We start from the raw sequence: 137,500 nt of genomic DNA, 5'->3' as shown, positions 1-137,500 counted from the left end.
GAACAATGCCAATTTAAGAGTTAAGGTTTATCATCTTTAAGCTTTGAAGTGCTCATATTATGCTTTTTGGCTTTTTCCCTTTCTTTTATTGTGTTATATATCTTTTTAATGCATGTTCCAGAGAAAACACTGTTCACAAACTGCTCCAAACAGCTCTATTGTAGTCCAGCCTTTACTTCCGTGCCGAACGTGCATCACTTTGTAACACACGTTATAATGCTCGCCTAGCTGCTAGCGTGGCACGCCCTCATACTCTGCAACTGACAAGCTAGTAGTCCTTACCTAGGTACTGCGCATGTGTGACTCCCAACAAAGATTACTCTGTAGCTAAAACAGAGAGCTCAACACATACCAGTATCGGTATCGGCTCCAATACTGCCTAAAACGCTGGTATCGGTATCGGGAAGTACTGGAGTTTATGCACTGATCCGATACCATGTAATAAAGCCCGAAAAAAAATCTACGTTAAAGTAGTTTATTTATGTTCTTTTTCCGTTATAACTGACTGTCAAACTGGATAATAAAAGAAAGTTCTGTGGCGTTCATTGTTCATGTTTCACAAAGAGTTTAACCTGAGCCAGACCGACAACAAAGATAGAAATCATATCACATCCATACAGGGATAGTAGTATACAGTTGTTAAAACATAATAAAATATATGACACACTGGTATCGGATCAGTACTCGGTATCGGCCGATACGCAAGTTCAGGTATCAGAATCGGTATCGGGAAGCAAAAAATGGTATCGGGCCATCTCTAAATCAGAGGTGGGAAATTGGGGCTAGATCTTGCTAACAGAGTTTCCCAGTTGGTGACACGTTGTTGACAACTGACGTACAGAAACATGGCCGACGATCGTTGAAGGGTGAGAAACTTTTCCTAAATATAGAAAATTCACGCATGCATGTAATATATTTTGCCAACAACCACAATCTGCTATCGATTTAGGTTGTAGTTGTCCATTGGTTTTAACAGAGTAACCACTGCAAGATAGTGGTGCAGTCCAGGGCTGATTGAGAGCCCTATAAAGGCAGTGGCAGTTTGCTGCTTATGGACGGGAAGCCGTTCTGATACAAACACATGTGTAGGAAAGATTTGAGTGTTATTGTTGTACAAAGAGGAGGTAAGATCAGTGCTGATATAAGCGCGTGCTTTATCGACTTTTTGGGGCAGACTATTGGAGAAGCCTTGCTGCTCAAACGCATGCTTTGTCTCATTTTGTCCACGTAGATTTTTGTTCTTTTGGCTCCAATTTTCTTTTGATAGTTTCAGGTTTTGTATTTTTTTTTGTGTAATTTTTCTGATTTATACATATGGCACCCTGCAAATAAATCTACACTGTTTGGAATTCAAGAAGTTTGCCTGCCTATCTTTGATGCTCTGGCTACACTACACCACAGTATCCCTATTCCTGATCCTATACCTGCAGTACAAAGCTGTAATTGGCCTGGCTGTTATTCCAACTGGGGAAACAAGTGCGCTCCATTACTTGACCAGTGCCAATTTGGACCACATGGAAATTTCAGTGCAGCACACAAACCTCTATATGCTTGTGTCAACTTCAATCGACAGCTTGTGGTGACTGTAACTTAACTGTAAAGAATAATCAACCAATACATCAACCAATGTGTCCCTGAGCAAGACACTTAACCCCTAGTTGCTCCTGAGGCGTGTGACCTCTGACATATATAGCAATTGTAAGTTGCTTTGGATAAAAGCGTCAGCTAAATGACATGTAATGTAATATAATGTAATGTACAGTACTGTCTGTGCCACCTCTTAAAAGCTGTGAAAAGAGGAAATTAAAGTTTACAACAAAATCTCCATACCTGCTGTTGTTCGATTATCAGCTGACAGAGATTCAGCATCCTACCTGCTGCCTCATATGCCGGCTACACCCCCTTTAAATGGGTTTCCTCTCCCTTGCCGATACGTTACAAGCAGCACATTGACACGAATCAAATCAAAAGAATTAGGGATGCACCGGATTCGGCTTCGGATTCGGCCGAAATATTGGGCTTTTTGATGGGGTTCAGTTTCTGCCGAACCTTAGAATTTTTTTTCTACCGAACCGAACCCTACGCTTGCACTACGCGCGCTACGCTGGTCGATGTAATGACACCGCCGTTGAATACGGGAAGGTGTTTATGTAGGTGGACCATTCAATACACTAGGCTGTGAGAAAGTGAAAATGGAACTCGTGAGCAGAAAACGTGTTGTTTGGCAGTACTTTCAGTCAAAAGAAGGCCATTCAAGTCCAGCTGCATGTTCAAAGCAATACAATGTTGCAATGCCGATTTGTCTCGTGGTGGCGAGGACCCCAAACAATACACAACATCGCCACTGTTAAAACATTTGCGTATGAAACATCCGAAAGAATACGGGCTGAGCATGAAGCAATCTACAGACAGCAGCCAAAATGCAGCAACTTCAGGTACAGCAAAGGAAGGACAGTCACAGCTTAAAACTTGTGTTAACCAGAAGACGACGATTAATGTGTTTACTGTGTTAATGGACTGAGGATGAGAGTAGGATTCGGTATTCGGTTTCGGATTCGGCAGAATCTTAACCAGTGGATTCGGTAAACCCCAAAAATCTCGATTCGGTGCATCCCTAAAAAGAATCAAAGATATGGACAGCGATTCAGACGTCTGGAACCAGGGTGAACATTTTGATTTTGATTGATGTATAGTAGTAGATAGTATAGTTTCTTACACAAAGCATTAGAGAAACATTGAAAGTGACTATTTATGTTGAGGTTCAAAGTTCAGAAGTTGAGAAAGCAACGTCACCACAGGTTCCATTTCGCAGCGGCTCTGGAGCTTTCATCAGCAGATGGAGTTTTATGATGTTTTCATGTAGATGTTCAAATATCAATTTTTTTTCCTGGGCCTTTTAAGGAATCATCAATGTTGATTCCAGATAATACCATATGTTCGAAGGCCCAGAATGGACCTTGTAGTGAGATTGTTTTCCAAACAACTCTTACGTTATTACCTCATTCATTAATGTTCACATCGTTTCCAGTTATCTGCCAATACACCATCGCCCTCCACTCCTCCCTGGGTGACTGTGTGTGCAGTTCAATCCAATCTTTATTGCCCCATGAGATGAATATGGATTGCAGATGGTGTGAAATAATGAAATCGAAATACACAATAAAAAGGCGTAGTAGGAATGCAATAAAGTAAAGGAACACAAGTAAAACCACAACAAAACAACCAACAGTTTTATGCTAAAAAGGAAACCCTGCAGGGAGTCAATAGCTGAAAATAAAAAAAGTCAGTTATCAGTGCTGCCGGTATAGCCACCAAATGATTTGGTGATGTTTGACTGACAGTAATAAGGTTGACAAACAACTCTATTCAGTTCTGAGAAGGAGTCTAGACATTTCTTTCTGCAGCTAGTTAAATGATTTCTTTTCTGAAAACAGTTTAACACACATAGTTTCAAAATAGCAACTGGAAAACATCTTGTCTTGTTATTTGGTGCTCTGTTTTTGTGGATCACTGTGGATATCATGAGCAAAGCAGCTACAAAGGTATGAAAAAAAAAAGCAATAGACTGCAATTCTGTCAGTTACATATCAACAGTAGGCTAAACATCCCGTTTTGGTGTCAGTCCCTCAGGACAATTGAGCATAGCGCTCCTTTCTAAACTCTCCATTTTGCACCGACTTTCAATCGTCACACAGGGAAAAAGAAATCCACCAAGAGAGGAGGAATACACAGCAATCTCTCCACCGACCGTAGCCTCGAGGGACCAGAGAACAATGCATCCAGCAGACAAGTTCTCAGTAAAAGGATATGATTTCTCGGATGAAAAAAAAAAACGTGCTCTCTTGCTGTCAGTACCACTTCTTCTCCTGCTATCGCTCATTACCTGAACGTAAAACACAAATCTAAATACACCAAGTTCACACTTGTTCTCTCGGGGGTGGAAAAGTCATTGTTGGAAGTGTAGGAAACCATCTAAAGTAAATGTAGTTGAGGGATGTTCAAGGGGAAAGTGGGAGTCACAGAAAAAGAGGAAATTACCACAACTTTAGCATAAAATAACTTCTGTATAGCGAGGAGCATCACAGACTGATGGGATCTCAGCGGTGTGCAGGGGAAAAGACAATGAGGTGATGATGGGAGGTCTGGGTCTTCATGCAGCAGCACTCTTTTTCCATTCACAGTGAAGTTTTCTTTTGGTGCAGGTTGCCTGGGTGGGCCTGGTCGGAGCCAATCTTCCCTGCCCTTTTCTTTGCCCCCGGTGTCGTGCAGCTTCGTAACAGGGAGCAACTGACAGCCAATGACCCACTCAGCAGTCAGCAGGGCAGACAAGGTGCTGCAGTTTGTCCTTGGAAGCAAGGGGAGGCCGAGCCCGACTGAATACCAGGACGCTTTCGATTATTGCCTCAGAAAAATTGGACTGGGTGGGTTGTGTGGTGTCACATTTTCTCAGATGCCGCGGGAAGATCAACTGCTGTGTTTTCCTAATTAGGCAGGAGATGTTTTCTTTTCATCTGCAGTGGATTCAAGTGCAGTCATGTGCGTGCTTGTGTTTGTGTGTGTACATGACATGCATATCCTCTGCAGAAAAGATCGATGTTTGTATGAATATGAAGAAGGCGTTTATAGGGGAAAATGGTCTTGTAGCAGATATAGTGATTTATGAGACTGCTCTTACACACACACACACACACACACACACACACACACACACACACACACACACACACAAATATCCTCAAAGAAAAGAGAGGAGTGGGAGTGAGGAAAAGAAAGTTTGCTTGAGGCAATATCACCTCTGTTGTCTTAAAATGTAGCCTTCAGTTATGCAGTCAGGAGTTGTGTCAATATAGGTTATTATATACCAACACATTCCTTCGCCAGCTAAATGAGCTGCAAGGCGGAAGGGCGCCATGCATGACAAACAGTTCATAAATAAATATCTCCACATCCGATGAAATGAAATAAAGTCGCATCAGAGCACGTGAGCAGGCTCACAGACAGCAGAGAAGATGCTGACTTGGTGACGCGTTTGCAGCCAAGGATGCTGTTACTAGAGTAAATTCATTGTCTCACTCTGGGACTCGTTAAAGCACACTACTAGTAGCCCACTGTCATCATGTGGGCGCCAAAACTGAGTAAATGTCCTTTATACCCTCGAAAAACCAAGGCTCATTAAAAACCACGAGAGCAAATGAGAGCCCAAAAGGAGCAGGCGTGTGTGACCTATTTTGGCTCGTGACTGCGCCTTAGTTTGCTGTACAACACACGCACGCACACACACACACACACACACACACACACACACAGACACACACATTCTCTGAACAGTGAACTGAGACAGGATGTGGATGAAGGCCACACGTGTCAAATATGCCAAATGAAATCACGTTAGTAACGTAACTGAAATCTAATTAAATCAAGTTGAATCAGCAGCTGAAGTGGTGAAATCCCTGCTGGTTGGCTCTCCGCCCTGCAGCCATGATGCGATCTCACGCTTCTGGTTACGAAAGGAGTTTTCTTCTTAGCGGGAGTTCAGACACAACAGACTGCTGCAGCCCTGGTGTTGCAAAGGTTGTGGCTCTTCTTCTTTTTTTCTGCCTTCCCCTTAATTCCCCCCCCCCCCACTTAGAGCTCAGAGACCATACGACCTGCACAGCCACGGTTTCCAGATAGGCCTCAAATTTCACCCAGGCAGTAAAGGTCATACCAAGGGTGTCCTAATTGACCAGTGGTCTAGACAATCAAACTATTAAATAGAAGCAAAATGCTAATAAAACAGTCTTATGCCCTCTGGCCAGATGGTGGCTCAGTAACAACCGTTTTTATGCTTATAGGACAATTATTTGTTAACCGCCATATCGTAGAAACACAATTCTTTATTGCTCATGAATAGACTACACACCGAAGCATCAGTTTCTTCCACATGTGATTCTTGAACATATTTAAATGTTCTTAATGGTATATGTGTGTAAACTCCTCCTGAATAATGAATCCAATCATCTCCAACTTTGGCATTCTCTGGACTCAAGCCACACTTTTTGACTCGCTTGTCTTGATAATTTTGGTTTGTACGAGTCAATCAGTTCTGTGGCATGCAGTCCATTCAGAGTGCTTGAAGTCAGCCAGCTGCTTCTAAAGACCACATTTATTCTTCTTGTTCTCCTCCTGATATCAATGATATGCTCTCATATGTTGGAATTTTGGGTTGTACTTGATCACTAAACTAGTCAGTGCCTCTCTCATCTGTTACTTCTCACCTGAACTGGCACATACTGCAATACTGACACCTGGTGGTTCAACACTAACACTGCAATGCAATTATAGACCCAGTTGATAAAAGATATTTTGAATAAAAAATACATAGACATATATTATCATATTGTGGAACGTTTTATGGTACATCAGTCGTTATCTTCTACAAATAAATATTATACATTTAGTAGGCCTACATTTGGTTAATGTTTTTAGATGATCTTTTTTGCTCTGTGTGACAGTATTGGCTGGTCTGTCTAGAATTAGGGATTTCAACCTACATTACAGATGTACCTGGTTAAAGGTTAAAAAGGTAACAAAATGCTATGAAAGAAAATGCTGTAAAATCAAACAAAAGCTCAGTAAATAGCAATGCTGGGTTATATCAGGGGGGATAGAAAATTCCATATAGAGTCCAATCAAAATATAAATGTAGGCCTGTACACTTTTTAAATGTTATTATTAAGAAGAAGAAGAAAAAGACATACTTTAAATTACATTTTTTTACTCTTTTGTTAGTTTTTACACACATTACACACAGGCTTTATTGCGAATATTAATTATTATTACAAAAAAATTTGCCATCGATGGAAAGTAACTCAAATATGAGTATATTTTTGAGGTAGGCCTATTTGTAGACTGTATATATCAGAATCAGAATCAGCTTTATTTGCCATGCCAGGTATGAGGACACATACGAGGAATTTTGCTTTGGATTATACGTTGCTCACAGTGTGCTTACTCATACAAAACAAACAGCAACAACAAACAATATATACACACTATAAACAGAAACAATATAGACAGGTTGAGGCATTAGTGCAATGAAGAGTGCAAAGTGTGCAGGAGTAAAACAATTTGGATACATTATTATTATTTTAATTATGGAGCATAGAGCAAAGGATGCTGGAATAAATAAGTATTATGTTTTTATATAAGTATTATATTACAATATGAACAGTATGAACAGCTCTGAAATAGAGAATGATGAATAAATAATAAGTGGAACCAGTAAACAGGTGCTGATTAGAGACAGTGTTGCTGGGTTATTGCACAGGAATTGAACCTGACACTGTGAGTCAGAAGTCAGCTGTTCATCAGACTGATGGCTTGTGGAAAGAAACTGTTCCTGAGTCTGTTGGTTTTGGCGTACAGTGCTCTGTAGCGCCTACATATATAGTAAAAAGAAAGAAGAAGGAAAAGCCCTATACTTGTAAAATTAATTCCTCAATGAATTATTTCTACTTTTAGTTAAGTAAAAGTTCTGAGTAATTATTCCACCCCTGGTTATTGCAAGTTTTAGTTAGCTGGATAAAGTCGTTTTTCCTGTAGACTACAGTACCCATCATGCCTCTAGTGATGCGTGATGACGCCACAGAACATCAACAATTCACATGTGGCCTAGAAACGGCGTTGCTGTGCCTGTGCTAGCACCAACTGGGTAATGTGGAGCTGACTTCCCAATCGAAACACCTCATTTAAAATAAATATTATACGGCTATTCGCGTTTTGTACACAACTATACCTGAGCCAACATGCCTCCGAAGAAACCCGCTCAGCCCGCGGGGAATAAAAAAACCCAAGAGAAGAAAAAGGAGAAGATAATTGAGGTAAAATAAAAAATAACACGAGTTAGCATGTCAGTGTTAAACGTTAGCTGAAAATGCTAACCGAAGCTAACACAAGTAGCTAGCTGACAAGTGAACGCCAAAGCTACACCGGCCTTTTGGCCGTTGTCAGCGTTACATAATCGTTCAGTAGTTGTTGCGATTAATTTAGCTGCTTTAGTCACTATAATTCAATCTTAAGCGAGTTAGTCAGCTGTCACGAGGCTAACTTTGTTAAATTTGAGTAGTTCATGAAACGTTATGTTAACGAGGTAGTCAAGCAGCTAGCAGGGCCGTGCCGTGCCGCCGCTGTACGTGTTCACACTTGTCCGAGAAAGGTTGGTTCATGTCCCAAATGTCAGCGGCTTAAATTGGTAAACTTTACATAACGCCTTTATCGTGTATTGTGTGATTATCTTGGTTGTTTCTATATGAATGGGTATCAAATGGCGGTGCGATGGGCCTGCTTGTGGTCGGCCTCACAGGACAGATGAGGGACCAGATTTGAGTAAAAACTGGTGAAAAGTTTGACATTTTAAAACTTTAATGTGTGTTGACTGATGTGAGAGTACTGTTAATGCCGATGTCTCTCTAAAAGCAGCTATAAACATAAAACATTGTCAAATCTCAGGTTTTGTTAATCTATCTTTCTGTCAATGTGTCCATACCGGCTTGTCAGTTAGCCGCCTTTTACTGTTGTAGCATTCACAGGCACCGATTGTACTGCAACGTGTTAATGCACCAGATGGGTTATTGCACTGCTGATCTTTGTAAAAACAAAAGTTGAATTGTAGGTGATTTCATGTATAAAGCGTCATGTTTTATCTGTCTTTATTGTCATGAGTCGGAAAGTATCACACAACAGGTACTTTGTATAAGCACTTTGTATGTTATCTATGGTCACAAGATAGTTGGTTGCCTACAAATCCCATGAAAAATAAACAAGCCTGATAGTTTATTTTTCTGTGCTATAGACCTCCATTGTTGTCCAGAAACTATTGAAAACGTATGTGAGACATGTTAATCTGTGGCTGAATATAGTATCCCTAAAACACACTAGTTAAGATGTTTGATTCATGTTAAAAACTACGGTGCCCACCTTTTTAGGGTAATGGCTGGGCCTTTTTTAGCTTTAACAAGAAACTATATATTTACGTATTCAGTGTAGACCATTGTGGGACGGACTAACATTGTTACATAATGACAGCCATATCTTAAGTTTTCAGAGAAAGACAGCTGTTTAAATTTAAGTAATCAAATCTTATTACATCGTACACACATTTGGATGAGTCAATATTGTTGCTGAATTAGAAATAGGGCTGGGCGATAGGGAGAAAATCAGATATCACGATATTCTTGACCAAATAGCTCGATATCGATATTGCGGCGATATTCTAGGGTTGGCAATTGGTGCTTTAACAAAATATCTTCACACTTAGATTTTAGATAAATAATCATCAGTAATGTGGACATGATGTCTAAGTGGGGAAAAGGCAAATAATAGAACAGTCTGGTAAGTTCAGGAAAGTACATCACTTTACTGTAATGCAGCCTTTAAAACCAGGAAAAGACAAGACTTATGTCATATCACGATATCCAAAATCTAAGACGATATCTAGTCTCATATCACAATATTGATATAATATCGATATATTGCCCAGCCCTAATTAGAAATTTAGAAACAATGAATATGTATTGATGAAAAAGAGTTTGTTTAGTCATCAGCACATTGATTCCAACAGGAAACTGTCACATCTGATTTATTTACAGCTCTTGTCTACTGTTACAGATTTGTTTATTTGCTGAGATAGGAAAAGAAGTGCAGGAAATCGTTCTTGTTAAGTTGGAACTGCTTGCTCTGGGGATGATTTTTGAGGTTATGCGATTGATTAATGTATTTTATTTTTTTCTACTAGGACAAGACATTTGGCTTGAAGAACAAGAAAGGGGCCAAGCAGCAGAAGTTTATCAAGAACGTTACTCAGCAAGTCAAAAGTGGAACTGCGAAACCGGTCAGGAGAACATTTTTGTTGTTGTTTATATCTCTGACTGTCTCTTGTTTGAACTGTGAACAGATCAAACATTATTGTTTCTCCTTCTACCATATTATTTTAAATAACAGCTCTGAAGCTGTCACATTTGTAAGAGACAGATGAACAAGAAAAATGCATGATTGTTGACCAGATTTCACCCCCTGTCTATGTGCTCAGCTAATTTAATTGTTTAATTCATCTTTAAATATATCTACCTTCTCTGTGTGTATGTTTATGTATCGGCTGCCCAGGCTGACGGAAATAAGAAGGTTGATAAGAAGAAGGAGTTGGACGAACTCAACGAGCTGTTTAAACCTGTAGTCGCTGCTCAGAAAGTCGCAAAAGGTAACCAAACTGAAAGTGTTAGTAAGCATTTAAAGTTAAAAAAAGAGATTCCACATGTTGAAATGGACAAAATAAGGCTGACGTGTGGCGACGGGCACTCACTGTCAGCCCAACTTGGGCTGACGCTCGCCGATCTCCTTGGTGTTAGGGCCTTTAGACGCAGAGGGGCTTGACAAAGTGGGGGTATTGGAAAACCTGGGATGAGTTATTGGTTGGATGTTACACACCAACGTAGGGGTGGGGGGAAAAATTAAAATCTTATGTATGGTGAATTTGTTTTCTTGACGATTTTTAAAATTGATTCTTTTCTATATATATATATATATATATATATGTGTGTGTGTATATTAGGGCTGTCAAAATAAAATTGTACACCGTTTAGCGTCAGCTGTCAGCATTGTAACCGTGTTTAATCCAGCTACTAGCTAGCGGTAGGCTAACGTTAGCTGCTGTCGAGTATAGTGTTAACTAGCGTCATGTGCAGCAATGTTTCTGTTTCCTGTAACGTCTGTTTCAGAGCATCGGAGAGAAGTGCAGACATATCAGTGGCACCAGAATGAGGCACCGAAATCCGCGTTACTATTCCTGCAGCAGCAGGATGTGTTACGAGGAATTACGGCAAAATAGTAGCCTGTTAGGCACGACGCAAAGCCGAGTGAAGTGAAAATAAATTAATAAATGGCGGCATACGATTAAAAAAAATAAACGCATTATGCTCTGCCTTTAATCACATCGCGATTAACGAGTTAATGCTGACAGCCCTAATTGTTTTCTAGGAAAATCTTGCGTATTGTACTCTGCTCTGTCTTTCATTTGAGTTGTTCATTATGTAAAAATGTCAAACATTTGCTGGTTGTTCTTGTGTCTGTTGTCTGTAAATGTAGAGAAAATATAATAAATCATCTCATCTCTTTTTTTTCTGCAGGCGTTGACCCAAAGTCAGTGCTGTGTGCATTTTTTAAGCAGGGCCAGTGTACCAAAGGTGACAAGTGCAAGTTCAGCCATGATTTGTCAATGGAGAGGAAATGTGAGAAAAGAAGCCTCTACGTGGATGAAAGAGATGATGACCTGGAGAAAGGTTAGTGTACAGTGAGACCAGTATGTATTGTAAGTAGGGTTGGGTATCGTTTGGATTTTTACGATTCCGATGCCGAACCGGTACTTTTAAAACGATTCTGATTCCTAAACCGATTCTTGAAAAATGACATGAAAGAAAGGCCCTTTTATAGATGTGGTAGCCGTAATATGCTTTTACGTCTGTTTTGGTGAGCACAGAGGGAAAATATGGCATTTTAAAAGTAGCCTACATTTACGGTAGCTAGCTAACGGTAGACTACAGAGAAAGTGTGATATTTTTATGTCCGTTTCGGAGCGACGGAGGGAAAATATTTCAGTCGACACATTAAGTGGAACCGAAATGACGAACCGAAATTAGCATTCTAATCCGGTCCGATTCCTACCAGTTGCGTAGGAACCGTTTCCATAGTGGAACCGGGTTTTGATACCCAACCCTAATTGTAAAACTGTGTAGTCTTGAGCAGTGGCCTCATTTACACATCGTACTTTATACAAATTGTAATGTTATAGACCCTTTGCAAACACGTCACACGACCACATGACGGCGCCATGATGGACGGCGGAAGCACAGGCTAAACTGTAGTTTCATAGATTTAATCAGTTTGAAATACATAACACTAAATAAACTGTATTTATGGCTTTATATGGCTTCTTCTATTGAACAAGTTGTTGTGCCGTTATTGGTCGAGGGCATCTGGTAGGTGCTCACAAAGAGCAGTATTTGGAGAAGTTGGAGATAGCAGGATTGGATACCGACCCTTAATTCGTTCTCCCTCCGTTTTCACGGACCTCATTAAATCACTGACTCGGCCCGACTTCAGTCCACACGATCTGTACCACTATGTGGTAAACGGGGTATCCCCATATACTGGTGCTGATCTCAAAGCTTTTAAAAGTCTGGATGCTTACCAGTTCTTTCTAGCTGGCTGGGTTACAGGTACGCGATGCTACGCTAACAGCGGGGGGAGGTACCTCATAATGGCAAAGATAAGACATCAATCTAGGGTTTATTTTGTATTAACATCTATTCTTTACTTAAGTAAAGATTTATATAACACGTAACCCATGTTTTTAGAGGACATGGTCGGTCGTGGCTACCCACATACCTTGTTCACTGGGTGTGCCAATGCAACTTCCTAGCTAATGGATGCCTGAATGCATCCCAGCTCTGGGAAGTGCAGTCATTAATTATCTATCACACGTTAATCCATGCAGTGTCTATGATCAGTAGTAACCACACATAATTGTAACATCTAGCCATCTATCTTCTTATCTGTGATTATATTCGCTGTGTAGCCTATGTTAAGATTTGACCGGTGGATATTACGACGCGATGGGCAGCAGCTAGCGAGCAGTCCAAAGCTAGCTGCAGCTAGCTCGTCAGCTAGCCGGGGTAGGAGCTCCGCAGACCAGCATTTAACTCGTTTTTTTAAGCTAGTTTTCGTGCCATGTCATCTTTAATTTAACCAATATTTTTTGTATGCGTGTTAAGTTAAATGATCAAGGGAACGGCTTTCATTTTTGCATATGTAGCTAGGTCAGTGAATAACCGATGTTAGCTAGTTATGTGGGTCATCATCGGGTTGGACCTGTTAGCAGGACAGCTGGTTAGCACGGCAGCTAGCTGGTTGAGGATAATTTTATTTATCACTCATTTAAAACAGGAAGGCAATACATACACATGCTTGTGTTGGTGAGGATTACTCTGCAGATTGTGTTGGTGAAGATTACTCTGCAGAATGTGAGAACACAAACGAAAACGTATGTGTTTAGCTTGCCGTCCATCTACAGCATAGCTCTTCCGCCGTCCATCATGGCGTTCATAATTCGCGCAAGTGGAGCGTGACGTCACGTGCAAAGGGTCTATAGATAGATAATTATATAGATATAATTCTCCATAAATGCCTAAAATAAAGTAATAAAATGGCCTGGTCTGATACCAACTTTTGACAGTTTGGGGAATTGCTTGGCATAAAATATTACAATTACATGAATCATAAGCATACACTCTGGTGGCTCTTTCTTCTTTTTGTTTAAAGTGAAAACAAGTTTGTCATTTGATGTGATTTGTCGAGCATTAGTTATTCTAAATCTCAGAACCACTGACCCTCCCTCCACCCCCCATTTTTATTAGTTTCTATTATTTGTAAAGTACTTCATTGTTGAATTAATTTTGTTGTGTTTAGACACTATGGACAACTGGGATGAGAAGAAACTGGAAGAGGTCGTCAACAAAAAACACGGCGAGGCAGAGAAGAAGAAAGCCAAAACACAAATTGTAAGTCTGCTCTGATGATGACGAATGAACAGCGATATAAAGACAGAGACAGATGACAAGGTTGATGCACGGAGGGAAATCTGCATTTAATTGATAATATGACCGGTTGCATGAAAGCCCAAATGGAGCCCAAATTGATGAGCAGTTTTTCAGTCTTGACTGATGATCGAAAAAGAACAAAAATTAAGTTATGTAACGGAGAGAAATGTGGAGTTCAGGAAGTATGGATGATGATGAAACGGATATAGGAGAGACAGAGGAAGAGAACCAAACCCAAGGGGGGGAAGAAAATCTCCAAGGGTTTCCATTGACTAGGTTTGATCAATAGTGGATGTATTTGATTAAATCAATCATCATATAAGTCTTTGGTCCCTGATTTATTCTTCTTATCAATGTGGGCATTCGCAATTGGCTGAGGTTGGCCATGAATCAAAGCTAAACTGATTGTCCTTTGGGTATTGGCTAAGCCTCTTTTTTGATTCAGAAAAAAACACAAACGATTTTCTGTTGTTGATGGATTCAGTTAATCTGATCTCATGACGGTTTGTCCCCAAACAGTCGCTCAAACTTAAACTACATTCAGCTAAATACAGTAATAGTACAAGATGCTGTCTGTTTACCCTGTCCCCTCTTTGTACCATTATCTACTCCTCTGTGTTGTCTGCAGGTGTGTAAGCACTTCCTTGAGGCCATAGAGAATAATAAGTACGGCTGGTTCTGGTCATGTCCGTCAGGGGGTGATGTCTGCATGTACCGGCACGCTCTGCCACCTGGCTTTGTACTGAAAAAAGACAAGAAGAAGGAGGAGAATAAGGAGGACGAAATTTCGCTGGAGGAACTGATAGAAAACGAGGTAAGTCTATACTTTTGTGATTTGCGGTTCATGGATTCAGGGAAATAACTACAATCCAACTCTGAGGTTAATGGAGGGTTGGGCATGGGGCTGGGCAATATATCGATATTATATCGATATCGTCTTAGATTTTGGATATCGTAATATGACATAAGTCTTGTCTTTTCCTGGTTTTAAAGGCTGGATTACAGTAAAGTGATGTACTTTTCTGAACTTACCAGACGGTTGTAACTGTTCTATTGTTTGCCTTTACCCACTTAGTCATTATATCCACATTGCTGATGATTATTTATCAAAAATCTCATTGTGAAAGCACCAATAGTCGGTATCGATATTGAGGTATTTGATAATAAATATCGTGATATTTGATTTTCTCCATATCGCCCAGCCCTACTTGGGCATAATAAGTGTGCATACAAATGAAACGAGTGCAGTGCCCGTTCAAACACACCTGTTTAGAACGGGCCATTTGCTGTTAGCAGCTTTCCCGAGGGCTGCTCATCCAAACAACTTCACACTCGACACTGCGCTTTACTTTGGACCTGAGCAATACACCGGCCATGACTTAGCTGCAGTAATGTGGATATAATGACTAAGTGGGTAAAGGCAAATAATAAAACCGTTACAACAGTCTGGTTCAGTTCAGAAAATGACATCACTTTACTGTAATGCAGCCTTTAAAACCAGGAAAAGACAAACGCTTATGCCATATTATGATATCCAAAATCTAAGACGATATCTAGTCTCATATCACGATATCAATATATTGCCCAACTCTAATGTCCATTAATCTCAAGAGCTCGCACTCGACACTGCACTTCCTTGGGTTCCTCAGCCATACACTCGCCAAGTGTGAAGTCGATCGGATGAACGGTTGTGGAGAAAATTGAAGGACGGACACACAGACAGAAACTCTTTCTACTTTAGTTAGATATATTTACCAAAATAGATTGGACATTAGAACTGATTGATGTGGGTGCAGAATAACTCAATGTAAGTACCATTTAATCAAGCCTCCACTCCAAAGCATTGTAGGTCAAAAGTGAGCTCAGTTAGTGTGAACAAAATTGTGCAATTTGTCAGCCAGCTCAGCAGGGAGTACAAATGTAAGAAAGGTTCACCATAAATACACAACTACTAACCACAGCTAGCTTCTGGTGGAAATATTAGTGTTTAAATCAAATGTGTTAACAAGACCGCGGCGGTTTGCTTACCAATCTGACACTAGCTGTACTACTATTCCTACTAGTAATTATTGAGTATATAAACTTTTTATTTCTATCGCCCCTTAAAAAACTGTTACAAAAAGCTTCACTCACACACATTAAAGTATGGTACAATCAAAAAAAGTCAAACTATTTGAAGATGTGCTTAATAAGTTGTAAGATGCCTGTCTATGCAGATAGGCTGGGAACACAAGAACAAACATTGGTCAGTCAAAAACAACTCAGGAATAAATCAAGTCTTAGACAGCCAAATTGGATGTTCAGATATTGACGCACAAAAGGTGAGGCCGTAGCGCACCACACAGGGTCTGATGTCTCCAAATACTCTGACTGATGTTACCATGGAAGCTCTCTTTAGTTTGGTTTTCTGTCCCCCTGCAGCGTGCGGCTCTGGGTGTCAATGTGACTCGGATCACCCTGGAGACTTTCCTGGCTTGGAAGAAGAGGAAAAGGCAGGAGAAGGTGGGAACGCGTTTTAATCATTTTATTAACATCAGTTTGTCTGGGAAGCACCAGAAAATGTTTGAAATGTTTCAAGTCCCTTACCTTTCCCTGTGTGTGCTGTTGATTAACAGATTGACAAAGCGAGGGATGAGATGGAGAAGAAGAAGGCTGACTTTAAGGCTGGAAAATCGCTAGTGGTAAGTGTGTGTGTGGGGGGGTCATTAGGTTTTCTGGATAATGTTTGTTTCTGTGGTCACTTTATATGTGTATATTTTGTCTACGATGCCAACGTTTCCACAGTATTACAGGATTTAATCAAATCGCGTGTGTCTGTAGGTGAGCGGGCGCGAAGTGTTCGAGTTCCATCCGGAGTTGGTGGATGATGACGATGCTGAAGCCGACGACACTAAATATGCCAGCGAAGAAGAAGATGATGATGACGACGACGAACAGGTAATGTATCGCGACACACAGTCACAGAATTTAATGGAGAAAGTTTGGAGAGCAGATGATACCTCCTACAGTCAATAGTTCTTTAGTTTGGCGTTGTATGACTTCATATGGAGAAGTGAGATGTCCCAGCACAATAACTGCACTCAACATTGTTTGGTGTCTCATATAGTTTGCATTGTTGGTACAAAATATCTGCAGGATAACAGTGTTTTGCAAGTTATTTTGGTTATGCTGTGAGGTCAGTGTTGTCAGGCAGTTTGAGATATTCAGAAAAGATTTTAAATACTTAAATATAGGGCCATTAAGTATTTAAACATGTTTAACACGGTGAACAGAAGCAACTCGTGTCTTCCTGTTGTAGTGCTGAAACTGTAGAATTTATATAAACCTCTAAACAAAATGTTCCATTTAGAGAAATATCCACATCCTCGAGCTCATGGCTGCAGCTTTAACATTGAAGAAGAGGGGTAGACCATAAAAACGCTATCCTTTTGTTAATTGTGATGAAAGTATAAGTGACGTTAAGCTGACAAACTGCTAGAACAGATACTGTATCTCTTACTGCATTAATGTTCAGTTTAAGTGTTCGAAATGTCATCACAAATAGAGCCCAAATTTCTGGGTTCAGCCCATGAATTGAAAAGTTAACAGCAGCAAAAGCCGGCTGCACAAAGTGAAGTCAAACAAACAGAGTCCAAGGCTCTCGGCGGCGTGGACCGTATGTCATCTCTACAGTTTCCACAGCTCAGAGATGATCACACTTTTTTTTGCCTCATCCATGAGCAATTATAATTCAGCTTTCGTACAGGTGATGCAAAGTGGTTTGATGCAGCCCCCAGACTTAAGAGCGCGCTTGTCTGCATTTATTATGGTTTAATTCCTTTTGAATTGCAGCCGCCTGCCTTTTCACTGCAAATGATTTGCCCGTTAATAGTCTGCACCTGTTGTACACTTGTGTGCTGCTTTGTAGATTCAGGCTGTAAATTAATAATTAAGTTTAATGCAACAAGAAAACATTTTTCATTCATTCCTTTAAATCAGTCTTTACTTAATGAAACTTAATAACACGACTAAAAATGTTGTCCGTTAATTCGTTTTGTTGATTTTTTTTCCTCTCTGGTACTACAATGTGCATTTTGTTCTGTGAAAATCTGCCATCTTTCTTCATAAGTTTTCAATTTGACTCTGAAAAGTGCAGATGTTCTGATGCAGCTAAGTACACATTACTAATATAATTACTAATGATATTGATTTTAAGTATTCACTAAAAAAAAAAAAGTACTCAAATTAGCTGCATTTAGGGCAAAATGACTCCACACTTCCCTCAACGGAATACTTTCCCTGCTTCTCTACATTAGTTTACCTGCTGTCTTGTCACACTCCTGTCTAAACCTAATTTACAATTTTATTTTAGACTGATTCTACAGATGTCCAGGACATAGACCTATCCCGTTTTGTTCCACAAGAGGTCGACAACACAGGCATTACCGTAGCATCCACGGACCGTTTCACCTCGAGGAATAAGACTCAGCCGACGAAAACAGACAATGGTAAGAAAAGCCGGCCAGTCCATTTTGTGGGAATGAGAAACAAATAGGCCCAGTACGAGTACTTTTGATACACAAGTAACAACCAAAACATCATTTAAAAACAAATCTTTTTCTGCCCCTCTACAGAGGAGCAGCTGAACGGGGCTTGCGGTGGCGCCGAATCCAACGGGCTTTCGGGAGCAGAGGGAGGCGGGGAGGACGGAGGCGGGGAGGAGGAGGAGGAAGAAGAAGAGGAGGAAGAAGAGGTACCGGTGGATGAGAACCTGTTCACAGGAGAAGATCTGGAGGAGCTCGACGAGGAACTCAACACACTGGCGCTGGAAGACTGAGAGGGAGCGTGTGGGGGGGGGGAAGCGTGAGGTGGAAGTTAGGATGGACTAAGTGACAAAGGGATCGACTGATGGATACATGGAGCTAAACAACAAAGAGACCAGATGTTTGAATGATTTTAACTTTCAGAGACTCCAGTAATAAAGCCTGATTATTTCATGACATCACTGCCCGTCTCTGCCGCCCTCTGTTTTCTGTATTGCCCCTCTCACATCTTTTTGTCCATTCGGTCTCCAAATTTCCACAGCAGGGCCAACTCCACATGGTTGTTGCTTGTCAGAATTTCCATTTAAAATAGAATTTGGCTGTTGTGCACTTTGTTGCTCAACGAACTTGCCGTCTTTCATTGAAACTGAAATTACTTTTGAAATAAATTGGGCTTCCTAATCAGTTGACTATGGAATATAGCTATTCAGAGTGAGAGACATTGTAAGAGCTTAAAAATGAAAGCTCTATACTTGTGAGATTGTACTGTGGGACAAGACTTCAATAAATCAAGTAACATCGACGGATGTTTGAAAGCGTACTGAAGTTACAATACAATGTAGGAAATGAACAGGAGTGATTCTGTTGTAAGAAACTTGATCTGTTCAGAGTTTCAGCTGCTCTCATACCAAAATAAACGCTCGAGTTTGAGGTTGCAATTTCATCATTCTAGTGAAGTTTTTCCTCAACAAATACATTTAATTTAGCTAAGCTTACGTTGAAAAAATTGTTAGGGAAGTTTATGTAACATTTTGAAGGAAAAACCCAGACCACGCTTCTAAAATGTCAGCGCTATTTCTGTGACCAGACTGATAAAGCCCCAGCAGGGAAACCAAATTGTCCCATCGCCAGCCCAGAAATGTAAATAATGTTCTCATGAGTTGCCTCCTGAAGAAATAAAAGATTACTGTACACCCAGTGTGTGTCTCTTCTTAGATGATGCCAAGTCCCACATTATGACTTAGAAATATAGCATTTTTTATTTATTCATTTTATTAAAAGGTGCAGTAGGTAAGACTTATAAAACTACCTTTTTGTCATATTTGCTGAAACTGACCCTATGTTCCAGTAGAACTACATGAAGCAGGTCATTTAAAAAAAGATCCAGCTCCTCTGGCTCCACCTACAGCCTGTAGTGGGATTTGCAAAAATCCACAGCTCCCTGTTCAGATGCACCAATCAGGGCCCAGATGTCTAACTGCGTGTCAATCACTGCTCATGGGGAGGGGCTTAGGAGACAGTTTGGGCTTTAGCAGAAAGGGGGGAGGACTGAGAAGTTGTTGATGTTCAAATTCTTTGGCAAAGTCCTGGATCTTCCCAATCCTACCTACAGCACCTTTAAAGATATAGCTCCCCCCCCCACCCCCAAGTCAGGGTGCACAGCACACTATAGATAGCAGCTCCTAATTAATGAATTGAAACATATACTAGACTACTGCCTGGCCCCAGGTTATCTGAATACCAGTTGGTTTGTGGTACTTAGATGTAACAACATTTTTTTAAGGTTGTGCACCATGTAAGCAAAATATAACCTAAAAATTAAGATTTTAGGACCTGGTTGACTGACAGTCAAGCTAATGCTTCTGGGGTCCCTGAAGGTCTGCGGTGTAGAGGCAGTTGCCCACTTGGTAATCCAGTTTTATTGCCGGTGATGTTGATATTCAGAGAATTAATTTAAACACACTTTAATTCTAAAAATCAAAATGCTTTTAGGGATGTTAATTGTGACGTTCCTCTTCACAAAATGATTTCATGTCTGCTGCATCATGAGGGTAATTAAAGTATACAAATACGTATCATTTAAGTGGCCCATATACTGTAACTATGTGTCACAACTGTGACAGATTCATACCTACCAAGAGAGGCTTGCCAATATTCAGAAGTAGACCAACTAAAAAAAAAAAAACATTTTAATTCCAATGTCCACAGTCCATCCTCACCCTCTTGCCCCATAGAGAATGTAACCTTTATTTGGTCTCAACTGTAAAGAATGTATATATAATTGTCATTTCACAAACACTTGCTGTGTTGCATAAACTTCCCATCTTCACAATTTGTTTCCCTTTTGTATACACAATCAATTTTCCCACTGATTGTTTTTCAAATGTACATTCACTTGTCGAATACATTCAAAATGTCGGCACAAGACAACAAATCCCATTGATTTAACGTAGCATGTCGATACTTGATTTTTATTTCACCACTATTCTGAAGAGTAACATTTATTTAGCAAAGGAAGAACATGAAATAAATCCAAACGGAGATCAGAGTAAAACAGGAACAATTTCCGACAATAGAGAAATAAAATATTTCAACGGCTGTTAATTAATTGTCCAGTTATTCATCAGGCAGCTACAGAAGAGACGAGCCAGGCTGAATGAGGTGTTCAACTGATTTTTATTTTTTACTGACACAAAAACAAAGCTAAGCTCAACATGGGATGACATACCATAAGATAAAAAAGGAAGGACCAGATCACACAAAAAAAAACATCTAGATCCAGCATAACAAATCCTGTTTAAGCTTCCCGTCTACAGTTTTTTCCCCTGAATAAAATGCTGCCAACCACCTAAACTACAATGAGACTTGAGATATTTTTATATCTTTAAAAATTGAAATTAAGTGCTTATTAGGTAGTCTGTTGATAAATCATGGTGTGCTACTGCTGTAGTTGTACACATTACTTAGTCCAGCTGACAAAAGCATCGGCACGGTTGAAATCTACTGAGATCTACTGTACTAAAAAAAAAAAAAAAGCATAAAAAGCATGAAGCTTACCACAGACGACACACCGTGCACGTTGTTGCTGCTTACAGACTGTATAGGATTAAGACTCTGCTTTAGTAGCGGATGCTAGCGTTTACTTGTTTTATCAGTGAGAGTCAGACAGGTCTCAAAAGGGTCGTGTCAAGAGGTCGAGAGAAGGGCTTGATGTCGGTCGGTCGGTCGGTCGGGTCAGGTCAGGTGTCATTGTGTCATGACAACAGTCGCCTAGGGAACAAGAAGCTGCAGTGTTATTCACAGGAAGAGAAACAACTCACCTGTCATCAGAAACTAAAAAAAAAAAAAAAAACAGTTTTTACAGAAGAGTTTGGAGGAGTGCAAGCGGAAGAAGCTCTCACAGAGTTATGTGCTCCATTTCTGATGCTAAATTACACTCGGATTGGTTGTCGATGTTAAGACTGTCTTTACTAGGTGGTCAGTTACCGAGTCCATCTGAAGCATATGACACTGCAGCTATTAAAAGACATGGGACTTCATTTTTCCTAGGCAAGATTGAGAGTACCTTTTTTGCTCTACTATGTGTACAAATACATGCACACATATATATATATATATATATATATATATATATATATATATATATATATATATATATATATATATATATATATATATATATATATATATATATATATATACATACACCACCTCACGATGAGTCTAACTCATAACAATCAGTGCTCTGTTACAAGTCTATTTATGCCCTGTCTTTTGTTGTCTGTCTTAAATGCTCTACTTTAAGTAGTAATTGCACTTTATGTATAGTCTATAATGTGTGTGCACACTAAACGTAGCCTGTCTCGAATGTCGCTTGTATATAATGTTTTTATATATTTTAAATGTGTAACACCACTTGATCCATGGTGAAACGTTGTTTCGTTTCACTATATACAGTGTACATGGTTGAAATGACAATAAAACTCACTTGACAGGTCTTACACAGAATACATTTACGGTATAATACATTGTTCCCACCCAGTTGTCTGGTTATTGATAGGGGTGTTCCCTGCTGCAGAAAGCGTGCCACTCACCGTTCATTTGGGTCACGTGGTCCTAGTAGGTGCGAGGCCGTTTATGAGATTCTTCTCTGGGAGGATCAGCCAGCATCACCTTCATCTTTACTCCATTGACGACCCGACCGTGGAGCGCTGCCAAGGCATCGTCTGCACACTGAGAGAGCGCGACAGACAGACACAAGTCTTATGTCTTCCCCTTGTCCATTTGTCTACATCTATTCATCCATCCATCTTTATTTCCATGAATCGCTTCCTCCAGACTGTTTTTATCCAACCGTTTTACTAAACCTCCGTCCCTGTTGCTATGCCAACATCAAATGCTACCCTTTCCCCCCCTATGTTAAAACCCATTCTGGCAACTGGTTATAACTGCAATAAAAATAACTTTAAATATGAAAGAAACTATTAATCCAACACACATAATCCTAGGAAAATCACCACCTGAGCTAAAACAGTATCTATATAGAATTTTCAGAATTGCAGCCATGAAGCAGATAACAAGAAACTGGCTGAAACCATTAAGACCAACAGTCCAGAGATGGAAAGAAACGATGCATGCAACTTCAGGAATGGAGAGGATAACATACAGAATTTGAGTATGAAAGACGCTGGGCTAAATAATACAATATAAAGCCAAGTCCTATGTTTCTCAGGTAAAAGTTTGGGAGCGTATGCATATATTGTATGTGTATACGTATATATGTATGATTAGAAGTGTATAGGGGTGCAGATGTATGTGTATATGCTTATACATCGATATATTTCCTTACTTTCTTTTGAGGGGTTGCTTTTTTTATTTCATCATTATTATCATCATCATCACTGGGTGGACTACATAGATATGTACATACATATCCAAAAAAGGATATGATAATGGTACTGCTTTGTACAGGTATGGACTGTTAATTAAGTGAAGGAAATGCAATAAAAGTATCAAATAAATATATATATATATATATATATATATATATATATATAAAAATCTGTTATGTGTTTAATTTCATGTCCTTTTTCCAGAGTCTCACCTGTTTATCTGCATACTTCATGTATCCAACCTTCCTCCCAGGAACCAAATGGACCTCAATCAGGGAACCAAAGCGACTACAGGGAGACAGGAACATTTGTTAATGCCGATTGTCTGGAGCATCATTTTGATAGCAACATTACACGGCCATTTAGCTCGATACTCTCATCCACACTCATTTGCAGCGACTGAGCTTAGAGTTGTGGGCAATTGAACCTTTGACCTTCTGGCTAATGGACCATTATTTTTACCATAAGCACACTGCACTGTTTTGAATTAAGTTGAAGTATGAGTCAATGAATGGGACGTTTACCAGAAAACGTCCTCCAGCACATCTGGGGGCAGCGGGGCGGGGCTGAAGACAACAAACAAGCGCTCCTTTGCCTTGCTGTCGGGTGGAGCGAGCTTCTTTAGAGGGGGCAGGTTGACGTCTGTCTGAACCCGGGGCATCGGGGCGACAGCAGGGTAGCTCTGGAGGATACCAGCAAACACACCCAGGATCAGCGAGTCAACTTAAACATGGTTTATTTCTTACACCTAACTGTGTTAGGTTAAAAGGTCCAATGTGTGGGATCTCCCATCTAGCGCTGAGATCACATATCACAATCAACTCTCTGGCGCCACGCAGTTCAAAGTACGTATTACAGCTACGGTAGCCTTCACGCTTCAAAAAGCCGGTCTCTTGCTCTTTTCAATATCTATCTTTTTTTTCTGGGCGAAGAATGTATGTCCTGGGTGTCCCTTACCGGCTAACATATTTCAAGATAGCGCATGAATATGGAGCGTCTACCCCAGTTCATGCAAACGCAAATGTAAAATTTCAAGCCAATAGGAATACTTGGAATTGATGGTGGTGGTGGTAAATATTCATGAAAAAGGACACGTTTGTGAACGGGCAACACAGATTTTGCTAAACTACTAAAAACATTACACAATGGAAATTTAAGTGTGTTAAATCTTGTGTAATTACAAACTTTTATTTCATTCATTATTTGACCTGTAAAATGCTATTGGTAGCAGGAGGAGGCCTGGAGGGATAATTACCAGGAACAGTAATATAGTCTCTATAATGTGACACCACAGCAAGAACAATTACTAAAAATGATGCAGTAGTTTTCCAGATGATTACTTTATCATAAATCTGACTGATATTCTGCTGCAATATTACACATTTGTGTGTAAATAAGTCTTTTTGCAGATGAAGAAAGTTGCACATGCAGTATTTATTTTTTAAATCTCTACAGCACTGGTTCAATAAATGTCTGAAATTAAAGACATTTCCTTTTCATCAATAAGAAAAAAGAAGTCTTAAAAGAACTTCTGAGTTAAAGCTGCAGTTGGTAGTATGTGCAAAATGCCAGAATTTGAAGTAAAGCAAGTCCTTTTCCTGCAGCTTTCCCCTCTCTTGCCACACGGGCAATGCATGTGCAGAACAGCCAAGCTCTCTCTTTCTGAAAATGACGATTTGCGATTGGCCAAAGTCTCCGTCACGGGCTAGATTATCTAACGCTGGACAACAGAGCCAAGAGGAGGTGCAGAAGTCTAGTTCTCTCTCAGACCAGCCAGTTAAAATATGCTGAAGATTGACAGACACAATGGCGCCTACCACAGCCTTAATATAAGTCATGATTAATTACAGGGTGATTTTGTAAATCAGGCATTGATTTTATGTACTTACAGGTTTCATTGCTTGGCTGGAAGAATGTCCGTTCCACGCTGCAGACATCATCTGGGTTGCAACAAACTGCATGGCCATCCGACCTACAGGACTACACACGAAAACAAGCGCACATGCTGTTTCAAGCGGATGTTCAATGGTTCATGCTCAACTTCACCTACCGATGAAGTTGTGCGGCCAAAATGACTTACAACTAGGCTCCATACAGAGATAAATGAAGACACTCCCTTAGGCATATCACATTTCTGGTGACTGCAACACTGGTACTGGACACATGCCAGAGAAATAAAAAAAGACTTTGTATTAGAGCTGGGCAATATATCGATATCGACACTAGATATCGTCTTAGATTTTGGATATCGTAATATCGTGATATGACAGAAGTCTTGTCTTTTCCTGGTTTTAAAGGCTGCATTACGGTAAAGTGATGTCATTTTCTGAACACACCAGACTGTTGTAACTGTTCTATTATTTGCCTTTCCCCACTTAGTCATTATATCCACATTACTGATGATTATTTATCAAAAATCTCATTGTGTAAAATATTTTGTGAAAGCACCAATACTCAACACAATATCGTTGCGGTATCGATATCGAGGTATTTGGTCAAAAATATCAGGATATTCGTTTTTCTCCATATCACCCTGCCCTACTTTGTATCCTTATTTTGTGTCTCCAAGATTATTTGTATGGTAATTTTAAACCTTATCGTGTACTTTAACTCAACATTTGTCTTGGACACTTGCAAATATGAACTCAATTTGACATTTTCCTGACCCCATTCAGACCAGCTTCATGCCCTGGCTGCTTTCTAAACAACACCTGGTGTTTTGTTTTTGTTAGCACAATGGTTAACGTGGGGGTTTTCCTCTAGGTCGTAACTTTTACTTCTTCAGACTACGTACTTTACTTTATAAAAGATGCTTGCTCATGGAAAACAACTACCTGATCACTGTGGCCCACAGGGCAATGTGACATCATGACTTTGCGTAAACATACATTTCACTTTCCTAAAACCAAGAGGCGTGTTATCTGTACGCATTTTTCTGCTGTCCACGTGCATGTCTACGTCGTATACAGCTAACTGCAGTCTGCAACGTCTTTTCTAAAGCCACGTGGCGTGTGGGGTTTAGGTTGAAAAGAAGAAACGGTTGGGATTAGGAAAAGAACAAACGTGGAAAGGAAACATCACACGAGGGACACAAAGGAAACGCCACACGCGATTCCCGCTCTCCTGTGTGAAAGTCCTGGGTTTTACCCATCCACCAATTCACACCCAATCGCAAGGTAATGTAAGTCAATGGAGGCCAAATGGCGTTGATAAACACGCGAAATAGCGAGTATGCGTCTTTATAACACGCAAATCATGGCATATGAATTGGCGTGTCATACATACACCACTTCATGAGATCAGTCTGCACAGGGGATAATATTATAATAATAAAAAAATTCACCCATGAATATTTGACAACAAATACAACGTGACTAAGAAGACATGCAGAGGTTACTGTTAATCATCAGTGGCATTTTGGTCCCAATATTTTAAATTAATATATTAACTTCAAAAAGGGCATTTCTGCTTCACACCTCCATTAACGTCTGACTTATTCTGCAGAGAAATGGTCATGGTACTCTGTGTGTACGAGGTATAAACATGCGCGTGTGTGCGTGCGAGTGTGTACCTGCTGCGGTCCTCTCCGTCGTCAACAAAATTGACTGCCAGTCTGTTGCCAGGTGGATATTCAAAGCCATTCAGCTTTTCCTTGGCGTAAACAGCTGATCCAAGATTAGCGTAGCGAATCAAAGCATGACCTGCAGCCAACAGGACAACTTAAGTTAAACAGACGGCTGGAACACATCAACATTCACAGACTGACGAGTTACAAACTACAGTACACTAACTTTACTTTTAAAATACTTCAGTGTGTTCAAATGAATTTGTTGACCTGTCAGGACAATGTATTTAAGCGATGACATGGTAGGGATTAATCAAAGAACACTTAGTTGATCGTAGGCAACCAATGGACAGGTAATAAATGACTATTGGTAATCGATTCTTGAGTCACCTATAAAGCCAATTCCTGTTTTTCAAATATGAGGATTTACTCCTTTCATTCATTTTATATCACAAATGTTAATACCTTTTGGTTTATGTCTGTTAATCAGACTAAGAAAACAAAGATTAAAAACGTGTAACCGTTATTGACTCTCAAGAGGGTATGATGCCATTTCATCATGCTGGATGCTTAAGTGGCATCACATCAAATACAAAACCACAGTCACATACTCATGACAGCTAAAATAATGGTAAGTGAACTCTATCAAAGACACCTTCGTTTTGCTTCGATTCCAATGTACAGTATCATAGTGGCCAAATGAATGAAGCCCATGCGATTTAGTCACAAACCTTTGCTCAACCCATAAGAGTCTCTCTGCAGCTCACAGTATTCCATGCCAGGAATGATGTCAAAGAGAGAAAAAATCTGCTCCTGGGTAAGTGCGGCCCTTGTTGACATCATCAGGCACCGTGTGAAGTCCACCGAGCGGTCCCCCGAGCGGTCCCCAGAGCGGTAGTCCATATTGACCGAGTAGTTGCCAGGGTCAGCTGTAGAGGAACGAGGGACACCAGGATCAATAACAGGACAGATACTACTGCAGTAAGTGATTCCCAAATGTATTTACATTAAAGACCTTCAAGAAGAGACAAGGCTTAAGATTCATTACTTAATCCTCCATTAAGGCCACAGTGAGCTCCCTAAATAACTCACTTGAACCTAAACTCAGCTTCTTGAATTTGTATTTTGGCACTAATGGCTTTCATTTCTAGTTGTTCATTCTTGATCTCACCAACAGAGTGTCTTAAGCCATTTTTAAAGAACATTTGTAGCCTGCATTGTTTATATCCGTTTACTTGCTAGCCGTCTTCTTCCCTGCCTTTGCTGCTGCTTTGCTGAGTTTCTGGGGACATTACCGCCACCTGTAGATCAGTGGAATTATGTGAAATGATTGGCAGGAAAATGGGGACCCCATCATAAAAACATAGATGGCTCCACAGTGATGCAGACGGTAAAAAAAATAAAAATGAAAAGAACTCCACCAGGGTCCCCCCCGAAGTGTTATTAAGTATGTCATCTGACAGCAGACACAAAATACAGGATTCAGTGCTGTGTCTCATGTCTGACTGACTTAATTGCTGGTCATAGGCTTGAAAGAACTATAAACTTACTAACCTCTAATCGAAAAAAAACTGAATTGGGTTGTAAAACAACGGCTTACCCATAGGGAAGGCATACGGGTTCATGGAGTCAGCGCCGCCGCCCGCGTAATCACCTCTGGGCGCCCCCCCGGAGTAGTCTTCTGATGCTGTCGTCTTGGTGCGAGGTTCAGCCAGGATGGCCCTGTAAGCTAACAAAACCCATTATCATCAATGCCACAATTCTTTAAGACAAAAATATCCACAGCAGTTCACAAAGTGTTAACAGTGAGAAGCTAGTATGGCTGGAAACACACTAAATATATTTTGTTAACTGTATGGTATTAAATTATTTATGAGATGTAGAAATGTAAAAAATAAAAGTCTCCCAGTACTTTCTCATGCAGCTACATCTACCACCAGTAAAATATTTTGACACCAGTTACTTTTGTCACAGTTCTCTATGGCGACAGCTGCTTGAGAGGGTTTGTAGTATCTCACGTAGCCCAGTCCTTTACTTTCGCCTGTAGCCTTATTCTTGATGATCACGCAATATTCAATATCACCATACTCCTGAACGAGAGACAGACAGACAAAGCCCGGGATAAATAGATTTGTGCTCATTTCGCCATATTCGACATGTGGACATTATTTAATTTTTTTATTTACATATAAGGCAGCAAGAGACGGCAGTTATAGCCAATATTTTAAAAATGTGTAGGCATATTTCAGAGAGCCTAAAATGAAAATGTATACTTTTATAAATCACGTTAAATTGTAGTCATAGTTGTATTTTACATACAGGCAATAGTAAAGACAGGAAAAAAGAAGAAATGGGTGTAGTAGTTACTTTAAATGTGTCTTTAAGATCCTCCTCCGAGAAGGTTTTGGGGATCATGACAAAGATCCTGGTCAGCTCCTCATCCTCAACGTCTCGGTGTCTTGTTGAAGACCGTGACTGGGCAATAAACACCTTCACAACCAACCAGAGAAATAAAAGGAAACGATTAGTAATTGTTTAGTTACAACTGCAGCCTGATAGTGAAAAAAGGTCTGAAAAATAAATATATGTACCATAATATTAAATTGTTGCTTCGCTTTAAATTGATAGTGAAAAAAATATCGTTTGGGAACAGGTGTTGTATCGAACACTGTTGATGTTGGGTATGGTTCAAAAATCGATACCGGTGTTGAACAGAATTCTGTTTCCCCGTCGAGTTCTGTTCCTTCGGAGGCTGCAGCACCTGAATTGGGACATAGCCTAGCTAGACCAAACGCTAACCAACTACGAAGGGGGCGCTACGCATCACGGTATCCTAACAGGTGTTGTGTCGAAGTTGTCCCCCATTTCGAATAGTGAATGTGAAACGCCCCTCTGTATATTTAACGTTATAGTTTCAGGTAGGGGAAACGGATAAACTGAGTTCTATACAATACACCGGTATCGATTTCTTTTTTTTAAACAATGTAACGTTTACGTAGCTAGCTAGCTAATTTAACACTGGCTAACGTTAGCTAGCTAATTTAGCACACTAGCAAGCTAATGTTAGTTACAAAATTACAAAATATATACGGAAAATTGCGTTGCTTCTGTCACTTAAGATCAGCGGCATAACCGTTAACGTTACCTTGATGGGTTTAGTCCCTTCCATCAGCACTTTGCCGTGCATTTCCTCCATTGCCAGACAGGCCTGCGACGACTTGGCGAACTTCACATAACAGATCCCTTTGGACTCCTTTGTCTGCTTATCTTTGACGACCCAAATCCCATGGATGTCCCCGAACACACAGAAACTTTCCCGAAGCTCATCTTCGGTTATGGACCGACTTGTGACCACGAAAAGCCGGCTGTTGGGAGGGTCGTCGAGGTTTTCGGTTTGTTTCGGGTATTCCTCCATATTTGCTTCCCGACTGTACCACTAGTTGCCGTTTGTGCTGCCTTCAAGGCCTCCTCGGAAATATCCTATATCCTGCCCCTTCTTCTTCTTCTTTATGGTTTATTGGCGGTTTGGAAACCAATTTAAAGGTGCATTACCGCCTCCAACTGGACTGGAGTGTGAACGAGAGCTAAATGCAGACAAATAAATACAATATAAACAAAATAGAAAGAAAGAAACTAGATTATTTTTACCAAATCAAATTTCCTTAGAAACGTAATAATATTGTGATATGCCTTGCCTGCTGTTTTTCCCAAAAGCCCTGACATTGAAAAGTTGTGGTGGTTTGCCTGACATCAGGACATGCTCCACGGTCTCCATTTCCTCACACAGACTGCAATGTCCAGTCGGATGTTTTCCCATTATAAAAAGTGTACTGTTCAACCTACTGTGACCAATTCTCAATTTGCTGATAATTACTTGTTCTTGTCAGTTAATACCACTGTAACTCACCCCTCCTACTTTATTTTGTATTGTATGCAAGTGTCTCCTTTTATTTCCACCATCCCAATAGTGTTGCCACAGTTTGGAAATTTCTCTCCACACAATGCTTTTCCCCTCTGATTTTGACAGTTTACTATTCAGTTCTACACTTCCTTTCTTGACCGCCTCCTTTGCCAATTCATCCACTCGCTCATTACCTGGAATTCCTGTATGTGCAGAGACCCACATGAACACCACAGTTTTACCCTGATCAGCGAGCCTTGAATTTGCAAACTAAATTCCATACACTAGTTCTTGGTGATTCCTGGCTGATCCTGCTTTGAGACTCGATAGTGCCGACACTGAGTCACTACAAATGAGTATGTTACGCACCATCCCCTCTTCCACCCATTGTACGGCTAATAGAAGTCCAAGTATTTCAACTGCATACACCCTTAAGTAATCTGAAGTTCTCCTACTGACTCCAATCTGATAACTGGGAATCACCACTGCTGCCCCCGTTGCTTCTGTCAGTAAATCTTTTGAGCCATCAGTAAAAAGCTGTACATAATCACTGTAATTTCTATCTTTATAGTTGTAGTATTCTTGAACTATGTCTACTGTCTTATTCCTGCGCTTGATATTCAGCAGCTCCAGATCCACACAAGCAATATTCAGCATCCAGGCTGGCCTCACAGGCCACTGTACAGTTGAACTAAAATTCAATTCCTTGGACTTTCATCTGCTCTGCTATTTCCTCGCCTATCCACCCAAAATGTGTCTTTTGCGCTTTACCCCTTTCCCAGCAATTCTCCAATACCTTCTTAGTAGGATGCCATTCATCATGGCCCTTTAAATGTATCCAGTAATTGGCCATAAGCTGTTTTCTATGGAGCCACAACAGCATTTCACCTGTCTCAACTTGCAGAGCACAAACTGGTGCAGTTTTCATCGACCCCAAACAAATCCTCAGAGCACGGGCCTGAATAACATCCAGATCTGAGAGTACAGATTTAGCTGCTGATCCATATACAATACTGCCATAATCTAACCTCGATCGTATTAAGACGATAGATATACTTCAGCGATGTAAAATCAGCCCCCCACTCCAATCCTGCAAGACATCTCATAACATTGATCACTTTTTTACATTTACTAACAACATGCCTAACATGTTCTTTCCACGTCAGTCTAGTATCAAAATATACACCTAAAAAACAAAAATGATCAACTCTCTTCAAGTTATTTCCATATAGTGTCAGATTAAAACCAAGGAGTTTTTTCCTTGTAAAGAACATCATTTTAATTGAACATCATTGAAATCCCCATTGTGTTCCCCATTCTTCAACTCGTGTAACTGCATCCTGCATTTTCTCAATCAAATCAGTCAATATTTCTTCCTCTTTTCCACACAGCTCCGTAATCTGCGAACAGTGATCTGCCTATGTCCATTGGAATATTCACATAAACATCATTTATCATAATAGAGAAAAACGTCGGACTTACTACACTCCCCTGAGGTGTCCCGTTTTCTACAACAAACATGCTGGATAGCTCTGAACCTATCTTCACTTGTATGGTCTTTTTATCCAGAAAATCCATTATCCAATTGAACATATTCCCTCCAACTCCAATCTTATGTAACTTTATTAGAAGCCCCTCAGTCCATAACATATCACAGGCTTTCTCAACATCAAAAAACACTGCAACCACTGTCTCTTTATTTACTTGGGCTTTCCTTATCTCATCTTCTAAGCACACCACTGTATGAGTGACAACATTTGAGTGACAACACAACATTTGGTTGTGTTGTGTGTATTTGCAGTGCGTTTGCTGAATGATGCACATGTGTTGTCAAATTAATGAAGTTGTTTTCTTAATTTGCTTGTGTTTTGTCTATTTGTGTGTGTTTTCTTAAGTTGCAGGGCGTTTGCCCCTGTCGGCCACCGTAACTATTGCCACCATCAGTCTCCGTCCCTGCCATCCTGTCAGAGTTAGCGGAGAACAAAGCAGAAACACCGATACCGGACCTATACAGGCCGTCGGCCGATCTTCCCACTAACTGTTCCCCACAATACTCAGTCCTTTACCAATATCCAACCACAAAACACCGTAAATGCCTTTTATAATCAACAAACTAGGCGCTATTTCAACGACCGTTTACACGCGCTTAGTTCACACAGCTGATCGCGAGTGACGTCCAGTAAGTAAATTGTGTAAATTCCCATAGTTTTGAAGCTGTCAGTAGAGCTGATAAGACCGCGAAGATAGTGATGGTTTACTGCCATCTACTGTATGGGAGGTTTAAAAAATCACTCTCTTGTTCTCGGTTACAAAAGGACAAAAGGACGCCTCAGCAGAAGCTAGCGTTGATAACTCATGTTAAAATAACTAATACATATTTCACTTGTGTAGGCCTATCTAAATAGTGGGCCCAGTTGCATGGTATTTTACAGTAAGTTACGGGAAAGAAAAATAGTCATACAATACTATGATGGTAAAGTAGTATCCCGTATGTCTGTGTGAACAAAAATACATTATGAATGGACTATATAAAACTATACAGGTATATTACGTCATTGACCCACGTAACATATAGGCCTGCATTACACTGTCAGCTGATGATATGGCGTCAGAGGCTTGTGACTTGTTTCTGAGGTAGGGGTGAGGGTCTCAGGACTGATCTACATCTGTGCCACCATATGGTGTGTGTATGTGTGTGTGTGTGTGTGTGTGTGTGTGTGTGTGTGTGTGTGTGTGTGTGTGTGTGTGTGTGTGTGTGTGTGTGTGTGACCTTTTTGCAGACACAGATTATAGTGGCTTTATTGTGGCTGTTGCACAGATTTAAATTCATTCTTACAGTCTCAGCCTTTTCTTATATTTCTAGTTATGAAGACAAATCTCCCTAAATCACTCCAGTTGAACTCTTACACCAGATTAGATAGATAGATAGCTAGATAGATAGATAGAAAGATAGATAGATAGAAAGATACTTTATTGATCCCCAAGGGGAAATTCAAGGAAGATTAAAAACTATATTGGAACTAGGGCTGGGTTAAAATAATAAATTCTCCAATTAAAAACAATCTTTGTTTGAGTGATCTATTGATGAATACAATCCTGAAATCTACCTTTTATTGTGTGACTTCATCATAGAAAAGTACTTTAAACAAACTTGTTGGGGGTCAGTGCTTAATGTAAACATTAACCTAGGGCATTATAATATATATACATAGCCTTTATGAGGATTGCTTCTTGCTTTGCTACAATTTACAGCAAGTTCTCTAATTGATATTGAACCAGGAGTGTAATCTACTATTTGGGACCTTGTGAATAGGAATCGATTTGGGAAATCCTTGTCGATACCATAGGGGACTGCGAGATTGTGACTCCTAACTGTCTTTCTTTTGTCTGAGGAGGGTTTCCCCCAAAATAATTGTTTAGCCCGGTCAGTCACAGACTGATGGCAGCATAAATGTAGAGCCCCAATAGTTTCTCTGATAACAGAATCATGGACGGAATCGCGATTTAAAAACGCTATAAGACAGATTCCATTGGGCCCAACATTAAGTCAGTGCTAAAAGCTTTTTGAAAATATGACTATGTTTTAGTTTCCAACCGAGCAGCCCCACCGTAACTGTAGTTTAAAAATGATTCCCAGTGGCTATAAGACCTGGTGGGGGGCATCATAGGCCTGGAGGGCCACCAGGCTTGTAATACACTGGGGGGAACCCTGCCGAGGCCTTTACAAAAACAGCTCAAGAAACACGTGTTTACCTTTGTGTAGTTTTATTTTATCATAGGCTATTTGTTGTCCGTATTGAACGTCTCGCTTATGTCTTTTATAGTGAAGAACTTTGTGAAGTCTGCTCTAGAGAGGTGCTTCCTATATACTTTTACCTACTATTTCTGAAGTACTAGTTCACTTTAAAAAAATGTTGGTGATATAGATTAAAATGTCTCCTCCGTCTTTTAAAAGGATAGTTAAAGGTAAGTGCTACAGTTTTCCGTTTGAACTTATGTTACGTGAAATGTGAATTAATAAATTAATGTCACAACTCATCCTATTCATATTAAAGATAATGTATCCACCCCTAAAATATGAAAGCACCAACATCTATATCCATTTTTTTTTCTCTCAAATAAACCAAACATATTAGGATATTTCGCATAACCAAACTAAAATGACAGATACTTCAGTTTGTCCATAATCAAAGTAAATATATTGACATTTTAATGCATATAGGCCTACTATACTGTATCTCCTTATAAGGCTACTCCACCAGGTGCCTTTTTCTCCACAATGGTAAGTCGATAGGCTACGTGGGGAGCAGTACCAAAACACATATCGCTTCCTTCTTTGTATCCTTGTCAAATCTCTTACCAGACCAGTGACGATTCGGCAACATGATATTTAACATTTGTATTATGACTGTTTAATCAGTGTGTATTTCAGCCTCGTGTCCCCAAAACCAAACGATTTTCAAATACATTTTAAGATATAAAGTCGGGTAAGGAGGAAACCTCCGTTTGTACAAATGAAACTGGCCGGATTTACCACGTCAGGATTTTGCCCGACACGTGATTGAATGATGACGTCAAAAGCCGGTGCCTCTAAATTGAAGTGACCTTCTTTGCGACCGCCAGAAATCGCTCACCGGCCGAGAGAAGCATCTTATAATCTAGCATATTTTAAACAAAAGGTAACTGTGTGTACTTTATATTAAGCTGTTGGGTTTGATAAATAATAATTAATAATTGTAATCATGCTAAAGCACAACAAGAGATGCTGGGCGATTTAGCCCTAAAGGAAGGGTTAACTTCATCAACCTAACGTTAGCCCTTTATTCAAGAGGAATGCGGATATTTAATATTGGCTTGAACTAGCTAGCTATCGTTGGAAATGCGTCTATTTAAGCTCGTTCGTGTTGTTTCCTGGAGTCTGTAAAGGTGTAACGTTTGGGAATACCGCAGTGGATATCCGGACGCTGACTTTGAAGCACCCTTTACAGCCTGGATGGGTGACACATCCCCCGGCTATGCGGCTAACCTTACTAGCAGGCTAGCCAGGGCAAGCTAACGTTACCTTTTTATAGCTTAGTTAACGTTAGGTGGTCCCTGACTAAAAAAATGTGTGAGTTAGTACCACTTTAGCAGTCTGTGGATGGAAGCTGCTTTCACTTTTCGCTGTATGTCCTTGGTGGAAAGGATGTGCAGTGTGGTCCGCCATGTTAGAGAATGTCTGGGCTGTGGTACCTATTGCTAACTTTACCTTCTCTTTTACTTCAAAGGTACAAGGTGTTGTATGGACCATACCGCTAGATGTTATGTAACTGCTGTAGCCCTGTCAGTCATGTTAGCTGACCGCACTGTCAATAATAAGTCTGATTTGTAACACGTTAGTTTATCTATTTCCAATGTATGTTGTAAATGGCTTTTGGATCCAAGCAGTTGACAGTCTTGTTCTCGTTGCGGGTGTTATCCCGGGTTACGTTAGTACAGCCAAACCGGTGTAACGTTAGCGTGTTTGCCCCCTTTTGTAAAATGTCCCTGTGACATTCAAGCCTTTATTTTGAAAATAAACTAGCCTACTTTATGTTTTGAAGCGGCGACTGATTGTAGATTTAACGAGGTTTATTAGCTAGTTATACATGCACTGTAAAGCCTTTCTCGTCAGCCAGTTGGTTTGAGGCCGAAAGGGAAACACATATTGGCATGACACCGGTTAAGTCTTCTGCCACAGTGTCATTGACACAACTTTAGCTAAGTACATTTATGTTGGCTCCCATCGACAAGATCGACACGTTAAAGCTAAACCCATATATCAGTATACTGTTAAAACAAGCCTCCACAAGCCTGGCAGCTTTTCTTGTGAAGTAACTCGTGCTGAGGTTGCCAGGTCGCGGAAGAATACGATGCTATTAACAGTGATTTAACCGGAGCGGATGGAAGCTAGGCTAACTTGTCTTTTGAAGGGTTTCTTGTGGGATTTCCTTGAAATGACATCGGCAGGGTGCCAGTGCACACGGAGAATGTCATGACTTGTTTGCATGCAGTATAAAGAATGCTTTGCTATTGGCGCTGATAAAGTTGTCCCCTTAAACGACCTTCACAAGATGGCGCCCGTCAGACTTGAGCAGTGAATGAGCCTCCTCTGCCATAACCATAGTCTATGAATAGAAACTGGGCAGTTGTATTCATGGCTCTAAATTCACACGCATTACTTTTTAGAGTATCTCACACTATACTATGCGCCTGACTCATTTTCTTTCTGTCTGCTTTCACTTTGTTTCTCCAGCTGACTATGGGTGACATTGCCAAAGGAAAGAAGGCTTTCGTCCAGAAGTGTGCTCAGTGCCACACAGTAGAGGAGGGGGGGAAGCACAAGGTGGGCCCTAATCTCTGGGGTCTGTTCGGACGCAAGACTGGGCAGGCAGAGGGCTACTCATACACAGATGCCAACAAGAGTAAAGGTCAGTTCACTAGTGGATAAATGAGACTTTGAATAACCCCTCTACGTTGGAAATGGATCAAGTGAAGGGAGGGGGGGATTCATTGTCTGAAGTTGGCGTCCAAGATATTTAAAATGTTCTGTGTAATAATGGTACATAACTACAAACTGTGGAACATCTTAAAAAGGCAACTTCAATAGAGCCAGTGCAAGAGAGACAATTGGATGTAACGCGTCTTAACAATTCTTTTACATTTGAAAATTTACAAAATGAATAAATGATTGTCGTTTCATATATTTTAAAGTTTAAGGGCTGCTAATTATGATATCAATTCATCTCATTAACTAAAAAAACCTTTTCTTAATCTGTATTTAAAAAAAAGAAAAGAAAAGCGAAACCAAGAGTTTAAAAATCAAAATCCAACAGCTCAAACATCAATATTCAATTTACGATGATAAAACAAAACACAGCAAATCCTCACATTTGAGAAGCTGAATCCAGAAATGTCTTGACATTTTTGATTGCCGTATGACTCAAATTATGAATCAATTATTAAAATTGTTAAGCTTCCTGTTTAATAATTGTGTCGTCGCTAGTAATATTAGCGGTTTCTACTTAAGGCTTTAAAAGACTGATATCTGGTCTCTAATCCTTCGAGCCTGGTGGTCAGATCCCTTTAAGTTAGTTTTCCTGATTAAATCATTTATCCTTCTTTTAATCACTGATCATCTGTCTTTTCCCAGGTATTGTGTGGGGTGAGGACACCTTGATGGAGTACCTGGAGAACCCCAAGAAGTACATTCCTGGAACCAAAATGATCTTCGCTGGCATCAAAAAGAAGGGCGAGCGCCAGGATCTCATTGCATACCTTAAATCGGCAACATCATGAACTAGTCATTAACATTAGAATATTTAATGCCGTCTTATTTTATTTTGTTTATTTTTTTTGGCTTCCACATAAAACGGTTTTATGTTTAGTCATTTGCAATTCTGGTTAATTTATGTTGTCTAAGGTTAGAAAAGTGGCACCTCTTGTGAGTCAGTGAGTTCACAGCTTGTGTCACTTCCTCTTTTTAAGGTCTGAGTGCAAGTAATTGTTCAAATGGCCAAACATAAAACTACAGTCTGTTTTTGTTTTCTTTACTTTGAATCTAATGAGGAGAAAACAGCTAATCCCATTTTCAATTTTCTAGCTGTGACAAGTCTCCTGACCCGTCACTCATTCTGTTTTTCCATGGCAACATGTGTCCTGTACTTTCTGCTAGCAGAGCCATCCGCCATCAACCTCATTTTTAAAGTTATTACTAAAAAAAAAGAAAAAAGAAGTAACCTAAAATGAGCTACATCAGAGTGAAACTGGGTGGAAGTCTTTGGATTTTTGGTGGTTAACTGGTGCTGACTCTTATCTACTCCCAAGCTTTCATGCCAACTGGAGTTTCAACCCAACCTTAGAGGAGTTGACGGTGTGAATTTTCGACACACCCTCTCATCTGTTCTTATATATTGAAGGTCAGAAACTACCACTTGCCATGAATGCTCTTTAAATTCCACAGACTGAACATTTAGTCTACCGAAACTTTTGGAAAAAAACCTCCTGTTGTATACAAGAACTCCTAACAGAGCTGGATCTGTTAGGTAACTGAAGCAGCCCCCGACCCCCCCCCCCCTAAGCTCCGGTTTTTAACCCCCCCCTCTGGCAGTCATCGGACTCAATACATAATGATTATAATAAGTGTGCTTACCTGCCTCATAGCTACGCATTTTGGGGTATAAATGTATGTATAGTTACATATGAATGCTTTCAAAACCACCACCGTGCTGAGATCACACCAGTGTGAAATCAGCTGGCATACAATCACCATGCCAACAATATTGTGGAGCTACTGTACTACAGTATGAAGAGAAAGTATCAAGGGCACCATCTAAAGTGAGGGAATATTTGTGTTATTTACCTGGTTTCACAGGCCGGAAAGAGTTTTAACTTATTTTACTGTAATCTGACAGACTGCATCTGTAACGTGTTTTGACGGGGCTACTTGCTGTCGATGTACACAGCAAAACACTGTATGCACATGCACAATATTATAATGCTATGTTGTGGACAGGATGGATAAAGGATCAATTAAAAGGAATCGTCCAGAAATGTAAACATGACTGCTTGTCTCTTCATTGAAAGGAGTTTTATTTCTTGTTTCTGTGTAACGGTGCTAAATGGTGAAAGTCAGAACCTGATGTTAAAAGTACTTGTTTTTTTTTATTAGGGGAGGGGAACAATGATACCAAATGCTAAATATGCTGAAAGAACATCAAGAAATTCACTGGTGAAATAATGTATTTGTTAAGAGTAAGCACAAATGGTTAAAATCCATACACATTTAATGTAATTAAGCATTTGTTCTATTTATCTTAACTTTTTATTATATATATATAATTTCTTTAGTCATGACAAATTCTACAATCTCTCTGCAGTAGTGCTGTATTGGAAGTTTTAAGTTATTGTGGGAAAAGTTACCCTGAATGCTGAATATTCTTATTCAATATTTATATTATTTTAAGTCCACCTTTAAAATCACTAACGAGAAGGCAATTTGTCCTTCAGAGTCTTTTGGTCAAACCATGGTTTTGTTGATCTTCAGACTGGCCGGTCCCGAGTCTCGCATTTTGAATATGACGCAAATCGGATCCTTTAATGACTGTTTAAACAGGACTAACCTGTTTGCCGTCCTAATTGTTTCCTGTTAGAAGGCCTGAGAGTTAGAACTTGTGATAGTGACGTTTTTCTGCCTCTGTCATGTCTCAATGCAATCGGTGCAAAGTCCATTTCATCACTTCTGGCTGGCTCACCACTTTTTGCTGCTGAGCCACACCTGGTTACATACTGAGTATGTTATATAATCCTCCACCGCCCATGAAATCTTTCTAGGAACTGAGCCAGCTGAGGGTCAGTTGAGTTCACGTCTCCCTCGATCAAAGCTCAGTTAACAGCAGAGACGTGACTGGATGTGTGTCAGTGGATCTGTCGTCAAACAATCTGCTCGCACGCTGCCTGGCTACGGCTGAGTAAAGTCAGGTGTTTGTGTTGTTAGGCTGTAAACTCGGGAAATTATATTATGAGGGTCTAGTTTGCAGAAAACTATATTAAGATAAACAAATATTGTTCCTCCTATTTATAGCCTATTCTAATAGTCGAAGAAGTACTCAGATATTTGACTTAAGTAAAAGTAGGAATACCACAGAGTAAAAAGTGCATTTTAAAATGTTAAAAATACAACAGTAGTAGCATCAGAATATTGTTATATTATAATTATCGCTGTATTACTGTGTACATATTGCAGCCGGTATATGTGGGGCTAATTTAAATGTATTTATTTATATATAAATATAATAATTTATTAGCTAAATCTTTTTTTTTTTTACTATTAAATAACTGGTTACTAAAGTTATCATATGAATGTATGGAGTTAAAGTACAATATTTCCCTCTGAATTGTGGTGGCTAAAGGAGCAGAAATGGAAATACTCAACTTAAGTACAAGTACATTACAATTGTTTATAAGTACAGCACTTAAATGTACTGGTACTTAGTTTTATATATATATATATATATATATATATATATATATATATATATATATAATATCTCTTATTTTTTAACCTTTATTTATCCAGGTAAGTCGATTGAGAACATATTCTCATTTGCAACGACGACCTGTCACATTCACACAGTTCCACATTCATATCTGGAAGCTGCCCAGTACAACCACAGTCTGATCTGCTAGGGTTAAGGACCTTGCTCAAGGGCACCTCAGTGGTAGTAATGAGGGAGGGGCAAGTGCTGCTAACCCTAACCACTGAATTTCATATACAGAAATATGTACAGAAACACAGAAACCCAAAGGACAGATTTATGGGGTGCTTTCCATAACATAATCTCTCAATGCAAATCAAACCAGCTATCAGGCTAACTGAAATAAAACCATGCCAATCTCTAGGTATGGTGAAGGCTATGTGATGATGGGGGGGTATGGTGAACTTTATCAGGATGCATAGTATCCTGGATCCATGAAATTACTGGCCTTTAAAAATAAAAATCTGCCTGCCTCTATGGGAATTTAACATAGGGGTGTACTTACTTATGTCCCCTGTATTTTAAGGAAGAACATTTATTTATTTACGATACATTATTCATTCACAAAGAAAATTGGTGTCCTTAAAGGTTGGATTTTTCCTCATTTTTTTAATTAAGGCATAAAGATCAATTTCCTAAAGATGATTTTTTTATTCCTCTTTTTAGTCAACTTTAGCATGGGTGTCCTAATTTGTTCACATGACTGTATGTATGATTGTCCCATCCAAAGAGCATCTCAAGCAACCAATTTGAGTCCTGGAAGCACTCCTTGACAGACATTTTGTGAGCTCTTACACTGTTTGTAATTGATGGTGACATTTATAGAGAGCAACATAACAAGGCACACACACACACACACACACACACACACACACACACACACACACACTCAGACAACTGTAAACGAGGGTCTCCCTTTTGAGATATAAATACAGCTGACATATGATCCAAATACATGGATGACAGGTGTGTTGTCATTTTAGTGCTGCAGTTATACATTCAGCCACTGTTTTTTCAGTGATTGCAGCACAGAGCACAGATAACACTTTGTGATATATTTACCCCTATATTTCACTAATGTGCTTGTTTGACACACACATATATATATATATATATATATATATATAACTAACATATTTAACTGCTAAAATGAGTGGTGTTTTAATTTCCAATGTTTCTTGTTTTCCTTTTCTGTTAGGCTATAACTTTCAATTTAAGCTTTTCCAAGTAAATGTAGTTCCTTTTAGTCCAGTCATTTTATGAAAAAAGGTTGAACAAATTGCAACAGAAGCAAACTCAACTGATTTTGTATCCTCAATATGTCCTGAGTAAGGAAAAAAAGCCCCAAAGAATGGCATTGGGGGAATTATTAATTATTATTGCAGAGATCGGGTTTGGGGCTGGTTCCGTGGGACTGAAGTCCCACTGACTGGGAAGAACAGGAGACAAGGGTAAGGAGAATCAGAAGACAAAAGGAAGGTCCTGTTCCCCATCTCTGCAATAATAATTAATAAAGGCTGGTTTAAAGTACTTCTTCCCGCCTCTATGTATTAATGCTCATGGGTAGCCTAAATGGGTTCCATTCAAACCTTAGCACAAGTTTTGTACTGTTATATGTCAACAAGATTCAACAAGACATTTTCACCTGGCTATACCCAATGTTTAGATCTGTTGTGGTATTTATGCAAATTAGCACATATGTAATTAGATTATGCACTGTTTGGCCATGTTGACAAACAATTTCAAAAAACTTGTAATACATTTTTGGTTTGTCTTGATGTAAATAATCAACTCAGTAATTTTCATGGTGATATCTAAAGGTTAAAATGTTTACCCTATTCACGTGAGAAAAAGAATAAATAGGTGTATGAATAGGCTATATTTGGGTCTTTTTCTAAACATTCCCCTAATGGGATTTTTCGGGGCTTCTTTTTCCTTACTCAGGACATATTGAGGATACAAAATCAGTTGAGTTTGCTTCTGTTGCAGTTTGTTCAAGGTTGACCCCCATTTTGGCTTAAAGTGACTGGACTATTTTCCCATTTTAAATGTAAGCTTCACCATATTCCATAGACTGGGTAAAGCCAGCCTGATCTGCCGGTAATTTGATTTCGAGCTTGGTCTGGTGATAGCCAGACTACACATTCCATGTTTTTCATTCTGACCTTTCATTCAAATTGCCATCTTCCAATTTCCATTTGTTATTTCAATGTCCAGGTTTCCTTTTTATTTTTCTATATTTAAATATGGAATGATTATTCTCGATAGTAGAGTCAAAGTATTATTTAGTTACAATTTTCTCTTTCCTTTTTATTTTTACATATAGGTAAAATGATTCTTCACATATAATGAGTGATATTATAGACATATAGCCTTATAGTGATGTTAACTCTAGCAGCTGATTTCATCAGCTGTCAAAATAAAACTCCTGCCTGGCATGTTTAGACAGTTTTATTTAGGAACTAATGATAAATGAATATAATTTGATTAATTCTAAATTTGAAAAGGCTGGAGAGTCTACAGCAGGATTGTGGTGTAAACATGGCTGCCACAGATGGGGGAAGAGAGGAGAGGAAAAGAAAACCAAACATTCCTGATGTATCCAGATGACCTTACTGGGAATTCTCCCATAAGCTCCTGGTCCAAGCTGGACATTTGCCATGGGAACCATTGGCAAGGCTTTCTTTTTAATCCCAGAGTTCCCCCTTTCATACAGATTTTCTCAGCAGCCACCGAGTCACTAGGTCAGAAGACGAAATATGAAGGGCCTCCAGCCAGGCATTTCTGAACTACAGAAATGCTTGGCTGGAGTAAGAGAAAAAATACAATATTACAACACTACACTGTTGTGGATCTTTTGACAGCTGACCAAAACTTCTGACATGTTCAAGAAAGACGATGTTGTGCACATCCCTAGCTGCTGCATGGTGCAGGACAACATTTGTTATTCAAATAATAACAATTCAAAAACTTCTGACATGCCAGAAATCCATCCGATCAACCGAAAGCCAGACCAATGACTCCCCTTAAGCACCTGCTCAACACGTCAAATGACAATCAATCTGGCAGAAATTGTATCTATTTTGCTATATTTTTACATTTTTCATTATGAAATAAAATGAAATTTGTACAGCGACTGCCATGCTTTAAAGTTTTTTTCAGCCAGTTTTATGAGACTGTCATAATCCTGAGTTTTTGTTAAGTCTGTTTTCTTTTTATCTTCTTATTTTTTTTTATAATTTTTGGGGCATTTTAGCCTTTAATAGACAGGACAGCTGTATACAGGAAAGGAGGGAAGACCTGCAGCAAATGGCCGGCAGGTCAGACTCGAACCCTGAGCTGCTGCGTCGAGGACTGAGCCTTTGCATATGGGCGCCCGCCAGGGGCGTCGGACTGGGGGGAAAAAGGGGACTGAGTACTCAGGGCCCTCATGTGAGGAGGGCCCAAAAAGATGCTAGAATGAATAGCTGTGGATACGGGCAGGGGCCCATAGAAATGACTTTCTACAAGGCCCAGAATTTTGTGCTACGTGCCTGGCACCTGCTCTACCAGGTGAGCTACCCAGGCGCCCAATTCTGTTTTCTTCTTTATTCTTCTTTTATTCTTATTCTTTTATTCTTTTTCATGTCTTAAATTACTAATTTAAATTAAATTTTCCCGCCTCTGTAATTGCCTGCTCCGCCCTGATATGTTCCACCTGTGTTTTATCACCTTGTCTGTTCATTGTCACTGTTACCTGCCTTTTGGGATCTACTGCCTCACTTGGGCGTGTAATAGCTGTAAGCCTATCTATAATCTTGTTCATTCATATAACCCTCATGTCGTCCTCAGGTCAAATATGACCCGTTTTCAAAGTTTCTATGTCAAAAATATGGGATTATTTCAACCAAATTTCCCAAAAATAACACGGATGGTTCCATACGTGAAACAGGCTGTGATTATCCATCACTAACATACGTTTCTCTCCTCTTAACTATTAGTCAAATTTCTTCATAATTTTGGTGGGTTTTTAACTCAAATATTGGGTAGCCTATACTTTAATATGAATTAGGTTTATTGACCATTAAATCCAAAAGTAAGTCTAAAACTAGAGGTAATAATAAGTTGGAATGAAATTGGCTAAGAAGATGTAATAGAGAATTGGGTGATAGTTTATACTTCATGCTTCATGTGCAAAACAGACGGACAACACAGGGGTTAACCACAGAATTCATCCTGCTGCCTCCTCTAGGCTTGTCTGCATTTGGCTCATCCCCTGCTGCCTGCTCTCCGTTATATTGCAGAGTTTGATGCAGCAACAATTGGCCTTTTCCCACAGGAAACATTTTGACATGTCACAGAAGGAAAAGCACAGGTGCAATTAATAAAATGATAGATGACTGAATTCCATTTAGCTGCTTCAGTTTCAGGGTCCTGCGGGTATTTAGCTTCCTCTTATAGGGCTGCAACCAACAACTGTTTTCATAGGCGATTAATCTGTTTTATTTTTCTCGAGTAATCGATTTGTTGTTTGGTCTAAATTTCAGAAAATGGTGAAAAATGTCGATCAGTGTTTCCCAAAGCCCAAGATGACGTCCTCAAATGTCCACAACTCAACGATATTCAGTTTACTGTCACAGAGGAGAGAAGAAACTAGAAAATATTCACATTTTTTAGACTATGACTCAAACTGATTAATCAATTATCAAAAAAAAAAGAAAATGTAATAGTTGACAACTATGTATAAGCATTTTAGAGAGAGAAAGGACTCCCACAGGTTTTGCATAGTTTTATTTGCAACGCTTTTTAAATATACAGCATTCACATTATCGAAGTGGAATAATAAATATAAAAACAACAATTTTAACTGATTATTGATAGTAGTAATCAGTGTCATCTGTTACACTACAGTACAATATGCTAATACAAAACCCAATGTAAAGATTTTAGGCCAAATGGGTTCATAGCCATAATACAGTGCCGTAGAAAGTCACCAGTAGTCATCCAAACTGACAAAGGCAACGATTCAGGACATGAATGAGAAATTTGAACATAACTTTTAAAAAGTGAAGAAATAGTAAATATATGCTGGTGTGAAGATGCATTTGGCATTTGTGCTTCATATTAACATCCACTGATGAAACAGCTGGGACGAACATCTGCATTCAAAACAGGCACTGCTGCAATTAAAACTCAAACAAAACTTTTGCTTTAAGTCGCAGCAACTTCCAGTCAGTCATCGGCTAGTCTCGCAAGGATATAGATTAGTCATCAAGCAATCACTGTTCTCAGCTTCCATCAAAAAACATTTACTATATATGCTTCAGGAAAAATGTGTCTCTGCAACTGTAAAAATGATCTTTTCAAAAAGTAACAGGCTGCACTCTGAGTGAAATATCTGGCAAACAGCACAAAGGTTGAGAGCATTGTGACTAGAGAACAGTCTTCATCTCTACTTTAACTGTCACGGTGCAAGCTTTTGCATTTTTAAGGATTGCCTGCATTTAAATTATGTTATAAACATGATTCTCCAGATTAATGTGCATTGTCTCTGCATGCACTGTTCTGTTTTTATGACTTTATAATAATATATGAAACTTATAAGCACATCAACACAAGATTCAAAGTGATGCTTTTCATGATTCTTTGTGGAGAAATTCAGTTTTGCAGATCTGTCCATTAAATTTGACAAAATCATGAGTGTTAGTCGACTAAGGATTTCTTTAGCCCTAGCATCTTAATCAAGTCGCAGAGTGGACTTACACTAATTTCAATGGCAGATGTGGAAAAACAGAAAAACAGTTGCTATAAATGGTTCGGATGACTCCTCCCAGCTGACTTAAATGAGAAGCTTTGTGTATGATGTGCACGTGGTTATGCATAAAAGGGTCAAATATGTTCCAGTTTATTTAGAATTTATGCTTTCTTCCTAAACAGAGAGGTCGGTTGTTCTTGTTCGGCTGCTCGTTCCGCTGGTTTTGCTGAATCTCCGTTTGTCGTTCTGACACAGCCCTCCATTCGGGCAAAGCAGCAGCCCGTCTGGGCCGCCATTCTGGATCTGAGCGCAGCTGATCTCCCTGCTCCCAGGGGTGTAGGAGTTAGTGTCGGTCCTCAGGTATCTGTCATTTTGGATCTGATTGTTACTAGCCTCCTGCCATTCGGGCGAGTAGGCGGCAGCCATTTTGTGCTTCTCTGTGGCCATGTTCTCTGAGTTTTGTAGTTTAGCCAGGCGGTGGTTGGGGAAAGGGAGGGGCAGGAAGTGCGAGGAGTCAATCACACACTGGCTGAAGTCTGGCGGTGGGCTTGATGGCAGTGGAGGAGACAGAGAGAGCTGTCGGGCCAGCGAGGTGTTAGCAGGAGCGACTGCCTTCTCTGTGTAGCAGTACTGCCTACAGCAAAGAGATTTAACCAGTTAACAGATATGATACAATTTCACCATAAAGAATTAGTAAACATAGTAGAGCCCGACGGATATATCAGCAGGCCGATATTTTCGGCCGATATTAGGCATTTTCCAAACTATCAGTATCGGCATTTATAATGGCCGATACATTTTAAAAAATTAATTTAATTTAAAAAAAACGGACGAAACCCCCTTCAACCATGTTCTGAGTGTTGGCGTTGCATAGTTTGTCCACCAGAGGGCGCTCTACAACCTCCCTGTTGGCAACACTGATTTTTTTTTGTTATTGTGGTTTTGTTCAAAGGACTTTAAGTTTCATATCTTAAGTTTGTATTTTTATACATTTTATTTATCAGAACTTTAATATATTTTGATGTTCCTCTGTTCTGTTGTGACAATAAAACAAACACGTTTATTTTTAAACTGCATTATCATATTATTTTAGTGAGGACTCATAAATAACTACAAATAACTAATGTTCGGGAAATCTGTTTATGTTTTGTTACGTGTTTCTGGATGTTTTTTTTATATATATATCGGCCGATATATCGGAATATCGGATTTTTAAATTACCAAATATTTGTATCAATATCGGCCTTAAAAATCCTTTATTGGTTGGGCTCTAAAACATAGTTATAAGCGACTATCTGAAAGCAAACATTTTAGCTGCCAAGAGGCTGAGTAGGGGAAACTAACTTGCCAGACGCACTTGCTGCAACTGACTTACTGATCCAAATGACTGCGTTCTGTTGATTTACTTACAGGAGAAACAAACAGTTGTGCATCCAAGAGATTCCATCAAGTGTTTCATGGCATACCAAAAGGTGTCCAAAAGTCATATTGAAAACGGCATTAAAAAGTGGAAACAACGTTAGAAAAGCATTCTACAGCGGTCAGCAAAAATAAGACTTCCCTGTCACCTCCTCTTGTTCACAAAAGCCCACGCAGGTGAAAGGATGATATCACTATTGCTTCTGCCTCCACCAGGAGCCCTATTTACCGTAAGTGACCAAAATGGGTTTAACAATAAAAGACTATACCTTGTTCTTACAAAAATGTTGTACTGTAACATGAGCTTTAGTCTCGCATTGCCAGACCTTCCTCCACAGCCCTGCGGAGGAGGGTCTGGATAGTCCACCCAGTATTCCGGGATGGGAGAAAAACGTGCTCTAGTTTATTAGCATTTCTTTAAACCAATCACAATCAGCTTGAGAGGTGCTAAGCGCCGAGCGGAGCCACGGTGCCGCTGCAAAATCACCTCGGGAAGGAACTTGTTTTGGTGGAACATGTGTAGTTCTGTCAGGTCCATTAAAGTCAAGAACAACACAGATAATAAAAATGCTTTAGGAAATTTGATTGAATAAATTACAAATTAAATTTGGCGGTATGGCTCTGTTCAGAGGAGTCCCCTGACCTTTCATGAGCACCATGAAAAAGCAGCAGCAGCAGCATTAAGACTGGGAGAGCTGAACTATTCCCCCATATGAACAGAGCAGCAATGATTATATAGAAGCAAATGCCACGTTATACACGACAAGGTGGAGCAGGGGAGGAGGTGGGTAGCATAGATGCGAGCAGCAAGCAGTTAGGAGCAAACTGAAGCAGCTTTAAGTAGGGCACCCTGTTTGAGCGTAGCCATTTAGCAGCGAGGGGAGTTGACCAGCTGATGCAGATCAGTTGTTGCAGCTCAGCTGATGCGACCGTGTTGTTGGCCAATAGCGGTTAGCAGCGTCTTGACTACTTGGCCTGCCAGAACTGATGCTGACGCTCAATTTGTGCAACAGAAAACTCAGATTGGACAGTCTAGCTAGCTGTCTGGATTTACCCTGCAGAGATCTGAGGAGCAGTTAACCATAGTCCTCAGAAATCCACCAGAGTTTAGAATGCCAACACTAAGAAAGCGGAAGGTACCGGACATTCTGGTGGAATTTCCGGTGGCATCGGAGCATTCCCGGAAGTGGAATGTCGTGGATACAGACTACATGAGCTCCAATAAGAGGTTTTGAAGTAAAGGTGTAGGGTTGTAGGGCCAATGGCAGACAGTCCTTGAAGACCAATATGGTCGTTTAAACTCAAACCACTCTCACAAATGTGTTTCTTACTGTACCTGCAGCAGTGTCTCCATCCCAGGTGATGCAGCTCGAGCACACTGAGGAACAGAGAGACGGCTGACACAGCCATCATGAACACTATGAAGACATTTTTCTCTGTTGGTCTGGAAACGTAACAGTTCACGGGATGTGGACACGGCCAGGCCTGAGAGAGACAGAAAGAGAGAATATGACTGGGGGGGCCTGAATTTCATGTTTTATACATATAATTGAATTGATTTTGATTTCTGGCTTTACCTTGCAGACATACAGGGGATTGAGGAAGACTCCATACATGAAGTACTGGAGACTCAGAAACACCACCTGTATGGAGGTCCAATCACAGTCAGTCTGCTACCTACATGGTATGTTGTCATGCAGAAAGTGTAGTACAAAATGGAGCACAAATACAGTAAGAGGTCATTCTTATTTAGCCTGTAGTAATAGTAGCATGTACCTCCATGACGCTGCGTATCAGTATACTGAGTATGTAAGTCCGCAGCAGCCCTCCCCTCAGACGGATTCGACCTGCTGATTGACCGTCTCCTTTTTCCTTTCCTCTGTCCTCTCCTTTCCTCCCCTGTTTCTCTCCTCCTCCTCCTCCTCCTCCTCCTCCTCCTGTGTCCTCCTCTCTCCCTCCTCCCTCTCCCTCTTCCTCCTCTCTGCTCCTCTTCTTCTCCTCTCTGCGGACATTGTGCATGGCGTGGCCCATGTAGATCAGACTGGGAGTGGACACAAACACAATCTGCAGCACCTGCGAGGATATCAGCCAGATTGATATAGTTAAAAAAACTGTTGAATTAAAGGTTAGTGACACTCAAAATTAAAGGACTAAACCAACTTGGTTTAGCCGCTTTAAATCAGTTGAAATTACACCCAAATATGAGGAGCTACTAGGGGTGGGGTAAAAAATCGGTTCACAAATCTGTCATGATATTTAAAATTGATTCTTTTCCTAAGAATCTATCCTTTTTATTTATTTATTTTTACCAATGATTCACCTTAATATTTTCTGTTTATACGGTACTACATCATATTAGACTGGGTAAACCCAGCGATTTGATTTCGCCCTGCAGCTCAGGCTGGAAACCTGTACATTATTCTGTCCTGCTTCCGTTACAAATCTGCGGGAACCAATCACAAACTGGCTTATCCACCTGGCGCTATTGGCAGGTTTAACACGATGATGACAGAGAAGCGACCAAGCAGCTTCTTGTTTAAATTCAACAAGCCGGCCACCGAAGTTGATGCCGCTGTCGCTGCTACGTCACCCGGATCGTTGGTCTGATTGGTTGAAGGACTATCCAATTGCGTACAGAGTCATTTGAACTATGCCCGTTGATCACGCCTCTTGTGTAGTAGAAAATACAGAGCAGACTCCCCAGACTAATGTTCAATCTTAAAAGATTGAGCGTGGTCTGGTGATAGCCAGATTAACATATCAGTTTCCAGTAAAACAGAGCGAAAGCAGAAAATGCAGAAAATCCACGTTCTGTACTTCTTTACAAATGAAATAAATGTCAGACTGACTGACTGACATGTGATGTGCATTCTTCTTAGAAAACAATTAGTTTTTAGAAATGTGTCATTATATATATATATATATATAAGAAATTAGTGTATTATTCAACTTTTGTTTTTGTTGAAGAAGGAAAAGAAAATCGCACTATATATATATATCGAATCACAATACAAATCCCATATCGTCAAAAGAATCGAATCGGGACAAAAGCATATCGTCCCAGACCCTGGGAGCTACTATTCAGTTTTGTCTCTGTTTCCTTCACATCACATGACATTAGATTGTATATTACCCAGTATCGTATATGAGCTATGGGGAAAGCTCGGTCATAACAAACGTTCTCGCAGCCCGGCTGCTCGGTGTCACAGTTAAAATCTTCCTGTTCGTCTCCCCACGACGACTCAGCGGCAGTCCCGAGCACCAGGATACGGAAGATAAACAGGATGGTCAGCCACACCTGTGGAGCCAAAAACAACAGAGAAAGTATATCAAACCCTCCAAAAACAATAATATGTAGACTCTGTGTGGAAATAATGATAACATTCAGGAGTTTTTGTGTTGGAACTTCTGTAACAAGATTTGAAAATGTGATAAAGTCTGTACAAATACATTAGCAGGAAGTGGTTTTTAGTTTAGTAATGTCTTACTGATTCCATATTTTCAATTGTTTGTGTCAGCTGCAGATGTTCTCATGTATTCTGTATCAGCAGTCAGGGATAATGAAGTTAAACTGAAGCGTACAACTGGCTTTGAAATTAAAATAATGTACGTGGAGTGGCATGGTTTTATTTCAGTTAGCCTAATAGCTGGTTTGATTTGCATTGAGAGATGATTTTATGGAAAGTACCCCATGCCAATCTCTAGGTATGGTGAAGGGGCTGTGATGATGGGGGGGTATGGTGAACTTTATCAGGATGCATAGTATCCTGGATCCATGAAATAACTGGCCTTTAAAAATAAAAATCTGCCTGCCTCTATGGGAATTTAACATAGGGGTGTACTTACTTATGCCCCCTGTATTATAAGGAAGAACATTTATTTATTTACGATACATTATTCATTCACAAAGAAAATTGGTGTCCTTAAAGGTTGGATTTTTCCTCATTTTTTAAATTAAGGCATTAAGATCAATTTCTTATTTTTTTATTCCTCTTTTTAGTCAACTTTAGCATGGGTGTCCTAATTTGTTCACATGACTGTAAATGTTTTATTTTGAGTGTGTATATGTCTGTTTCCACCATGTGCAGAGGAAGTCAGACTGGTGCCAGGCTGCCTGGCATGCAGTGTTTGTAAATTATTGTGTAAATGTATGTGTGTGTGTGTGTGTGTGTGTGTGTGTGTGTGTGTGTGTGTGTGTGTGTGTGTGTGTGTGTGTGTGTGTGTGTGTGTGTGTGTGTGTGTGTGTGTGTGTGTGTTTGTGTGTCTGTGTGTTGTAACCTTGCCAACAGAGGTAGAGTGTTCCTGTACTTCCTCCAGGAAGTTTCCCAGTAGGCTCCAGTCTGCCATGACCAGTTACAGCTCAGTTTTTTTTAGTTTTCTCTTAGCAGTCACTCAGCAGGTACAAGATTCACCTGAGGAACAGAGAGCACACACAGGTTTCATGTCTGCAGCAGATTTAGGCTTCTCCTAATCTCATTCATGGTTTATTTAAAAAAAAAAAAAGACACAGCTGTGTGTATGAGGTGATATTGTCCATTAAAAAGACTTTAGCCAAAAGCATCTCAAGCGTAAAATGATCTCAAAATCATAAACTAACAAAAAGTAAAAACAAACGCTATAATCCATTTTGCCAATCTTCTTAAACTTAAAAGTTGTTTCCCCAAAAGCATCACAGATTAAACATGAATGATTAATAGGATGAAGCTCCAGAACCTGCAGGAGGAACCAAAGACTACACCTTTATTAGACTTTTATCATTAAAACACTGATGTTCATCGTTAAGTGATGTTTTATGCAAAATTAAGTGATAATGTTTAAATTGGAAAATAAGAAAACTAAACTAATGCTCACACAGGTTGTCTGTCATTGTTGTCCCTCATTTTACCTAATATTTTATTTTATTTTTTATTGAACCTTTATTTAACCAGGCAGGCTGCTGACAACAGGTTCTCATTTGCAATGGCGACCTGGCCAAGAAAAGCGTAGGCGTGCAAGACAACAAATAGTTTCACATTCAATACAGTACAAGAATACAGAATACAATATGCTACAATAATATATATATATATATATATATATATATATATATATATATATATATATATAATCTCTTTTGGACTGAATGTATTGTGTATCTTGAGATCTTTTTAGTTATGGTGCGTATGTTGATTTCCACATGCAGAAATGATGACAGAATGACATTCACACTAGGTGACAGATAATGAAACTTATATGAACCTTTTCTAATTCAGTTTAGTTTGATATAAGTTTAAGAGTAACGTTGCTCCAGCAGCAGCTCTTAACTTGTGAGATTGATTATTATCGGGAAATGGGGCCTAACGTTCCTCTAATTAATACATGAAACAATTGTGTTTTACACATTGTTTTTGATTCATTTTAGGTTTGACTAGAGCTATTTTAATGTCACTGTGCCCTCCTTTTCTTCAATGGTTTAATGGTACCTGACTAAAAAATTCTCCTTAAACCAACTCCTAATACTCACATAACAATACTTGATTGAAACATGTTAATTCACAGTTTCCTTTGCGTATTTTCTGGAAAATCTTTCAAACTTTGGACTAAATTTGGATGTTGTTGCTTTGTGTGTGTGTGTGTGTGTGTGTGTGTGTGTGTGTGTGTGTGTGTGTGTGTGTGTGTGTGTGTGTTTTCTTGTATTATCTTGACCCTGTGACCCTCTCTCCAGCCCGGCCCTGACCCTATTAATATAAATGTCTGTGCCCATGTCTTAGTTTAGCTTCACTCTCAGTTCCCACACTACCCCTCCGTCTGTCTCTGGGGTTGGAAAACTAGACGTCCACTGTACACACACACACACACACACACACACACACACACACACACACAGTGTCTGTCTCGCTCCATGTGGATATTTATGGACACGCAGTGAGGCCTCACTGTTCATTACACACAACAATGTGACATTTTTGTTAAGAACAAAACAATATAATCATATATTTTATTCTTGGAGCCAGTAGAGGAGTTAAATAAGTGTTTATCCTGAAAGAAAGTGCCTTTCCAATAGTCAATAACATTCAAATTGCTCATTCCTTTAGGAACATGAATGTGATCAGTAAGTTTCATGTTGTGTTTGGTATTTATGACGTTGTAAGACAAATGTTCGACATTTTGTTTCTTGTCATCTCTTGTTGTTATAGATACCATAACCAGATGAACCTGCAGGTGTCTGCATTTAGTCTCCTTTACCAATTGGTCAAAGTCGCACAATTCCATGCACAGAGTGTTCACAACAGTCTTATTTGTCGCTCTTTGGTTCAGGGAAACTTCCAAATGCAAAACTTAACATTGGCTCCTTAAAAGCTATCTTTTTTAATGCTACCTTAATCTAGACTGTCCTTTATTTTACAATGATATAGACTTTTTTTGTTTTTGTTTATAATGTTAAATGTATTGAAATAAGATGCAGAGTATGCCTTGTAGATTCCAATTCTCTCTGTATGGCAGCTGAAGGTTTTTAAAGCAGCTACAAAATGTAATTAGTTAATTTATTTATTTATTTAACCATTATTTTACCGGGACGTCCCTTGAGATACCTGGACAAAAAACAAGCATAGGGTAGATTATTTAGATTATTGAGAGGAGAAAGAATGGTGCACAACCAAAGAACAAAGGGGGCTATTTTTGATGTGATCCAAAAACTCGATTACATACTCAGATATTAATGTGATGAAGCAGTTGCCACTTAGTTGTTTAACTTTTATAACTGTTATTTCTTTTGTTTTCTTTTTCCTTTGATTAAACAACACTAACCTAAAGGCCCCCACTCTCTTTCTATTCAAACCAGTACAAACCTTTTTTTTAAAGACATCAAACTTTGCTTTGAGTAATCTTTTTTACCCCCAACAAAAAAAGTTCAATTACCTGGTTATCTTGTCTTAAAATGACATCCCACACCTTTTCCCTCCTTAAAAAAGTCCATCTATGAATATGTTTAACTGCCGGACACAACATGTCTCCTCATTATGTGACACACACACTGTGTCACATAGTGGGACACTGTGTGTCCTCTATGATGTGTGTATATGTGCACTGGAGGTTTCATGTTTCCACATCACACTTGTGTGTGTTGCATACTGCGCCGTGATTGGCTTGCAGGATGGTTGTAATGTGACAAAGTTGTACTTGTACGTGCACGTCTTAAACTGAGATCTAAGAGTATCAAACTCTGCACAGTGAAGATCAAACAACAAAGTGGCGTAGCAATCACAAGTGCAACACATTTTGACTGGACAGGGACTTTAAAGGTCCCATGGCATGAAAATGTCACTTTATGAGGTTTTTTAACATTAATATGAGTTCCCCCAGCCTGCCTATGGTCCCCCAGTGGCTAGAAATGGCGATAGGTGTAAACCGAGCCCTGGGTATCCTGCTCTGCCTTTGAGAAAATGAAAGCTCAGATGGGTCGATCTGGAATCTCCTCCTTATGGCTAGAAATGGCGATAGGTGTAAACCGAGCCCTGGGTATCCTGCTCTGCCTTTGAGAAAATGAAAGCTCAGATGGGCCGATCTGGAATCTCCTCCTTATGAGGTCATAAGGGGAAAGGTTACCTCCCTTTCTCTGCTTTGCCCACCCAGAGAATTTGGCCCGCCCATGTGAGAGAGGCATCATGGTTTTCAAACGAGCAAAGTGGCAGTTGGTCAAGGCCACACCCCACCCTCCACCTTGCCCCCCCCTCTCCTCCTCAATAGCATTTAAAGCTACAGACACAGAAATGTCACATACTAAGGAAAGCTCATTGTGGGACTGGCTCTAGTGGCTGTAATTCTGCACCAAGGCTGAATTTCGGGAAAGAGACTTGCACGATCACGGAAGGCTTGTATCATGTGGACGCGCCGACAGTTTTGTTGTCATTACTTAGAATTCCTCATGGGGGCGACAGAATCTACGCACTATAGCTTTAACAGCAGAATTATTCACACTCACATTTTAGTGGCATATGTTATCTTGTGCTCTCCAAGTATCTATAAATGAATCAATACCAACCGCGACAGCAACGCGGGTATTGTTTTCACCGTGTATGTGTGTGTGTGGTGGTTCTTAGGTGTTTTTATGTCGGTCTGTATGTCTGTGGCCAGATTTTGTCACCCTGATAGCATCACAGCCGTACAAGACGCAGTTGTTTAACTCTACATCTGTTTAGTTGAGATCAAAATAAAGGGCGAGTTTGAAAATGGGTGTGGTCCGAGCAAGGACGCCAGAAGCAGAGGGGGTAGAAAGTAGGGAAGGGCCCTCCACACACTCTTTATGCCCCCTGGCTCGATTTGGTGTTGCGTCTTTGATCCCATCACAAGATTGTCTCTGTTTCAGAAGATGCATTGTAAGAACTGTCCTAATTTCACATAAAAAAAACAACTAAATTAAAATGAACTTGCCTGTGGGGGAAAAAAGACAGAAAACCACATCTTGTGAGAATGACTGTAAAAAGCTAATCTTTTTTTGATTGTCCTTTATTTATTAAACGTCCTTTTAATGCCCCTCCCTTCCTGTTTTTGTAAAACCCATAAGCTTTAAGCAAACTGTGTGTGTGTTTGTGTGTGTATATTTATGTCTTTTACAAGTGTTCCTAACATCATTAATAACAATATTACTTCCTTGTATAGACTTTCGCCTGACCTTTGCATGCATATGTGTGTGTGTGTGTGTGTGTGTGTGCTCATTATCCAGCACTCAGTATTGTTCAGCATCCTGTCTCGATAACACACACACACACACACACACACACACACACACACACACACACACACACACACACAGCTTTCCTCTGCTCGTTAATAATAAATATTCAAAGATGACTTCGCGGATGTTTTTAAGGCGATAATAGACGTTATTTATAAGTTGCACTATTAATATTCCGCAAAGTAGTAGTGGGTCAACATGATAAAAATGTGAGACATTACTCAAAGAAACAAAAACAACAAATGCATCAAGACTAAAATAGTTCTACATAAAATTTCCAGTTGATTTTTTTTCTTTTTAATTTCCATATTTTACTCCAAACTGGATATGTTTTCTACTCTCTGAAGCTCCTAAAACTCTTTCATAAACACCAAAACTAAAAAAACGATTCCAAAGGCAAAACATTTCTTTTTCAGACTCTTGCCTATTTAAACATCTTAGATCTTGTGAAAATCTGTCACTGTCCTGAAGGACATTAATTGAGGTGCGCTTGGTTTACGCTGACAGCGGCTCCTTTCTGATCACAGATACTCAGCTCCTTGCCTGTGAAACCTGCGATGGTTCTTCTATCTTCTTTGCACATTTTCTCTCTGAATTTAAATGTTTTTTGTGGAGTAAAACGTCATTTTCTTGTAGTGAAAAATGTATGGGGCTCATGCACGCTGTATGTCATTGATCACTGAATAATGCAATGAAGAGTTTTCATTTGTTGTTTCAGAGTTTCCACCAGGACGGGGGTAAAATGAATCAGGAATCGAACATTACATCAAACGACAATACTTGAAATCTGTGATATTAAACATGTAAGTAGATGTTTTGCCTAAAATTAGCAAATAAAAGTCTGAAGTTGTAGGCTGCATGTTGTGTTAAAGAATTCACCTGTTGAACGGAAAGCACACACTTTACCTGATTTAGGATTGCAGTTGGCCTGTGAAAGTCTTGGTCAAAGTTGGTAAAGTGGCTGCTCTCCTCTTCCCCAGCAGTTATGTTGAGGTGCCTTTGAGCAAGGCACTTCCTCCCCTTCCACTGATCCTCAGCGTCCAGCAGCAGCAGATGTTTGTAGGTGAGGTGGTGGCAGATGTCTTCCAGGTATTTAAGGTGTATGACTTGTCTTCCTTTAGTTGCACGTTTGTGTCTTAAATCCAAGTTAAGTCGCTGAATCTGAACTTGAGACGGCGTCAGGCTCCGAGCAGAGAGACAGACGGATGAACAAAAAAAAGTTCCTTCAGTTGAGTTGACAGTGAGACAGCAGGGCACAGATGAGAGCAGTTTGTGTCCAGAGGACTGAACTGAAATGTGTATGAGACTCTAGTTTGTACCAGCCTCCTTCTCTCTCTCTCTCTCTCTCTCTCTCTCTTTCTTTCTCCCCCTGTCTCTCTCTCTCTCTCTCTCTCTCTCTCTCTCTCTCTCTCTCTCTCTCTCCCCCTCACATCAGAGGAAGTGGGCTTGGTGCCTCGCTGCCTGCTATTCAACTCTTATGTATGTGCATGTGTGTGTTTGTGGTGTCTGGCATCTAAAGGAAGTCAGATATTGTATTAGGACACAATGGCTGCAGGTCCCAGTCATGTTGCTCTATTCTTCTCTGTATGTCTCTATATGTCTCTCTTTGTCTCCATTTGGTCGCTTAATTCGTGGGAGTACAAACTTCACTTAAAAATCAACAAACGACCTGACCCGAGGCCTGGACACACTTTGTACATAGTTCCCATATACATTTTGGAGACATTTTTAGCAAATTTCTAAAACATTCATTCAACCAATCATCCGTACAGTAAATACAGATGCATACTTTGAAGAGGAGCAACTCTTCTGTCATTTACTGTAACCCTATTTGCTCTTTGGGGAGATTTGGTCATTCATGAACTTTCTCCAGCTGGTATGGTGTTGGGCGGTCTTCTCCACTTCTTTCCAGGATGATGTTGTTTCCTAACTCTTCTGTATATATATATATATACTATGGCTGTGGTCAAATAGTCAAACAAATGACATCCTATGTCTTTTCCCGATGAAAAACGTAATGAGGAGAAAGACAGATGTGAAGTAGAATTCATCGGAGGATGTTTTTAATTTGATTATAAATGTTATTTATAAGTTACACTATTAATATTCCGCAAAGTAGTAGTGGATCAACATTATAAAAAATGTGAGACAATCAAAAGAAACAAAACCAACAAATGCATCATGACTAAAAAAATTCTACACAAAATTTCCAGTCAAATTTTTGTCTTTTAAATTTCCCTATTTTACTGTTACAGTAAGGACAACCCTGGTGCTCAGAGAATCTGACTGCAACACCAGCCTATTATGCCACGGCGGATGTTATTGACGTGTGTCTGCATTGTTCCAAACTACAATGTTCCAAAGATGGACTACTGAAGCACATTCTAGTTACTTCGCCCTATGCATTCTTACTGTGTCGGTTAATGCAGCCTATACAACAACCTGGTGAAAAGTATTGCTTAATTACCAAGGTTGGAATTTAAATTAAAAAAATATGGGCTACCAGTCAAGTGAAACCAAATGGTTGGCACAATGAGAATGGTTGCTCACGCTCCCCCTCACCCTCCTGTCCACTTACATTTATCAACATGATTGTATGAAAATAATTGCTTAAATCCATGCAAGATAGGCATATTATTTATTTTTGTGAACAGTTGTATGGTGCCTTGCTTTTAATGTTGGAGAGTAATGCAGAAACTTATCACGTAAACAAACACATAAAGTGGTGAAAGTAACATAACATTTCAAACTAATAACTATCCCAGGTCTGCTGGGTGAAAGTCCTGTCTTTGTTTGACCCATCCATCACAACCTGCCCCCTTACGCAGAAATGTGGCACTCTTATACTTCATCACCTTACTTTGTGCTTTTGCTTCTGTCATACTGTAATAATGGGAGGCTACTACAGTAAAAGGCGCCGTCATTATAAACATAAATATAAGTTGTACAAACGAAGAGTAGTCAATAATACAGTAAAATAATATATCATGCCATTTACTACTGTATGAGCACACATGACTTCAGGGAAACAGATGACTGTTTTTTTCAGAGAACTTGTGATGTGTGTATGTGTTTGTGTGTATGTGTGTGTGTGTGTTTGTGTGTTTGTGTGTGTGTTTGTGTGTGTATGTGTGTGTGTGTGTGTGTGTGTGTGTGTGTGTGTTTGTGTTTGTGTGTGTATGCGTGTGTGTTGTGTTTGTGTTTGTGTGTGTTTGTGTGTTTGCGTGTGTTTTGTGTTTGTGTGTTTGTGTGTGTGTGTGTGTGTGTGTGTGTGTGTGCGTATGTGTTTGTGTGTTTGTGTGTGTGTGTTTGTGTGTGTGTGTTTGTGTGTTTATGGTTGTGTGTGTGTGTGTGTTTGTGTGTGTGTGTGTGTGTGTGTGTGTGTTTGGTTAAAAGAGTTCCCCTAAATTCATGTGAAACAGTGGTTCACCATGTGATACTCACACACAACAATACATAAACAACTTTATCTAGGGTCTCTATCTCTGAATTGCTGCTGTGGGTTCAGCCCCATTGATTAATATATCCAATTGATATTCTGCGACATTTAAAAAAAATGTTTCTGAGTCACATATAAGGACAATAAAACACTAGGAAGCTGCAGATTTAGAGAGATGATAACATTTTTAATTTTGTTAAAAATACTTTCTTCTTGCAACTCATGACTTTTTCATCAAAGCAAAACTTTTGAACAATTAATGCTTTTCACAAAATATGCATGACACAACCGGAATAATTTAAGAAGGCTTTATTTTGTTCTTAACTGCTTCTGGTGATGAGAGCTTGTGCCAAACTCATAACCATCACAACGGATCTCTGTGTGAAACTATTTGCCATGCAGAGCTGAATTTTGAAAGATATGATCCACAAAATTGTTGTCACTTGTCACTCAATCAGTTGAACATAGATTTAACAATATCTAACTCACTTAAAATTCAAACTTGCAATATTTAAAAACAGTATAGCAGTGGTGTAGCACATTCACACTGTACATTCTCACTGCACACTCACAAGAGTTCTGTATCATTTAAAACGGTTTGGTATTGGTATTTGGAAATGAATCACAGTTTTTGCCATTTTTGCAAAACTGGTCAGGTGAAAAACCCTATGAATAAACGAGGAAGGGATAGAGTGACCCTGCCCGGAGGAAGACCGGGGCCCCCGTCTGGAGCCAGGCCCAGATGGAGGGCCCGTCAGCGAGCGCCTGGTGGCCAGGTTTGCCACAGAGCCTGGCCGGGCACAGCCTGAAAAAGCTACGTGGCACCTCTCTTTCCATCCCATGGGCCCACCACCACCTGTGGGAGGAACCGCTGGGGTCGGGTGCCCTGCCACATGGGTGGCGGTGAAGGTCAGGGGTCTTGACGGACCAGAACCGGGCGGCAGAGGCTGGCTCTGGGGACGTGGAATGTCACCTCTCTGTGGGGGAAGGAGCCAGAACTTGTGTGGGAGGTGGCGCGCTACCAGTTGGATCTGGTGGGGCTTACCTCTACGCACAGTCTCGGTTCTGGAACCATACTCCTGGATAGGGGTTGGACTCTTTTCTACCAAAGGGCCCGAAGGGCTGCAGCCTCTGCCGTGAAAGAGGCAAAGCAGCGGGTGTGGGAGAAGTTCGGAGTAGACATGGAGAAGGACTTTCGGTCGGCACCAAGGTGCTTCTGGAAAACCGTTCGCCACCTCAGGAGGGGGAAATGGGGAACCATCCAAGCTGTGTACAGTAAGGATGGGATGCTGTTGACCTCAACTGAGGAGGTAATAGGGCGGTGGAAGGAGCACTTTGAGGAACTCCTAAATCCATTATTATGGTAGAGGCAGATCTGGAGGATGATGGGGGATTGTCGTCAATTTCCCTGGTGGAAGTCGCTGAGGTAGTTAAACAACTCCACAGTGGCAAAGCCCCAGGGATTGATTAGATCCATCCAGAAATGCTTAAAGCTCTGGGTGTGGAGGGGTTGTCTTGGTTGACACACCTCTTCAACATTGCGTGGAAGTCTGGGACGGTGCCTAAGCAGTGGCAGACCGGGGTGGTGGTTCCCCTGTTCAAAAAGGGGGACCAGAGGGTGTGTGCCAATTACAGGGGTATCACATGTCTCAGCCTCCCCGGTAAAGTCTACTCCAAGGTGCTGGAAAGGAGGGTTCGGCCGATAGTCGAACCTCGGGTTGAAGAGGAACAATGCAGATTCCGTCCTGTTCGTGGAACAACGGATCAGATCTTCACTCTCGCAAGGATCCTGGAGGGAGCCTTGGAGTATGCCCAACTGGTCTACATGTGCTTTGTGGATCTGGAGAAAGCATATGACCGGGTACCCTGGGAGATACTGTGGGAGGTGCTGCGGGAGTATGGGGTGAGGGGGTCCCTTCTCAGGGCCATCCAATCTCTGTACGACCAAAGCGAGAGTTGTGTCCAGGTTCTCAGCAGTAAGTCAGACTCGTTTCAGGTTTGGCCTCCGCCAGGGCTGCGCTTTCTCACCAATCCTGTTTGTAGTATTTATGGACAGGATATCGAGGCGTAGTCGGGGTGGGGAAGGGTTGCAGTTCGGTTGGCTGGGAATCTCATCGCTGATTTTTGCAGATGATGTGGTCCTGATGGCATTATCAGCCTGTGACCTTCAGCACTCACTCGGTTCGCAGCCGGGTGTGAAGCGGCTGGGATGAGGATCAGCACCTCTAAATCTGAGGCCATGGTTCTCAGCAGGAAACCGATAGAGTGCCTTCTCCGGGTAAGGAATGAGTCCTGACCCCAAGTGAAGGAGTTCAAGTACCTTGGGGTCTTGTTCGCGAGTGAGGGGACAATGGAGCAGGAGATTGGTCGGAGAATCGGCGTAGCGGGTGCGGTATTACATTCAATTTATCGCACTGTTGTGACGAAAAGAGAGGCAAAGCTCTCAATTTACTGGTCAGTTTTCGTTCCTACCCTCACCTATGGTCATGAAGGCTGGGTCATGACCGAAAGAACAAGATCCAGGGTACAAGTGGCCAAAATGGGTTTCTCAGGAGGGTGGCTGGCGTCTCCCTTAGAGATAGGGTGAGAAGCTCAGTCATCTGTGAGGAGCTCGGAGTAGAGCTGCTGCTCTACTGCTTGAGGTGGTTCGGGCATCTGGTAAGGATGCCCCCTGGGCGCCTCCCTAGTTAGGTGTTCCAGGCACGTCCAGCTGGGAGGAGGCCTCGGGGAAGACCCAGGACTAGGTGGAGGGATTATATCTCCAACCTGGCGCCTCGGGATCCCCCAGTCGGAGCTGGTTAATGTGGCTCGGGAAAGGGAAGTTTGGGGTCCCCTGCTGGAGCTGCTACCCCCGGGACCCGATACCAGATAAGCGGACGAAGATGGATGGATGGATGGATGGTTAGGTGAATCTCTGAGAAAGATAAAGTACACTTGTCCTGAGGCCTGTACTACGAAGCAAGATTTGGCGTTAACGAGGTAACTTCAGGTTCAACCCAGGGTTTTCTGTACCACAACGGTGGATCACTTGTTACCGGGTTCAATCGCCGTGGTAACTTATGCTGAACACCTAACCTGGTCGGGAGCAGGTTATGTTGGAGATTAGAGATCTGGTGTAAAAGCACCGCCTACTGACCAATCAACACTCGATTGACAACGGCGTCACCGCAGTGGAAATTAGGACGGTAAGATCAGGCGGAGCTCGGTGCACGGAGAGGGAGAGAGAGAGAGGGAGAGAGGGGGAGAGAGGAATGCGCTCATAAAAGTTAAAACATTTAGAGACCAACAACCCCGTTAACATTCCCTGATGGGTATTTTTATGAAATATATAGATTTTAATGGGAGGGAATTACATATAGGCTATCGGCATCTTGAGCCGTGTGTTGCCAAATGCGCACATCGGTTTGAATTATGTTTTTATATATTTTATTTGCTCTCACGATCGCTTCTACTACCAGGGTTGCAACTGAAATAATAGGTTAAAGCAACGACGACGCTGCTGGATTGGGAAACCCTGGGTTGATTGAACTAGTTGTTAACCACCGTCGTGACACAGCTTATGTGGGACTGTGGTTGTTAGGGTTAGTGAAGCCAGGTAACTGAAATAAATACAGGGCATGTTGATCTTGATTCGTAGTACAGGCCTCAGATCATTCCACACATTTTGAAGTTAAAATGTATATTATCTCTTCCCATGTACATAACTGAATGTATATAAGTATGTAATAATGCTTTCTGCTGTGCAGTGCTGAAACAATCTTCAATTAAGTCATTAGTCAATAGACAAGACAGTTATTTGAGAACATTTTATATTTTATGTTAAGTAATTTATCAAGCAAAACTTCCAAACTTTCACTTGTTCCAACATCTTGGACAAGTGGATTTGCTGCTTTTCTTGTAAAATGAACATCTAAAGTTATTTGAAGACCTTAGCTGTTGTTTACTTGTGATGGACGTTTTTTATGTGTGGACAATTCATACATTAAAGATGAATGAAAAAAACAAATGAAATGAAAATTATGAATTTTTTAAATGATGTTTGAAAGGTTTCTAAGCCTGAAACATCTCAGCAGCACAATCCAGAGAAATTCAACAATGTAAAGATACAAAGAGCTGTGTGTGTGTGTGTGTGTGTGTGTGTGTGTGTGTGTGTGTGTGTGTGTGTGTGTGTGTGTGTGTGTGTGTGCACATTTCAATGTGTCTTTGCCCGTATCACACCTCTGTTATCGTCTTGCATTAAGATCATAGCATACCTTTCCTTAAAAGAGCCCACACACGCATGCACAAACACACACACACAAGCAAAAGATGTGCACAAACTCTGGCTGACCTCTCTGTTCTATTTTTAGGAAGTGCTTCATTGGTGTTACAGCGCACAGCAGGCAAGTAGGTTTATCTGAACCGCAGCACCTCCTCTGACACACAGCTGACTGTCACACCAGAGAGGGAGAGTATGACAAAGTGGGAACAACTTTGGGGGTTGAACTTGACAAACTCAATAGAATAGAGAGGGGGACAAGGACATTTGTTGAAAGATAATGTGTAAAAGGGATTATGAGGATTATGTCTGTAAAATATGGATTGCAATCCTGTTTATTTACAGGACTTTGGGACATTGGGTGGCTGAAAATAAAGTGGGCCCCAGATCTGTAGGATCCCCAAAGCCTATTGGCTAAGATTCACAGGGTGTCAACTCGTTTTAGTAATTTAATTAATTGCAAATTTGTTGCAATATCACAATACCAACTAATACAGCCTGCATTATTACCTGATCTTGTGGCTCTGTCTTGTAGAAGGGGCCCTGTGTCATATTCTAGTCATAAGACCATAACATCTTTGTTTAAATTGTGGTTGTGTTACATAGCACCTTTAAAAACAAACAATAGTTTACAAAGTGCTTTGACAGAAGAACCAAAAGCGCATACAAACCAATACACATACAGTACAGTATGTACACATAAATGTAGTCGTGAAAATAGAAGATGGGGCACCTTAAAAGGACAGAAAAAATGATAATTCAAAATGAAATTAAGAGGTGCTAGGGTAAAAATACAAAGAGAAAGACGATAAAAAGCATAAACATGAAACATAAAAGCAAGTCTATAAAATGTGTTTTAAGAAGTGATTTAAAAGAAGTCACTGATTCAGCGAGCCTTATCTCCTCAGGCAGGTCTGAAGCCGAGGTGCCCTGATGGAGAAAGCACAATCAGCTCTGGTTTTGAGCTTTGACTTTGGAACGGTTAGAGGGGCCCCGCCGAGGATCTAAGGCTGCGAACAGCCTCGTATGGGGTCAGCATTTCTCGTATGTAGTATGTCGTTTTGATATAGATGATGTACTGCAAGATTCTTTCAAGGAAATGTGATTATAGAGTTTACATTCCATTTCACCTTCTATTTGTATTGTATTTTTTAAGTCAGGTTGTAATGTTCTTTGGATGGGAATGAATATCTTTTTGATATGCTTTGTAATACAATGTCGAATTGTTCAAACACTGTATAACATATTTGTAAAAGTTGGCAAATTAAAAAAAATTAAAATTAAAAATTAAAAAAAAGTATGTAGTTTTGATGATAACAACCAACATGGTGACTCTGTCCTCTGCTGGTCACAGTGTAGCACTACAACAGAGCGTCGAACGTGTCAAACTGAAGGCCCGCGGGCCAAACCAGGCCCCTCGCAGATTTCAATCTGGCCCTCAAAATAATTTAGGTTCACAATACATTTTGGCCCAACCTAGTTGTGCCCCAAACCCCAAAAGACAGGAAACTGTTTGCAGACAACAATTACATGACATTTAAAGCAGAATTTGGCAGATTTGCCAACTTTGAGACTCAGAAATTCCCACAGAACCAAAGAGTTAGCATAATCCGGCTGTAAAACGGGTTGCTGTGAGTCGGTAATTAAAAATCTTTGTAATCTTTGTTTTGCTTGATTTGCAAAATTCTATCATGGCTTTGGAACTTTTTGGCTGACTTTTGTAGAGCTTTATGTCAACAAAAATGTGACAAACGTCGGAAAAAGCAACAAAATCATTGAAAAAAGCAAGAAAAATCTCGAAAACATAACGTACATAAACTATAAATGTCTGCCTCTCAGTGAAATTGAGTTTGACACACCTGTGTTAGATGATTCAAATCTGATTTATTAACAATTAAAAAGTCTCTTTTCCATTTGTATCAACGTCTCAGTGCTCCAGTAAGCCATGACAGTGTGACCCTGAGCCAACATATGTGTTCCGTTTGACAGTGTTTGTAGTGATGTTTTACGAATTCATCTGGTTGTGATGTACTCTTAACTAATGGTGTATTGTTGTTTGATTGCTGCACCCTGTCTGCACAACAAATGTACCCTTGGGGACTAATAAAGGAACCTATACTAACCATATACTGCAGCTGCTGAATGGAATTCAGCCTTTATTATCTTCACCTGGATGCATGTGGGCCTCGCAAGAATCTTAATACTTAGAAATAAAATCAGCTTCTTTTTTTATACTTCTATACTTGTCATTCTTTTCTTTTGTTTAACCCTGGTGTCCGTCGACCAGGCAAACATTTTTTTCAATGTTTTGGTCGTCTTTTTTGACACTTTTGTCGCTCCGCCCCCCCACAATGTTTTTGTCACTTTTTCTGATGTCTTTGTTGATTTCTTCTGCGCCTTTTGACGTTTTTGTGTTTTTTTCCCCCACGTTTTTTTAATCTTTTTCCGACATTTTTGTCACATTTTTAAAACACCCAAATTCAATGAAAGTAGTCAACTCATCATTTATTATACTTATAAAAAGCGTAGGGAACCCGCCATGTTCCTTTTTTTGTTGAAAATCTGGTTGAAAGAAACCCAAATTTCTGATATAGAAACCTTTTGAAAAAGGGTCAAATTTGACCCGAGGACAACAGGGTTAAATCACAAAATATTTGGCAGTAGTTTTGTATACGACGAATTCAGGCTCGAACTGTTTTAAACATGGAAACACGTCTTGCGGTTTTGTACTGTATGTGAAATTATTTCCTTTCAGTTGTGTCAGTCAGACTAATAACTTCACCTCCTCTCTCCCCGCAGCTATCATTGTCTGAACATGTCGGCTGGCCGCGTGCCTTCAACTTATCATTCTTTAAGAGGACAGCTCATGCGTGTGTTTTGTGTGTGCTTTTGGGGATGGGGGGGGGGGCTTCTTGTATGACTCTGGACAGCTGGTCTCCTTTCTCCCCCAGCATCCCTCCTCCTCCTCCTCCTCCTCCTCCTCTTCTTTCTTTTTGTAACTCAGATGTTGTTTCACTGCAGAGCGAAGCAGTCGGCTTCACTGATGGTTGACTGGATATAAACTCTTCATTCAAATGGATCCATGCTGACAATTTGGATATTTGCATATGCATTTACCGCCTGATTGATTGACTGAATGGTTTATTGATTAGGCTACTTTTTTCAGTGCTGATCAAATACTGTGGAGTGGCTGAATCCTGACTGGTTCTTACAGAGAAATAGCAGCTGGACGAGCTGTGTTAGACTGGCATGGTACGGCTGCTTTAATATAATAATTAGTAGTAGCAGTAGTAGTGGTAGCATGAGTAAAATGAATATTTCTACTGTTGTTAAAAATGTAAATATTTGCCTTATATTGAGATGATTTAATTATGATTTAACTATAATATTTCCTTTCTCTCCTCTCCTTTTTTCTCCGTTTTCCTCCTTTCCTCTCCTAATCTCTCCTCTCCTCCCCTCCTCCTCTCCTCTCTTCTCCTCTCCAGATGTTGACGATCTTTGTGTTCCTGCTGCTGTTGTTCCTCTCCTCTCCTCCCGTCTCCTCCTCTCCTCTGGCCAAGGTAAACTCAAAGCGTCAATGAGATATTTTTGTACTGAACAACACTATTTAACCAAAATATGTCTGCTGTTTACTTCAAGAAATCATGACCATTACAATATAAGCATTAAATAGTTACTGTGCAGGTTCCTATTATATCTGAGCAGCTACATGAAAACAGGACACTGTTAAATTGAAACAATGATTAAATTAAGATGTAGGAAAACAGGGAGAATGGCTGAAAAGACAGAATACTGGCAGGTACACTGAAGCCTCCAGGATCAGGGTGAAAACATGTTTCCACTAATGACATTTCCAATCTTCCCAAAACGGTGTGTGTGTGTGTGTGTGTGTGTGTGTGTGTGTGTGTGTGTGTGTGTGTGTGTGTGTGTGTGTGTGTGTGTGTGTGTGTGTGTGTGTGTGTGTGTGTGTGTGTGTGTGTCTCTAGGTTGAGGAGGTACATGATTTAAGAAGGTGTCGGCATGTGGAGGTGAAATTTGAAATGTGTTTTGTTCGGAAAACTGATTTTGAAAAAACACATGCACACACACACACACACACACACACACACACACACACACACACACACACACACACACACACACGCACCCACATGCGTTTCACTATCTTTGTGGGGACCCGTCACTGACATAATGCATTCCCTAGCCCCTTACCCTAACCTTAACCACCAACTAAATGCCTAACCTTAACCCTTACCCTCACCCTAACCATAACCTAATTCTAACCCTAATCCTAAAACCAAGTCTTAACCCTCAAACAGCCCTTTAAACTTGTGGGGTCCAGCAATTTGGCCCCACAAAGCTGTCCGGACCCCACAAGTATACTGGACTCCCGGTTTTTGGACCCCACAAATATAGTTAAACAAGCCCACACACACACACACACACACACACACACACACACACACACAGGTGAGCAGGTCCTGAGGTATGTGCGTGATTAGGGCTGTCAGCAGCTCATCTCTAATCTCAGACCCTGCAGCGGTAATTCCGGTTGAAACACTCGGCGGTGTGTTTGTTTCCTCTCCAGCTGTTTTCTTACCTTTGAGTCAAAAATGTCAACTCGACAGAAAAACTTTAGTGTTGATTCAGTACAAGAAAAAACAACAGAAAAGCAGTTGCGGTAAAACCAAAATAAAAATAACATTAACTGAGCTAAAACTATCTTGTCTACATGTAAAAAATAAAAACTATGTCAAATATCTCAACAGCTATTGGATGGATTGGCAGAACATTTGGTACAGACATTCATGGTTCCCAGATAACTTGTCCTCTCAACTTTAGTAATGCCCTGACTTCTCCAGCCTCACAGAGCTGCTACAGAAGACTAAACTGTGTAAGTGGAAATATTCATGTGAATAATATTGTTCAACCTTATTGGCATTTTACTGTTTGTAGTGCACAATAACTGATTTTATTTTCCATCTTGCACCTAAAAAAAACACATTTCTATTAACAATAATAAAACTACAACTGAATATGAATTCAAATGTTCTGCAAAATAAAAAGGACTTAGACATATTTGGAACAAATATGAATGGGGGATGAAAAGATGAATGAAAAGTGAGCGTGGAGGAGGGCAAGAGGAGAGCAAAGACAGAGAGACTGAGAGGACAAAAGATTCAAAACAAGGAGGAAAAATTGTTTTACAACTGCAACAGGGTCAGACATGAACTTGTGATTACAACACATCACTGCTGTGTGTGTGTGTGTGTGTGTGTGTGTGTGTGTGTGTGTGTGTGTGTGTGTGTGTGTGTGTGTGTGTGTGTGTTTGGCCCCAGTCAGCTTTTTGCTAACAGCAGGTTTGCTGTGTAGCAGATGTCAGCTGGAGGTGGCAGATGTATCCATTGTGTGTGTGTGTGTGTGTGTGTGTGTGTGTGTGTGTGTGTGTGTGTGTGTGTGTGTGTGTGTGTGTGCCCTTGAACATCTTTGAGTTTTAGACCCTGGGAGTGAAGGCATTTAAAAAACAAGAGAGAGAATATTTTTGGTTTAGTTGTAGGATTCAGGTTAGAATTAGTTTTAGGGTCAGGAATGTAGATGATTAAAGTTAGGGTAAGGAATGTCACGGACACAAGTACAAACGTGTGTGTGTGTGTGTGTGTGTGTGTGTGTGTGTGTGTGTGTGTGTGTGTGTGCTCGTGTGCGTTTGTGAGAGAGAGAGTCATTGTCATTCAAAAGAGGTCTCTCAGTGGGAGATAAAGGTCACCATCTGGAGTGTGAAACACACACGTTTCACTTCTTTTCATTGTTTACTATAAAACAGAATCCAAAAATAACATGAAAACATAATATAGCGCTCTCTCTGTGTATGTGTGTGTGTCAGGATCAGTCAGTGTGTGCCAGAACTTTCTGCGGCGCAGGGCGAGAGTGTGTATCGACTGACAGAGGAGAACCAGTCTGTCGCTGTTTACAGGTAAAAGTCATTGAATACCCCGTGAACTCGTCTTATCAAGTAAGACTTTTTTTTCGGTTCGCTCTGTAGGTGAATAATAATTCCTTACTCACTGCTTTTGAAATTACTTTCATAACTGAATTAAAAAAATCTCTGATTACTTCTTAGATTATAGAAACACACACTGATTTTTCACCATCTATCTCTCTCTGCATGAAATTCAAATGGAATTTGCTTCATGTTTATGTTGTAAAGGCAAGTATACTATCTGTATGACACAACATAAAAACAATCTAACAGAACACAGCAAACATTGATTAACTTCAATAACATCTGAAATATATACTGGATATAATTTATATATTTTCTCTAGATTTATAGGGGTCAGTTGTTTAAACTGATCAATGTGAGTGATGAATTCAGAATTATTGTTTATATTTATTCAGGATTTAGCAACACATTAATCATTGTTTGTTTTGATCTCATTTATCTTAAAACTGATGCCACAGATTAACTTTTGTGGCTCATTCTGTGTTAAACATTTTATACATGTATGAGTCTGGATCACTGTGTCCATAGTTGTCTTCTGCAGATCGTTTTTACGTGAAACTTCTGTTGACTGCCCGCTTTCTCTGCAGCAGTGTGTCGTGACGGAGCACTGGGTGTGCGGCAGTAACGGAAGATCCTACAGGAATCACTGTGAGCTGCACAGAGACGCCTGCATCACCCAGACCAAGATACACCTGGAGCACAGAGGGCACTGTCTGGGTCAGCACACACACACACACACACACACACACACACACACACACACACACACACAGACACACACACACACACACACACACACACACACACACAGACAGCACACACACACACACACACACACACACACAGACACACACACACACACACACACACACACACAGACACACACACACACACGTGACAGGGTTTTGTGTGTGTCTATTTGCATTACCCAGACCAAGATACATCTGGAGCACAGAGGACACTGTCTGGGTCAGCACACACACACACACACACACACACACACACACACACACACACACACACACACACACACACACACACACACACACACACACACACACACACACACACACACAGACACACACACACACACACACACACACACACACACACACACACACACACACACACACACACACACACACACACACACACACACACACACACACACACACACGTGACAGGGTTTTGTGTGTGTCTATTTGCATTACCCAGACCAAGATACATCTGGAGCACAGAGGACACTGTCTGGGTCAGCACACACACACACACACACACACACACACACACACACACACACACACACACACACACACACACACACACGGACACACACAGACACACACACACACACACACACACACACACACACACACACACACAGACATACACACACACACACACACACACACACACACACACACGTGACAGTGTTTTGTGTGTGTCTATTTGCAGAGAAACCAGCAGAGATGGATGTGAGCCCCAGTAAGTCTGCAGCTTAGTTATTACAGAATTACGTTTGTACGTTACATTATTACATCAGATGGTTTCCCAACATTTCTGTTTTTAACATTTTACATGTAAATGTTATTTTATACAGCATCTTAGTGCTTCTTGTACAGCACTTTTGTCAGCTTAAGCTGTGTTTGAATGTGCTCTTTACTTACTTACTTACATTACTTCAACATTAACCATTTACATTAACCATTTTATTCCTGCATTTGTACATGTAGTTGTCTGTTTCCTGTCCGATCGTGATTTGCTGAGAGAGAGAGTGATCCAGTGGATTCAGGAGGAGGTAGAATCTGACAACATGGCCTCAAATGACTCAGCCAATCACCTCCTGCAAACGTACTTCAAGGTAACAACTTTTCACAGAAGTACTAATAATTATTGCTGTTTTTAAAGGTGACTCCAGTTCTTTGCAACTGGACAACCTGAGAAATGATGAGCTAACTAAGAATAACTGAAAAAGATATTTCAAATCTAACTCTGTTTGTGTGTTACAGACGTATGATAACGGGGATTCAGAGCTCGATTCTAAAGAGTTCTTGAGCTTCCTGAAACACAATGAGAAGGGCCTAAACCTCACGTACTCTAATACTCTGGAGGCTAACATGCTACTGAGGTACACACAATGCACACGCACAAACACTAGGGCTGCAAATAACGATTATTTTCATAGACGATTAATCTGTTGATTATTTTCTCGAGTAATCAATTAGTGGTTGGGTCTATAAAATGTCAGAAAATTGTGAAAAATGCTGATCACTGATTCCCAAAGCCCAAGAGGATGTCATTAAATGTCTTGTTTTGTCCACAACTCAAAGATATTCAGTTGACTGTCACAGAGGAGTGAAGAAACTAGAAAATATTCACATTTAAGAAGCTGGAATCAGAGAAGTTTAACTTTTTTTTTATTAAGAATGACATAAACTGAATTGACTATCAAAATAGTTGGTGATTAATTTAATGGTTGACAACTAATCAATGAATCAACTAATATTTGCAGCTCTAAAGCACACACAAACACAGAAGATAATCTGACAGTGGTTAGGACTCTATAAACTCTGTGTGGTAGTTAAGACCAGTGTTTCTCAAATGGGGGTACATGTACCCTTAGGGGTACTTTTGGAGGACTGCATACGTGGGGGATACGTGACATTTTTTACAAAATGTATTTCAGTTACAAGGCTGTAGTTACGTCTACTGTCCAAGTTTGTTGCATTTTTCAAAGTTTTTGTCACCTTTTTTTGAAGGTTTTGTTGCTTGTTTTTACCTATTCTTGCCTTTATTCCTTACGTTTGTCTACTGTCTTATTTTCTTCAAAGTTTTTGTCACTTTTTTCAAAGTTTGTCGCTTATTTGAATTTGTTGTCACTTTTGTCGCCCTAGAGTTGCCTTCCTTTCTTTCTACTGCCTTTTTCCAAGGTTTTGTCGCCTTTTTCATTAGCATTTAAATGTTTTCCAGGTACAAGGCCGTTGTTTAGTAAATCTGTCGCTGACAACGCTGTACTGTTCCTCTTTATACAAAAATTATTCGCGCTGTGTAGGGGGTACATGGCTTAAAATACTGTTCAAAGGGGGCACAAGAAAAAAGCTTGAGAACCACTGGTTTAGACGTTACATGAAGCACAATTTCCTTTTTATACATAATGCAAGTTTTCATGTCACCAACACAGGTACTACTTATTCCTTTTCTTAAATCTTTTTAAGATTTTCTTTATTTGTATAGCACATTTCAGCAACAGGGCAATATAAATGAATCCTTGTAATCAATAGCCTGTCTCTCAGGTCTCTGTGTGTTGATGCTTTGATTGAGCTGTCGGATGAAAACACAGACTGGAAGCTGAGCTTAACGGAGTTCATCAACTGTCTGACACCCACCTACCATCCGTATGAGAGAAGTAATGACGCACGCACGCACGCACACACACACACACACACACACACACACACACACACACACACACACACACACACAAAGTCTAACAAGTATATGATCAGCGTCCCTGAAGAATGTATGAACAGTATTATTTATTTCTTGTTTCCAGAACAAGATATTGCCAACAACACACAGACATTAAAAAACATATAATCAAAGTCTGAATCTGACAAAAAATAAAAGAGATACACTTTGTTCACATACAGTATTTTACAATCACTTTGGCCCTAATTTCAGAACTTTGACGTCATTTTTCAAAACTCTAGACACAAAACTCACAACCAATGATCTAACACTTTTTTCAATTGCTTGGATACAATACACATAAACCAAAATTAGTTTTTTGAACCAATGATTGTTCAAGTGCAATATTTCTTTAAAGATATGAATGCACAATGCAATGTTTTGAACATTGGATAGCCTGCGGTACGAGTGATGACCATTTGAGTTTTGTGTCTAGAGTTTTGAAAAATGACATCAAGGTTCTGAAATTAGTAGCAAAGTGATTGTAAAAAACTGTAATGTAAAAACAAATAGCAAAACACAACCAGATCAGATTTGCAGTTTAATTTCTTACCCGTGTGTTTTTTTATGTGAAGAGTGTGCTCTGGAGGATGAAGTGTTCGAGGATGGAGCTGAAACTCGGATGGAGTGCAACAAGTGTGTGTGTGCTTGTGGAAACTGGGTCTGCACCGCTCTGAGCTGCAGTGGTGAGGACACACCTCCCACTCACACACACACACACACACACACACACACACACACACACACACACACACACACACACACACACACACACACACACACACACACACACACACTTTCTCCCATCTTTTTTTATCTTTGTAACATGATTATCTGTTTTTCAGGAGACCATCAGGTAGAGCAGGATGTTATGGAAGGAGCAGAAGAAGAAGAAATGACAGAAGAGGAGTGGAGCAGGAGAGTGGCTGAACTCAACGCTCTACAGGCAGACAGTCAACACTGAAATGCTGCGATAGGAAAATGTAATTCATTATTCATTACGTCTCCTGTAATAAAATTACTTTACTTATTACTCTAAGAGAAACGTATTCTCAGTACTTAACTCATAGGTTGTTTTCAAGAAGTTATACACAATTAATTTCTTTTTGCAAACGGCAGAATGCAGTCTAATTGAATAGACTGCAACGTCATTTAACATAAAAGGCATAATTACATTTAAACAGAATATTCAAAGATTTTTTTGTTTGGTATGTCACTGTTTCCTATGTATTCTGGCAGTGTTTCGGTAATCCAACATACCCAATCCTTGACTTTATTCATTATTTAAGAAGACATATTTAAAATGTAAGTCACTCTAAATCAGCAAAGAAAATTCCAAATACTGAAAAAAATGAATTGTATTAAGAGGCTGATAAAAGACTCAGGAGGTTAATTCAGGATTAATTGTTTCATCGTTTATGAGATACTATATTTTGTGTATTTGCATTGTGAAATGAATGCTGCTGTTGTTTTATACAACTGTTGCTCTAATAAAGACTTTATTGTACAACAAATTAATCATCAAATCCTGAAAAACTTTTATTAAAAAGGGGAAATTGCAAAATGAATTTCACTACATGAATTTATTGTATAAACCAATGTATATTAGTAATTAAATAAGCATTAAATAATGATCAGAAACAATAAAATAATATTTTTATGACGATGCAATAAATGAGAACATCTTAATCACTGCAAACAAAAGTCAAGTTTAAAGATCTTTCCCAAAAGTCGTGAAATAATTTATTCAATGACGATGTAGCCTGTAACACATCGAGTACTCAATAAGGCCTCCAGACAGGCTCCTCCCCTCGTATAGAAAGACACCCCCCATCAATGTAATTAGTCAGAGATGTGACGATGTTGCGGTCCTCCCCCATGGTCTGGATCGTTTGGTTTGGTCCATGATAGAAGCTGCTTGGCTGGAATGAACCACTGTGATTCAGCGAAGGTGGAGGAGGAGAAGACAGGCTGTAGGAGCTGTACGGTGTGGGCTGGGTGGGGTAGGAGAGGGTAGGCAAGCGGTGCATTCTGGGACTTGGAGTGAAGGAGGAAGTCAGAGACGTTACCTGGCCCAGAAACGATGGCTCATTGGTCCACAGAGAGGAGGTAAAAGATCTACAATCTGGAGAGAAACAACATCAACAGCTTGTCCACAAAAACATCAGTAACAAATAATATTGAGCATTAAAGTCCATTCTTGAGCTCGGAAACAGCAAAAAAAGATCCTAATTCAAGGTCCACTTGTTTTCCAGAGCTTTCAGTTATATCATATCATGGCCTTCCTCAGCAGATGGAGTTTGTTCAGTTGTGACATAAGTATTGAACCTTTATTGCTCATCTTTATGGAAACTCCAAAATCCATCCATGGATGAAAATGTGACATGTGGCTGAAAGCTCTGGCATAAATCTAGTAAGTTTGGATTTCTATATGATTAGTTTTTAGTTGCTTTGAATTTTAAATAAATTGTTACTATTATCAATGGTACTGTAGTACAATTTTAAGGTACTTTATGAGATATTTCCAGTTTATACTTAACAGTATTTTAGATGGAAATATAGTCCACTTTGCAAATAAGGATTTTACATTATAAAATACAAAATATGTGATATGAGGGCATTATTAACCCTACCCAACAGTATACTGTACGCTGTGCGAGTACAGTTACTATACTGTGGATAAAAACATTAGGCACAATTTTATGCAATAAAAAAAAATACACCAGTTAGATGCAACTTTGCTTTTGTGGAGACGCTGTACATTTGCCCACTGCTGCATATTTTCAGTCCTGCATGTGAAAGTTAACAATAACATGGTTGGTTTCTAATTTAAAAAATAAGGATTTATACAACAAACCTGATGATGCAGTGCTGCTGATGGGTGACCTGAACGCTCCTGACTTCACCTCCTTCTGCCTCGGTCCTGTCCACAGAGAGAGAGAGAGAGAGAGAGAGAGAGAGAGAGAGAGAGAGAGAGAGAGTCAGAGTAATTCTCACTGAAAGCTTTGGATAAAACATCTTGTTATTTTCCCCAGTGTGTACTGACGTCTTGGCAGCCGCTGTCCATCCACAGTGACCTTGATGGCTCTATGTAGGGTGGCGATCTGAGGCGGCGAGGTCAGCACATTGATGGAAATTGTGAAACTCTTACCTGAAAAGAATAACACATGTACAGGATGTACAGTTGACAATTGCGGTTTAATGATAAATGAAGTCAGTTTTATCTCAGGTTTTTTTTCAATCTAAGGATAGAGGGTGTCATACAGTATGTTGTAAAGATTGACTGCAAAGCTGTCTGGGACAAACTTTGTTTTATGTCATACAGATAACCTTGACTGGGAGTCCATGATCGAGAACTAATTGACAAAGTATCCCTGTCTTCTTTCTGTTTATCCTTCTAACTTAATTGTCTGAGTTACAAGGCAAAGCCCTTCATATTGCAGCATAGATGGAAAGACAAAATTACTGTAAGAAAATGCTACATTTCTGTGTGAGGGAGGGAATTTAAATGAAAAAAGGTGGAAATCAAAGGAGGATTAGGTGAGGATGATAGGCTACTATGTTTTCTTCAACGTGTTGACCCTCCAATGTGACTTGTTCCTTATAGTCTGGATCAACGGAAGTACATTTCCAGGATAATTGCCTGACTTACGGGCTGGATGTCTCTCACCTTCCTCTCTCTGTGTGTTGCCGTTCTCAAAATTCCTTCGCTTCAACAACAAACTTCGAGTTAGCAAGCTACACACGGAAAATGGCAAGTTTTGAAGAAAATTTGGATTGTACAATAAGGCAGGCCTGCTTGGTTCTTTCTGGAAATGATTGTAAAGATTTACAGAGAATATGATTACGGCATTTACTCCCTAACTGGGATGTTTTGGGACTGATTGGCAGGGATTTGCTATGGACGAAGTACACACGGCGATACACTAGTAAGAGCAAATTTAAACAAGTTTAACCATGTATCAGCTAATTTATATAGCTCACGTTACTGTATTGTGTGAACAGTTAACTTCATTTAATATTGTGTGTGGCGTTTTCTTTTGCAGGGTGCAAATGTTCCACCAAAACAAGTTCCTTCCCGAAACTATTTTGCAGAGCCACAGTCGCTGCGTCCAGAGCTTAGCGAGTGTGACGATTGTGATTGGTTTAAAGAAATGCAAACAACCCAGAGCGTTTTTTTCTCCTATCCCAGAATGTATGTGTGGAGGAGCCAGCCCTTACTCCACAGTAGAGCTGGGCGATATGTAGAAAATCAAATATCACGATATTTTTGACCAAATACATCAATGTCGATATTGTGGCGATATTGTAGTGTTGACTATTGGTGCTTTCACAAAATATTTACACAATGAGAGTTTAGATAAATAATCATCAATAATGTGGATATAATGACTAAGTGAGTAAAGGCAATGAACAGAACAGCTAAAACAGTCTGGTAAGTTTAGAAAAGTACATCACTTTACTGTCATGTTGCATTTAAAACCAGGAAAAGACAACACTTATGTCATATCACAATATTACGATATCCAAAATTTAAGATGATATCTAGCTTCATATATCAATGGCGATATAATATCGATATATTGCCAGCCCTACTCCACAGCGCTGTGGTGATAGAGCTGGACATGCCAGACTACGTTCCTCATAACTGCTGTTAAGTCACTTTGAAACGAGGCCTCTGCATGTTTATTTATGTTACATGTAATTATTGTATCAGTAGAGTATCTGTCCATCTACCTCTCCCGCTGCGACCTATGAAGCGCAGGTCATTAAAGTAGGCATAGCCTTGCTTCATGGTCGCTGTGGCGTTGCGTAGCTCGGCGCTGCTGTTTTCACTGTTACCAGCCATCACTGTGACCACCACGCCATCTGGCACATCATTGCCCAGGGCAACTACCTGGAGGATGGAGAGAGACGGATGGATAGATGGACAGATAGATGAATGGACAGATGTATGAATGGACAGATAGATAGATAGATAGATAGATAGATAGATAGATAGATAGATAGATAGATAGATAGATAGATAGATAGATAGATAGATAGATAGATAGATAGATAGATAGATAGATAGATAGATAGATAGATAGATAGATAGATAGATAGATAGATAGATAGATAGATAGATAGATAGATAGATAGATGATTGCTTACAGTGAATGCTGTTGGCAGGGTCTTGTTACACCTCCAGTGCTGCGGCAGGCTGCTGCAGAGGAAGTTTGGGCTGTCAGTCTGCACCAGGCCCCTGGGTGGCGCTGTGCTGCGCTGGTGGAGGGACCTTACCTCCTGGTCGTCCAGTTGACGGTTGGTGGGTGATGGTGTTGGCCAGCGCTTCACCACAGGATCTGAGAGATAGCAGAAAGAGAACAGAGAGATCTATCCACTGAAGTTTTATCCTTTTTTTTCTTTAATATGATTTTTTCTGAAATTAAAATTCATGTGGTCAACAAAGACTGCATACAGTTATAATACAAAAACATTGCCATGTTCACAATTCCTAAAAAGCATAGTGAGAGCAGAGGTAGAGAAACAAGCAGCAGTAATAGTCCTTATGTCTTTCAGCGTACATTTTATATGCAATTTTTCCAAGTCAGCTCCAAACTCCTCACCGTTCCAAAAGACTTATAAAAATATCACTTTTTTTTTTTTAATCAGGGTCTTAAGTATTTTAGCTATTGGGTCCCAATCTTTAGTCAAATAAACCAAGTTTAAGTTCAAGTAAGAAATCAGCTCAAATCTTGATAGACTGGAATGTAATTTGGTAAGTAGACTGGAATGTAATTTGGTAAGTAAAAATAAATATTTTGAATGTACTTTATTCTGTGTTTATGTGATAGTAGGAATGATTCAATTGGGATGTGTTGCATTTTCTCAAAGTAAAAACAAAAAACAAACAAAATGAAACTATTAGACGATAAAGGACGTTTTTGGCCAGAAGTGGAGAAAACTACAACTACCAAAACGCCGCGCTTCGTAAATTCGCATCACGTCATCAAGTCGCGCCGAAAATTAATTAAATGGAAAAGCGTCAACAGAAGCAGCACCAACGCTTTCTTGAACGATTTTGGTGAGAGTTTTAAACTATTTTTGGACCTTTTCTTTCTCTGTTCTTCTCCTCCTGTCTGCCTTTCTTTTTTTTGTCTCTTCTCACTGCATTGTGTTTAATTCACCGCAGTGTTTGAATAGGAGGGAACTGCGCTGTATTATCATTCAGATTTTACTGCCGGGGAGGGGAAGTTACTGCGGTCACACCACCTGTCCTCTCTGTACCTCTCTGTGTGAATACTCTGTGTTGATTTGCCTCGAATATGTTCTGCTATCTTGTTATTTTAGGCTATTGGCCCAGCTTCTGTTCTGTACTACAGGGCTGACTAGTTTTGTTTCGGTTAAATGATGCCAAAGTGTACATTACAGACTATTCACAACCGTGACAGTTTTGTTGACATTGACTTTAGTATCTATGTGTGGGAGAGCAGGTTTAATTTGCTTAGGTGCGATGCTGCTGCGCCATTTTGTGTTATAATTCATCAACAGAAGTTCATCAACAGTTTCAGCACTGTCATTCATTATATCTACACTCAGCTGTCAGTTTATTAGTTAAACCTAGCTAAAACTAATGCTAGTCTAATACATAAAACAATCCGGCAATATGTCATGGTTTTCACTTAACAATACAATACAATTCATCAGCACCACTAACTGTACATCCTCCCAAATGACCAATCAGCAGAATCAACACCTCTTAAAAACAGTTTCAACATTATAACCTTCATCAAGGAAGGATTTAGAGCAGGACTCTTGATTAGACTGCATTACTTTTAGCAAGGGTGTATCTTATAAACCGGCAGTTGAGTGCATAGCTTCGTCATAACCAAGAATGGTTGTTGGTTAATTTGGAACAACATTTTGTGAAACCTTGTCTTTGGCTTCACAAAACACAGCATTAAAAACAATCCAAAAAAACCCCTCTAAAACAACAATTGAAGGGAACAAAGAGCAGGTACACATCATCAGTGTGTGTGATTTTAAAACATCAATACAGTAAATAATAAAGTGCTGGATGTGTTTGAAATCGCAGAGAGTCAGTATGCATTCAGCAATCTACTTTAATCTGGCAAGAAAGACTTGCTGAATCAGAATTTACAGAATCTGTCTAGTTTAAGATTTAGTTTAGTTAGTAGTTTAAGAAAATCTCCTGTGTGGAAATCAGGTGTTGTCAGAGCAAGAGAAGATGTGAGACTGAGACACTTTGAGTAAAGCAACACCTACGTTTCTTACGATAAACTCAATAATGATGCGGCTATAGCATCAGCATCATTGTTGACAGGTTTACAGATTGAAATAGTCGGGCAGCCTTTTTATTATCAGTTGTGCTGCTGGGAGAATAATTCAACTTACTGATATACAACACATGCTATCTGGTTAGATTTACAGAAATGTGTCTGGAAGAGCAGCATATATTTGATACATGTTGTGTGAGGGTGAGCTATAATGTTTTTTTTGTTAAAGGTGGAGCCTGCCATTCTAATCCAATACGCGTTACTTTGTTAAATTCAGTGAATATCTCCTCATGGTCTGCTGTCCGTTCTGTGCATTGAACAATAATTCGGTACACAGCCCTGTCTCTATACATGGGAAACCAAAAAAGTGGGTCAGAGTTGGACCGAGCCACACAATGCTATTCCGTTCGTGCTTGTACACAGGACAGGGGAAAGGCCATGGGTGTTTTAAAGGCAGCTACACATCGGGCCGATAATCGGCCGTTGGACAGTCTGGCGAGGTCAGTGACTCGAGTCTGTTCGGTGTGTTCCGTGCCGTTGTCTGTCCGAGGAGCTATCAGCCTTCATTTTGGCCGATTTGACATGCTCAGTCAGAGACAGGGCAGTCAGGACTCACCCGGAAATGGCGAGCGTAATGAGTGTGACTAAGCCTCTCAAAATCGGACGAAATATTTTTAAACTGACCTTTGTCGATCTGAAATGAAGACAGATTCAGCAACTGCACGGCCTATTTCTCGCTTAAAATGTTTTCAGAAACACGTTTCAGTGAACTATTTTAGTACAATATGAGATCGTATTCTGAACAAGCCGCCATGACGCGGCAGTTGTAACTGAGAGTGGGTCTGGGGAAGGTTCATTCACAGCTCATTTCCAAAGGGGCATCACCAACGGATGCCGCTCAAATGCCTCTGGGCGCAATTGGATAGTCCTTCAACCAATCAGACCAACAATCTGGGTGACGTAGCAGCGACAGAGGCATCAACGGGTTGCTGCGCTATCGTCATCGTGTAAAACTCGCCTCAATGGTTGTGATTGTTGCCTCGATTTGGAAAAATTGGAAATGGGCTCTTGGCAGAGCAAATCTCAAAATTGCCGGAAGTTCATCAGGTTTTTCCCAGGCTACCAGAATTGCAGACTCCACCTTTAATTTAGTTCCACAGTGTAATGCAGCTTCTTTGTTCTGTTCATGTCATCAGGTGGCTGTGGTTATGAGCAGTCCCATGGCTGGCTCAGCAGCCTCCAGTTCTAAAGACCGTCCAGCTTCCAGGACCAATTTCATCCCAGAGCTACAAAGTATGATGTAAGACACACATACATACACACACACACACACACACACACAGAGAGAGACTCACCCCAGTATAGCATTGGGCTGCTGCTGAACAGACTGTTTGAAGCCATCGAAACCTGTTTAACAAAGGAGAGAGAAAGTGTTTCGCTAATGATAAACTGCCTGATAGAAACTGAAACACAGATGTCTTTAAACAGTCCACAGCCCGTCATTTTGATGGCACTGTTAAGGTATGTCAAATGAAATAGAAATGGCTCTATTTACAGGCAGGTGAAAGAAATATCACAATAACATCATCCCTTAATAATGATCAGTGCACATTTAAGATCTCGATTTGTCACTAGACTTTCAGTTCACAACATTACAATCTAGTTAAGACTCCAAAAAGTATGGATCGATTCGATATCCCGATGCATCACGATGCATCAGCTCCTCAGTATTATTATAGATTGCTACACATGGTTTTCATCGACAAATTCAAGCGGTCAGATATATATGAACTCCCCTTTTGTTGTATCTGCTCTTAAAAAAAGACACTTCCTGAATGTAGCGGAGTCTGAACACAGCAGACAACAGACAAAAGGCAAAAACAAAAAAACGGCAACCGGAAAATCAACAAGTAACATCAGCAGGCAATAATCGATTATGGTCTGTCAGTGAATCGATGCAGAATCGTCCGGGTCCGCATAGCAATGCATCGATGCAATGATTAATTTCAAAACCCCTAATGGACTTATTAACGGAGTAAATGCAGCAAGTACACAATAAAGGCGTTTAACATGAAGTGTAGCTGAAATGAATGGCCTCATTTGACCTAAACTGTCTTTGCAGTAGTGCTGAAACGATTTTTCGATTTATCGCTAAGTCGAGCAACATAAAACGAATCGGCTATTCAAAAAAATTTATATTATTATCAACAAATTGGATAATCTATTCTGACATTTTTAGGCAAATTAGCTAATATGACCTGGTTCATTCTCCAGTAAATTCTCTGACATTTTATGGAAAAACACTAAATCAATTTATCAAGTAAATCATTTTCAGATGAATCAATAGTAAAACATAATCATTAGTTGCAGCCCTACTTTGCAGTAGAAGAAAGACTAAACATATTGTATAGTTTAACAAAAGCATAAGTACTATTTATTTCCTGAAATCAGTTGGCACAGTTGTCTTCTTCAAAACATTTGATCACAACAATTGTTGAAAACAAAGGACAAAGACAACGTTTCCACAAACCACATGGAATTATTTTTTTTTCTCCAGAAATTAGCTCTTTCTGTGGGTTTTTCAAAAAAAGTAAAATACGTGATGTGGCCTCTCATTAGTGTGAGTGTGTGTTTTGGGGGTACTCACCTGGTGTTGTGTGTGTGTGTGTGTGGCTGCAGAGAGATGGTGGCGGTGGTCAGCGAGGCTGAAACCCAACTAAACCCCAAAACCTAAAGCCAACGCTCAGCCTGAGGCCCTCCTGCCCACAACCCCAAACCAAATCCAGTGTGTCTCACCTGCGTGGTTGACAGCAGCAAACAGCCAATCACAGCGCAGATAAGGGAGGGGGAGCGGAGAGACCACAAGGAGGGCTGTCTGGTGTTTCTGACAGAGAGACGGAGGCAAAGAGAAACAATGAGAGAAGGAAAGAGCTTCAGGATGTGGGTTTAGTTTAGACTGCCATCATGGAAGTGGCTTTTTTGGATGCAAATTGTGGTTTGGCAAAATTGTGGTTTGTGTGTGCATGCACGCGCGTGCGTGTGTGTGTGTGTGTGTGTAGCCTGTTGACCACAGTGTATGTGTTTGTGAGGGTCGGGGAGACATGCACTGATTTAAGTTCATGTGTTTGGTCAGATAGACCTTAATCTCATGTATTTAACTTAAGTTCTGAGTATCAAAAAAGAAAAAGAAAAATAGTGCAGATTAGGGGTGCATGATATCGTTATCGAGATATCACATACTTATCACGCGATAAGTATGCAATATTTTGTTTATTTTGTGGAGCGCTGCGTCCCGTGTCGTGACGTGTGTGCATATTTCGACAGTGACAGTGTAAGTGAAGAAATGGATAGAGACCAAAAAAAACAAACGGAACGAATCAGAGACGGGAAAGAGGAAAAAGAAAGGACCTAAAGAGAGAGCGAAGGGAGTGAGTGGCGCAAAAGAAAGAACACAAAAGTAAGAAAAAAATTAGTGTTGCTCAGGGAAAAGACGAAATAACAGAGATTGAAAAGGAAACTTTAGTGGCCAAAAGTAATCCCATCCCGCATCTATTTCTCACCGGTAGCTATTCTGCAACTTTATAAACAGAGTTTGGAGTCGGAAATATTGAATATTTTTCATCCACGACCGACCTGTGGTCCAGCCGCACTACAGAGCCGTACATAAATCTCTATTTTGATATGTTTAACAATATCAAAATGAATATCGATATTGCAATATTCATAATCGATATCGCAATATCACATTTTGTCAATATCGTGCAACCCTAGTGCAGATGCCATATCTAGGTTTTACGCTTCTACAAAACTCACAATACACAATAATTTAAATCCAGCTTGCATGTAGTTCCTGGTACTTAGTGCTACAGACACATTTCGGTTGGTACCACAAAAGTATTGACGTTTAATAATACCTAGCTATATTGAACTTAAGTGCATTAATAACAATTACTCAGTTAATTGCTGTCAAGTGCTAATTTAGTCAGCATTTTATGAGTTAAATAATTAAATGTATGACATTTACATATCAATAAATGTCTACATCACATCTCTTTATTGTTTGGTACAACACAATACAAGATCATCCTGTCAACTCCATGAAGCTGTTATATGTTGCTGCTAATGCAGTTTCACATTTTGGCAGCAGAAACAGAAACAGCAGCTTGGTTAGAAAAGAACTGAGAATTTAGATTAAGTTTAATCTTTCCCAATACTGCTGAACCACTAAATTGACAAGTTATCTCTCAGATGCTCCCGAAACAAAGTCAAACAATTTTTATATAAACGCTTTTAAAATTGTTACTAAGCATCGACTTGTAACAATTAGCAGCTCATCAACACCGGCAGTCTAAATGCATTTCACTGTTTCAGAGGATTCACTTGAAACATCACTGCGATTTAATATTTTGTGTCTTTGTGCTTCAGGTTTGCTCTGGGAGACGCCCGCAGGCCTCTGCACGAGACTGCAGCTCTGGTGGAGGATATTGTGCACACGCAGCTCATTACTATGGTAACGCAAATACAGTACACTTGTACATAGGCATAACGGTGGAAGAAGTTTCTCCGATCTTTTACTTAAGTAAAAGTAGCAATACTACAGTGTGGAGATACTTTGTTATGAAAAGGAGTGTTAAGTTATGCGCAATAATGCTAATTAAAGTGATTGGTTTATTTATCAGCTGCATCAGGCCTGCGAGGGGGCGTCTCTTCGTGGGTCGAGGGTCATTTCACCGGAGGACATCCTGTTCCTGATGAGGAGGGACAAGGTAAACAAGACACACACACAACACACACTGAAACAGCACATCAAATACACAAAACATTATATCATGAAGGATCCTTTTTGAATAAAAAAAAACGTAGCATTCTTAACCTCAAAAGATTAGGGTCACCATTGATTGCAGCTTTGATATGAATAACTATTACTGTAATATAGTTATTCTATCCACACACATCCACAAATCCTTTTCTCTTTTTTCTGTCTTTTTCTGTTAGTTTTTGAACTGCTACTACTTTGCTACTTTACTGAATTTCTTTCTTTTTTTTAATTAACATACTTTTATCAAATTGTATTATTTAATGTCACAACTTTTCTGTTCTCTGTGTCTTTTCATTTACTTCTCTATTATATATTTTTTTACATACTTTGTGGGGGGGGGGGTGGCTCTGTTAAACAAGACTAGCATGGGACGACTAGGTGAGGGCTGGGTCCTTTCAAACAACTAGAAAGGAAAAAAAAACAACAACAATATAATAACCTACTCACAATTAGGGTTGGGTATCGTTTGGGTTTTTTCCGATACCGGTGCTAAAACGATACTTTTAAAACGGTGCCGGTGCCTGAACCGGAGCCTGAACCGAAATATATATAATATATTTATAATGTATATAATATAAAATATAAAAAAGGAGCACAAAACGACAGTTGGCGACATTAAAGAATGGCTTGTTTATTGCTAAGGCCATATGGTCAAAATTAAATGATTGATTAATAATGTACTTACAATAACTTATAACAATGACTTATTTCATCAGTAAATTGCTGGTAAATGACAAAAACAAGCACCAGATGGGAAAAGGGTATTTTCCAATAACTTTGAATGCACCACAAGGCTGGCGAGTTTCAAGTGAACGCACTGTCTGTGTGTTGTTTTTCCAACAACGGCAGCTGCGGACTGTTACGTCCCGGTGTTGGAATCCTCTACAGGGAAATACAGACACACTTTACACCGCTTAATGTAAGCTGTCAGCATTTTAACCATTGTGTTTAATCCAGCTACTAGCTAGTGGTAACGTAGCCTCCCGTGCAGCGATGCTTCTGAAAAAAAAAAAGTCAGTCAGGCTCCGAAATGAGGAACCGAAATTTTCGTTCTTATTCGGTCTCATTACTACCGTTTACATCAGAAACGTTTCGGTACCCAACCCTACTCACAATAAACTGGCTCCCTCCTAAAGCACTGGAGGCGGCCCAAGGCAAGAACACCCAAAAGATAAGGATAAGAAATAAGAAAACTAAATGCAAGGGGGGAAAAAACAAAAAGGTGGACCTCACTAACCCTCCTCCTTAATTAATTAATTAATTATTAATATGATATGAATTATCTATATGTAGTTCTCTCACTAATAAAACAACTACAAATCTCTACCAAATTCAAATCACTATCTCTGCTTATTTCTTACTGGTTTGGGTTATTGTCCGCATATCATTTTTGTACTATGTCCCATATATTTGAGTGTGTATTTTATATATATTTTTATTATCTTTCTTATTCTGTTCTTCACTTTCTCTCTCTTTTTCCGTCTGCTAACCAGAGGAAGGTGGCTAGATTGTTAAAATATCTCCAGTTTAGAGATTATAAATCCAAACTACTCAAAACTGTGGAGGATGAAGAAACGCTGCAAGAAACAGGTATGTGCACGCTCACACATACACATCCACGGCAGCTGATGTTGGATTAATCAATCAAAATGTGATGACAAAATGAGATGTTGTTGTGAGCCTTTATTGGAAGAACAGCTTGATAATCAGATCAACATACAGTTTACTGCTTTTACAGCCTTGAAACAATATTCATTTCCCCCGTACTGCTAAGATTTGTGTTTTAATTCATTATGTTGTCAAACTGCAACCTGACCTCTGATTACTTTGTTTTACAGCACATCTGGTTTCAAATACATGTTTGAGAACCAAATATCAGATTCAAATAAACTTGGCTATTTTATTTTATTTTTGTGTCGTGTATGTTTGCAGACAAATCGGGTATTGCCGGCGGTACCCAGCGGAGGCAGCGATTGGCCCAGGATTTTCTGGTGTGGATGGATCAGACTGGCGAGCTCCTGTCGTTGGCTGAGCGACACGAAGTAGATCCAATCAAACAGGAGCGGATGGAGGTCAGAGGTTATCATGATGTCTTCAGCCATGACACACTGGCAGCGCTGATTTGACTGTAGACAACAGTACATTTAACTCATTTTTGAGATTGATGATGATGATAATGATGATGATGATTTTAATTATTAATTGTTTATGTCTTGTGTGTCCCTGTATCTTCAGCGTTTGGAGCGTCAGACTCGAACTATGGACCAGACTCAGTACTCTGAGTTCTGTGAGAGTAGACAGCTCAGCTTTGGTAAGTCTCTCTCTAATGATCCTAGATTTAGGAAGTTAATAAAGCCAAAGAGATATTGTTTGTAGAGCTAGGCTTTGCCCCATAGCTAGGAGAAGCCCTGTCCTAACTGCCTATAATTACCAAATATTATTAATTTGTCATTAATTACAATTATACGATTAGTTTCCAGTGCAGATCATTCAAGGACCCAATCAAAAACCATCTCAAGTAATGTTCCCTGTAGCAGAACAGGCACACAGGAGTACAAATACTGAATGTCGAGCCTTTTTTTAGTGCTGCATTTTTATTATCTGTTGATTACCTGATTGTTTAGTTTTTCAAATGAAAGATGTTTGAAGAGGAAAAAAATTGCCAAATCGTCTTCAAATTGCTTTCGTTATCCAATCAGCAGTGCAAAACACAAATATGTTCAGTTTCCAATAATATAAAACTGAGTAAAGCAACAAATACTCACATTTGACAAGCTGTAACTGACAAACATTTGTCTTTTTTATTTGCACTTATTTGCATTTAAACATGACCCGATGATGAAAATAATTAGGGTAGTGTTATTTTAGTTAACATTTCAAAATAGTGTGTGTGTGTGTCCCCTTCCAGCTAAGAAGGCGTCAAAGTTTCGGGACTGGCTGGACTGCAGCAGTTTAGAGCTGAAACCCAACAGCATCTCCATGGAGATCTTGTCATACTTGGCCTATGAGACTGTTGCCCAGGTAACATGTTGAACCATGATGTCACACATATCCTGTTATGTCTCTTATCAACTTTATACGCGTAGTGAAAAACCTTCCAGTGTTATAAAGTGGTTCTGTCATTCTCCTTGTTCAGATTGTGGATTTGTCTCTGTTGGTAAAGCAAGAAATGACTGCGAAAACAAATCCCGTTGGTCGTGTTATCTCTGCCAGCTACATCCACTACAACACACACACTGAGGTATGACACACACGAATGTCACATTCACACACATTTTTATCACCTAAACTGGAGTACCACAGTGTTGTTTTAAGTAAGTAAATAACATCTGTCTTCCATCTTTCCAGGTAAAGAAGGATCCGGACTCACCTGAAGCCACTCCCCCTTCCACACCTAGCTCCTCCCACTCATCAAAATCCCTCCCACAGGGTAACGGCAGTCTGGACGGCCGAGGGAGACAGAGGAAACGCAAAAAGGTGTGTTTGATCTGCAACCCTCTTATAGCGTTTTTGTTGTGTGTCTGAGTCTAAAATATAGTTCAATAAAAAACAATTCGACATACTATACTTTGAATTTTTTCAACATACTATACTATGACTTTTAATTAATTCTTTCAACATACTATACTATGACTTTGTTATGAATTTTATTGACTTACTAGACTATGAATTTTTTCCACATACTATGCCATAACTTTTTGGTGACTTTTTCAACATGTTATACTATGACTTTTTTTAATAACTTTTTGCGACATACTATTCTATGACCTTTTTCGACATACTATACTGTGACTTTTTAATTAATTTTTCCAACATACTATACTATGACTTTTTGATGACCTTTTTCGACATACTATGACTTTTTTTTAGGGGAGGGCGCACGTTCTTATTGGATGAGCTAGAGGTCGATACTATTACTTTTTTTACTTTTTTTCAACATACTATACAGACTTTTTTTTAATGAATTTTAAATACTATACTATGAATTTTTTCGACATATGATCTGACTTTTTGTTGACTTTTTCGACATACTATACTGACTTTTTTCAACATACTATTCAATGACCTTTAATAATTTTTTAAAACATAGTATAGTATGACTTTTTTTTGACGGACTATGACTTTTTATAAAAAAAATTTAAACATACTAGGGTATGACTTTTATGACTTTTTACGACATACTATACTATGACTTCATTATAGTTTTTTTTTAAACATACTACACTAGGACTTTTTAAACAATTTCTTCGACATACTACTAGACTTTTTCCGACATACTATACTATGACTTTTTTTTAATAAATTTCTTCAACATACTATGCTATGACTGTTTTAATGATTTTTCTGACATACTTATATACATATATAACATACTATACTAGGAATCTTTTCCACATACTATGCTATTCATTTTTTTGACATACTATGACTTTTTATAATTGTTTTAAACATACTATAGTATGACTTTTTAGAAATTTTTCGAGATACTATGAATTCTTTATGATTTTTATGACATACTATACAATGATCTTCATGAATTTTCTTATGGCATACTGTACTATGACATTCCTTATATACTTCTATATACTTTCTTCTTTATTGCTTTTCCATTACAGAAAGATCACATTCACACAAAAGAGAGAAAAAAAACATGACATGATGTGGATTGCCCTTTCTTCACAAAACCCATTTATTCTTGTGATATATTCAGTGGTTCATTCTCTTATGTTGTCGTTGACATCGTCAACATTTCAATCATTTCTCTCAACATATATATAGTATATATATGTATATGTATGTGTGTGTGTGTGTGTGTGTGTATATATATATATATATATATATATATATATGTATGTGTGTATATGTGCATATTATTTAACTGCTCATATAATATAGTTCAAACCCAATTTTTTTTTTACTTTAACCATCTTGTCGTAATGGCCTTCTTACAAGATTTTCAGCAGATATCGGTCTTCTCTTAACAAAGCCAAATACACGGGAATGGTCCATTTATTGCCCTACATCTTCTTCAACATTGTTGTGCTATAGACAAGTTTTAGCTCATAATTTTATTACATTCTTCATGTTCTCTCCAAGTATGTAAGGATGTTGTAGACTGTTGTGTGATCCAAATATGGAACCAATCATCTTCTGCAACTAGGACATTTTCATGACATATTATACTAAACATTATACATAAAGTCATAGTATAGTATGTCAAAAAACATATAGTATGTCATAAAAAGTCATCAAAAATTCAATGTATAGTATGTCGAAAAAAATCATAGTTGGTATATCGAAAAACTGTCAAATCAGTATAGTATGTTGAAAAAAATCATAGTATAGTATGTTGAAAAAAGTCAAAGTATAATATGTCGGAAAAATTAATAGCATAGTATGTGGAAAAAATTCATAGTATGTTAGAAAAATTCATTAAAGTCATAGTATAGTATGTCGGAAAAATGTCATAGTATGTCGTAATCGGTATCCTCTGGTTTATCAATACAGTATTTTTTGTTTCAGAGTTGTCCGGCTATAGTGGAACCTCCCAGTGGAGCCATCCAGCCCTGTCACATCAGAGAGGCTATTAGAAGATACAACTACAGACACACAGTATGTGTACACACACACAATGTGTCAACACTGTAAATGACTTTGATCAGGCTTTCACATTTTGGCAGAAGACACTACTACATTCCATATTTCATGGTTTGGTTTGGAAACAAGTCTATCTCAATACAATACTCACATCATATGAAAGTTATTGGTTAAAATCATTCCTCCTACACATAAGGCTGAAATAAGTATAAGTACCACACTTAAAGAGATGGGGGAAAACAAACGAGTCCTTTCATTTTTGTGCAAAATGCATTTTAAAGTTCATTCACAGCAAATAAGATGCTTCAGCAGTCTGAGTTCACCAAAGTTAGTATTTCTACCAGAAATCTTCGTATTCCCCCAGTGTTTTAAGTTTGTTGATAGAGGGAAATTCATACTAAACAAAACATACTTTGGAAGACTCAGACTGCAGATTTTAGTTACAAACTTGAGTTTACAACAAATCTCTCCCCCCCCCCCTCTCAGAGTGCTTATTGGAGAAGTGGGATGGCCTTCCTCGCCTGCTGAAGATGCAACATATTCTTCTTATGTACGTGCATGAATCATTTCCTTTTTTGTTCCATTGTTGTAATAAAGACTTTTCAGTAAGCCGGTGTTTTTGAACCATTTTGTTTTTCAGAAACAGAGTTGGCACCAGATTTCTTTTTTACACTTGGGTAAAACCTAATCATCTAAAAAAAAAAAAAAAAGACTTCAACATTGTCATTGTTGAAAAAAAAAAACTTTTATTGGTCACTAATACAGAAACACAAGAGACTACTGAGCATGCTCAAAACTCAGCTTGTGACGACATAGCAACATGAGACGGGGCTTATCTCTGAAATTACCGCAAATGTTGAAAAAAAAAAAAAGGCGGAGGAGCATGAAAACTTGTTTGTGTTCATCGGTGTCTGTTTCTCAGAGCAGCTGTTAGCTTGATATCAATATCTCCATGGTGAGTATTTAAGTGTGTGTGTAGCATGTGTGTATGAATGATTAGCATTTGTGTGGCTCAGTATTTCTGAGCACTGTTGAGCAGTGCCTCCCTCTCCATCAGCAGCTCCCCATATCTCTGCTGAAGTTCTCGTTCTCTCTCCATCTGCCTCTCCACGTCCTCCCGCAGGGCCTAAAACAGACAGACAGATGATATCAAACAGTCAGGCTCAAAAAAATCATCTCACACCAACATCCAGAGCTTAGATTCTTGTTTTCCTGGAGTTGCTGAGTGTTGATACAACAGAAATCTATAGACTGAATGAGGTCAGACACATCGTCATCTACTGGTGGTTTTTATATTTGGGCTACTCAGCCTTCCACATTTAATCCTCACAAGCTATAGATCTTTAACAGAATATTTATTCTATAGGGGGAAAAAATGAACAATCTTATGAATTGTGAAACAATTGTTAATTGTTCAGTCTATAATAAGTCAGCATTATTGGACACGTTTTTTTAGTCCAAGGTAAAGTGTTTTGTCTGAGATTCAATTTAAAATTACATGAAAAACAAGCAATATTTAACATCTGAGAAATCAACAGTTGTTAAATACTTTTAGCTTGATAAATGACAAATGATTAATCAGTTATCCAAATTGACCAATAGGATTGATTGTTTCAACACTAAAATATTGTAAGCTTCATGGTTAATGTGATCAGAGTTAAGGATGTTGGAAACAGCCAACTGAACAGTACAACTTGTACAGTAATCGTATGTGTGTCATAAATGTATTGCCTCTTTTCTCCTGGGAATGGCAGTATCCTCTTGTTTCTTCAGCTGATTGAAGGTCTGGAGCTCTGTGGCTGACTGCTCCACCTGGTGGACACCATGAGTATAACATTATTACAAAAAAAATGCATTAATACAACACTCATTTATTATAATTCCCAAGAATGAGTGTTTAGGACGCCACTATAATCTACAGTCTGCAGGAGAACTGACTACAAAGTAGGTAGTTTATCAGTTCATTCAATTTCGGGTGAATATTTAATATTCACAGATTAATTCTTAATTAATAAGCCCTGTTAAATGACAATAAAGACAAGGCGTTAATGTCTGGAGTGGAGGAAAAAAAAACCCAACAACAAATCTATTCTGATTAAATATGACTATGCACTCAATTACGCTAAGAATTTAAGGGGGACTAATATTTAAAACTCTGTCATGTTCTGTACCTGTTCCCAGAGTTCATTGTGCTGCTTCAGGAGCCCCAGGGCTCTGGACTGAAAGCCTCCCAGCAGGATTTTGAGTTTCTTCTCCAGCTTAGCTGCTCTGCGGGCCTCTGCGGTCATGTGGCCACGGTTCACCTGGAGGGCAGACAGACACACAGACCACAGAATTTAGATCAGAGTCTTAAAGCAACACTAAAGCAGTGCTTTAGTGTTGCAGAAAGATGTTAAAAAAAGAAGAAGAAAAAATGACCAATTCAGGGTCTAGTTGTATCATCTTCCCATGCGTCTGTGTGCTTTCTCACCTCTAGTTTTTTCTCCAGGCTCTCGATACGGTCTTTCTTTGATGCCAGGTTGGCTCTGGTGTACCTGTTCTGAGCGGGTAGATATAACACCTGCAGAAAGAGAGAGGCAGACCACACGATTCAACAGCTGCTGACCAAAGGCTGATTTTATGTGAGGATGAAGGAAGCTAAAGGGAGTCTTCTTAAGGGCTAGATGACTTACCTGTCCGTAGCATTCCTCCCACACCTGGCTGTAAGCCTCCATGCTGAGATCCCCATGGCCCATTCCTGCCTTCACCACCTCCATTTCTGCTGCCAGTGCTGCCTTTGCCTGTTAATTAACACACCACGCGGGTGCACAACATCATTTATTATCAACCACTTCTTATAAACAGAATATCTGCATACAGGCTGTATTGCAACTAGACATCCATCACTGTCAAGGTCTCACATGCATACCACGTTTGTTATGACCCAACAAGCAGTCGATTAATATGTTTGACTCCTGAAGTGAAAACAACAGTGTTGGCGATGTGTGCCTTACCTGCTCCATCTCCTCCGTGCTGATTGGCTTGTAGGAATGTGATTCCAGGTATGTTATATGCGAAGCGTTGTTAGATGTAGAGGTGGGGCCTCGGGTTTTGCCGCGCTGCAGTTGACTGGCTGCGTTGGCTGACGGGTGGTGCAGGCAGTCGTAATGCAGCATGGTAATCATTTCCTGTTTGATCAGCTCCTCGGCCAGCTGGAAGTCCAAGAGAGGCTCCATGGAGGTGGGACGGAGGACGGATTCGTTTACCTGCAGAGACAGACGGTAACCAGCTGAAATCATCCTGCTAATACAAATAATACTTATTCATACTCATCATTAGGGTTGGGTACCGAAACCCGGTTCCACTACGGAACCGGTTCCTACGCAACCGGTAGGAATCGGACCGGATTAGAACGCAAATTTTGGTTCCTCATTTCGGTTCCACTTTATGTGTTCCCTCTGTCGCTCTGAAACGGACGTAAAAATACCACACTTTCTCTGTAGTCTACCGTTAGCTAGCTACCGTAAATGTAGGCTGCTTTTAAAATGCCATATTTTCCCTCTGGGCTCACCAAAACAGACGTAAAAGCATATTAACCATTCACTTTTCAGTTTTTCAAGAATCAGTTTAGGAATCGGACTCGTTTTAAAAGTACCGGTTCGGCATCGGAATCGTAAAAATCCAAACGATACCCAACCCTACTCATCATCCTCCTGGATTATCCAAATAATGACGCGTCATCCAACAATGACTTACACTTCATGACGATAAATTACAGATTTTGAAAGAGCTTTTTAATGCCAGCTGAAGTTAAGAGTAAGATTGTTATTTACAGTTGACACAAACTTACTTGAGGTGTTAGGAAATCTCTTTAATCATCATCTGATTAATGTCTTTGCATTTTGGAACTTGAGTTTACATAACAAAATGCTAAATTATTATTTTTTTGTCAAAGGGTCAGTGGTGTTAACATTGTCAACTTCAAATCAAACCCTCAGAAAGTGAGTGTGTTTGTTACCTCAGTGGGTCTGGGGAGATTCCTCTGAACAGCAGTGTGTCGCAGCTTCAGCTCCTTCTCTCTTTCTGCATCCCGTATAGCCTGAGACACACACACACACACACACACACACACACACACACACACACACACACACACACAGTGAACCTTTGTTCGACTAGCTTTATTTGAATTACAGATATACACACACATGGGTTTATGTCATTCAGATGAGGTTAGGCACTCACAGAAAGCCTGTTATCCCCTAACCAAAACTTGAAAGTGCCACAGCGTTGTGTGTGTGTGTGTGCGCATACCTGCTTGCGTGCCTCTACTTCTGCAGAGTCCTCTATAAATCCCGACTCTGCCTCCGTTTCTTCGAGTTCCATCTCTGCGTTTTCCGGTAGAACAATCTCAAAGTCGTTCTTGGGAACAGGAAGTGACATCAGGCCCTGCTTCAGCTGCTGCAGGCTTTCCCTTTGCTGTGTGAGAGAGGAGAGTGAAAGCACTTAACTATCAGTTTTCTTATTTTACTTACAAAATGCACAACCAGAATGTGACAGTGGTGTCTTTCACAATATTTAATGGTTTTGTTAGTAAATTGACAAAGCAGCAGCAGATTTAGTTTTGAACATTTACAACTTACAGCATACTGCACGGCATCAGAAAACAGACGTTACAGTTGAAATTCCAAATATTCAGAAGTAAGTGTGAGTTGTGTATCTACAGTTTTACATGTGTACAAGGAGCGTGTCATTACCAGGTGTTTAGAGTATGCGGGGTCAGCCAGTTGCTCCTCACTGTTAATGTTCAGTTTGTCTCTCAGCGGAGTGCGCAGAGGGGTCAAACCTGGGGTCACTGCCCCGCGCGGGGTCAGCGCTCCTACAGCTTGAGGGGTCATGCCGTCCTGCTCCTGACCCTGTCCTGGAGTTCTGTTAGAGATGCCATCACATTGTGAATGTTAACATCTACAGTACCAGCTGCTTTGTCCTTTAAATGCAGAGTTGTGTCAGTACAGAGCCAAGAGCATCGTTACCTGAATGGTGTACTGAGAACTGTGTTGGGTGTTTGTATCTGCTGTCGCTGAGGCGTCACGCCACTGAAGTCGCTCTCGTGCAGTGGAGTATTGAGGCCTCCCTTCAGAGGGGTGTCAATGTTGGTCAGAGCCATCAGGTTCTGGGCTTCCTGAAAACACAGACAGACACAGATAGAAAACCTTGTTAGATGTGCATGTAGACTGTGTAAGATGGTATATTTCCGACATTTGTATTTGTATGCAACAAAGCAGTTCAGAAAACAAAGAACAAAAATCAAAAGATTAGAGATCTAGAAGGGCTGTTTGGATCGTTTAATTTATTATCAATACTATTATTTATTAGGGCTGTTGGAACAAAACGTGGGAAGTTGAATACAATTTGAATAGTAAAAAAGAATCTCGGCCTTCTTGCTTTGGCCTACCAGCATGTGAAAACTAAATGTAGATGGGAACAATTCAAATATGAAAAATGAAATTCAAATGGTATTATAGAGGAAAATTGACGGCTCTATTATGAATGCATTTATTTTTTGTTTAAATGTCCGTTCATTTCCATGTCTTTGTGCCCCCCTTGACAACGAGATGGTTCATCTCGAGGACTTTATCTTCAACTCAATTTTGAAATAAATCACTCGATACTAAAAATAACATACACATTTTTGAGTTGTGACAGCGATACCTCTGTTTTACAGGATAGCCTACATGTATACTGATTCTGCCTATATGAGCTGTACATACATACATTTGTAGCTCACATTGTAACTCTTAGTTTAGATCTTATTGATTAATGACAGGTTAGCTTAGCATAACTGTCATAAACACATTCAATTGATGAAACATCACCGATAAAATACAATGCACTCAAAAAATCTGAAGTATCCCTTAGGTGCTGGTCATCTGACTAGAAACACTGTCACTTGAGAATCTAAAGACTTCAGTGTGTGTGGCATGTCAAGTCTTTAAATAAGTATTCAGTGTGTTTAAAGTATCCACATGTGTGTGTGTGTGTGTGCGTGTGCGTGTGCGTGTGTGTGTGTGTGTGCGCGTGTGTGTGTGTGTGTGTGTGTGTGTGTGTGTGTGTGTCCCCCCCCGTTACCTGCAGTATCCTGTCCTGGGCAGCAGGGGTGCGTGGGGTACGAAGCCCCGTGGACATGGCGTTGGTGACACTGTACTCTGACAGGAGGGCAGAGGAGGCCGAGCTCCCGCTTTCGCTCTCCTCGGCAGCTTGACGGGCGACCTCACTGGCGACACCCAATTTGACGACTTCCTCCAGCTCAGCATCACTGATCTATAGATCAAATGAAATATGAATGAACACGGTGCGTTTTTGAACCAACAACGCTGGCGAGAGATTGTTGATTTGCCAGACATTAAAGTAGCACAGTTACCTGTGGTGTAGGCAAAACCAGTTTGGAGCGTTTCTTGGTGAACTCAGCCACTCCGCTGGTCTGCAGGATGGCAGATGGGAGATCACTCTCTTTCTTCTTCTTAATCTTCTGTTTATCTTTCTTTCTGTCCCTCTCCTCTTGCTCACTACCCACAAACACACACACACACAAAATGATTTATAAATGAAAACCATGATTTAATAGGGTGTGTCCCCTTATGATGTACAATGTGCATTAACCACGTAGCTTTAAGTGTTTCTGTTTAACCTTTAACATTGTATTCATGAAGTTGAACAGTAGGTTAAAAAAAAAAGGTTATGGTTTGTATTTATTGTACTTTTGTATATGTGTAAGCCTTGTGTGTGTGTTCCTGTGTTATCCAAACTGTGTGTATAAAATATGGTGTATACTGTTACTGACTTGCGTAGTTCTCCGTCCAAGTGCTGTTGTCGGAGTCGTTTGAAGTTGGGCTCCAGAGGGTTGTACTGCTCCATGCTGGTGTCATAGAAACCCTTAAAGTGAACACAATTAACAATTAATAAATGACAAGCTTAAGCTGAGCCCAAACGCTGTCCTGGAGTTGTGAGTTTGGTTTAAAATGGACAGAAACAATCAACAATGATTACCGATGCCGGTTTCTTTTCAAATGGGATTTCAGCGTTGTAGTCTACTCCTCTCTTCTTCTTCCTCTTCTTCTGAACATCGATTCCTGCCGCTCTGAGCTCTCTGCGCTTCTGCAGAGCAGCCAACCGCCTGCAGCAGAAAGTGCGGGACACATTAAATTATATAATTGTGTACAACTAAGAACATCAGGCATTCAAAATTGATAATTCAATTTAAAGTTAAAAATGTTGAATAGAGAAATGATAACCCAGTATTTGTAAATACTGTGTGTTTGTGTGCATCTAACCTGGCTTCCTCCAGCTGTTTCTCTCTGGCCTTCCTCTTGGCTTTCTTGCCCTGGGTATTGGCCAGTCGAGCCCTGGCCTCTGACAGCATCTCCAGCTCATCTGCAGACAGTGACACAGACTGGCAATTAATTGATTTTGTTAGGACATATATTCAATTTTATTTATAGTATCAAATCATAACAGGGCTGTTGAGGCTGTTGTTACGTTTAAAATGCTGTCTCCTACAGACACAAACAGAAGAAGTTGGATTTTATTTATTTGAAATGATACAACCTTCCAGATGGTGACTGCAGCAAGAATAGCTACTAAATTCTTCTTAAGAGAAATGAAAACTATATTCATCACTACAAGAAATGTAAAAGACAAGAAAAGCACATAAGTAGAAATGCTGTCCCTTGAAACGGATAAAGTTCCAAGAAAAGTTTCTGGGAAAAGTCAGTCCCTCCATCATTGTCCGAGGTGTGTCGACATACCTTCGTCCATGTCCACAGGGTCGGGTCTGGCAGGTTTAGTTTCAGGATTAGGGTCGATCTCTCCTGGTTTTAACTTCCTGGGGTCGTCTCCCACTTCTTCCTCGTTGTCTCTTTGTGCTGCCTTGTCTCTAAACACACACACACGTGTACAAATACACATACAGTATTAATCTACAACATTTGCAATAATCTTAATACACTTAATTTAAATGCTCCAGACATTGTGTTGCAAAGTATCCTACAATCAAGGTCAAGGATCTGGGAGAGTCTAATATAGAGATGTTCCGATACTGCCTAAAATGCTGGTATCGGGAAGTACTGGAGTTTATGCACCGATCTGATACCACATAATAAAGCCCTAAAGAAAAACTACGTTAAAGTAGTTTATTTATGTTCTTTTTCCGTTATAACTGACTGTCAAACTGGATAATAAAAGAAAGTTCTGTGGCATTCATTGTTTGTGTTTGTTCATGTTTCACAAAGAGTTTAACCTGAGCCAGACTGACAACAAAGATAGAAATCATATCACATCCATACAGGGATAATAGTATACAGTTGTTAAAACATAATAAAATATATGACACACTGGTACTGGATCAGTACTCGGTATCGGCCGATACGCAAGTTCAGGTATCAGAATCTGTTTCGGGAAGCAAAAAATGGTATCGGACCATCTCTAGTCTAATATTAGTACAATATAATTATAAATGTGAAGCATAAGTAGAGTATAAAAGTGTTTCAAATCGTACAGCAGGTATTCATAGTGTTCCAGGCACTGGGCAGCAGTGCGTCCTATGATAGGAGCAATGGTCCTCCACTGAGTGGGCATCAGTTTGGCCAGATGAAGCAACTTCTCCTCCTCTTCTCTGGACCATTCTGTTTTCTTGATGCTGGGGTCCAACCACTCATACCTGCAGACAGACACAAAACCCAAGGTATAGAACCATTATTTAAACAGAAAATCTAATTAGGATGAAATCTCTCTTTTGCAGGGGAGACTTCAGAACAGCAGAGACCATAAGTACAGAGATAGGATGCACAACAAAACAGTCAGTTACAACAACAATTACATCAGAAACATTCACTGACATCTTAAAAGTCCGGTTTAAATTCATCCAACGGGAGATTTAAAATCCTTTGTAGTTAATTCCATTAATATAGTGTGTTCCCAAGTGCAGAGCTGTTAATACAGATAATATCTACTTCTACAAGTCCTGCCATCACCTTGAAAAAACTCAATAAAAAGGTATTCCAATCACTAGTGATGGCCAAATGAAGCTTCGTGAAGCATTGTCTTTATTTTCTGAGCCCACTAGATGTTCTCTCTGTTCAACAAAGGGTTGAGAATACACTGAATTGCAATGCCTTAGGCCTCTCTCTTAAAACCAAGAGCGCCATCTAGTGGGCTCAGAAAATATAGAAAATGGCTCACGAAGCTTCATTTGGCCATCACTACCAATCACAAACTTTGTATCAAGACTCACCATCTTGCTTTGCACTGTTTGGCAGACTTGCGGTGCAGCAGGGAGGCAATACGAGACCACTGGTTCTTCCCATATTTCATCACCGCTGCCTTGAGGATCTCATCCTGGAAAAATGAGCAGATTAGAAAAGTGACATTTAACATTTATAAAACACTCTGTTGATCACAATGATCAACAACAGATACCGTCCAGTATCACCACAATACAAGAGGCTCTTCCTGCAACCAGGCTGTGTCAGGACAGGGGGGTCGGGACGTGAAGCTTTGCCCTAACGGACTTGACTGATACAAACACTCTCACCCTGGACTAATACATCTTGCACTATCATATTTACACTACTAGTATTTATATTATTGATAAATAATCATCAGTAATGTGGATGTAATGACTAAGTGGGTAAAGGCAAATAATAGAACAGTCTGGTTTGTTCAGAAAATGACATCACTTTACTGTAATGCAGCCTTTAAAACCAGGAAAAGACAACACTTATGCCATATTACGATATCCAAAATCTAAGATGATATCTAGTTTCATATCACGATATCGATATAATATCGATATATTGCCCAGCTCTAATTCGGGCTTGGTGGTATATCGACTTTTTAAATTATATCGATATATTTTCAAACCAGACATGAGGTGAGACAATTACGTTTATATTGATATAGTTTGATGCTGCATTACATGACCCATTTCTTACTTAAAGTGCAACTCATAACAGGGTCCTATAATAAGGATGCCCCAGAGCCAGTTAATAATCAGCTAGTTGCCCGATCAGGCCAGAGCTTGAAAAAGTGAGCAAGCGAGCGGTGTGTGTCTGCTCTACCCCCCGAGACTTCCCTCTGCTCCCAGTGCAAAGACAGACAGACATGCTTGTTTACTTCATAAATGAAATTATGCTCAATCCTAAAACAACATACGAGGTGAAACACAATAACATTCATTGTGTCTTACGAGACAAAAACACAACTGGATTAAGAAAGTCAACTCGTGTTATAAAAGTAACGGAGCTCCTTTGGGGAATAGCTCAGCGTGTAGCCAGAGAGAGAGCCAGTGAGTTAGTGGGTGCGCTCAGAGCAGACAGCTGTTGACTATTGAAGCAGCGGAATATTTAACAGTCAAGTTGTAATTGTACGGTGTAGGTTTCAATGGTAAGCAGGAGAGGAAAACCTGTTATTGGACTCAAGTCAGTTACTGTTAGAGAAAACAACTGAATGAGCATTCACAGAGACAGGTCTGTTTTTATTTAATACAGGCTATTTATTTTAGATAATTTTTCATTTACAAATATTGCAACTGTATATTTTCAAACAGGGAAGTAAACAACGTACTTGCATTGTATTTGATTAAAGTCTGTTTTAAGTGCTTGTGACATTTCACGTGGCTTTGACTTACAACTGAACATTTAGCCCACTTTGTAGAAAAAAACTGATATATATTGCCATTCAGCCTAAAAAAAAAAAAAAAGACATACGATTTGTGGTACATATCGCCCATCCCTATTTTGTATCTTGTTGTTTGCACCATATGTTCATTCATGCATTTGTTTTTTTGCACCAAGACCAGGTTAACACAATGACAATAAAGGCTCTTGTCTTATCTTTTATCCTCTGATTCATTGCTGCCCTATAACTTTACAGTATACTTTGCATTTGACAGTAGTTGCACTACGTGCCCACATATTCAAGTTATTGTTGATAAGTATTGTAGTTTGTTGCTCGTGATTTGATACATTGCGTATTGTTTAACAGTTTGATTTGCTCTTTTGATTTTATCTTTGTCTTTTTTGCATTAAGCTGTTGTAACAGCGACCCGCTGTGATTAGTAAACTACGCATTCATCTCTCTCTCTCTCTCTCTCTCTCTATATATATATATATATATCCCTATCCATCTATCATCGCCCTATCCATCTAACGTAATCCATCATCTATCTATATATCTTCCTATCCCTCCATCCATGTCTCTATCTCTATGACACATTACTATTGCTAACAAGCAGCCTTACTGCTAATCTCACTTAATGTTAGCTTACTTGATCACATTTGCAAACTCTTGCAGACTGCAGTCATGCTTGCTAATGCCGTAGCCATGTTTTCTGACAAAATACGTTACAATTTACAAAATATCACACAAGCAGCGACGTTATTAAACTTTTTCGACATAGTTGGCAGCCACACAAATAAACTAAACTTGCTACATGGGATAAATCCCGTTAAATGAGCAGCTAGCTTCGTGCTAACTCCGACTCGCGTTTCTATTAGTGGTTAGCATTATGCTAACGTAGCTAGCCATGTAAACACGTACCTCCGTGTTGCGCCAGACGCCTCCTTTAATCATAATTCGCGGCATCTTGGCGGCTTGTTGCTCTCTCCTTCTTCAGTAAAACTGTTATAACTGTTTCTCAAGCAGTTATGGAGAAAGTTCACAATTTACACTCAAACTAAATACAATGCGAGGGAGCAACGAACGCGCATCACACACCACACCGGAAACTTGTATGTGTGGGTCCGCCGAAATGTATTATGGGTATTATTGTCCAGGTGTTGCGTCGAAATTGTCCCCCTCAGCGATTCATGTTTCTCCTTTACCATATCCTGAGCCTACAGTCGTATTCTGCCATGCTTAAACCATAGACTGTAAATAGTAACAGTTCATGGCTAAAACTAAACTTTACTTTTAACCTAACTGTTAACCCAGGCCCTAGTAACTGTTCTGGGGACATTATTCGAACGGGAAACTTATTTTGCCGTTACACCAGAGACGAATCTTTGCTTGCACTAATTAAAATCAATCTGTACCTCGTTTTCAAGCTTTTTTTTAAATGCAAATATAGAGAGTGCTACACCTGCAAATGTACAAACCACATAGTGAATTACAAAACCTTTGCTCCTGTTTGGTGTTGACAAATATTAGGCCTAGTGAATGCACAATCATGATATAATTAAGAAATAGACCGAACCCATGCTAATAGTTTAATAGTGTCATATGCTACTGATCGTGTTGTTGTAGCCTACTAGTAATAATATACAGGGCTTAGCCTAACTATGGCCATTTATCGTATTGTTTATGTAATTATCCTAATGTAATATTCAATAGCACCCATTAGGACACATTTATGTTATTCATATAGGTTATTCAGCATAATTTGTTAAATGTAATAGCACCCCCATGTGGTTGAGGGGATACCGGTACTTGCAGATAATATATTTGCTTGGAGCTACGCAGGATAAAAAAGCCAGATACACAGAGTATTTAGACCAAAGATGGGCATCATGTGATTTGGACTGCTGAGTCTGCAGGATTTCATTTAAACAAAAGACTCTACCTTCTGTCACCACATGCAGGTACGCCATAAACAATCACATTATTTGGTTACCAAAGGCACAAGAGTAACCCTAAACTCCCCATATATACAGGCTAACCCTAAACCCCATTTGAATGGTATCAAAAAGTGAATGGAATATGTAATTCTAGGGGTTAAAAAAGATTTAAATGTTTATTTTGTCCCAAAGTCAAGCATTGATTTTGTCCAGACTGATGTAGTTTGGGAACAGTCATTGCTGCAGAATGACATCATAGCCTGCCAGTTGTTGCCTTAAACAAAGCACGTTCAGCGCTACAATCATGCTGTGACCTTGGCTTTACAACCAGTCATTGCTTTATACCTGCAAGCAAGGTCCAACCACATACTTATATTCATACTAAATGCCTGAAAATACAGCAAAAAGTACTATTAGATATCTATAGTGATGATGTTTTTATTTCAACTCGGTATCAGAGGTACATATTTACTGATTTCACACAAATGATACCAGGCTACATGTATGTTCTTCACACGGTAGCACGACACGGAGAACACTTACATCAACATGACAAAAAGACATGCACAAACGAGGCAGCGGTGGTAAACACTGTTGGCTAACTGCACCGACTGACCGTTGGCCAGAACACAAGGAAGCAACCGATCACAATGGGTGATATCACTGACTTTGACAATGTGTAGGGGTGAGGAGAGGATGAGGGGAGACGGAGGAGGAGGAGAGGGAGGAGGAGGAGGAAGAACAGATAAGGGACAGGAGAATAAGAAGAAAGGAGAAGGGCTAATACCTAAAATATTAAGACAAATCGTAACACTGAGTACCATAACAAACGTAAATAATATTTTCAGTATTGACAATAAATATCAGTTATCTCATAAATAACATTATTATCCCTTTGTAATAACATATATCCTTAAATCTGATATGGCCTGCACACTTTCCCATCAAATAGTATATAATTTACCTTACTGCAGTGGACGGACACACAAACACACAAACACACAAACAAACAAACACACACACACACACACACACACACACACACACAAACACTAACACACTCTCTCTCTTTCACGCACACACCTTTTATTTCTTTCTCTTTAAGTACAATTCTGTCCAGTGTTACGGGAGCAATACTGTAGGACCAGGGACACAGGGTCATCTAAAGGGGGTTTAAAGGTAATGCTTAGCTATTTTGGGGTCACATGCAGACTGATATGTACAACTGTAAACTCCCTCAGTCCCACCCTCCCTCCCTTTTACCCCCCTTCATATGTCCATCTCTTTGCATCTCTTCTTGTAGACCTTTCTTCCACCAAAACACATCTTTACACTGCCCGTCATTCTCCCTTCCTTTCATTTAGTTACTAATTTCCTCTATCCTGATAATTCTTCTCTCTTTACCCCCCTCCCTTTTCCCTTGTCTCGCCCTGACTCCCCAATCTGTAAACATGTCTATTTCAGGTCCCCAGCGTCTCCCTGGATGGTCTTTTTGATGCGGAGCAGCATCGTGGTCAACCACTGGTCCAGACGAGACACCGAGTCAAACTCCTTAACGGCCTCCGTGAACGCCTCGCTGTTCTGCTCCTCGTGGGCATCTAGGAGTTTCTGTGGCAACACAACATGAGACTTTTCTAACACCAAGGGATAGGGAGCGATAGTGCGTGAACAGAAAAACGCAAACACTGAGTTTTAAACCCTCATGATTTAGCTATATTTCTGTAAATTACTTAGATGACCTCCAATTTTACTATGACATGGAAGTTCTCAAATGTTTAATCAAATGTTGAATAACTGAATTTTTGTCAGACCAGTTGCCTATATTATTGTTAATATAACTAATAATTAAAACTTGCATGGGCTGCTGATAACAGTTAAGCAAACATGACCTTAAATACGATATGTATGGACACTCAGAAGGTCATAAGGAAAAAAATAATCTTTTTAATGGCATAATAAAAACTCTTAATGAGTTTTTGACTAATCAAAATCATATTTTAATACGAGTATTATGTACTCAGCATGTTTACTTTCATAAAATAACAGAAATGGAGAGAAAGAGATGAAAAAAGAAAAGAAATATACCTTTAAGAGTTTGAGCTCTCTGGAGTCTGAGAAGGCTGGAAACATCTCCTCGTACTTTTCTATGGCCAACTGCAACACACACAAAGAAATCATTGTGTGTGTGTGTGTGTGTGTGTGTGTTTGTGTTTGTGTGTGTGTGTGTGTGTGTGTGTGTGTGTGTGTGTTTGCGTGTACAGGTGTGTGTTACCTTGGCGTTCAGTTCATCCACTATGAAGTGACAGAGTGAAGCCTTGAAGAAATACTCTTTAGCGTTGTACTTCAACAGAGGATTGTCCATGGTGTTCATAGCAACCTGAAAAACAGGTGACACACACACACACACACACACACACACACACACACACACACACACACACACACACACACACACACACACACACACAAACAAAAACAGCAGAAACACACTAAATTATTGACTTTTAAGGCAGAATGTGATCAGATGGAACATTAAAAAAAATCCTATGGACTTTCACATTTGTTTTTACTGCGTGTACATTTTTGTATGGTTGTTTTAATTTTTGTTGTTTTACTTATGATTGCTGCTACTGTTTGAAATTTTGCTTTACATTGAAAATGTTCTACAGAAATAGCTAATGTTTATTTCATATTATGGAAGTTTTAACTATCCCACTACACCTCACAGTTGAATGCAATCAAATAAACAACATCACAAACTACAGTCCCTGACAACAAAAACGTACTAAAAAACAGAACATTTTATTATTTTCCAATGTAAAACGTCATTTTCAATTGTTTAGTCATTTCAAATTGTTTAGTCATTTCACTTATTTCCTGGTCTTTGCATTTGGCTTGTTTTGTGTGTTTCTTGGCTCACTGATTATTATTTTAAATTGTTTATCTTTTGTGGACTATAGAAGACTAGCGACCACTTTGTGCAAGCTAATGGGTATCCAAATAAAGAATTTTTCTCACCATATACATGTGTGCTGACCATTTTTTATAAAGACTTTAGAAACTGTGTGCACTCAGCGGTTACCTGTTCATAGATTTCAATAGCTTTCGGGTACAGCTCCAGCTGAGCGCTGTAGTGTCCCACCTTCAGAAGACATTTGTTGGCTGAGCTGAAACACACACAACCAAAGAAACCCAGAGTTAACGGCTAATATTTGTATCACCATTGTTTCCACCAGTGGTGTAGTCTACGTGATACGCAGGTATACGTAGTATACTCAGTAAGAAAGCTCCAGGATTTCCATATACCCACGTAAAAATGCACAATGAACAATAACAACATACTTTCCATTATATTTTTGACATATTTTAAATTGTCATCCGTGTTTTGTTTTCTTTGCATAGGCTAAATAAATAAATGTATTTTAGCCGTGAATTGCTGCATACAAGTGTATCAAAATTCAGGAAATGAAGTCTTTGACGCTGAAAATTTCCCTGGGGAAGGGCACCCAGACCCCACCCCCCCAAACATATACATATACAGTGCAGTATACCCACTACAATACAATTAGACAACACCACTGGTTTCCACCATTATGCTCAAAGCAAGTGGAAGTATAAGGAGTGATATTTTCCAAGCCGAGCTTTTGTAGAGAAGTCTCATTTAGATGATGGATGATGTGTTGCCCTACTGTAAAGGCCATCGGGCTTCGCTGTAATAACTCCGTTGGAGTGGGAGTCAGCATCGTTCACGGACCACCTCATCATATTGTTACAGGGCTGCACCTTTTATTGTGACTCACTGCCACACTGTCAACAACATTTAGTGCACTGTCACCGGCAAATTTCAACGCAAGACTATTCTACGTAATCTATGTATGAACAAAAGTAAGCTACATAGTGAAAGTATTTATTCTTACACTCAAACTCGAACTTTTGCAATGAATCAGTTCAGAAAACAAAGAAAAAAATCAAAAGTTTAGAGATTAAGCTGTGCTGTTTGTTTTGTTTTTATAATCATTACTATTATTTATGGATTTGTTTTTTGTTTAAATGTTTTTGTGCCTGAGGAGGACCGCCTTAAAAACAAGATGGTGCATTTAAAGAAGTTTATCCTCAAATTAAAATGCAAAATAAATCCGTCAATACTGAAAATACTTGTTAGCAATATTCCAAAAAAACTGCTAATAAACACATTTCTTTTAGAAATTTAGCTGAATTTGGTTATGAAAGAGTTCTTTTGAAGAATATGCTGTAAATTAGTTTTATGCATGAGACTACAGGTATATTGTAAATACACGTGATCATATACTGACATGTATAGGGCTACAACTAATGACTATATTTTCATTATCAATCCATTTTGTACATTCCATTGTCTTTATTTTTAAATTTTGTACAACTCCTTTTCATTTTAAAAACAAATGTTTTTGATTCTTATCGCAAATCTTTCTATTTTATATTCATGATTCTTGACTTTTGTAGTAGGCTACTTGTTCTTTTCTTTTATAGTGATGCACCAACCTACCAATGGAAATTCCTTGGCAATAAACCTGATTCTGACAATTATTTTCTCAATTATACAAACTTTCTTTTGGAAAAAAGTGAAAGATGATCTACACAATTTCCCAGAGTCCAAAAGAACATCTGAAAATAGTTTTTTTTGTGTTCAATGTTCAAATGTTTTGCTAACAAATGGACTCACAAACGATAAGTATATTATCAAAATAGCTGCAGAGTGATGTTCTGTTGACATTGATTAATTCACTAAACGTTCCCGCTCCATTCATGTGTGTGTTAGTTTCAGCACATAAACTGTACCTGTTAGATTCTTCTCCCTTGTAGTAGTCTGCTGCCTGCTCATAGTGGGCAATGGCCTGAAAGCAAAAAAACAGAACAAGCAGTTTAGCACAGAATATCATAATGTATATTCAACAAAAACATAATGACAAACCTAAAAGAAACTGAAAATCATTATCCCCGTCACATACCTTCTCAATATCAACCAGCTCTGCCTCATAAACCTCCGCTATAGTGATGTGATGTTTGGCTGCGATGGTAAAACGACCCTGTAACCAACACACACACACACACACACACACACACACACACACACACACACACACACACACACACACACACACACACACACACACACACACACACACACACATACGAGGTATTACTCAAAGATAAGAGTGATTGTCACAGGGAGCTGTTCAATGGTTGAGGCACAGCTTACCATGTCAGTGTAGATGTCAATGGCTTGATTTAGACAGTTGATGGCCTCTGGAAGGAGACAGATTAGAGCGAAAGAAGATATGTTATAAATACAAGGAAACTAGAAAGCGTCTGCTGAAGCCTTCTGAGCCTGCTCAGTCAAATTAAGACTCCTTCAGTTTCCTCCCTCTGTGACTACTAACCTGCTAACCCATAGCATTTTATTAAGCTTATCACAAGGGGGCTGTTGCAGCATAACCCAGATATCAATTTTCCTAGAGCAACCCAAGGACCCAGTTTAATCCTCCAATAATACCACCTCAGGGTCCTGACTCCGACTGTGATACAGAGGCTTCCCCTTTCATCATGGCAAGTAGTAATACCTCAGTGTAGAAATACTCTGCTACAAGTAAAAGTCCTCGTTCAAAGTGTTTTTAAGTTAAAGTACAAAAGTATTAGCATCAAAATATACTTAAAGGAGAGCATTTTTCAGGCCCATACTTGTATTTTCTACTAGAACATGTTTACATGCTTTAACGTTCAAAAAACACTTTATTTTTCTCATATTGCCCACGGCTGCTGCACCTGTATTCACCCTCTGTCTGAGAGCACCTGTCTTTTTAAGCACCCCCTCCTGAAAAATGTCTGCTCCCAGACAGCAAGCCAACATTGAATAAATATTGATTTTCCATCTGAATCATCATTATGGTTGATATTGAAATTTTAATGCAAAATAAATGTTGAATCACCATTACCATATCGATGAAACCTGATGTTATTAATGTTGATGGCAACAACATTGGAACAGCATTGATCTATAGTTATCTTTATGATTGATTAAGTAAGGGTTAATGGCCGACGAGGTGTCCATTGTTAGATATTAATGGACGACGGGCGCCGCGCAGCAATGTTGATTCAATGACTTAATGTTGACAATGGATGTGGACAATGTTGATTTAACATAGTTTCAATGACTGTTTGCTATCTGGGCTCTGATTGGTCAACGTTTCCAGGGCTCCGCATCTGTGCTCCACCCATGGATGCATATTAAAAAATGGATATCGGATCCCAAAATGGCTCCTCTTTTATTCAATGAATTTGCTCGCCCAGCACATATGCAATAAAAAAATCCCCTTGGGTTTGTCTCTTTCACAAAGGAGCATGGTGGAAAATCCTTTTTGGGCCGCAGGGGGAATTTACGTTGCAATACCACGAGTGGCAACTGGAAACATCACATTAGAAGTAAAAAGTGCAGAAATGCAGTAGAAGTATGAAGTAGAAGAAAATGAAAATACCCACAAAATTTTACTTTAGTACAGCATGTTAAAGCCCTCTGCTTTAAAACAGATGGAGTGGCAAAAATGTGGCTTGAAAAGTAGATTAACACACCATCTGAGAGAAGAATCCTGTTTGTTACTACATCTGAGATTACTGTAAACAAAGAATTAAAACTGATGTTAGATAAAGTGAAACAAATACTCATTAAAACTAAATCAATAGTGACTATGATCAACATCCTTGATATGTTCTGGCGTATACCCCGTGTTCACTCCACACTTTTCAGCCACAATATAGTTCTAGACCACAGAGCTCAAACCTCTCATATTACTCAAAAATGATATGAAAACAAGACTGCCAAAGAATTTACATCTGACTTTAAGCATCGCCAAAGTTGGGAACAGGCCTGAAGACCACTGACACTTTCAAAGACCAACACAGCACGCAAGAGGTTTTAGACCACAATTAGAGATGTGCTGAACACCAAATCCAGCAGGAAGAAACTAATTCTTGCATGTGCTTGTACCAAATCAGATAGGGGCATCCATTGATAAACACTTTACCTTGTTCATCTATGCCATAATTTGTGAGAAAATGATGTAGACGCTGAAGAAAATACAGCAAATTTGGGTGAAATGGTGGATGGAGAATTTGTATTATGAAAATGATCCTACAGGAACCACTGGTCTGGATCGGAAAGCAAATTAATGCTCCCAGATGATATGAATCGGCCAAGAACTCACAAAGTCCAACTAGGTCTGATAAGATGTATCAGAATAATAAGCCCCATTATATACTCATTAAACACTAATGCCTGATGTTTCATGTTTTACGTCAAGTACCAATGGCGCTATTTGGGAAGGAAGAGAAACAATATAAGATATATAGACTTTTACATCTTAGATGTGTGTGTGTGTGTGTGTGTGTGTGTGTGTGTGTGAAAGACAGCAGCGCTCACCCTGTGGGTCTGCCTTCTTGTAGGCGTTGCCGGCATCAACAAAGCTGGTGGCAGAATCCAGTTTGTTCTGCAGCTGCATGTGGAGCCGAGCGGCCTGACAGAAAGCATTCCCCGCAGCTAGAAGCAAACACACAAACACACACACACACACACACACACACACACACGAGCAAACACACGTGGACACGCACACACACAGTCACAGTTTGAATGGGACACAAGTTCAGTGAATGCAAATGTAATCCAAATTCAGTTTCTAGTTGCCCTAAACGTGCCTTTGACCAAACACTCCTCATTTTTTAATTTGAACTATGTGACTGTGTTAACGAATCCGTCTGTCTGTTTGCTTTCTTATGAAGATAAAGGTTTAAAACAGTATCTCTGCATCTCTGCTCCTTTCTGACAAGACTGGTTACTCTACTATGAATCAAATTGAAAAGTAAAAGACTAAATTGGCTTAAATATATATATATATATATATTTTTTATGATTTTATTTTGTGTTGTGGTTATTTATATCTTAGGTTTTTTGTAATCAGAGCTGGTTTTTTAGAATGGAGCTCTGTAATTTCCATGATTTTATGGATGAATAAATTGAATAAGGACTGCAGCTAACAGTATTTTCATTATCGATCAATCTGCAGATTATTATAACAACCCAACAACCTAACATTAACATAATGACATTAAACAAAGAAAAGCAACACAATAAAAGCTGTAAATGGGTAATGAATGAATGAAAATGTAATTTAAATTCAGTTTCTAGTTGCACTAAACATGCCTTTGACACTCCTCTTTTATTAATTTGCACTGCGTGCTGCGTGATTCACTCTGTCGACCCACATCAGGCAGCAGAACCATCAAAACACACATCTAAACAGCTAAATACTGCATGAGCTATTATCAGCACATCATTCTTTCTAGGACACACGCTGGTTTCTGCAGCCTGAAACGTCTCACTCATTTGTCCAAACTGTCCGGAAATTTCATATATGAATCCAATGTTTACATGAAAGCTCTTATGTGGCAATACAGTATAACTCTCTCTGCAGGCTGTTGAATCATGTATATCCTGTTAAAATGTGTGTGTGAGCTCATGTGGGGGTGTTTGGTGTGGGAGTTTGGTTATTCATGCACACATTCATGTGATTTTTTTGTTTTGTTTATTATGCAGTATGAGTATGTGACATATATGTGTGTGTGTGTGTGTGTGTGTGTGTGTGTGTGTGTGTGTGTGTGTGTGTGTGTGTGTGTGTGTGTGCCTGTCACCTACCACTCCAGTTCTTTGCCATCTTAAACATGTTGGCTGCTCTGGCATATATTTCACAGGCATCCTCCACCTTATGGTTCCCCCTATAACACACACACACACACACACACACACACACACACACACACACACACACACACACACACACACACACACACACACACAAAATTAATCATTTCCTTTTCTTTTTTTCTAATTTTATTTCGACTCCATGATTTTTGTGTTGCATTTTAAATTACAGTATTTACTTGAATGTTGCAAACTGTCACTCTGACTTTGTCCTCCGATATAAAAGAGTATTTTAAACTAGCATGCAGCGTTGTCCAGCTGAATAATAATAAACTTTATTAATACTAAACTTTATTTATATAGCACAATTCATAACACGTAGTGCTCAGCATTAAAACAATCATAACATTTATGTTTAATAAAAACATCAAATTAAAAGGCAGAAAATGATAAGAGCAGAATGACGTCATTGTGGAGGTCATTCACCCTGGAGCTCAAACTCTCTTAAATTTAATATTTGCATGAATCTGATGTTTTTTTTTACTGCAGTATGAACAGAAATAAAACGTAAATGGACTGTCAGAAAATGTTAATAAATGGCCCAAGGTTACATCTTCAAATATCATGTTTTGTCCACAATATTATTCTGTTTATAATCACATTAGACAAAGGAAAGCAAAAAATTAAAAAGCTGTAAATGGGTACCGCTTGTTATATAAATCACTTAGGTGTTTAATAGTTGCCAATTCATTTTCTGTAGATTGAGTAATCAGTTAATCAACTAATCACTTCAGCTCTAGCCTGTAAGTTAAGTTTTGTATCTTGTCCTTTGGTACAGTTTTTAGATACTGAATATTCCCTTTGTTATATCTACATTGTGTGACTTTTACATCCTCCACATTTATATAAAACTGCTCTACATGCAACATTTAAAACACATTGCCAATGTATAATATATAAGGCTTTACTATAGTTAAAACTACTCAACATAATGATCAAATAGATGCACTCTCAATTCAATAATTTATCTCCCTAATCTATCTATCTATCTATCTATCCTATGTCAGGTTACATCATTTCTATTCCAGTGTTTCCATTTGACATGTAAACATCCGCCCCTCCCATCCGCGCGCGCGCGCGCGCACACACACACACACACACACACACACACACACACACACACACACACACACACACACACACACTAAACAACCCCCGCATCACCACCGACTGATTCTTCGCACACCGTCCTGACTGCGCTGCTCTCACCGCCCTCCTGCGTCTCTTGCCCGGCCTCACGCTCCGTGCGATCCCGCTCACATCCCGCTGTAGCAGCAGCATCGATGTGACACATTTACATTTCTCTTGCGTGTGACAGGCCAGGTCACGCAGGCCATATTAGCTGCGATGACAGCTCATATTTTCGGCATGCAACAGCTGATGAAAAAAGGTTCTATGACAATCTTTGGATACATCTTTCAGAAGGACACAATGTCACAGTGAACGTTACCATCTCCTATAGGGATGTAAAGAGCAGGCCTAGATTACAGGAATAGCCTATAAAATACAACAATAATACAACAATAGGGTTGATTACGCCTCTACAGCTGAGAAGCACAGAAAAGCAGTAGGGCTATTCTTACAATATTAGAAGGATTTCTCAGTCAAGGAAAGCAGAAGCAATTAACAGGCTTTGATAGGCCCCGCGTGCAGAGATCTCCCCCCCATACCAAAACGAGAGAGAGGTAAACAGAGAATGAGAGCCTTTTTACCCGAACATCCCCCCGAGGAAGGATCCGGACGCTTTGACCTTCTTGTCGGCTTCAGCCATCAGCTGCATGGCCTCCTTCTCTTTGCCGGAGTTGTCCATGACGAGCTGGGTCTGCCGCTGGCGGAGGGATTGATGGAAAACAGGCCGATGTTCCGCAGTGGACGGAGAGGAGGAGAGCACAGATCGGAGGAGGGAGACGTCTGGTGCTGATGCTGAGAAGCTGTAGCTCTTCTTTTACGGCGAGAGATAAAGCCCACTTGCGGCTCAGTCTCGCCATCTGCTGGACACAGTATGAACTGCAACGGTCTGGTTCACGTAGAATTAGAAAACAAACTAATTAAAAATGTATATTTTCTCACTTAGCCTACCTTTAGTAGGCTATCTAGCAGTGGTGAAGAACTTTTTTACTTAAAGTAAAGCAATATACAATACTCAACTTAATGCAGGACTTTGACCTACATTGTGTAATTTTTTTAGTTGATTCTTAGCAAAAACCCTTTGTTCTTTCACAAATATGTGCTCATTCATGTGTAATTACTTCCTCCAACTAATCAAAGTATTCCCGTAAGCGAAGAATCTGCCATTCAGAATCATTCAGAATACATACGAGCGACTCGCTTGAATGATGGCAGCCATGTAGCGCCTCCATCTTTAAAATACCAGCCAAAGAGGGACATACCACCTTACACCTAGTGGCACCATGACAAATCCAAGGGGGAGATTACTCGCCAGGGAAGCTAAAAAGAGAACTAAAACGACAATGCGACAGGCTAAGCAACAAGACTAAAGTTAATATTGGAGTGGCTAGAACAGCTGCGTGTAAACGATAGAGAGAGCTAATTTTGGGTTCGGCCACCGTAGGAAGGGCTAGAAAGTAATATTCAGTTGGTTGTCATTTACAATTTCACTGCTAGATGGGAGAAATTCTGACACAATGTAGCTTTAACTAAATGTTAAAGGCCCTATGACATGCTGCTTTTTGGATGCTTTTATATAGGCCTTAGTGGTCCCCTAATACTGTATCTGAAGTCTCTTTTATATAGACCTTAGTGGTCCCCTAATACTGTATCTGAAGTCTCTTTTATATAGGCCTTAGTGGTCCCCTAATACTGTATCTGAAGTCTCTTTTATATAGGCCTTAGTGGTCCCCTAATACTGTATCTGAAGTCTCTTTTATATAGGCCTTAGTGGTCCCCTAATACTGTATCTGAAGTCTCTTTTATATAGGCCTTAGTGGTCCCCTATTACTGTATCTGAAGTCTCTTTTATATAGGCCTTAGTGGTCCCCTAATACTGTATCTGAAGTCTCTTTTATATAGGCCTTAGTGGTCCTCTAATACTGTATCTGAAGTCTCTTTTATATAGGCCTTAGTGGTCCCCTAATACTGTATCTGAAGTCTCTTTCCCGAAATTCAGCCTTGGTGCAGAATTACAGCCACTAGAGCCAGTCCCACAATGAGCTTTCCTTAGTATGTGCCATTTCTGTGTCTGTAGCTTTAAATGCTATTGAGGAGGAGAGAGGGGGGGCAAGGTGGAGGGTGGCGGTGTGGCCTTGACCAACTGCCACTTTGCTCCTTTGCAAGCCATGATGTCTCTCTCTTTCTCATGGGCGGGTCAAATTCTCTGGATGGGCAAAGCAGAGAAAGGGGAGGTAACCTTTCCCCTTATGACGTCTTAAGGAGGAGATTCCAGATCGGCCCATCTGAGCTTTCATTTTCTCAAAGGCAGAGCAGGATACCCAGGGCTCGGTTTACACCTATCTCCATTTCTAGCCACTGGGGGACCAAAGGCAGGCTGGGGGAACTCATATTAATGTTAAAAAACCTCATAAAGTGAAATTTTCATGCCATGGGACCTTTAAGTCAAAGTCCGGCATTTAAACCTTTACAAGCCTAAAAGTACAATAGCCTAAAAAATATTTAAAATAGCCTATCAAAAGTAAAAGTACTCATTAAGCAGCAGAATGGCCGCTGTCATTGTAATGCTACGCCATCATATATAATATAATCGTGGTGGTCTAGTACTTTAACTTTAGGCTAGTATTTATGTTTAACAATATTTCATTTTAGAAACTCATTACAGGTTTTTAAATTTTAATCTGAGAAGTAACCATTGCAGTCAGATAATATAATAGTAGAATAACTAAAATGGAAATACTCCTACAAATAGATCTACATTGTATTTAAGTATAGGACTTGAGTAAATGTACCCTACTTAGTTACTTTACACCTCTGGTATCTCATGCAGATGTTGATGATGTTTGTTTTTCTAGTTTTTATGTTTCCAGGTTGTGAGATATCCGACTCTTAGATTTAGCCTCCACTGAATTTTGTTTGTGGTGCACATCAAAATGTCAGCAACACCTCTTTCCAAAAACATTGCTCCAGTTACTCTGGGTTATCACATACCTCATTATGAACAGGTTTATAATATGAACAATTTCTTCTGTATAAAGTTCTAAAAGTTATCACATTTCTTGAACTAACCTTTAAAAGCAAATAATAAGCTTGAACGGTTGAGCATACAATTTTAATCTATAAAATCCCACCATTTTTTTAATTTATTCATAAACCTCTGACATATCACCTTAAAGTAGCAAAAGAAATTATAGTAACAATGGATAACATGATTACTTGGGTGGTGATGGCGCTTGGATATGACACATGCCTTTGGTGTGGGAGATCTGGGTTTAATTCCCACTGTGATACACCAACCAATGTGTCCCTGAGCAAGACGCTTAACCAATAGTTGCTCCAGAAGCGTGCATCCTCTGACATATATAGCAATTGGAAGTCACTTTGGATAAAAGCATCAGCTAAATGACATGTAATGTACTTGCTTGTGAAAGGGGTCTCTTGCATTGTTTCGGTTTTCTGGCCCACAACTTTACTGTTTTGGTTCACTCTCACTACTCATCATCAGCAGGCAGCTGTTTTCAGTGACAAAGCTCTAAAAAGCCCACTGTACACCACCTGCTCTTCCCTAACCAGAAGACAGACAGACACAGTTAGAGACTAGCTGGTGAAGAAAGTGAAACATCTAGCAGCTAAAGAGCCAAACATTCCCCTCAGGATTTACTCTAAAAGACCAAAAAACAGAGCTAAAAGAGAGTACATATCGGACTGATAATATGTCAGTGTTGTGTTTACAGCTTGTCTCTGCTGCACCCAAGTGGCTGTTTGGTAATTCCATCCAAACAGCCACTTGGGGGCAGCATTATTCCAAACAGTGAATGTGCAGTAAAACCAAAACAATAAGCTAAAAGAGGCTAAAAAATGTGGATCTGCAGAGGTGGTGATAACATTCTGTGGGGATGAGGGAACCCTTTCATATTACACAGAGTCATTGATCCGTTGTTAATAAGAAAAATATTGATTCCTGGATGCAATTTCCTATTGGCTGTACCGTCACATTAGATTTACAAAATTGCACAAAAAAAGTTAAAATGCATAATTGTATAGCTTAACTTACCATAACATATCTGCTACCTTTGGAAACATTGTGGCCATGAGTAGAAATGAGCAAGTAAAATGGACTTTTTATAGAAAATTTGAAAGATAGTGAGAATAAAGTAAATACCATGACAAAACAAAGGTAACACATTGTGCAAGATGGACTGTACTGACAAGGTAAATACATAGACAAAGAAATAAGCCACCCGTAATAAGAAAGAATAATCTTAGATGGCATATATACATATAACAAGTCATTAAATTTCCATACTGTCAGTGACGTCGACAGGCAGAAAGTTCATCATCAAACAAAATAATGACAGACCATCTCTCAGCTTGAAAACCCTCCTCCACGTTCCTCCCCCATGACACCTACAGTGCACTGCCTCCCTGTGAAAGCCCACATCATCGTGCTCAAACACAAAATGATGGCAGTGTTTTGTGCATTGCAGTGGGTTTGTCTTGATGTGGTTGACAACAGTAATTACCTCCTCTCATTCGCCTCATCAGTGCATCTTCTCTAAAAGGTTAATACAGCTGCGATGTTGGACTATAACATCCGGAATATAAACACCACCTCAGTTTTAGATCAAATATTTTTTAATTTTCAATTGATCTTAAAATAGCATTCAGTAAAACCAAGAAACTATTAATCTGGTGGAGAAATCCAAGACAATAAAGCATGCTCAGTTTAATCACTAAAGCAAGGGTGCGTTCAACAAGGCATTTTGTTGGAGAACCACTTTGCAGACTTTAAACATGTTTTAAACACATACTTTTAAGTGGTAACAGGATTGTGAGGTACTTTAATGTTTGCAGCTGAGTCTAAAATCTTGCCATTAAAATTGCAGTGTAGGCTACCTTTACGAAGTCAAGTACAGGCCATGGCCAAGATTGTTTAATCTTAAAGCTATAGTGCGTAGTTTCTGTCACCCCCATGAGGAATTCTAAGTAATGACAAAACTGTCTGCGCATCCACATGATGCAAGCCTTCCGTGATCGTGCACCATCCCCACATCATCCTCCACGCAGTTGCTAGTAGCCAAGGAGGACACGGAGGATTAAAAAAACATGATGGACTCTTCAGAAGAGGTCATTATCTTCACTCGAGTTTCTGCATGGGAAAGTCGCCGGACGCCACAATCTTCTGAACATAGTCACACTGAGAAATCCAGAGAGAGTTGTGTGGAGCTGATAGTCTTCATTAGCTTTGTAGCAACTCAACGGCTTGTACGTAACGGATGTTCATTATTATCAAAAAGTTACGCACTAAAGCTTTAATCAACAGCGGCTTAAATTTGAAGGAACGGTTCCCTGCAAAAAGTTTGTTGAACACAGCTGAAGCCTTAGCGCAGAGGAAAAGCAAAACATGGAAAGTGTTCCAACAAATATTGTTGGGAAGATCACTGTACAAAGAGAGACAAGCTCCATTCATTTCACTTTTTTTTTTTTTTACAAATGGTTTATGTTCTTGATCCCTAATTATAATGAAAATAACAATAAATAAAGAAATAGCATATCAGAATGATAACTGTGCTAACACTATTTTCACATCAAATCAAATAAATCATGCAGCGGCAGTAGACTTTGATGCTCTTCCACCTCTAACAGGACATCCAACTGTCAGTCGATTTGGGTAGCAGTCGGAGGGAACTGATGGGACGTTGCTGCTACTGCTCAGAAAACTGATCATTTTTTTAAAGAAATAAAAAAAAAAACATACTCATCCCAAAATGTTTCTGTGCAAATCCTCTTCCTTCGATTAAACATTATTAAAATTAAAGTCCATTGGTTCATAAATGTCTCAGGCTAACAGTCATGCTATGATGTATAATTTTAATAACCTAACAGAAATTGCTATTGTGATTAATTCTTCTCCCAAAATGTCATGAATAAATAAATAAATAAATAAATAAATAAATAAATAAGTAAGTAAGTAAATATATGAATAATCCAAGTATTTGAGGACTCAATAAATGATCCAGTGGTTGTCTAGGCATAAATCTTGTAAAATACATAGTACAGATAGTTATTTACTGAGCCTTTTTCTTTATCAAATTCAACTAGTTCAGATGATTTCCTCACTCAAAATTAAGTGTCAACATACTCATTAAAGGGATAGTTTGGATTTTTTGAAGTGTGGTTGTATGAGCTACTTCTCCATAGTCAGTGTGTTAAGGCACTGACACACCAACCCGATAATCGGCCGTCAGACAGTCTGGCGAGGTCAGTGACTCGAGTCTGTTCGGTGTGTTCCGTGCCATCGTCAGTCGGAGGAGCCGTCGGCCTTCATTTGGGCCGATTTGACTTGTTGACTCAGCCAGTGGGCAGTCGGACTCAATGACCAATTACCGGAAATGACGAACGGGATGAGCGTGTCGAACGCCTCTCAAAATCTGACGAAAATCTTTTAAACTGACCTTTGTCGATCTGAAATGAAGACAGATTCAGCAACTGCATGTCCTATTTCTCGCTTGAAATGTTTTCAGAAACACGTTTGGTGAACTATTTTTGTAAAATACGAGATTGTATTCCGAACGAGCTGCCATTGTGGTCGGTTTTGAAATTCGGGAGAAGCCAGACCCATGTGACGCATTCGTCCAATCAGCTGTCGGTTTTCATTTTTTGGGGTGACAATACAAAATAAAACCGCCTGCTGTTATGGAGACGTATTACGTCTCACTCACGCGCAGAACGTACGTGCTTCGGTGTGTTCCGAGGCACTTTTTTGACCAACTCGGGGAGACTGATCAGTCCGACTGCCTTTTCTGCCGACGGTTGGCTGTCGGGTGGTGTGTCAGAGCCTTTAGCTACAGTAGATGGCGGTTGGCGTGCCCCCAGTTTGGAGAAGCAGGCAGGAGTACCGACACGGAAGCTAAGCTATGTCTAAAATAATCTACATCAGTTTAAGTGTTCTGCTATATTCATGATATTTTTACAACTTTACCTTGCTGTCAGATAGCCCTTTCAGACGGGGAACTGAAGCCGTTGTCTCTGCTCTCTTCAAAGCCACCGGACTCCTTTGACAAAAACAGTTACCGCTGCCTCCTTTGGTTAGGCTGTTTGTGTTATTGTTTGACTTTGATGTTTTAAAAGGGTTAAAACTAACTGCTAGCTAATGTTTAGCTGCCGCTGTAGGTAATACACTGACAATTATTTGTAATAATCTGTACAATAATCTGTAACTATTAATTTGCTTGCTTTGTTTTTATTGTCTTTGGAATATCATTTCTTTTAAATTGTTTTTTGTGTGCATTATTTGTCTTTTACTTGTAATTTTAATGTTGCTTTAATATTCTTTATGTATTTTTCACCCCTGTAAAGCACTTTGAATTGCTTCATGTCTGAATGGTGCCATATAAATAAAATTGCCTTGCCTAAGGATAAGTACCCTTACTTCAAAATATCCAAACTATCCCTTTAATATTCTGAATATGGGCTTCATCCCTGTTAAGGTCTTACTTGTAACGCGGATGAACAATCATCACCCCCAAAAAACGGCCACACAATATGCACTTGAAATATTACATGACATTAGATGCAGTGAGATTGATGTAACATAAAATAACATTAAAATCACTGTGTGTATTTTCCCATATCCTGAAAAGTATACAGTTTTCACATTACACAATGGTATGTGTGTATTATCTTGTGCTGCTGTGCACATCATCCTGGGTTGTTATAATAATAATAATACATCATTTCTAATTGCACTTTATTTTCTCGATTTTCAAGATATATCTGCATGGGGAAAAGTGAAAGAAGAGCATGTGCATCTCACTCATTACTATCCCCAAAGTGCTCTTGAGCAAAGTAAAATAATCTCCAGCTGCTGTTTATAAGTGCATTATTATTGCAGTTTTTGATTCTGACCATTGTAAAAGTTGTCATGGCCATAGCTGCTTGGAATTGACTAAAAACACTGCTGAAGTGATTGTGTTATATTGTAAAACATCTCTCCATGTGCATATAAAATAGTATGTTCACTGCACAAACTGTCAGATAGATAGATAGATAGATAGATAGATAGATAGATAGATAGATAGATAGATAGATAGATAGATAGATAGACAACGAAGTGCATGCTTGAATGGAATTAAAAAATAAACCAATAAAGCATTCTTCCATTAAAAAGAAAATAAACAGTCTTCATAATCTTAAAATCTCCTCTCACTTCCCTTTCCTCAATGTTTCCCTCTAACTTCCTCTACTTCCACTGATTCATCGACTCTTCTTCTTCATCACTCCTGGTCACATGTTCTTCTTCCTCAGTCCTCCTCTGACAGCGTTTCGTGTGGGGTCGACGGTCGGGACTTGCTGTGTCCTCTAACCTCCGTCTTCCTGTCCTGCAGGAAGTCTTGAATCTCTCCGGGCAAACACTGGAACTTATCCTGAAACTCCGCCTCCACGGCCCCTTGCAGCTGCAGAAACACAAGAGAATTATAATTCACGTTGATTACAGATTGCTTTCGGATTGATTCTTTCACCATGATTAGCCACTGCTGCAAACCAAACTGAGATTATGTAAACACAGAATCAGCGGACGCCCGGATAGCTCAGTCGGGAGAACAGGCGCCCATATATAGAGGTTTACACCTCGACGCAGCGGGCCCGGGTTCGACTCCGACCTACAGCCCTTTGCTGCATGTCATTCCCCCCCTCTCTCTCCCCTTTCATTTCTTCAACTGTCCTGTCAATAAAGACCTAAAAATGCCCAAAGAATAATCTTTAAAAAAAACACACAGAATCAGTGAAGTCAAAAACAACACAGATATATGCCTTGTTTATTTCGTACTGTTGAGACAGATGGGTTGTATGTTAAAAAAAATATGCAAGCAGCTGTTTTCAGCCATTACTGCTTAAAGTTGAGCAGCTCCAATATGGCTGCCAAAGGGCATGTTACATCACTCAAACGCCCCGCGTTGACGTCAGTACTCTTCCTCAACTGTGTGGGTTTGGAGCCACAGACAGCAGCAGCAGCTTGGAGTCCCGTGAAGAAGACATTTCTTGCTGTGTGGCGCATTCAAGCGTGAAGTATAAGAAGGGCTAGGAGGTGCATTACACTGAGGCAAGACAAGGACCCAAAGGAGCTTCATAAGGAACGGCAGTTATGGGAGAAAGACAATTTACATATTGTATTTTACCTTTGGTTTCTGGTCTTGTATCTCCTGCAGGAGCTCAGTGTGCTGTTCCACCAGCTGATCGTGGCGCTTTGTCTGAGTCTCCTCAAGCTGGAGACAGAAAAACAGACAGTCAAATGAAGTCTTATGAAGCGTTTCATGACTGCAGAGAGACTGAGCTACAGCTAAGCAGAGAGTTAATGTTGCAAACATAACATTTTCATCATCATCGCTGCAGTTTTTTAGACTATAGAAAACATTTAAAAAAATCCTGTAACCCAAATTCTTCATCCTCTGCTCACCCGTTTTATATTCTGGACGACTTCATTGACGTAGGACTTATTTATCTCATTCTTCTCCCTGGAAACACAAAGTCAGATGAGTTGGAGCTAAACATTGTTTCTTTTCTGACAAAACCAGCTGCATGGATCAGTGTATGAAATAGTTGAGGGAGCTACTGTATAGCGGGGAGGTACAGTAGATTAAAATGTGTGTGTGTGTGTGTGTGTGTGTGTGTGTGTGTGTGTGTGTGTGTGTGTGTGTGTGTGTGTGTCTGTGTGTTTATGGATCGTACTCTTCAGCCAGATGTTTCTCTTTGGTCTTTGCTTGGTTGATCTTCTCTGTTCTCCTTCGATCCATCTGTCTCTTCAACTCTTTTTTCTCCCTACGGCAGCAGGAAAAACATTAGAGCTAATAGTGGGAGGGTTTGGTGAAAAAAAACAACTGGAAAAGTGGTTCAAAATATACAATTGATTCAATTGCTCTTTATTCTGATGTAATTGATTTATTATCCAGGTTAACGTATATAATTATCTTGTATAACAGCTGGGTGAGAGAGGGTGAGCAATCAGTCTGTATCTGTGTACTTGTAGTGTATGTTTGTTATGTAATGCTGCTCTGTTTGTATGTGTTTTATAATTTTGTATTTGTGTTTATAGAACACCCTTGAAAATGAGATGCTACATCTCAAGGGGCTATCCTTTCAATAAATTCAAATACAAACATTTGGGGTTGAAAATGGTTGTATCTGCAGCAGGCAGTGGTCTTAAAAAGTGGCAAAAGATGCTCACTGGCTAAGATGTTTTACGAGGGATCACCCCAAAATATCAAACATAAAGCATCGCATTGAGCAGATTAAAAAGGCCACCTCTTGTAGTAAAAGCATACCAGATTATAGCATCATTTTATAATTTAATATGAATACAAACTGACTACATAAACAAACTTTCTGAAATCCTTTTCAACTTTGAAACATATTGTATTTGATTTGTTTCTGCTTTTTTTCCACTGTCATGGCATCTAATGTCATAGTTGTACATACTGTGATATTCAATACAAAATTGAAATTTTGAGCATATCAAACACTTAATTTCCTGCCTTTTGGTACATTTTTCTGCATCAATTTCTGGTGTAAATTTCTTTCATTATGTTATGTTAGGCAGTTTTGATTATTGGATTGTAAACCCCCCCCCCCCCATCCCCCCTGTAAATTACGCCTATGTCCAGATTTGTAACTCACTTGTCACAGATGTCTTTGAGTTTCTTCATCTGGCTGTTGTGACTCTCCTCAGCCAGACTGCTCAGTCGCTCTGTCAGCTGGAGAAAACAGAAACACTGGTTCACATTTAAATTGTTCAAAGCATGCCTGGCCAACGTAACACAGGGCCTGGCCAACGTAACACAGGGCCTGGCCAACGTAGAACTATTTACTACAGAACCTGGACCATTGGTGTGGAACTTGACTATAAATCCTAAATGTACAACATACCATAAAACCTAATTTGAGAGCACAGAATCATTTTTTTGTGGAAATCTTTTATTTTGTTATTTATATTGTTATATTGCATTACGTCCACCATTCAAAGACAGTTATTCATTTTTATTTGCATTTTGAATTTCCTGTCTGCAACAGAAAGGGAGCTTTAAATTAGTTCATCCAAATATAGATAGATAGATAGATAGATAGATAGATAGATAGATAGATAGATAGATAGATAGATAGATAGATAGAAAACTATCGACTAGGGTTAGGGTCAGCAGTAGCAGTTGGTTTTGTTAGACTTTACCGTTTTAATATGTTCTCTCTGTAGATATTTCTGACTGTAGTACTGTTCCTGCCTCAGAGCCAGAAGCTGCTGCTCTTGCTCATCTCTCAGCTGCTGGAGGCGCTCGTCTTTCTCACCGTCCGAACACGAAGCCCTGATGAACGTATACACATTTGACAATGAATGCAGATGTGCATTATACAAAACACAGAAAACATTCTCGACTACTGATAAGTTCTAGACTTTGACGTTACAATAATTAAGTATATTTCACTTTACACAGAACAAGACAGGGGTAATGATATTTTTAGTTAGGCGACAATGAAATGATATTTTTGGCTCGATATTAAAGTAATAAGATGAGAAGAGGACTTTATGTGTGTGTGTACCTGCTCTTGCTGCACTGTCTGGTCACTTTCTTGTGCTTGTTGTTGAACTCTCGGAGGAGCTCGGAGGTTTTCTTCTGGTGCCTCCTCACTAACTCCTTCAGCTCTTTAAACTGACGCCTCTGCTCCTTCTGGTAAACCTTTGACTGCTGAAGACTCTCTATGGTACACACTTGAACATCTGTTACCACAAGGGATAACACAGCATTGTTTAATGAAGCTTATTCTTTCTCTGGTGTATTTGTCTCTCTCTCTCTATGTTATTTCTGTTGAAGCTTGGACAATGGAAGTTTTTTTATCATATCATTTATGATACATTTTTAATGTCATTTGTAGTCAATCACCACCAAAAAAGTTCTGTTAAAGCTTTAGTGCGTAACTTTTTGATATTAATGAACGTCCGTTACATTCAAGCCATTGCCAAATGAGTTGCTACAAAGCTAATTAAGACTATCAGCTCCACACAACTCTCTCTGGATTTCTCAGTATGGCTGTGTTTAGAAATTGGTGTCTTCCGGCGACTTTCGCACGCAGAAACTCAAGTGAAGATAATTATCTGTTCTGAAGAGTTCATCATGTTTTTTAATCCTCCGTGTCCTCCTTGGCTACAAGCGCGTTCACGGAAGGCTTGTATCATGTGGATGCACCAACAGAATTGTTGTCATTACTTTGAATTCCTCATGGGGGCGACAGAAACTACGCACTAAATTAAATAAGCCTTTCCAAGATGTCCTGCTACAAGAAGAATACTTGGATTTTTTATTATATAGATGGATTGTAACTGTGCACATATTAACTGTGTCCCCCCGAGTTACTGCAGTGGGGCCACCAAATTATTGTTTGATCATTTCTTGACAGTTTTTTCTTTCTTCCAAAAGTTAAAATATGTCTGAAAATATAAATAAACATGAATCCAACATATTATTAGCAAAGATAAATCTGCCCATTTGTGATTTTTTGGTAATAATTATTTACACAACACTGATGATAGGCTTACTGGCCTGTAGGTAAGATCCACAAGATTAAGTATTCACTGTGCCACATGTATGTTTAACAGGAAAACATGATGTATAAATATATTTATATGTCAATAATTATTAATTTAGTATTTGTATGCACCATAAAAAGGTATGTTGATAGTTTTTCCAAACATGATTAGAAAGCAACATACTGACCTATCAGAACACTTAAAACAAGATCTTCACTCTTTGCTGCTGGTTTGGCTGCTTCTAAAATGCAGAAAAGACATAATCAACATCAATAACAACAATAAAATGAATACAGCTAAAATGATCAATATTAGCATATTTAGGATGCGACCCGACCCCGGATAAGCGGATGAAGATGGATGGATGGATGGATGGATGGAGGATGCACTTTACACATTCTCTGAATGAGTGCCTTTGTTTGTAGGTTGATGCTACCTGTGGCAGCGGCTTGCTGATTGGCTGCGGAGGCTTTGGGCGTCATGGGGGTATGGCCTGCAGGGCCAGGGGCGGGGCTGAGCCCGTTCTCCAGAGGAGCTGATTTCACATCGTTCTTACGTTCTGCACAGCTGTCTGTCTCATCCTAAAAAAAACACATCAACCAGAATTACAGTTCTGCTTTCAAGACAGAAACATAAAAACAGTGGAAAGAGGACGGACCTCAGTCTGTGTGTCCTCCTCCACGTCCTCCAGAGTCAGAGCCGCCAGCTGTTTGGACCGCTGCTCCAGGAGGTTGACGTATCGAATAGGGTTGGACAAAGCCTCTATCACATCTACAGAGGAAATATATAGAAACAGATAAATACAGAGCTGCCAGTTGTACTTCAGAGGGTAGCTAGTGTCGTGGACTTACTGACAAACAGGGTAGACAGGCTAGGCTACATACGTTTGTACAAGTTGTAGTGCAGTAGAAGTTGAACTGTTTGTAGATGGTGGCTCAAAAACTGAGAGACTGAAAGTATAAAGTCTAAAGCAGTGGTAAAAGGTAACTGAGTACATTTACATGAGTACCGCACTTAAAGGTCCACTATGAGTACCTGCATGACGTCACTTCTGTTGACGTTCCAAGTAAATTCCAAACAAAACAGAGCAAGCGCGCCCCTCCCCCCATGTTTCCGTAACTGTCATGACTAACTGACTAATGGCATTTTTCCATTACGCGGTACCTGCTCGACTCTACTCTACTTGGCTTGACTCGCCTCGTCCTAAATTTTCCATTGCAGATTTAGTACCGCCTCATGCCTGAGACGAGCGGCTGGTCGTCATAAATACGCCACAGGAAACTGCAATGACCTAACGTGACACACACACACACACAGAACATCGAAGGTGTGTTGTTTGACTCTAGGCATGTGGCTGTTACCACAGCCAGAAGACAAATTTTGTTTCAAAAGAAGCTGGAGGCAGCAAAAAAAACACTGCTGGCTTTAAAAATGGCGGTTTTGTTCAGGACACCCCCGTCTGTCGCTAGCAATGATGACGCAGTGATTAGTGACGTTTGTTTGACGTTTACGACCCCTATGATGTCTCCCGAGACCGGGCTGTTTCACAGTGTAGTCAGGTGGCAGGCAGCTAGCGGATCAAGGAGAGATGCCTACGATTTGAGACAAAAAATGAAATTGTGCTGAAACCATGCAGTACACCTTTAGATGCAGTTTTGAGGTACTTGTACTTTACTTAAAGTGCTGTTTTATACTTCTACTTCACTACATTTCAGAGGCAAATATTGTCCTTTTTAAGCCACCACATTTATTTGATACATTTAGTTATTTAGCAGATTTAGATTAATAATACAGAATATAATCTACAAATAAATGATAAAAGATAAGGTAAAATATTACACTTCACAAGCCACCCAGCAGTATATAAAGTCATTAAAATGATCTCCACCTTTACCAGCTGCAACATTAAAGTTATGAACACATTAGCGCATTATTATCCAATAATATGACATATTTTTTTTCTAAAATGGGCCATTCTGCATAACTACTACTTTTACTTTTGGTACTTTATGTATGTTTTGATGCTAATACTTTTGTACTTTTACTCAAGTAGAATGTTGAATGCAGGGCTTTTACTTGTAACAAAGATTTAAGTACTTCTTTCACCACGGGTCTAAAGTCTCCCTTGATGCTGATATCTAGGATAAAGTCATCAAAATCAGGAAAATTATGTTCTATTGAGATCATAAATGTGCCCAGGAAACCTGTTAGTATTCTGTGTATACGTCACCGGCCGAACAGGTGCTTAAACACTCAGGAAACCTGTGAGAAGTCTAACTTCTGTGCATTGTTATTTATCCTGTGGTGGGGGAGCTGGGGAGCATGAATGAGCTCAATACATTTCACAGCAACCTGCATATTTGACATTTAGATTTCTTTTGGCGATGATGCCAACAGATCAGAGGTCAGAAAAAAATCATCCTTGCATGAATCTGCAGCAAATCTCTTGGAGGCTTTAAATGTCCTTTTTTCATGTTATTTAATGTCTTACTTTTTATGTCGCACCATGTTTTGTTTAGTTTAAATAAAGAAAATTTAAAATCATGGAAAAGGGGCCATTAAAGACCGAAGTGTTGGGAGAAAGTGGGGGAAAGTGTGACTTGACAGAAAGTCGTACCTGCAAAGGTGTCTGGGACGTAATCTTTGACCTCGATGTAGACGAACACAGCTGGTAGAATCAGAGACTGGTTTTTCTCATTCCTCAAGCTGATGTAACGATAACCTAAAGGAAACATTTACCAACACAGAGTCGGATATTACATCATTTGAGTTATTTAGGGTGAACAATAATGTAGGAATCTGGCAAGAAAGTTAGAAAATAGAGCGATGTGCAGTTGAGTTCACACCAAACATCAGTCATGAACATTCATGTAAGGATAAAATCACAAGACAAAGAATATCATTCTAAGTGGTGAATGACATTTTCAAAACCAGCAGCATGTCTCTGCAAACTGTTTCAAATGGGTTTTAAAACAGTGGGAGCCAGGAGGTAAGGTAAGTAGGAACGACCGGCAGTTTCTGAATAATGTGACAAATACATTAGTGGATTTAGAGTCTACACAGCCATTAAAGGCAAAAGAAAATGAAGTTTGAATGTAATAATCTTTCAAGTTGGAGGCATTTGCATGTAAAGACATTTCCATTGTGCTACTCAATACTTCTTTTTTGACATAATACAATAGTACATTATCATAATTTCAAAGTTCAAAGTTTTACTACCTGGTCTTATGGCAGATACTGGAATAATCCGATGACCAATAAACTTCCCTCCTTCCTCAAAAGCAGCGATTCTCAGAGAGGCCAGAGTTGGAAGAATCACCTGTCAGAGAGTTGAATTCCCACCATTAAGAGACAGATTGGACAGAGGTGGCATATTATTACAGTCCGTCCCTCTTGTCTCTCTGCCGCGTCTCACCTTTTTGAAGACAATCGGCTCTTCGTCCCACACTGGGTTGATGGCATTGTTGTTCTGGGAGGTTTTGGTCTTCAGCGCTTTCCTCCTGGTGTCTGCAGGAAGTCCAAACATGTCCACCTCCACATACACACCCACCCGCCGCTCAGTCAGGAATTGGCCTGAAATCACCTACAACACGCAGAGACATCACCAGACAGATTCAAACATATGTCAGTGAACAAATATATACTGCTGTAGGGACAGTTTACATAATATATAAAGCAATGCGTATCTACAGTACATGTAGAGGCTTTAATAAAAAAGAAGGTACTGCAGTTGTACCTTCACAGAGAGGGTGTTGGCTACGATGCCATCCACTGTGTTTTCTGTGAAGGGGTCAAAGTGTTTGTCCGGCCGTCTCATGAACTCAGGCTTCAGTCTGTAGCCACTCCGACCGTTGTACTCGAACATGAAGAGATTCAGCTGCATGGACAAATCTGAAACAAACAGCTCATATTAAGTTTAGGGCAACAAAGTACAAACAATTTAGTTTAGTTTATTTGCCCAAAGATATACATAGTACATACAATAGATTAAGAAAAAAAAACAATTTCAGTGCAGGAGAGGAAAGCAGCCTCAAAGTCCTCCCAGGATTCCTGGTCCTCCCTGGAACTTTTTTGCCATACCACCTTACAATCTATAGTGCTTTGAAGCTTTGAATGAATGAAATATATTCTCAGCCTTAATCAATTCACTTTTAGATTTTGGATGAATTTTGGGTATGTCTAACTAACTATGTTAGCTTTCTTAACTACTATGTGTTTATAATATATAATAATATAAATATGTATAACCACTGGCCAGAATATAACACTTTTAGCATTGAATCATCCAGGAGAGTCTTGGAGTGTTCTTTTTTTGAGGACAACAGAGGTGACATTAAAATGCCCCCTGCATTACTCTGTTAGGTAAAGGTTAACCCCCAAGCATTGCAAAATAAATCTGGGGGTTGTGAGGTGACGCGTTGATAAGCTTTCTTTTAATATTACCGATGATAGCGAAAATACTCACCACTGTATCCTGTGGTATCTGTGTATCTTTAAAGCCCTGGTCGGAAAATTACCATCATATATTAAATCTATGTTGCACTGGAACCATGGTCCACTTTTAACTCGCTCCAGTGACTGGCTGCTTCTTCAGGTGCCTCGTGCCAAGTCTGAACTTGGAAAGACTGCTTTTAGTAAGTGTAAGTGCAGCAGACTCATTAAATCTCTTGCAACTTGACCTAAAACTGAATACTTTTATATCACTTGCACGCTTTAAGACAGTACTTAATAACGTCCACTATCGGCCTGTAACAGTTTAAACAGATATTGTTTGTTGTTCTGTATGAGTGTATTTTTAATTGAACTGGTTTGCTTATTGATTGTTTTTTTCTGATGTCTTGGCATCATTGAAAATGAGGTACTCCCTTAATTGATTACCCCAGTCTTAAGTGAAGGTTTAAAATGAAATGAAAATGTGTCTTCTTTTCTTGTGAGTTAGTGGATCATTTTAGATCTTTATCCCTCTACAATTGTTCAAATAAAACAATCTGTGAAGGAAGAATCACACTGTGGTTGAACTGGTCACAATCTAGAGATACATCCTGAGATGCAACCTTTAAGAAGCTTTGATTTAAGGGGTCACAAGCCAAAACGGGTTGAGCATCGCGGCTCTGTTGCATAAAATGTTGGCATTCCTACTCACCTATAGTTTGGTAGTTGAGAGCCACCAGTTGACAGCCAGCGTTCCAAAAGAGTTGAGGCATGAAGTTGGATGAGTCGACTCTGGTTCCTTTCGGATAGATACGACTCAACTGGGATTTATTATATCTGGTTAATGTAATGTTAAGAAAAATGATGTTGTACCAAACATTTGCCAAAACACTGCTGTATTTCAAAGATAAAAAATACAGCAAGACATCTTCCAGTCGCACATGTACAAAACCAAAATACCATAACTCAAAAAAATACAAAAATATGTTTTTTACTGCAACTGCTACGACTACTGCGATTCTAACTACAACTACTAATACACTTGTTACTACACTTTTTACATCATCATGTATATTCAAGTAAAATGTATTATACCTAGGGTTGGGTATTGGGCTTTTTCCAATACCGGTGCTAAAATTATACTTTAAAAACAGTGCCTAAACGGTGCTTGAAACGATACTTCAAAAAAAAAGCACCAAACGACAGTCGGTGACTAAAGAACGGCTTGTTAATTGCTAAGTCCATATGGTCAAATTTAAATTATTTATTTAAAAAATCTAACAACTATTGCTTATTTCACCAGTCAATTGTTTTTAAACAACAGAAAGAACAACCAATAGATGACAGAATGGTATTTTACAACAACAGCTTGAGATTCTCGAGGTGCACTTGAATGCACCATGAGATTACAAGCTGCGCTTAAATTCATCATTTCTGACAACAACAGTGGCCATAGTGTCTCAAAAAGTGCAGCCAGTCTACTCTGTGTCTTTAGCTGCACACTGTTAATCATCCCAGTGTTTGAATCCTTGTCAGTTAAATACAGCCACAAGTTAGACCATTTCATTTTCAGCATTTTAACCGTGTTTAAGCTAGGTACTAGCTAATGGTAGGCTAAATGCAACCTAGGGTCTTTTTGTGAATGTACCTGAGTCAAACTTTCATTTAAAAACATATTTAGGACGGAAGCGTCACTTTTAAGATGTACCGTATTCTCGTTTTTCGGTCAAACGGCCTTTTGAATGAGAGTCCTAGGGGCACTTTTATGCTAGCCTCAAAATAGCTATTTTTAAAACACTAAGAAGGCTCGACACAACATGAAACTTTGCTTGAAGTATCGCCAGGGGCACTACACATGAACGCAAGCATTGAGAACATTGTTTGTGTACACAGAATTAAATGGCGAGCATCCTGTTTTGTTTTCCTGAGGTGTCTTCAACTTGTTTGGGAACCTGATTTATGTAATTTCTCGCCTCAAACAGGGCTACACTCGCTGCCTGTCCCTTGTATTTTGTTTCTGACAATCTGCTGTCTGTTGTGTATGCGTTTATGTGTAAATGTTGTTGTTATTTGGGTCTGAAGACTGCTGGAAATGGAATTTCCCTTTTGGGATAAATAAAGTTGTTTGAATTGAATTGAAATCTGCGTTGTCATTCGGTCCGGTAGATACCGGTCGTCTAGGAACAGGTGCCAATATGGGCAATATGGGTTTCGGAACCCAACCCTAATTAAACCTGGTGCACACTGGTTTATATAGAGAGATACAGGTAAGACAGTCACTTACTGTAGTGACTAAGACAGATTTTTGATGGTTTATACACACAAAGCATCAAAAAGAGGAAGTGGGACACAAAGTATAGAAGCAGTTGCCATGGTGGGGGGTAGCTGCGGTAACTGTTGCCAAGGATACTCTACAAACTCTACTGGTGACTTTGTGAGATGCTCCAAAGCTTTGGTCTCCACAAAAGACGACATGTGGTAACAGCGGGCTGCCTCTACAAACAGACATTTTTCAGCAATTAACTTGGTTTCAACATGATTCTCACATCATCTTCAGATAATAATTCCAATAACTTTTTACATTTTAGTCTTTTTTATGCTTCTGTGGACCCAAACTTTGCATGCCTTGTGTTATCACATGATAAAGGTCAAAATGACAATTCAGATTAGATCAGAGCTTATTTGTTATTTCAAGAAACAAAGAGATTCATCACAGAGAATTTTTCATCAGAAACAAGATCCATTTTTTTATCAGAGATTATCCTCAATACATTAAATATGAATCCTTGTGCAGATAGAGCTGAGGCATGAAATGAAATTGAAGGATTTGTGGGAGTACTGTTCCAAGAACTGTCCTACAGAGAGAGAGAAATATAAAACAATGAGAGTGTGTATCAGAATGTCAAAGTGTCGGGTTTGGATCTGCGATTTCTTACTCTTGGAGGCTTCGAAGGAGTTGAACTTGGTTGGCTGGACATAGTTTACCAGAGTTGACATTTCCTCTGTAGCCACTGCCTCTCGCTCTGCTGAGCCCTGAATTAAATGACAACAGGAATACAGTTTTAGAGTAAAGATTCACATATTGAAATCAATGGTTTTAAGGTCTGATGGCAACATGAAATGGGGAAATGCTGGGAGGGAACAGGTTCAACAGATACACAGTTTTTATTGTTTCAGTCCTGTACTCAAACTGTAGTAAGGGAGTTTTCAGCACTTGGTAACAAAAAAACAGTAGCATCACCTGACAGTGAGCAGTAATACAAACGTAACAACGAGAGTAAACAGTAAACCAATTTCTACAAGACATCCATGTACACTCTTTTAACACAAATACACACACACACGTGCAACCACACTAACCTTCTCTCATAACTGATCTCACAGCAGGCCTAGTTTTCTTGTTATTGTTTGCATTTGTTTTTTCTTCTCTTCTCTAAAGTGAATTGTGTTTCAACACAGAAAACATTTTTATCAGGAGTTTGCGTCTTTGTTTTACCAGATTGTGTCTCTTCTTGTTTTTCCCCCAAATGTTTGTGGGACTTAAAGGGGAACTCTGCCTATTTTAGACACAAAGATCTGTTTTTTGTGGAGGTCTTGTAAAATTTTGGGGGAAAAAAAATTGTATAAAGCCTTTTGTGTCTTCAGAGGCTGCAGAGCTGCACATAATCTGATAAATGAAGACTGTCCTCCCCTGAAAAACACCCACATAAGTCATTTGTTTAAGCAGCAAATAAAGCTTTAGTGCGTAACTTTTTGATATTAATGGACGTCCGTCAAATTAGTTGCTAAATAAGACTATCAGCTCCACAAAACTCTGTATTTCTCAGTATGGCTATGTTTAGAAACTGCTGTCGTTTGGCGACTTTAGAGCGCAGAAAATCGAGCAAAGATAATAACCTCTTCTGAAGAGTCCATCATGTTTTTTTTTTTAATCCTCTGTGTCCTCCTTGGCTACTAGCAACTGTGTGGAGGAGGAAAAGGCTTGTATCATGCAGACGCGCCGACAGTGTTGTTGTCATTACTTAGAAGTCCTCATCGGGGAGACTGTGCGCTATAGCTTTAAGACTCATATTTACATTTATAGTGGCGCTACCCTCTAGTTGACGTAGTAATTATGACAGGAGCAAAGCAGGAAGCAAGGCGACGAAGTGTAAAGCCGCCTACACATGATCCGCGGTAAAACCGCAAGGTAGGGCGCAGAGCAGGTATACATCCTGGAATTGGTTCTCTTGAATTGGTCTTGAAAGGTCAGCGGAAACGTCAAAGTTGGAATAATTTGAACTTTGAGCACAGCGCTCAGTGGCAATTCCCCATAGGAAAACAATGGAACGGCCAGCGCAGAGCGGTTTTACCGTGGATCGTGTGTAGGCGGCTTAGGAGCGGAAAACGCCACTGTGGCGTATTTCCTGCCACCGTTAGGGGCGGCAATTTATGAAATGCTCCTACAGGTCATTTTAGAGGGTAGGAATAAATTACTTATATTGTTGTATTGAGAACTTGGATAAATTGCCTCAGGTGTCACTTGAGCTAGCGTCAGTGGGGCTGGAGACTTTTAATAATGACATAAATCTGGGGGTGTGGAGTTAGAAAGAAGTAAGCTTACCTCAGACCTCTGTGCCCGCTCATCATCTTTAAATTGCTTGAGGGTACATTAGCCCCTACTAGCATAATAACGCAACCAAATCTCTGACTGACTAACTGTCTGCGGTCAAGTTGCATTGTGGGTAATGTAGGCTACAGGTATTGACAAGGAAGAAGAATGCACAGAACAAAAGAGACGATATCTGCAGCGATTTTTTTTTTAACTATCATGAGTCTGACAATTACATAGGAGAGCAATGATTGGTGGAGTATTGTTTAATAAAACCAGTAAACAGTTAGGCTTCATTGCTTGTATGGCTACAGCTCCTGACAGGCTACAGCTCCTCAGGCCCACTGTGACCACTAAGGATAAGTAAACAACAAAAGCAACAACAGTACACATTCAGAATAAACAACAACAGTGAGAGGACTAAACAGCAACACAGCGCAGAGACAAATTAAAGCACAAACGACAAAAAAGCAGTGTTAACACAGCAGTAACATTTAGATTACATAACGAGATAAACAAAGACGATGGCATAAACAATAAACAACAAAACAATGGGGAAAAAAACAACACGTTAACAAATGGCGACGGCAGTGAGGGCGACCGACCCTCAGCTTTGTGTGATGTCACCACTGACCTTTTTACCATCATCATCTTCATCATCATCATCTTCCTCACTCTCAGCCTCCATCTCTGTTAAAATTAAAGTTAAACAAGTCTTCATCGTCATCGTCTATTCACCCCTTCTTCCTCTTTTTTTTTTCTTTCTTCCAAATATCAAACACCAGTATGAAACTTGACCCTGTGTGTTCAGCTGACACTGTGTAGACAACATAACTGATTACACATCGGATTACAAGGTTTGTATTCTCACTGCAAATACAACACCATCATACAAACACTTCAGTCTTTTTGGATGCTTTTATATAGACCTTAGTGGTCCCCTAATACTGTATCTGAAGTCTCTTTTATATAGGCCTTAGTGGTCCCCTAATACTGTATCTGAAGTCTCTTTTATATAGGCCTTAGTGGTCCCCCTAATACTGTATCTGAAGTCTCTTTTATATAGGCCTTAGTGGTCCCCCTAATACTGTATCTGAAGTCTCTTTTATATAGGCCTTAGTGGTCCCCTAATACTGTATCTGAAGTCTCTTTTATATAGGCCTTAGTGGTCCCCTAATACTGTATCTGAAGTCTCTTTTTATATAGGCCTTAGTGGTCCCCCTAATACTGTATCTGAAGTCTCTTTTATATAGGCCTTAGTGGTCCCCTAATACTGTATCTGAAGTCTCTTTTATATAGGCCTTAGTGGTCCCCTAATACTGTATCTGAAGTCTCTTTTATATAGGCCTTAGTGGTCCCCTAATACTGTATCTGAAGTCTCTTTTATATAGGCCTTAGTGGTCACCCCTAATACTGTATCTGAAGTCTCTTTTATATAGGCCTTAGTGGTCCCCTAATACTGTATCTGAAGTCTCTTTTATATAGACCTTAGTGGTCCCCCTAATACTGTATCTGAAGTCTCTTTTATATAGGCCTTAGTGGTCCCCTAATACTGTATCTGAAGTCTCTTTTATATAGGCCTTAGTGGTCACCTTAATACTGTATCTGAAGTCTCTTTTATATAGACCTTAGTGGTCCCCTAATACTGTATCTAAAGTCTCTTTTATATAGGCCTTAGTGGTCCTCTAATACTGTATCTGAAGTCTCTTTTATATAGACCTTAGAGGTCCCCTAATACTGTATCTGAAGTCTCTTTTATATAGGCCTTAGGGAGGTAACCTTCCTCCTTATGACCTCATAAGGAGCAGATTCCAGATTGGCCCATCTGAGCTTTCATTTTCTCAAAGGCAGAGCAGGATACCCAGGGCTTGGTTTACACCTATCACCATTTCTAGCCACTGGGGGACCATAACCAGGCTGGGGGAACTCACATTAATGTTAAAAAAAAACCCTCATAAATTGAAATGTTCATGCCATGGGACCTTTAATGAGAGTAACCCTAACGCTGGTGACAAGTCCTGAATCTGGGTTGGAAAAAAAAAACATTCTATGGGAGAAATGTATCATCCAGACACTACACGGCAATTCGGTAAATA

The 137,500-nt window shown here is 39.6% G+C and overlaps 10 protein-coding genes across 15 annotated transcripts in view; 4 read left to right on the top strand and 6 right to left on the bottom strand.

Moving 5' to 3' along the window:
* The first annotated feature begins 7,652 nt into the window (after positions 1-7,652).
* Positions 7,653-18,615, top strand: zc3h15 (zinc finger CCCH-type containing 15). Its single transcript, XM_078272370.1, has 11 exons — positions 7,653-7,862; positions 9,776-9,871; positions 10,144-10,237; positions 11,163-11,315; positions 13,501-13,592; positions 14,260-14,445; positions 16,053-16,133; positions 16,247-16,312; positions 16,452-16,568; positions 17,983-18,118; positions 18,245-18,615. The coding sequence occupies exons 1-11, from the start codon at positions 7,788-7,790 to the stop codon at positions 18,445-18,447; spliced, it is 1,299 nt and encodes a 432-aa protein (XP_078128496.1). The 5' UTR covers positions 7,653-7,787; the 3' UTR covers positions 18,448-18,615.
* Positions 14,295-30,081, bottom strand: rbm45 (RNA binding motif protein 45). 3 transcript variants are annotated; one of them, XM_078272368.1, is made up of 12 exons: positions 29,757-30,081; positions 28,979-29,101; positions 28,575-28,701; positions 28,212-28,340; positions 27,847-27,912; positions 27,343-27,540; positions 26,618-26,747; positions 24,936-25,026; positions 23,571-23,728; positions 23,259-23,334; positions 22,249-22,387; positions 14,295-14,373 (listed from the first exon to the last, which is right to left on the bottom strand). In XM_078272368.1, exons 1-11 carry the CDS (start codon positions 30,024-30,026, stop codon positions 22,271-22,273), a joined length of 1,485 nt encoding a protein of 494 aa, XP_078128494.1. In that variant the 5' UTR covers positions 30,027-30,081; the 3' UTR covers positions 14,295-14,373; positions 22,249-22,270. The 3 variants fall into 3 exon arrangements, with proteins under 3 accessions (XP_078128494.1, XP_078128493.1, XP_078128495.1); XM_078272367.1 differs by lacking the exon at positions 14,295-14,373 and adding an exon at positions 20,812-21,424; XM_078272369.1 differs by lacking the exons at positions 14,295-14,373; positions 27,847-27,912 and adding an exon at positions 20,812-21,424 and having other exon boundaries at positions 29,757-30,080.
* A 5,000-nt stretch (positions 30,082-35,081) lies between these two features.
* Positions 35,082-39,089, top strand: LOC144532467 (cytochrome c). The gene is made up of 3 exons (XM_078273243.1): positions 35,082-35,191; positions 36,787-36,961; positions 37,684-39,089. Exons 2-3 carry the CDS (start codon positions 36,793-36,795, stop codon positions 37,827-37,829), a joined length of 315 nt encoding a protein of 104 aa, XP_078129369.1. The 5' UTR covers positions 35,082-35,191; positions 36,787-36,792; the 3' UTR covers positions 37,830-39,089.
* Positions 39,090-45,328: 6,239 nt separating this feature from the next.
* Positions 45,329-57,717, bottom strand: LOC144532791 (gap junction alpha-5 protein-like). The gene is made up of 7 exons (XM_078273727.1): positions 57,343-57,717; positions 51,999-52,132; positions 50,854-51,018; positions 49,497-49,793; positions 49,298-49,363; positions 49,057-49,205; positions 45,329-46,935 (listed from the first exon to the last, which is right to left on the bottom strand). Exons 2-7 carry the CDS (start codon positions 52,065-52,067, stop codon positions 46,476-46,478), a joined length of 1,206 nt encoding a protein of 401 aa, XP_078129853.1. The 5' UTR covers positions 52,068-52,132; positions 57,343-57,717; the 3' UTR covers positions 45,329-46,475.
* A 9,435-nt stretch (positions 57,718-67,152) lies between these two features.
* LOC144532278 (follistatin-related protein 1-like) lies at positions 67,153-75,160 on the top strand. 2 transcript variants are annotated; one of them, XM_078272958.1, is made up of 10 exons: positions 67,153-67,385; positions 67,619-67,693; positions 70,015-70,104; positions 70,725-70,851; positions 71,590-71,619; positions 71,868-71,995; positions 72,144-72,262; positions 73,428-73,540; positions 74,178-74,288; positions 74,448-75,160. In XM_078272958.1, the coding sequence occupies exons 1-10, from the start codon at positions 67,383-67,385 to the stop codon at positions 74,564-74,566; spliced, it is 915 nt and encodes a 304-aa protein (XP_078129084.1). In that variant the 5' UTR covers positions 67,153-67,382; the 3' UTR covers positions 74,567-75,160. The 2 variants fall into 2 exon arrangements, with proteins under 2 accessions (XP_078129084.1, XP_078129083.1); XM_078272957.1 differs by having other exon boundaries at positions 70,722-70,851.
* Positions 75,161-75,371: 211 nt separating this feature from the next.
* Positions 75,372-82,283, bottom strand: runx2a (RUNX family transcription factor 2a). The gene is made up of 6 exons (XM_078272891.1): positions 82,238-82,283; positions 78,757-78,947; positions 78,340-78,499; positions 76,649-76,753; positions 76,460-76,525; positions 75,372-75,727 (listed from the first exon to the last, which is right to left on the bottom strand). Exons 1-6 carry the CDS (start codon positions 82,281-82,283, stop codon positions 75,384-75,386), a joined length of 912 nt encoding a protein of 303 aa, XP_078129017.1. The 3' UTR covers positions 75,372-75,383.
* supt3h (SPT3 homolog, SAGA and STAGA complex component) lies at positions 79,588-91,908 on the top strand. 3 transcript variants are annotated; one of them, XM_078272888.1, is made up of 12 exons: positions 79,588-79,669; positions 82,079-82,182; positions 85,308-85,392; positions 85,562-85,648; positions 87,195-87,291; positions 87,634-87,773; positions 87,937-88,012; positions 88,610-88,722; positions 88,838-88,942; positions 89,050-89,178; positions 91,225-91,314; positions 91,786-91,908. In XM_078272888.1, exons 2-12 carry the CDS (start codon positions 82,091-82,093, stop codon positions 91,825-91,827), a joined length of 1,056 nt encoding a protein of 351 aa, XP_078129014.1. In that variant the 5' UTR covers positions 79,588-79,669; positions 82,079-82,090; the 3' UTR covers positions 91,828-91,908. The 3 variants fall into 3 exon arrangements, with proteins under 3 accessions (XP_078129014.1, XP_078129016.1, XP_078129015.1); XM_078272889.1 differs by lacking the exon at positions 79,588-79,669 and adding an exon at positions 83,562-83,822 and having other exon boundaries at positions 82,101-82,182; XM_078272890.1 differs by lacking the exon at positions 79,588-79,669 and having other exon boundaries at positions 82,096-82,175.
* Positions 91,909-92,025: 117 nt separating this feature from the next.
* On the bottom strand, positions 92,026-103,069 carry cdc5l (CDC5 cell division cycle 5-like (S. pombe)). Its single transcript, XM_078272887.1, has 19 exons — positions 102,874-103,069; positions 100,568-100,671; positions 99,833-99,994; positions 99,084-99,211; positions 98,610-98,709; positions 98,326-98,452; positions 98,120-98,211; positions 97,700-97,844; positions 97,408-97,599; positions 96,312-96,460; positions 96,036-96,207; positions 95,593-95,757; positions 95,297-95,377; positions 94,293-94,544; positions 93,972-94,079; positions 93,770-93,859; positions 93,471-93,602; positions 93,031-93,111; positions 92,026-92,425 (listed from the first exon to the last, which is right to left on the bottom strand). The coding sequence occupies exons 1-19, from the start codon at positions 102,916-102,918 to the stop codon at positions 92,312-92,314; spliced, it is 2,439 nt and encodes an 812-aa protein (XP_078129013.1). The 5' UTR covers positions 102,919-103,069; the 3' UTR covers positions 92,026-92,311.
* A 2,099-nt stretch (positions 103,070-105,168) lies between these two features.
* On the bottom strand, positions 105,169-114,568 carry napba (N-ethylmaleimide-sensitive factor attachment protein, beta a). The gene is made up of 10 exons (XM_078273132.1): positions 114,393-114,568; positions 112,615-112,694; positions 111,343-111,459; positions 109,129-109,175; positions 108,878-108,955; positions 108,708-108,763; positions 106,972-107,056; positions 106,162-106,266; positions 105,975-106,043; positions 105,169-105,497 (listed from the first exon to the last, which is right to left on the bottom strand). Exons 1-10 carry the CDS (start codon positions 114,488-114,490, stop codon positions 105,345-105,347), a joined length of 888 nt encoding a protein of 295 aa, XP_078129258.1. The 5' UTR covers positions 114,491-114,568; the 3' UTR covers positions 105,169-105,344.
* A 6,976-nt stretch (positions 114,569-121,544) lies between these two features.
* Positions 121,545-137,500, bottom strand: part of plcb1 (phospholipase C beta 1) — a 30,833-nt gene continuing 14,877 nt past the window's right edge. The window contains exons 15-32 of the mRNA XM_078272979.1: positions 136,039-136,094; positions 133,750-133,846; positions 133,224-133,308; positions 131,526-131,650; positions 130,119-130,273; positions 129,798-129,965; positions 129,602-129,701; positions 129,000-129,104; positions 127,041-127,153; positions 126,819-126,963; positions 126,570-126,623; positions 125,398-125,575; positions 125,030-125,162; positions 124,483-124,559; positions 123,538-123,627; positions 123,266-123,323; positions 122,988-123,074; positions 121,545-122,264 (exon numbers count right to left, since the gene is read on the bottom strand). Of these exons, the coding sequence (XP_078129105.1) occupies positions 122,112-122,264; positions 122,988-123,074; positions 123,266-123,323; positions 123,538-123,627; positions 124,483-124,559; positions 125,030-125,162; positions 125,398-125,575; positions 126,570-126,623; positions 126,819-126,963; positions 127,041-127,153; positions 129,000-129,104; positions 129,602-129,701; positions 129,798-129,965; positions 130,119-130,273; positions 131,526-131,650; positions 133,224-133,308; positions 133,750-133,846; positions 136,039-136,094 (1,979 nt within the window). The 3' untranslated portion in view covers positions 121,545-122,111. The remainder of the gene's footprint in view (positions 122,265-122,987; positions 123,075-123,265; positions 123,324-123,537; positions 123,628-124,482; positions 124,560-125,029; positions 125,163-125,397; positions 125,576-126,569; positions 126,624-126,818; positions 126,964-127,040; positions 127,154-128,999; positions 129,105-129,601; positions 129,702-129,797; positions 129,966-130,118; positions 130,274-131,525; positions 131,651-133,223; positions 133,309-133,749; positions 133,847-136,038; positions 136,095-137,500) is intronic.

This window comes from Sander vitreus, chromosome 17 (assembly GCF_031162955.1).
Source record: "Sander vitreus isolate 19-12246 chromosome 17, sanVit1, whole genome shotgun sequence".
In the NCBI taxonomy this organism is placed as follows: Eukaryota; Metazoa; Chordata; class Actinopteri; order Perciformes; family Percidae; genus Sander; species Sander vitreus.
This window is presented reverse-complemented; position numbering and strand designations above follow the sequence as displayed.

Bases quoted from the DNA above. Each gene is read 5' to 3' on its own strand.
- cdc5l (XM_078272887.1), bottom strand. From the start codon at position 102,918: ATGCCGCGAATTATGATTAAAGGAGGCGTCTGGCGCAACACGGAG. The intron at 98,212-98,325 runs GTAATCATTGTT...GTTCACTTTAAG, and splicing joins TTGAAAAGAAACCGGCATCG to GGTTTCTATGACACCAGCAT. The intron at 95,378-95,592 runs GTATGCGCACAC...TGTGTGTCTCAG, and splicing joins AAGTAGAGGCACGCAAGCAG to GCTATACGGGATGCAGAAAG.
- LOC144532791 (XM_078273727.1), bottom strand. From the start codon at position 52,067: ATGGCAGACTGGAGCCTACTGGGAAACTTCCTGGAGGAAGTACAGGAA. The intron at 51,019-51,998 runs GTTACAACACAC...TTGGCTCCACAG, and splicing joins ACTCTACCTCTGTTGGCAAG to GTGTGGCTGACCATCCTGTT. The intron at 46,936-49,056 runs GTACAGTAAGAA...TCTTTGCTGTAG, and splicing joins GGATGGAGACACTGCTGCAG to GCAGTACTGCTACACAGAGA.
- runx2a (XM_078272891.1), bottom strand. From the start codon at position 82,283: ATGGCTTCAAACAGTCTGTTCAGCAGCAGCCCAATGCTATACTGGG. The intron at 78,948-82,237 runs GTGAGTCTCTCT...GCTATCTCTCAG, and splicing joins CAGCCCAATGCTATACTGGG to ATCCTGTGGTGAAGCGCTGG. The intron at 78,500-78,756 runs GTAAGCAATCAT...TCCATCCTCCAG, and splicing joins CCCTGCCAACAGCATTCACT to GTAGTTGCCCTGGGCAATGA.
- zc3h15 (XM_078272370.1), top strand. From the start codon at position 7,788: ATGCCTCCGAAGAAACCCGCTCAGCCCGCGGGGAATAAAAAAACCCAA. The intron at 10,238-11,162 runs GTAACCAAACTG...TTTTTTCTGCAG, and splicing joins TGCTCAGAAAGTCGCAAAAG to GCGTTGACCCAAAGTCAGTG. The intron at 16,569-17,982 runs GTAATGTATCGC...ATTTTATTTTAG, and splicing joins ATGATGACGACGACGAACAG to ACTGATTCTACAGATGTCCA.
- napba (XM_078273132.1), bottom strand. From the start codon at position 114,490: ATGGACAACTCCGGCAAAGAGAAGGAGGCCATGCAGCTGATGGCTGAA. The intron at 106,267-106,971 runs GTAACCGCTGAG...CCTGTTTTTCAG, and splicing joins CTATTGAAATCTATGAACAG to GTTGCTATGAACACCATGGA. The intron at 106,044-106,161 runs GTAACACACACC...TGTGTGTTGCAG, and splicing joins TGGATGAACTGAACGCCAAG to TTGGCCATAGAAAAGTACGA.
- supt3h (XM_078272888.1), top strand. From the start codon at position 82,091: ATGAGCAGTCCCATGGCTGGCTCAGCAGCCTCCAGTTCTAAAGACCGT. The intron at 85,649-87,194 runs GTAAACAAGACA...TCTGCTAACCAG, and splicing joins TCCTGATGAGGAGGGACAAG to AGGAAGGTGGCTAGATTGTT. The intron at 88,943-89,049 runs GTATGACACACA...CCATCTTTCCAG, and splicing joins ACTACAACACACACACTGAG to GTAAAGAAGGATCCGGACTC.
- LOC144532278 (XM_078272957.1), top strand. The intron at 71,620-71,867 runs GTAAGTCTGCAG...TTGTACATGTAG, and splicing joins AGAGATGGATGTGAGCCCCA to TTGTCTGTTTCCTGTCCGAT. The intron at 72,263-73,427 runs GTACACACAATG...CCTGTCTCTCAG, and splicing joins GAGGCTAACATGCTACTGAG to GTCTCTGTGTGTTGATGCTT.
- rbm45 (XM_078272368.1), bottom strand. From the start codon at position 30,026: ATGGAGGAATACCCGAAACAAACCGAAAACCTCGACGACCCTCCCAAC. The intron at 28,702-28,978 runs GTAACTACTACA...TCTCTCGTTCAG, and splicing joins ATCTTAAAGACACATTTAAA to GAGTATGGTGATATTGAATA. The intron at 27,541-27,846 runs GTAAACGGATAT...GTTCCTCTACAG, and splicing joins GGGAAGAAGACGGCTAGCAA to CTGACCCTGGCAACTACTCG.
- LOC144532467 (XM_078273243.1), top strand. From the start codon at position 36,793: ATGGGTGACATTGCCAAAGGAAAGAAGGCTTTCGTCCAGAAGTGTGCT. The intron at 36,962-37,683 runs GTCAGTTCACTA...GTCTTTTCCCAG, and splicing joins AGATGCCAACAAGAGTAAAG to GTATTGTGTGGGGTGAGGAC.